The sequence below is a fragment of the Buteo buteo genome, chromosome 9 (assembly GCF_964188355.1).
Source record: "Buteo buteo chromosome 9, bButBut1.hap1.1, whole genome shotgun sequence".
NCBI lineage: Eukaryota > Metazoa > Chordata > Aves > Accipitriformes > Accipitridae > Buteo > Buteo buteo.
Window position 1 is genome coordinate 437,828 of NC_134179.1, and position 144,179 is coordinate 582,006.

General features: G+C 42.3%; 1 long non-coding RNA gene across 3 annotated transcripts; it reads right to left on the reverse strand.

Moving 5' to 3' along the window:
- Positions 1-12,986: 12,986 nt before the first annotated feature.
- On the reverse strand, positions 12,987-107,078 carry LOC142034129 (uncharacterized). Of its 3 annotated transcripts, none has more exons than XR_012651464.1 (9): positions 106,979-107,078; positions 102,833-102,939; positions 94,341-94,465; positions 60,356-60,388; positions 54,339-54,418; positions 51,929-52,134; positions 27,484-27,572; positions 27,239-27,316; positions 12,987-14,553 (listed from the first exon to the last, which is right to left on the reverse strand). It is a non-coding gene; the product is annotated as an uncharacterized LOC142034129 (long non-coding RNA). The 3 variants fall into 3 exon arrangements; XR_012651463.1 differs by lacking the exon at positions 12,987-14,553 and adding an exon at positions 26,410-26,566; XR_012651465.1 differs by lacking the exons at positions 12,987-14,553; positions 60,356-60,388 and adding an exon at positions 26,410-26,566.
- Positions 107,079-144,179: the final 37,101 nt, after the last annotated feature.

Genomic DNA, 144,179 nt, shown 5'->3' on the forward strand with positions numbered 1-144,179 from the left:
ATTACAAGCAATTAAAATTACTGTAATATGTGGTATATGTGTATCTGCATGTATTGCAATTTCAGATATCATTTGTCAATAGGCTTTTACCCTTCTTTTCACTACCACTTTCTTTGTTCCAGAAATACATAGAAAGCTTTAAAAAGTACCTTTCAGAAAGGCCTCCCCGACACATCCACCTTTACAGTGTCTTCGCAATGCTGCTCTCCACCCTACTCCCACCAGCACCCCACCCAGTTCCTACCAGTCCCACTCAGTCCTTAAGAGGCTGCACCTGAGCTTGGGGAACCAATACTCGTTTCTGTAGTTTATGCTGGGCAGCTGGCATGGGACCTTACCGTACGTGGTGTTGTCCAACCCATGGCTAAATAAGACCCCCTCAACCCAAGGATTCATCCAATGCCTTCACCTTGGGCTGGGAAAGTCTCTGCCGTGGTCTCTGTGAAGTCCTCCTGGGTCAGACCCAGACACACAGGGACTGCTTTTGGTTCACAGATGCAAAGTTAGGGGGTATTCAGCAAAAGGTTGAAAGCAGAAAGACTGAAGAGGAGCCAGTTACCAAACTCCAACCTGTGATCAACTTTTAAAAGACCAGGATGTCTGGACCTGGGTGTAGTTCAGGCTTCGACCTTTTGGAGATGAGCTAAAACCATATCAGTCTATCTTCTCATTTGTGGCCCAAAATTTGAATAAAATAGAACCAAAACACAAATGAGTCTTGGGTTTAGAAAAAGCACCTAACCTGCAAAGCTCAAACTCCTGATGCACAGTATAACATAACCACTGCCTTTCATAAACACACAATAACAATCATAGCTGAGACAAAAACTCTGCCTGCTCAAGCCATATTAACTAAACCTGTACCATATTTCCTCAGCAACGTAACCTGAAACTTCATATTATTCGTGTTTCAGAGCCACCACCTTCCATACCCTTCATAGATTCTTATGGACACCTTCTCTTACTAACCCCTTGGGTTATCAGACAAAACCTCGCTCCTACCATTTTGTGGAAGAACTGTGGATAAAATAAGCTTTCTGTAATTTCTTTGCTGTCCCTCAGGCAAAACTCCCTGTGATCCTTGCACAGTGTGGGTGAATCATTAGGCTCCCATACCTAAGAAGCAGGCATTTCTGCCAACTTCAGAGATGAGGAAACCGACACAGAGAAAAGCTGCCTGAGTCAGACCCTTTGAAGTCAATGGGACTCTTCGTTGTACTTCAGCTGGTTTTGGACCAGGCTTTAACAGCCTCCCACGGCACTGTGAAATAGGACCTCGTACTCCTGGCTCACCACTTCAGGCCTCAATAAGCCAAATTTCTTCCCAACAAGCTTTGTCTCAACATACTGATTTAAAATGTAGTTAATTCAATTAAATAAGAATGCAAAGCAATAAATGTTGCTTAACCAAAATTACTCCACCTTTGCACAGGAAAATTACACTCTAAGCATGTTAGTCGTAAAGACGACATGCTCTTGAAACAAAAATTCATAACCTAAGCATGTCTTTACATGGGGAATTCAGTTACCTGATTTTTAAGGTATCTAACGGAAGTGATCATCCCTAGTGTTTCTCCATAGACACCCAGTATAATGGATTATAGAAGAATGACTTAATTTTTTTGGCATCTTGACTGTCTTTGAGTATTTTCCATGGAAAAATGAAGTGATTTTTCTCAATATCATCACTTGCATGATTGACTTTTTTGCCATGACAAGTCCAGGACATTTCAGTTACCCTGATTTATTTTTGCTTGATTAGTATCCTATGACTGTGTCTACATGGCATTGAGGAGAGGAACCCCTGCTAGCTCTGGCATCAGCAGCAGTCTAGTTGCATCAGCAGCTTCATTCCACATGGACTAATTAGCTTCGGTTTTCAGGCGAGAATGTTGCATTAAGTACGGTTACGCTAAGTTTTGGAGCCAGATTAATAGCATCTATGTGTTACATGTAGCTTTAGCTGACACCCTGCACAGGTACCAGGAAGCCAGCAACTGCTTTTTCAGGCTGAAGGAGTGATCTGGCTGCTTCATTTGCCAGTCTCCGTTCAAGCAAGTGGTCACTAGGGCAATTACAAACTTGTGTTTATTGCAAGTTGCTTTCCAAACCCTTCATTCGAAAGCTGGCTTAGTCTTTTCCATTCCATTTTCAAGAGGCAACAGGAATCTTCACTAGAGTTCAACTATTACCAACTGGATTTATAAAATGTGAAGGTCTTACTCTTTATGATGTTATCCTGTAGCTCCCAAATCAATTTTGTCCAATGCAAAAAGCAGTATTTAGATTTTTAAATTTCCTGCTTTTTCCATCCTTTCTGCATTCTCCTGTTTCTGCATTGTAAGAAAGGAAGAAAAGAAGTTCTGCTTTATCTGACTCGCTAATTCCCCAAAATGAGGAGATTTGGAGAACACAGTAAAATACAGCACTTGTCCAGCTACTACATGCCAATTCTATTTCTCCCCTATCATGTACCATTACGTAGCACAAGTGTCTTTTGCCATACAGGAGATCCCACAGCTGAATGGCAGAACCATGAAAACCAAACTTTGAGAAATGCTTCTTTAAGCCTTGGGTACTCCTTATACCTGCTTTGGACAAATGGAAAAGCAATCGTGTTGGGAGAAAATATGTACATATTAGTCATATTGACTAATTCTAAACTGCTTTTGCTAGCTCTGCCTAAGCCCACAGTTGGATGAGGCAGTATAGCCATCATGACTACGTATTATTTTAAAGATGGGAATTGAATTAAGGCCTCCTTAGCTTCAGAGCCATGTCTTAACCACTAGATCATCCTACTGCTGCTTTATAATCTTCCTTCTGTACACCTCTGTGTTAACTCAAGCTGAAGCTGAATTATGTCTCTTCTTATCCCTAATAAGCCGAGGGAGCTGTGGAAGAGCAAGCTGGAGTTTACTCGGCCTCACGCATCCATCAGCAACATGTCAGCTAGCTTCCAGTTGTGGAATCCTTATTAGCAGTGATGATGGAAGAGGCACATGGAAAAGTGCGGGGTTTTCAAAACCCTCCATTGAGCACGGAGAGGTGACAGCTCAACAAATCACCTTTAGATTTGTGAACTCAGCAGATTGTTTCTGGAAGTTGTTGAGAGAAAATAAATATGGAAAACCACAATGTCATTTCTAAGAGTCACTTTTCAGAGCCTGACCACATTTTAAGTATCTGTTAAGTGATGACCTTTCTCCTACCATGCTTCTCGCCAAAACCAACGTTGTATCAATCTCCTGACAAAGACAAGTTTGACGTTGGGATTCCAGACACCAAAGAAAAAAATACCACCTACAGCCCTTGTGAGTCACAGAACTCATGTGATCTAAAAACAAAAACCAACCAACTGATTCTTAGTATGAGAGGCTTAAAAAAGGAAATAACTCAGTTAGCAAGGCTTTCCCCTTTGTGAATGATCTTGCGTTAAAAGGAGAGAGAATGATTTATAAATATCCTGAAGTAACACAAAGAACACATCTTTATATACTTAACAAATTTTGTATCTGGACCCAAAACCACCCTGCATGGTCCCAGTACTCTGGGAGTACTATCAGTTTGTGTCGAGGTGCAGAGCTTCCTTTAATTTCTATGGAATTTGATGGACCTGCATTCCTACGCTGTGGATGTGAAGCAGCTCCAGCCCTAGTTTATATATCCTAACATGTTAACATGGCTGCATGGCTTCCAGACCATAGTCAGCTCAGTTTGCCCAGCTCTGGACACAGGCAAGAGAAGCTTCGGTCTCTTTGCACCTGCCTGGGTAGATAAGTCCTTCTCTGCTGCTTGCTGTTTGTGGAGAGCCAACGCAGATACATCCCTTGCCTAAGCAGGCCCTCAGCAAGCTTCTCCAACAGTCCATCCTGAAAACTATCATCTCAGGGATGAATGCAGCCTTTATAGAAGAAGACTGGTGGGAAACGGTTCTTTTGGAGAGAGAGATAATGCTACACTTACATATGTGGCATCTGGATGCTTTGGTTATGGGTACCTTAAAATGTATTTAAATGCTGGTATTAAATGAGAGCCTTCCTAGTGTTCTTACTCTGAGTGCAGTTGTCCATAAATTATTTTGGAAATGGCTTTAGACTTTTGCAATAATAGGTTTTTGGCAAGCAACAGGATTCTTAAAAGAACCACTTTATTATTATGAGAAGCTCATAAATGAGAGTTAACTCATAGATATGGTCGTTTGCTAACCATCAGAGGTAATAACAAAATATGAGCCACTTTTAAATGGACTGCCAAGGAGGAAGCTAGGCAAAAAAAAAAAACTGTCACCAATCCACAGTAGACTAACAAACGCAGGCAAAATGTATTACACCCTGCAGTCCAGCAGATCCTCTTTCTGTCAGATTGTATTGGCACAATATATTTTTGTCTTCGAGAAGAATCACAGAACTTTCTTGTGGGCCTCATCTCCAGTGGACAAGGAGGACAATGTACTCCCTTCTGTGCTTCTTTCTTTTATGTATTTCAAGGCAATTTTCAAGTTTCACTTTCAGCCTTCTCTTCTCTTGGATAAAAACCCCCAGTTCTCTCGGATTTCCCCCCCCCTCAAAAGTTATTACTCATAAACCTTCAACCGCTCTTGCTGTTTTTCCTACAGAGTGATTGTTTCATGTCATTACTGAAGCACAGATCCAAAAGAAGATACACCCAAGGCTCTGCTTGGTAGAGAGGCATGCTTATTACTCATACACAACATCCCCAAATGATGACATTGCTGACTCATGCTGACATAGCTGGTACTACATATGCGTGTTAAGAATATAGTAATAGTTAGTCTTCGCACGTGATAAAGTGGCCCTTCAAGAATAAAGCAATGTCCAGCAAAGCGGTGAGCAAAAATGAATCGGTTGTTCATAGAAACATGCTAGTCTGAAAAAATAACTCTCATATGCTATGGAGATGGGAAATATATTGATAGAGAATTGAGGGACTGAAGCTGTAGTGACAAAGGAGACCAAATATTTGGAGTATGACAAGAAACAGCCTAGTCAATTAACTTATCTGTTTTCATAACAGTTGGAGAGTCTCCTACATCTACGTTGGCAAGTGGGTGGGGGGTTAAGATAGCTGTCAGACTTTGATAAGTAGGCCACTCAGTTATGAAAGATTAAGGCCAGAGATGCGGATGCAGCTGAGTGTAAATGAGACTCCCAAGAGTGAAGATCAAAGTTTGTAGGAAAACCGTAGTAAAGCATGAAAACCAAACTTCCTACCAGGAATTTAAGCATGAAAGGGCCATGGTAACTTTCAGCTTCAAGGCCAGAGGCTGAAGACCTTACTGAAAGCTGTTGGAGGGCCTCTGTGCCAAGCTTAGCTAGTCCTCACTGAAAACAGACCAGAAAAGAGGGGTTTCTTCGTGTCCAATAAAAAGAATCAACTTTGCAGGCTGGAGAATCATGCTAACAAACTAAGACAAGATACAGCTTTGATATTTCTTGGCATTTTTCTCCTATAAATATGAAGACCATAAGACTTTAAAAAAAAGCCCAGAGGGTTCTTGTCTGTTTGTAGTCATGTAAACCGCTGCTCATCAGAGAGTCTTTCTGGCCAAAGAATTAAAGCTGTTTCCTTCCTGGCCCCATTTTTTAAAGATTTTGTCTCTGCTACTTCACTACATTACAACTGGCTGGGACTTGGCAGGATGTGAGAGGTACTGGAAATCTCTTCCACAACAAGGTGATATTTATGTGCTCTCATCTGGTGTAGGAGAACAAGGTGCACCAGTCTAAGTTTCGTATTCTCTTTATTGCAGTAACTCTGCACACTCACTACCTGTCTGTTAGAGCCTACAGCTACCTGATGAAATTCTGGCAGTTTTTTCACTGCTGTCAATATAGCCATGTTATTACCTTAGCCATTTCCCTCACTCTGACTTAATGTGAAATTTGGGGTAAATAATTCAATTTTCCCACACCTGTAAAATGAGGGGTTTAATTATTATTGTATTTACCCTACAAACTGCAGCACAGCCATTAGATCTTATCTGAACATCTGATAATCTAGTGCTCATTACCACATTGTAACCATTAAGTTTGTGGAAATATGGTAAGTAGTAGGTATGAGGTCTGTACTGATGTTCTGGTCAGAGTGAACAATAAAGGGAACACTGAAGAGCTGTTTTGGCAATGGTATTTCTCACTTTTCAAATCCCAGCCTCCTATAATTAACTTTTCTAAAGTATGCAAAGAAAGAAGGGTGGAATATTAAGCTCTGCTCATGGATGCTCATGTGCTCTGATTGCAGCAGAGCTTCTCTCAAAGACTGTTTCCAGCAGCTGCTGCTCATTGCAGCTTTCAGTGGAGGGGAAATAGGGGAAGTATCTCCCACTACAAATGCCAGCACAGTTGCACGCACCATCACTTCTTAATCTAAAGGAAGGCATGGCTGCACCCTGCATCAGTGCTGCCAGGGTTGGTCAGCTGGAGGTTAGGAAGGCAAATTCTGTTCTCTGTTGTAGTTGCACTACAGTGATGTCTTCTGTTCCTGCGGATGCTTCATGGTGGGGGCACTTCGAGTGCCTCAGCAGTGGCCTTGCACTGTGAGAGTAAGCTGCACACAACAGGCTAATACTGTCCAGCATCTTCCCTTTACAGTTGGGGTCGGAGTTTATAATGGGAGACATATCCCTTGCTGGTTTATTTTCCCCCTTACAAATATTTCCCTCCTCTGGTTTCCCATTTCATTCTCACCATTCTTATTGAGTCACTACCTCTATTGACCTCCTATTATAGCTCTCTTACTTTGGGGAAAATGAGTCAGAGGTAATATTCCCCCTTCTTACACTTCAGCTCTATCCACTGCAAGTGCATACCAACCTCATCCCCATGAGGGCTTCCAGTTTTGTCATTGGAACTCTGCAGCAATAAATTTAGCAGAACTAGACAGGGGCTCAAGTACCACAGCAATTGAGAGCAGGACAAGTAGCTAGGCCTGAACTCGCTAACCTTAGTAACATTTCAGCCAAAACACATAGCACGCACTTCACCATGATCTAGCTCAGTAAGGCCTCTGCATATTCATTCAGGTAACTAGGTCAGTCTATTTCTGTGCCATTGGATTTCTACCCCACCATTACCTGTTAGCAGTGACACTGGCTCTGGTAGCCCAAGCCATAATCTCATCACACCTTCACTTCTGGCAGCAGAGCCAAGCTCTGTGATGAATTTCCAGCACACTGGGCATCCACAGAAATCATCACAGGTGGCACAAGTTTGATCCCATCGGTTTTATACAATGCTCTCCCTCCTCCCGTTCCTGCAGAAAGCAGTCCTTAACTGGGTGCACAAAAAGATTTAATCAGCAACTTCCAGGAAAGCTAGAATGATTTACATCAGCTGGGGCCTGAACCTGATTACGTTTAGCTTTAGTCCCCTGTTTCAGAAACAACAATCTTATGAATAATCCTTTTATGTTCATATATCTTGTATAAACATCTGAAAAACGTATAAAACCAAGGAGAGGGGGGAATGCGTTGAGGTGGTCCACGGGAATATTACTCTGAGAAATAAGGGACTGGTTAGGAGAGTTAAAATTATTTTATCCCATTACTTCTACTTAAGAAAGGAGGCAGGGGAAAACTAAATATAAAAAAATTTTTCCAAACAATGGTAGGCATTAGTTTGTGGAAGCATATTCCTGAGGAACTCTTGGGAGCATTAGTGTGTTAGTCCAGCTGTCCTAAAAAATGCACAATAGTGATTCTTCTATATTTTACTGTAAAATTCCCAATCAGCCAGGTCCAAAGTCTGGAATCAATAGTAATCTTTCAATAGAGTTCAATGGACTTAAGGGTGGGCCCCATGCGCTCATTATTTAAAGTAAATAAAGGGGAGAAATAGTGAGACAAAATGTGACACGGGCAGTGATTTTAAGAAAATCCCCCTAATTTTTAAGAGACCTATTTAAGCCAACTTTTTAAAGACAATGCAGTGCATGCATTGAATTTTCAGTTCAATTACATCATGTCACACTGATTTCATCTGGTTGCCGCATGTTATTGGTGGGAATGTAACTTGATGCATCTCAATACAGCTTGTGGCATACTGTGATTTATTACAATTTAAATGATAAAGCACCCAAGAATGTTCAGGCAATTGGATTACTCCATTGACTGAATGTTCAGACATCTATTTTTAGAAAAGAGATGTCAGTTTGTGCATTATTAGATGGACTGATCCATTGTTACTGAAGGGGCAGGGGAATTTCCCTTATCACATAGTACTGCTTAATGTTACCTCTACATTTTATTCTTTTTAAGTGGTTTGTGTAGACCTGCATGTGACAAGATTTTATTCAACAAAGGTAGGCCCAAGTTCTCAACACACTTTGCTGGCTCTCCTTCTAAAAGAAGGAGAGACTGACTGGCAGGATAAATGAAGTCCAAATTTTGCCTGCCATTTAAGGAGACTCAGGACATGGGTTCTGGTTTTGCTACATTTTTCTAGGGATGGGACAGTAACAATCGTTGCTGAGGAGCAGGAACAGGACTAGAACTTGCCTAGAACACATGCAAGTCTATGGATGCCAAGTTCTTGGTTCACACCATCCCGTACTCTCATAAATTATCAGCTAGATTCTCAAAGCTGGAAACTGTTTGGACCCACAGTTCTAGACAGACAGACAGGAAGTGGAAAAACTGTGTTCCTTTCTTTTGTTTTACAAATATTTTAAAACAGCCTATATGCCAAAACAAAAATAACCATGAAACTGGAATAATTCATGAATAACATGGCACAACAATAAAAGGTTGGGCATTACTGCAGTGGATTCTTTAATTCAGCCAAGAAGAGAAAGTGCTAAAATCAACACAAAGGGATCCCATTAGACCATTAGTAGATGAAAGGCTGGTTCCAATCGCTTTGGTTTACTCAGCTGGATCTCTTTAGGGACACTGAAGGGTGAGGTGGGGCCTAATTCTCCATTTTTTGTGTTCCTAAGCATGGGACGTGGGCTGTGGGTGTGTGAAGGTAGGAAAGGAATTTGATGTGTGTGTTTGAAAGGATAGTAATAACTGTTATGGCCATCATATATCAAACTAGTCCATCTCTTTGATACACCAATCAGAGAAAGTCTTGTGATGGCTCCAAAAATTTGTTCCTGTCTTGACAACAAACTCCTCATTTTTTACATGAAAGCATCAGCAACTTCTGGGAAATAGATTAAATCTAGTTCCAAACGTCCTCTTGATATGGATAAAAAATGTCTAGGAGAATGGGCTTGACTAATCTCAGCAGGAACAAGACCTCCTGCTGATGAGCTCTTGGTTCAGTGTTTTAACATCTGATCTTACTTTCTCTGGGTCAAAATTATGCCTGGTGCAATTTTAACATTAGAGTCAGCTTAAGAATGAGAGTCTCCCATTGCATGTGTGGTTTTTGCATCAACCAAAGTCCAGCTCTTTGGAAAGAGGCAAGGCTCTGAAGGTAGCAGATACAGAGAAAAACCCCAAACTCGGAAATAAACTCATTAAAAGAAAGAAAAGAACGTGTTTGAGTGCTCATTCTTTTAAACATCTCTAGTTTTGCATCTCCTCTAGCAATAAAAACGTTTGGTTTTATAGAAGAAACACAGATGCACCAACAATGCTGAAGATTTCAGGAATTAATTGCCTAGAGATAGTCAGAGGAATGGTCACTAGAAAGCCTGTTACCTTTGTCTTCTGTTTTAGCAGCAAGCAGGGAAAAGCTGAAGTCCATACGGAAGGCTACTCTGACCCAGGTGATGTAAAAAGGAGGGGAAGGCTGCTACCAAATCCAAAGATACATTCCCTCATGGAACACCCCTCCTGCTTAATCCCCCAATCACTGGGGGGTGGGGGGGGGGCTTGGCTATTTTGGACCACTTGGTAAGATTTACATTAATGTAACTCTGCAGTCACTCCATTGATTGCACTATAGTAGAGATGGAGCTATGAAGTGAAAGGGATCCTAGCATCCCATCTAAATTAATGCTTCACACGGCAAAACGCATGCTTTGTTTTTCAGCTACCGCTTAGCTAGGGTATTCCCTGATCTTGGATGCTTCTCCCAGATTCACCTCGTTGTTATATTTACCTAAAAAGAGGTCTGGCTATCCATCTACCCTGTAAGGCAAAATTTAATGATAAAAAAAGAATATGTGCAGAGTCAGTGAGGATTTTACCATGATCTATTTAAAAAAAAAAAAAAAAAAAAAAAAAAAAAAAAAAAAAAAAAAAAAAAAAGGCAGGACTACCCATGTATGCAGGTAGCAGCTTTCTAGTCTTGAGGTCAAAACAAACTTAGTATCTGAAGAAGTTAAAGTCTTGATTTAGCAAAGATTTGTATGCACACCTTTTCTATGTGACTTGTCTCATTCAGGCTAATGTGAGTTAACACAGGAACTTTTTCTTTTTTTGCAAAATCATAACCTTAGATGCTACCCATATAATGGGAGCTAATTGGCATTGCAAATCCATCTGAATCTGGCACTTAGTTCAGTTCACAGGGCCTCACAAGCTTAAACCCAAGCTTGAGTTCAGATGCTGAAGGTGGTGTAAATGGAGCCTGCAGAGGCAGTCCCAGGCTGCGGCTCCCCATCCTGCGCCTGAACTTCTCAAAGTGGAGAGCAAATATCTTTGTCCCAAGACTCAAGCTAAAGAGCAAGCAAATGGTGCAGACGATTTGGGAGTTTGGGCTGAAATTAGCCTGACATGACCCAATAAACATAAGAAAGTAGCTTCCCGGACGAGGACGTAAAATCCTTACAGGTGTAAAAGCTATTCAAGCTGCCAGATGTAGCACACTCAATTCCGAACATCCGAAACTGCTTTATGGAGAGAGGTAATGCTGGGTAGGAGTCAGAAAGCTACAGTGCACTGCACTAAGAGCTACTGAAGGCACAGCTTTATCCCTCCACTGCTGCATTAGCTATATTCAAAGTGTCTTCGTAGGCACAGATGGAAAAGGCTGTAAAGGAAACATTTTAAAACTAAGGGTGCATTAGACAAGTGATTGCAGGCACTGTGATTTATAGCTGTAGTAATGGACTGGATCTCAGAAAACTGAAATCCAATTATCGGCTCTGCCATCTCAGGCAAAATGCTTAAGCCAAACTTTCTAACCAGTGCTTTTAGGTTAGGTTGATTTTCAGAGGTGCAAAGCACCTCCCCATCCCACAAGCTCTGCACAGAATAACAGAACCCCAGCCTTCTGAAAAGCAAACCCTCTGTATTGAAAGCCAATCTCCCTCCCCGTCCCAGAGAAAAAAAGAAAAAAAAAAAAAAGAAAAAAAGAGAAAAAAAGAAAAAAGAAAAAACCCTCTCACCCAACAAAAAAACAGCCACCAAATCAGTTTATATTTGATTCTACTGTGCTTGATGTATTTTTTCGATAGTTGGGTTGAAAATGAGTAGTCTTACTCCACGTTATCAGGAAAATGAAAGTGTGGAAAAAAGGACACAGAGGTTAAAAATCTTGAAAATAAGGGACTTCATTCTCTCTCTGTGGCTTCCCCTCATGTGAATAAGGAACAGGAACATTTCCATACCCACCTCACAGAGGGACTTGTGAGAGTTAATTCAGCTCTCTGCAGAAAGTGCCTTGAGATCCACAGATGGAACTTGCTGTAGAAGTGATGCATTACTAAATAATGAGGTACGATCATATGTGAACAAAACACACTCATATATTGCTCCATATGTTTTATAACATTAAGCCCTGTGTTGTTTTCCAACAGACAGATACAATCCAACCTGGAGAGGATCAAACACATCCCAGAATATTTTGTCTTTTTATTTCTCAGGTGAGGAGATAGTTCCAACAACATCGTTGCCTCTTTCTGGGTATTGAAACCAAAACAGGAATTTTTTTTTTTTTTTTTTTTTTTTAAAAGGGGATTAAAAAAAGAAGGAAAGGTTTCACACAGTGTGTGCCAAACAACATAACTTCTCCCTGGACATCTGTCCCTGAACAACAGAGGAGACCTTGGGTTTTATATCTCAACTGAAAAGATAAATGTGGAACCATACCTCCCCCACTGTTCCACTGCAGTTTCATGTAGGGACTTGGAGAGATCCCTCAGGAGAAATATTCATTTAAGCTTTGGTTCTGCCACCGGAGTCTCTTTTTGCCTACCTCCAGCTCCCAGTGAATTTGCACTGACTGCACGTGCTCTAATATAGAGTCCTCCATGCAAGCACAATAGATAGAGGCTTGTGCTTTTGGGGGCAAGTTCTTCCTAAAATAGGGAGTGGGGAAAAAAACTGGAGCAATTTTATTTGCCTTCGCCATGCCAGTGTGTATGCCATGATTACAATAAAAAGAAGCATTTGGCTGCCTGAGGAATATGGGGACTTTAGATTCTTATTGAATACTTTTGGCAATCGTACCAAAATGTCATGTTTTTACTGGGTTTTGATCACTATTTTTAACTCCTCTATTCATATATTCCGAAAGGAACTGAATGCTGACGTAAAGACAGCAAGCAGAATACCACTAATTCAAAACCAGGGCTTCCCTCCTCCTCCAATTATGTTTCAGCATCTTTCAAAATCCACGTTATAGCCCAAAACTATGTGAAAAAGATCAAAGGGGGATGAAGGAGAACAGGAATTATGCCAAAGCTGTACTGTTATTTCTGAATTCCCTATGAAACATAGGAGAGAGAAATACAGATTCTATGAGTTTTTAGTGTATGCGGGCTCTCAACAGTGAGATGCAACACATCTTTTAAATCACTTTACTCCGCCAGATATTCGTGAAGTGAAAACACAACTAAACAAAAGATTTGAAGGCAAATTTTGATCAGTCTGCACGTGAGGTGCTCCATGAGCCCACCAACCCTCTTCCCAAGCTGGTCTTCTTCCCCCATCCAAAGCCCAGGAAGAACCCAGCCCCAACCACTCCATCCTCTCCTTAGGGGGAACTAGGTGCTCTAAAAGCAAGGGCATACCCTGGGGGAAAGGGGAGAAAGGAATGATCAAATGAGACAAACACACTTCAAGTAACTGATTTACAGATTTACCATTTACTGGATTCCTTGTGAATAACCAAATATATTCTTTGCAAGTTCAGACATGATACAAGCACACATGCACAGGAAAACCAAAGTCCACCGATTATTTTTTGATCCTTTCCACTTTTTGTCCTTTCCGAAGAAGCTGGAATCCAGGTGATTCTCAGACTTTATCCAGAAATGAGTTCATAAACTGAGAGAGGACACTTCCCAATCCTCAGCTCCTGAATGTCTGATGCTTCACAGCATTTCTTGCATAATTCATCTTAAAAGTGGAGTTACCAGCAGGGCAGTCAAGTGAGAAGTATATAATGGCCTGTGATCATCAGACACAGCTTCCAGGGAACAGAGGCCATCGGTTCAGCTTCTTGTAGTAGCCAGAGGGAGCTGTCTGAAGACTTCTCTCAGGAGTTGACTTAGCTTATCCTCCTCTTTGGCATATAGGACACCAACGGGCGTCCCTTCTGTCCCGTCTTCCAAAGGTATACAACAGCAAATAGCACCACGTTTCCATCAGCATGTTGGCTGTCTGACATGAGTAGCCATGGTCTGAGAGTCCACAGCAAGAAATAAATCCTGCCAGAGTTAATCTACTCCTTGTTTCTCAGAAGCCCAAGCCATCCTTCAAGAGTTGCTGCTGGAAACTACCTCTTACTTAAAGGATAGCACAAGAAGCACATATTGCACAGCAAAGCCTAGGTTCATCCTTTCATTCCCCCCGCCCCCGCTGCCCCAGTTCCTTAAAGAACATACAATTTCTATCCAGTGTACCATCAGCTCGCTGCTAAGACACTGCTGTAGGTGGAGCTCTGTGAGCACGACACAGTCGACCACAGATACAAGGGCCAGCAAATAAATGATTCTGTAAGGGTTGGACATTTCAGTCCAGGATATTAGAGTTTCATTGACTATGGTGTGGGAAAAGCTGTTAAATAAAAACAATTTTAAAAGTTTCCACCTTCCACAGTCACTTTGACTACCATGTAAATCAGAGACTCATCTTTCATCTTGAAAAATATCTTTTTTTTAATTGGTTGTAGCGCCCTCGTATATCAAATACAGTTGCCAGAGCATTGGGTGAATGACACCAAAACAAAAGAGAAAAAAATGCATGACTTGCTCATGAAAGTAACACATTCTTTCCTAATTACATCTGGGGGTACACGAGAGGGTCCCTTGGCGTATCAGTAACCTTATTCACAACCTGGAAAGTTCCACAGAGGAAGAATGTGTACTATTAAGTACAGCAGCCCTGTAAACCAGGAGACATGAATTATTGCTTTAGTAATGATGTGCTGTGCTTCCTTGGGCAAGTCACTTCTAGGTGCCTTTTCCCCTCAGATTCCCTCTATCTCCCTTGTGTCAATCAGCCTGCATCTCTTTTGAGCAGGGGACAGTCTCTTTCCACATACTAGAGACACTGCTATCTCGGGCACCGTGCAATTTCAGGGTGAGCCTCTAAGTTCTACCTTACATGCATAACAAACAGTTACAAACCATAGCATCTTACCCCACAGCATTACTTGTCTGGGTAGTCCATGAAGTCAATATGCATCATAACTGTAACACAGGAGTAAAGTTCAGTTTGGGCCCAGTGTAAAAGCAAGAACACTAGCGCTGTATCTAAAAGACTGATGCACATCCCCTTCTATTATTTAAAGGGTGAGCTGCATGCTGACATTTTACTTAAAACAGGAGGTGTTTAACTGACTGGCAAAGTCAAATTTTCAGACATTCCTTTGTTTGATGGAGGGAAAAAGTAACCTTGAATATATCAAGTACAGAGGCAGGAAATTACAGTTTGTAAATGCATCACATGAACTTGTGGATACATTTAGATCAAAGGAGTATAATGAGATATTCTGAATAATACAATGAGATATTCTGAGTAATATTTGATGCACCTAATTACTGAGAACAGGCCTAACAGAGTTTTCCGGTAGCAGTATCAATGCCCTGCAGGTACTTGTCCACGCAGCCTGTTCCCCTGGATGGGATCTGTAGATGGCCAACCTGGATTGCGCTCATGAACATACACAGTTACCGATTCCAGCTAAAAAAAACTCATGCACCTAGAGAAAAAAGTGTTTGCATGGCATGATAGTTACAGTCATCCTGCTGAAGACCTAAAACAACTCCACGGATGAGAATGGAGCTCTTCCCAGTTTGTACCACTGGCAAATGAGACAACGCTTTGGCCTTGAAATTAGAGCCCACGTTAAAGCAGAGGTCCCAGACCTCTCCTAGACTCTTGCCGTGCATTTCTCAATGTCGAGAAAAGCTGAAAACAGGCAACCTAGGTCCCCAATTAACTCTATAAAAAGATCTCGGACTCTGGCATTCATTCACCAACTCCAAATCAAAATGAGTCAGCTCCACCACAATCAATCCAAGAAGGGCTCCAAGCTGATAATTTAATCTTTTTAATGGATCACTTATAATAGATTTGGCTTTTCTGAAGCTACGATCTTTTTCTCTATTACTGACTAATATTGAAAATTCCGGCTGTATATATTCACTGCCTCTGAATACCTAATCACCTTATGTAGAAAATATCTTGAGAAACAGCCCAATTAAATGTGCAACTATTTGTAACCTTTTGTGTTATTGTATCAGGTGGTGGAGCAGTAGCAACATTGGAAAATATAGGATCTTTGGGAAATGTAGCATATTATTAGATTTGATGAGATCCATTTTCTTGATGGCGTCTGAAAGATCTTTGTGCTAATTAGCTAAGAATACCACTGAATTATTTAATTATCTCTACTTTTGTGCAATAAAAAATGTTGTCATATCACACACTCTATCTTGCTGTTGCTGTTCATACTTAATGATGCCTTTATAGTTAGCGATTTCCTTTGTTCTCCCTCTGTAAGTGGGTTTTGGTGGTGCTGGGGAAGGGGAGGGGAGCAGAGAGGGAAGGCAAAGGAAAAATATCGGTTTTAAAATAATTTTATATATGTGAGAAAATCTTTACACGTGTTTATCTCTACCACCAGCTCCCTATGCGAAACGTGTTTCAACGCTACAGCACACCCGTATGCTTATTGCTAAAGCAGCAAGGAATGCTTTCCAGAGGAAGAGGAAAGAAACTATCGCTTCAAAAATTTTTAAATCAGCAAGGAATGTTTTTAACAAGGAAGAGGTAAATTATGGTAATTACTCTGACTGGTAGGGTCCTTAAGCATTACTAATTAGCATTTATTGCCTGGATTATTGAAACAATGTGTGTGTTCCCAAGAGTGAAGAAGAACTGGGATGCTCTTTCCTTCTGAGCCCTGGGAAAAAGGCAGGGCAGCAAGAATGCGGTACAGTTGGCAGAGAGGCTCGTCTTCCAAGCATCGCCAGCACCAGCCTTGTGCAGAGCTGCACAGAGACACCGGGAAACTTGTACCTTTTGTAAGCCCACGCTCTGAACTTCTTAACTGTACGTCTGCATTCCACCTTACTCGCAGGAAAGTGAACAAAATTAGGGCCGCACAAAAGGAAAGCGGCCGTTAAAACGGTCAAAATCATTTGACAATGGTTAGAGGTGCAGATTAACGTTTACCTTGGACTCTGGGTAGCACAGTGTCTTGTATTATTATTATTGGGGTTGTGCGCAAACGCATTATGAATAAACATTTCATCACTGTAAAGTACTGAAGTATGGCCAAAGATGACTTCACAGAGAAATTAAAGAGTTAACAAATTCAACAAAAAAGAGGTGTATTACGCCATTTGCAACTAGCATTTTTGACTGGGTTGATATGACTTTGTCTGTGAAGAGGCTGCAATCAGATTTCAACATAAACTGCATTTTAATATCAAGGATTTATAATGTGAATGAAGTTTTGAATTAGAAATCGATTAGAAATTAATCCATCACCTAATCAGCACTAGCCGCTACATAGTATCTCAACTATAATTTGGTATCTGGCCCAATAAATCCTTAAATACTTTGGAAATGATTCAGAAAAGAAAGACAGTAAAAGTATTCTCCATTTTTTGAGCTGCAGTACTATGGCAACTTTAGGTACTGTTAAAACCCTTGAAATAAAAGAGCAACAATGGAAAACTGCAGAATGCCTTGGACCTTTTCTACCTTTTACTGCCACCAAACCCCATGCCTTTCAACTTGGGGAAGCAAGTTCCAACTAAGCTACAACGAGGTCAAAGTCGCAGAGCTAAATGCTACAGTTGCTGCTCAGACAAAACTCCTAGATGCCAGAGTTTTGCAAAATTTGCATTATTTTTTTAAAAAGCAATGTTAAGGGGAAAAAACCCGCCTCGCTTTGTTTATCTTTCCCCTTTTTAATTATTTGCATCACATATTGCACAGAATACTTGGGAATGTGTTATATTAAATGTCATGATAGCATATTAGGTATACTTTTAATTGAAACTAGTTCCAGTCCGCTATTTTTTCTTTTAGTGCTGAATAAGACCTTCCGTCCTTCCTAAGCCTGACTGACTTACTCTATTTGTTAATTAAGTTAACGCCTAATATTTATTTTGTCTTCCATTTCCCTCTTAACATAAAAAAAAAATTGGCTTTTTGTTCCTTTTATTCCAGCGAAAATGTACAGCTACAGAGACCGATGAAATTACTACTGCAGGCACTATGTAACGCCAAGACAAGAAAGCCTTGTAGCTATACGCATAAAGCAAAAATAAACCCCAAACGCAATACCCCTTCTTTTGTCTGCAGAAGGTAAAAACGTTGCAGGAGTAGTTCTGGATCGATTTACATTTGCCTACAAAGAAATTATCCCGACTGGGTATTTATAATGTAATGAAGCTTCAAGAACGCTGACGTTTCTTGAGCTCACAGGCACAAATCTGGCTGAGAACCCCCCCGGAACCTGCATGCCCCGTGCACTGAATTACGGAGTTCGTGCTGGTAGGCTGAGGGGGGGGGACGGACACGCACCTATTCCCTCTTTTTCCTTCTCGCCTTTCCCCCTAGAAAAGGAGGGTGGGGGAGCCCAGGTTTGGGTCTTCCTCCTCCCTTTTCCATCCTGCCGAGGCTCTGGCGTTCCGCCGCCCCCCCTTCCCCTTCCTCGCCTCGCCGCTCTACCGCCAGGGCCCCGAGCTCTCAAACGACAACCCCCCCTAATTGATGTGTCTGGGCGAGTCTAGACTGGGAAGGATTGAACCGGCTCCCAATTAAGGTTCGGAGCTACGCCGGAGCCCAGCGCTGCGCCGGGCCCGGCCCGGCCCGGAGGGGAGCCCTGCCCCCCCCTCGGGCCCCCCCCGGCCATTGTTTTGCCGCAACTCCCGTCTCGTCTCGTCGTCCCCGTCCCCCCCCCCCCAAGTCCCCGCTCCGCACCGCGCAGCCGAGGCGGAGGCAGCGCGGAGACAATAGCGGTTCTGCAGACCCCGGGGAGGGAGGGGGGGGCCCCGCTTCCCCCCCCCCCCCCAAAAAAAAAACCCACCCAAAAACCAACACAAAAAAAACCGAGAAGGGCGCAGGGTGGCATGGGTGCGGGGAGGGGGAAAGGTGGCACGGGCAAGCCCCTCGCAGACAAAAGCGCTCGCCCCTTTCCTTCTCGGGGCGGGGGAACCTGGCGATTAAAAGCAGCTTCGGGGGGGGGGGGGGGGGGGATAAAAAAAAAAAAGAAAACAAAAAAACTACTTTTCGCCTGTCTCCGAGGTGGAGAGAATAGCCGGACAAAGGTGGTGGTGGTGGGGTGTGTGGGGGGGGGTGTTCTAGCGTATCGCATTCTGGTTTATCGTGCCAAACAGGTAACAGAAAATAAAGACAACTCGGAATAAGTTTCTCACTTTGAAATGAGGGGACGTTTGGAATAACATACAAATTCGGAAGTAAAAGGCTTTGTTGGCATTTGTTTTTCACGGAGGTAAAACAGTCAATGAAATTACAGTGTCAATAAAAAGAAGGTAAAGGAAAAAAAAAAAATCAAACGAGCAACCTTTTCCAGTTCAGTAACTATTAAACAACGGGAACCGTCAAACACATCCTAAGCTATTAAATACCAAAATGTTACACCATCGATTAATTTTTGGTGCATTGTGGTTTAAGTTAAAGCATTTGCATTCAAATATCAAACAGTAATGCGGTGCCATAACATGGTACAGTAACTTCATTATAAATTGCCTTGCAGAACACAGATAAGAAATACAGTTCCAACCATAATTAATTTTACAGCGATATAAAAATCTAATAAAGAAAAACAGCAGAAGAAACATTTTTAACATTTCTGATTTGTCATTTACATGTAATTTTAACTGGAAAAGCAGGAAAGTTTTAAGTTCCAGAAAAGGACTAAAACAAAACTTCATCATTTGCTCAGAATTTCTTTTCGGTAGTTTCCAACCATTAGTGCATGCAACCATTTTATTCTTCAGTTTATTTTTGACCTAATGATCCATAAGATCCAACCCGTCTCCTTGCTTTTTCACTTTTTTCCTCCCTCTTTTTTTTTTTTTTTTTTTTTGGTGTGTCCATAGAGCACATTTCTAAGATTAATCGTTCAGTTTTAAACTTGGAAGCATGAGGCATGCTGGGATCTCAGCTGAGGTCAAGCACCAATGTACCGAGCTGTTACTGTTACGCTCTCAGGGTACTCTGTGTTGCTCTCAAGAAGGAGGGGGGGGAAGAGAGAGATGCTATACGCAGTGGCCTGCAGCAAGGCAAGTCTCTCAGTATGAAAACACAGGCACGTATATTAATATACCTACATATGTAAATATATATACATATCTAGGGTTTTATTTACCTACATACATATTCATACACACGTATCATCCATATGTGTATCTATACACACACCTCAATAGCTATATTTACAGGCATCCATATCATGTATATCTTATCTACACACGCATATATAATAATCACTATATGTGTACACACATACACCCCCATATCTGTATCAGCTGTAAAATTATCTCTTGAATATACACACACACACGCACACAAAAAAAATATATCTCGGTCATACAAACGCTAGTTTTAATTGGGGATGAGATTTTTACAGTAAATGGCCATAACCACCGCCCTGCTATTAGCCGATCAACTCTGAGGAGGAGAGATACACTTTTTTCCCTTAAAAGGTCTACTAAACGCTATTGTATGTGTGTGTATACGTCTATATATATACACACACGCGCGCACACATATACAAATATATATATATATATAGGTTATATTTATAAAATAAAAGAAAGATGTCAAAGCACAACTCACAGCTCCCAAGAGCCTAACCCGTGGATTTAAAAGCTAAACATCACAAGTTAGGGTCTCAGGGATTGAGAGGGGCGCAACAAACTACTTCTTGCAAAAAACAGGGATCAAAAATAAAAGATAAAAAGGAGAAAGAGGAAAAGAATAGCAGGCAAGTTCAATTCATGGCTCAAGATTACAAAACAGGACACACAGGTGGAAGGAAAGAGCTTCTCTAAGGACCCTCTGTTGAGAGAATACATTCCATTTTTAATCGTTTACACAAAAATGACAAGGCGCGGCAGGTTCCTTACAGCTTCCAACAAGGTCGCTTGCGACAAATACACGAAAAGTCTCCGCATTTAAGTAACGAAGAGGAAGAAAGAAAGGGAAGTTTGGGGCAGTGACGGAATTATTTTCATTGTTTCAACGAAAAGGAATGCAGAAATAAGAGCAGGAATATGCAGGCTCTCCCTCCAGCCGCCTGGCACAAAGCATGCAGCAGCATAAAGGCGCTGCCTCCCCGCCCCCTCCGCCAGCCCCGCGGCCGGCAGGGATGGAGAAAAAACCCCGAGTTGCAAGAAAATCAGGTAGAAACTCACCATTTGGAAGCGGGGGAGGCTCCGATCTTCAGCGCCAAGAGCAGGGGGGGAAAAGCCCGGCGGTGGGAAGGCGGGGGGGGGGGGGGGATGAGCCGGGGGGGGAGGAAGGGGGGGCGGGCGGGACCCCCGGGCGGGCTCGGGGCAGGGGCAGGGGCAGGGGCAGTGCCCGGACCAGGTTGGGTGCCCGGCGGGTTTTGACACCCGAACGAGCGCGGGCGAAGCGAGCGAGTGCGAGCGTGCGGTGTGCGCAAGCCGGGGGAGGGAGGCGAGGGTGGGTGTGTGCAGCTGGGCAAGCCGCTTGCATTTTTAAAACATCTTTTTTTTTTTTTTTTTTTTTTTTTTAAAAAAAAGGGGGGAATATATCAAGGAAAAGAAAAGGGGGGAAAAGGAAAAGGAACCAAATTCCTCCGCAGCTCCTCGCCTGCCGCCCTCCTCCCTCCGCGCTCCCACCAATGCTGCTGCTGTTGTTGTTGTTGTTATTATTATTATTATTAAGAGACGGGGCTGGGGGGGGGGCTGCAAGCTGCGGCCCGCTCCTAACTCCTGCATCAGCTGGGGGCGGCTGGAGCCAGGGCCAGGCTGATGCCAGAGCAAGCCCCAGACTGTCAGCGGGGAAGGAGGGAGGGAGGGAGGGAGGGAGGGAGGGCGCGGGCAGCGCTGCCGCAGCCCCGGCCAGCCTCTCCTGCCAGCCGCGGGCCGGGCTTCCAAAGGAAAACCTGGAGAAAAACCCGCTTCCCCGGGAGAGGAGGGTCCCGAGCACCGTGCACACACACGCACACGTCCACACATACACACACGCACACACACAAAAGGGACTCCATCCTGCACCGACTCCTCTCTCCGAGCACCTTGTGCAACCCCAGCCAATGGAAATTTACGCCGGCCATAACCGAGAGCAGGATTTCGTCCCCAGCTTGCCACCTCCTTCTCCGCTCTTCTCCCCTTCCTTCCCTCCCTCCCTTTCCTCCCTCTCCCCCCCCCACCCCCCCCAAATAAATAATATAGATCTGCACCCTCCACCCATCTCTGGAACCGCTTTAGGCCCAGCGGCATAAGCGGGGAGAAGCCGAAACGTACCGGAGGGCCCGAGTTTAAAAATGCAAAATATCCGCCGCTCCTCGCCCGGCGCTGCCGAAAGCAGGTCCCCCCACCCCCCCACCCCCGCCCGGCCCCGGCCCCGGCCCCGCACGGCGGGCCAGCCCGGCTCCGCGCCCCGGCGCTCCCCGCCACCGCACGGCCGGGGGCAGCGGTAACAGGCACCATTACGGAATCATCATCATTCACTCCGTCCTTTTCTCACCTCAGGAGTCTGAGCCCATTCACCAAAGTCCTTCCTCGTCCAGGATCTCAAATCTTTTCTTTTTTTTTTTTTTTTTTTTTTTTTTCCTCCTTCTGGATCAGCCAGTCCCGACATCATTAAACTATAGTCCTCCTCTTCCTCCTCCTTCCTTCTCCCCCTCTCTCTTTTTTTTTTTTTTTTTATTTCAAAAAGGGGGAGTGGGGGGGTAGCTGGGGGGGAGTAGACATAGCTGCATGAAGTGGCTGCCTTTTAGAAAGCACATTTAATCTTTACTGGCTCCCCTAGGCTTCGATGAAGTAGAAGGGAAAGGAGAGGAGAGGGGGAAAGAAAAAATACAGGCAAGGGAGGCTGTTGAGGGACAGCAAGCATCAGGCTCAAATCAACGACCAGCTGAAAATGTACTAGACCACACTGCCCCCTCTCTTCCTCTCGCTCTGTCTCCGTCTCTCTCACACACTCTCACTCCTGGAAAGCTTCAGTGTCTGGTTACAGACTCTTTTGGATCCTTCCCCCCCCCTCCCCACCCTCGCCCTTTGCCAACTATCCTAGAGATTCCTTGCATGCCTACTTAAATCTTTAACAGAATAAGGACCCGGCTCCCCCCGCCGCCGCCGCCGCCAGCCTCACACACACACACCCCGCACCCCCCCCAGCCCCCAGTCACCCCTCCCCAATAATCTCTTAAGCTCCCGGGAGAAACCCGTCGCCGCGGCCGCCGGCGCATCTCCGGCGCGGCTGCCCCGGCCCCGGCAGCCCCGGCCCCGGCAGCCCCCGCCCGCGGCACCGGCCCCGGGACCCTCCCGGCCCCCCCCGCTGCCGCCCCACGCCGCCTTCCTAAGGGGGTGCAGGGGCTTGAGATGGAAGGAGGGGCGGGGGGGGGGGGAAGTGGTGGGACTGCAGCCCTTCGCCTAGCATCCCTCTGGCTGGATCTGGATTTTAAAACAATAAAATCCACCGCTGCTATCTCGGTTTTCCCCCGCTTCCCCCCCCCCCCCCCCCCGCCCCTCCGCCACACTGCAGCCCGCAGCCGCCCGTGGAAATCGCACGCCCCACGTCTGCATTGAGGCAGGCAGACTGCCTGGCTCATGCCCGTGATGACTTTAGAGCTGACAATCTCCTCTCCTCGACCCCCGCCCCCCCCTCCACACCCACCCCTCTGCTCAATGGCAGCACTGCTGCCTCTCACACCAGACTATATTTGCAATATGTGCTAATTTACCAGCTATATGCCCTTGGATTTTAAAATGAACTCATCAGTCAATGTTTCTAGTACCGATGCTCCCTCTCTCTCCCTCACACACACCCTCCACTGCAGACATGTTACTCATTCTCCAAGCATTTCCTCTCCGAATGTCCGTCAGACGCACATACACTTCATTGATCAAACCAAATCCCTTGATAACAATAAATAATAATACAGACAGTTAACATCAGCGGGGAGCGGGGGGGGGGGGGGGGGGAGACAAAGATGACGACTAAATCTGCATTGTGCTTTATGAGGCCGATCCCTGCCTTTTCCAGAGATGTGCAACACAATGCGGAGCGCAGGTACGGCCCCGAAGGGAGAGCGCACACCTAGCCGTGTGGGGCCTTACCTGACCCCCCACGTCTGAGCCCCCACATTTGCCCGAGCAATGGGGCAGGGAGGTGAGGCTCTTCATGCCTAATACCTGACTCCGCGCAGGCTTCAGAAGGCGCTCGTGGGAACAGAAGGTGGTACTGGCGATAAGGGAGAGGATGCACCTAACGCAAAATACAGAAATAAAGAAAGAAGGCAGTTTCTTTGTTACGCTGCGTGCCGCACTGATGCTTAGAACTTAAAAGGTATCTGGGTATCCAAAGACCCTGATGGGTGTGTAGTGGGATTTTCAGAAACACCTTCTTAGCTCTCACTGAAATCTGTTTCCTTGGTGTTGAAGACAGAGAGCATCTACGCAAGAAAGCAGGTTAGGAAGCCGGTCTATTAGATACCCTTCTGTTACACGTGCTGGGTGTTTCACGGGCTTTGGCTTTAGGGCTTCTGCGGCTTTATTTCCTAGTTTTCTGGGGCTAAAATGAGGGAGGCAGGAGAAGCTGCCTCTTGGGATTTTTGGCTAGTTAGACATCTTGTGTGGGTCTGGCAAAGAGAAAGTGACTGCAGTGTAAGTGTTCGGGAAGTTGGGGAGGGTGGGGCTATCTAGAAATCTTTGACTCACTGGGGTAACTCCCTGAACACAGGAATTAAATTATTACTCAAAGCAAGCTACATTTTATGAGCAGCAGCCTTAGAATGAAATTCTGCATGCATACAGAGTTCGCAACAACTGAAATAAACATATGGAAATAAATATACAATACATAATTAAATTATTGGGTGCAATGCAGAAGTCCCTGGGTGATAGAAGAAGTGGGATTATGCACTGAAGTCAGTCCAGCAATCCATGGATACAAATTTTCTTATTTATACCAACATAATCCTGACTGACATCAGCCTAGATAGGGGAAGAATCAAACCCTGTGTACTGAAGGATCTAATCTTTGGGAAAAGTAGACTGGATTAGAGAGACTGTATCTGCCAACCATCCTTTCAGTCCCCTTACACATTCCCTCACCATCACAGCCGTGTGCAAGATTTTGCCATCACACAGAACAATTTACATCCATTGTCTTTTTCACATTCCCTTATCTTCCTTCAAAAAAAATGTTGTGGGTTTTTTTTTTAAAGTTTTTTGCAAACACATAATTTCTTTATACAATTTAACCAAGTCTTTGGAGGATACTTATTTCGAGCAGTTAACACCTGACCCCAATTTTTGTGGGTAATTAGTGAGCTAGATAACCACACAAAGTGGGTAATTATTTAGCACCCAAGGGTACTGTACAAGAGGGTAGAGGCTGACAATGTTAACAAAAGCACATCTCTAATTATTGTATCTATACTGGTGATGTTTTAAGAATAGTTACTCCATGTAATGATCCATGATAAATCAGTAAACTATTTTGCTTCCCGTAGCACATATGCGTGGACTAACCAAGGGCAACATGTGAGGACAAACTGAACTGAAGCCCCAACTTTGGAATACACACGGGCCCCAAGAGAAGCGAGAGGCATCCACTTGGAGAAGGCAGTAAGACTGGAAGTGTCTGCTCTAGAACAGCAGCGGCAGAGCCTAATAACCATCACTAATAGCTAACAGGTTGGTTGAGATGACTTGAAAAGCCATGTAGGAAGAAGCTTGTAGAGCGTGCCCCAGGGTCTACTTCTTGCTTAGGTAATGTGGCCAGGCTGATGGATCTTTGTATACAACAATAACCCTAATCATGTTTTAACTGAGTTCAGTCTTGCTTATTGAAAATCGCTTTGAAAGCTGTACAAATGAGGCGTTTTGTGTTTGTGGAAGGTCAGGGCTGAAATGCGAGAGAGTAGCACTGGGGAAAAAAGAAATCGTATTTGATGAATTTCAATTATCTGCCATCTCCAGTATTTATGTTGCAAAAAACGCATTTCTCCCACGGAAAATATTACAACCCCAGTAGACCTTTTTCACAAATTTAAGAAGAAAGAAGAGATGGGAACTATTTTGAAATAGAAACTAAATAAGAAAGATTCAACTACCAAAAAAATATTTTTGATCATCAGAACCATGTGAAAAGAAGCGTTACGCTGGAAACAGATCCATAATCTTAAACACAGCGGTCACTATCCAGTGACCACTATGTGCAGCATTACACACACACTTAAGGACATCTTCAAAACCAAGACATTACGCTCAGCGGAAAAGCACTTTCCTTTTTTAATTGCTTTTATGAATCATCACTAACATCCGGACACTTCATTTACCAGAGTCCAGTAAACTTGTTTTTCAAAGACTCAAATTCCAAAACTTATGGGCCTCCAGGCTGGCATAAAAAAAATAGAGGCATCATTCTCTTTCGATCATAGCCATGTATTTAACTTAGCTTGTTGCTTTGGGATCATTCAAGCCAGGCACTACAGAAGAAAACACTAAAAGGCAACATCACCTGGCACGGTGACCACCAGGAATTTGAAATTTAAAAAGAGGAAGTTTGAGGGGTTTCCACAACTCCTCATATTTCTCCTTTGTTCTGCCTTTTTTTCTTTTGAGTGAAATAAGCACAACTGAAAGAGGCCTGAAAATTGTTCTCATATTTAAAAGGGGGCCAAGTCTCTGCAGTCCATTTAGTCCTAAGCATGCCTGTTCATATTACCAATGTGAATAGGTTAAGAAGGAAAAAAAAAAAACAACCGAACACCAGAACTGGGGATAAGTTCAGAGCAGCTGTGAGGTAAGACACTTGTCCACTCTGAACTGCACCAGAAGACTGAAGCTTCTTTCGTGTGCTGCAGGCCACTTAACAACCCAGTAACTTATAACGTTTGGCTGCTACCATGCTGAGGTGGGTATAAATCAACTGGTATCCCCTCCACTAATCCTCTTAGGGACCTGGTTTGCAGGAAAAGTTCTTGCAGAAATGGAGTGAGAGGAAGTTTACAGAGAGAAGCTGGAAAACAGAAAGAATGAATTTAATCATGGAGGCAGGTTCAAAGGAAGAAGAGACCTTGGTAGGCGCACAGTTATAGCAGAAAGCAGAGTAAAGACAAACTATTACTATTTTTTTCTGAGACCAATTGGAATTAGCAATTCAAAGGAGAACACACATAGGAGAAGGGATGCTGAGCCAGAAAGGGTGCTTTGGGAACTTAAGCATTAACTATAAAACCTTAAGGCCTTTTTGAGAAAAGTCAATAACTTCACTCTAGACAAACCATACAGAGATCATTCAGGAAATATCTTTAAAATAACAGTTATCTCTCAGCTCTATGGACAGCTCATATGATAACAGATGAGAATAGTTTACAAATGAATAAAATGTCTTCAGTGGAGTAAAAAGTATTTACTAATCCAAAAGAAGAATTCTAACGATGTGAGGAAAGGTACAAATTCATAGTGTGGGGCACATCCATGGAAAGCAAAGTTGGGCAAAGGTGTCGTGATTTGGGCATTACCAGAACAGCACTTTATCAAGTGAGGAGTTTGACAACCAAAAGCTTCTAATTTGGACCTCACTGTTTTGTATACCATTGTCCAACTCCACATCAAGTCAATGATAACATCACTTCACCACTTCCTACCTTGCTTCCCCATAATATAGAACCAGCACAACAATGCTTACCGTGTCCTTGGAGTGTTTGGCGGTCCTTGGAAGAAAGCTGCTGTGTCCAGATTACTTTTGTTATCCTCATTTGATACCCTGTTAGTCAACAGAGAGGATGGAGTGTGGTTGAAGATCACGTAAATTCCCTTTCATCACCAACAATTCCTTCTAACCTGACTCACCCACCAACTTTCACCTCCAAACCCAACAAGGCATATGTTAGCAAATTACCTCACCCAAGCACTATCGTGACAGCAACACACCTTAAAAAGGGCTTGTTATATTTTCTCTCCATCCCCCAATTCCGCTAACAGGTTTCTCAAAGATCTTTGAGCTCCAACTACATCAATCCCTGGATAATGGAGAACAATTAAAATAATAAGGTGAGAAAGCCGTAAAACAATTCAATGCCAAGGCGAGTAAAAGAAGCAAAAAGCAAAATGAGGCGCTGCTGTTCCCCTCCCAGTGAACAGGGCCTGGTGGAACGCCCTGGAATACCACACCATTTGGTGCCCTTCCTGAAAACCAAGTTTGGGGAAATGGGAAGAGTTCAACAAAAGGTCAGTGGATGTAACAGAGGGATTTGAAAAGAAAGGTTACAGAGATGAACTTATTCAATATCAAAGAAAGAGTATGAGAAGTAGGAACACAGTACCTAGAGTTATATGCGTTTTGTCTACGGGGAGTTAACGATCTGCCCTTACCCGTGAGTTCTCCTATACATACTGGATTTAAGCGAACTCTGAAACTCAAGGTGACACTCAAATTTGTGTGGGTGAAGTCACACAAAAAAGTATTACATCTACTCTTGCATGATTTGCCATATCACATAAAGCACCTGAAAACCCTCATATTTCACATGGTTTCAGGTCCACCAAAAGTTTCAAATAAGACTCAATTAACTTATAACAAAAGCTCCAAGAACTTCACTAAAATTTCAGATAAATCTAACCTGTGTTGAGCTGGTGACATAATCTCTTAAGATCCGAGGTTTCATACTGAAAGTCTGACAAATTTTGAAATATTTCAGTTACTAAGTGATGGAGCTATACTAATATGTTAACCTACAAGGTTGTTACAAAAACTTTCCGTCTGGTCAACATTTAATGCTTTTTTAAAGTTTACTCAAAATTTCAAGAGATTCATTGCATGAAAAAGATGGTGTCCCTCAATCAACTCTTTTTTTTTTTTTTTCTGAAAAAGCCAGTAAAAATAATACATGTTGAGGCTGTTCAATTAGAATCTAAACTGCTGAACCTAGATTCAACTTCAGAAATATGCATAAAGTTTAGGGACATTTGGGGAGTCTGACCTGTCAGGAACAGTGGAAGACTGAATTAAAATTAGAAATCCATGCGACTAAGAGCAGAGCTAGAATGGATTATATTTCAATAGGAAAGAAGTGCTAGGGTCACTCTGTAAAAGAGAGATTGTAATGCAGAGATTGGAGGGCTCCTGCCTGCAGTCCACAGATCTATTCCCATCCACTCCATGAATTCACCGGGGACCCTCAGTCCTGCAGTCTATTTCCAGTTCTCCTGTACAAAAAACCAACACAAATAGGTAACGTAACTATTGCGCATAAGAAAGGAGTTGTGACTCTGAGCCTTAGTTAATGTTTGCAAAGAGCCCTGAGAGATTACAAGGACCTGAAGAACCTCAAAGCACAGCCATCCTTAAATATCACCCAGACCTCCTGTCAGACTCTTAGCCCTTTTCACCAGCACTGACCTTTTTTTTTTTTTAAAGAGAGGATGGAATTATTTAAAAGATAAAACAAAGAAAGAAACGTTTTTCAGGTTTTTAGTACTCTAGCTACAGCCTGCATTTGATACAATTAAAAAAAAAATTAAACAACACAGGAGGCCATATTTCTCTCAAGAAAAAAATACTTGTCTCAGCCACCCCTTAAGAATTAAACCAAAAGGTAGGACACCAAAACATTTTCTATAGCTGGTTGGTGGGCCCAGGCCACCGATCCCTGTGCAGGGACAGGCAGAAGCTGGCACAGAACCAGCCGGAAGAATCCCAAAGCAGTGGCGATGACAGTGGTGAGAACTCAAAAGACCTGTTCTTATTCCCAGTCCTGCCGCTCGACGTGCTAAGTGGCTTGGGCAAGCCTCTCCATCTCTTTGTGTTTCCTCTTCTGCCTGCCTTATCTATTTAGACTGCAAGCTCCTGGGGACAGGGAGTCTCTTCTCAGGATGCCAAGCCATTTAGGTATTGCTGTCAAAGAAATAACAGACTTGGGCACTTTAACAGAGGGGAAGTCTGAACGCCCCTAACTCTTGTGAAACCTGACACAGAGGTCTTAATATACAGTAACTTGTTTCCAGTTGCTTCACTGGTGTTGAGAGTGTATTAAAAATTAGCAAGCCACGTATCAAGAGGCATGTGACAGACAGAATGAACGTCAGAATGCGAGGAACACGCGGCAACCTCTGAGGACTTACGTTTGGCCCATCAGACACTGCTCAGTCTCTGCATGCCAGACATAGCAGCGGGATGTGAGCGCAGCAGCCAATCTCCCCACTCCAGGTGCCAGTCCATACTTCTGCATCACTTAAGGTTGCAGTGCAGGCTCTAGTACACCCTGAACTTAAATTTAGTTGTTTTTATAATGCAAAAAGACAGTGTAACATTTTTATGAGACACAAAATGAAGAAAACAAACAGAACAATCTGAATACCAGGTTACTTAACTTATTATGATAATAAATGACATTAATTAGGATTTTAAAGTGTAATAATAATGTTTCCAAGTTGATTTTGTTTGTATAAAAGTAGTATTAGATGATAAACATTGTCAATTTTAACTCTGTACAGCTAATGAATGCATATGTCAGCATGGAGGTATTCCATATGAAACATTTCTTCATAGGAGATAGGCAGTATGCTCACTTGCAATTCCATGCAACATGACTGTCTCTGAACAATTCACATGATCAGTTCCTCTGTCTTTACAATACTCCTTATGAGGAACAAGGACCTCTATTTTATAGACAGTGAATAAAAACAAACAAAAAAAGTGACTCATGCAAGATCCCCTAGGAAGCCTGGAGCAGAACTTCAGGGTCTGCATCAACGGCTTAATAAAAAAAAAAAAAAGAAAAAAATATTCCACTATAATGGTAGAGGCTATGCACAGTCTTCGCCCGATTAATAATAAAACAAGACAGGCCCCATGAGCTGAATATGAACAAGAATCCCTCACAGCAGAGACAATTTTAAAATTACAAAGCTAATTCACCTGGTGTCTCAGAGAAATCTGAACTCATGTTTCCCAGGAACAACTCCTGCCAGTCATGACAGTAAATACCTATTCCTTGGGTGCCTGTGACCACAGAGAACCATGATTCTGACCCTGGTGCACAGAGAAACCCCTCCTAAACCAGCCAATACTTGGGATGATTCACTAGCAGCACTTAATTCTTACGATTTGACCCACACGGGTGGCCTCATGCTTCATGCTAGAACAGGCTGTCCACATGGAACCAGCTACAGCAGCTGGTCCCAAGTCACTATTTGATCACTTTCTTGCCTAATTGCCATTTTTAATTACTTGCATGGTAACAACAAAAAGTCAATCTAGCAACGAAAATCCATTCTTTGAACAACTTCTGCCTTTTTTCTTAGATGCAAACTATTGCTATATAAGCCATCCCTGATTAATATGGGGCCCTCATGGGAAAGCCACTGCCTGTCTACTGATTTCATTTCCTATGTCTTCTCTTCTTCAACTGACAATTCAAGTCCTTAAAAAGTAAGGGCAAAAGATCCCCTATTTTATCGTTGCAAGATGACAGTGTTTTTTCCCTTGCTATTTGCTTTCAGGAAGATATATTACCACTACATTTGCTCCTCCATGCGGTGGGATTTCTTAAATAAAAACGTTTGTTATATATGTACGGACTTGGAACCAGAGCTGCATTAGCCTATTAACTATCCACATTTGCTTCAGACTTGGCCAGCCACCTAGAAAACCTGCCAAGACCTTTCTGGCAGCCTTTTCCCAACAGTTCCAGGAAAACATGGAATATTCAAAGAATTTTAGGGCCTCCCGGCTTCGTTTGTCACCACTCTCCTTGCCCACTTAAAACTAAATCACAGGCAAATTGCTCTAATGCCCTATTAAAGATTTTAAAATGGCCTTCTCCACAGTAGGGTATCTGAGGACAAATCTGCGTTAACATATAATGCAAAGCCTGCGTTAATATGTAATGCAATGTGGCGTGAGGCAGACCAAGGGCTTCACAACAAGCAAGGGAGCTGCTTTACAAACTTTGAACTTCCCAAGTGAATTCTGTCCCGTTTGGAGTTTTCAAACCTCCCTCAGATACCGAGGCAAAGGAGAGATTCATTTTGTCCTCATTCTTACTCTAGCAGAGTACTGTGGAGGTTTCAGGCCCGTGTCATACAAGAAGCAAAGAAAAATGTGAACAGTTACATCAGAATTCACCACCTCTATGGGTCTCGAGGCACTGCCTGAGCAATTCTGTTAAAGATATGCTTGAGTCCCATTGCCTAGAGCTTGTCTGTAAGCTAACTTACGGACTTCAAGATGACCAAATGACGTGACTCTATAACCGAGATTCAGAGTAGGATTCATGGAAATGGCAACTGGAAGCATTTTCTTTGCAACCTAAACCAGGATCTAACTCCTTTTAAAGCTGTGGCAGGACAAAGAGAAAAATCCTGCTGTCATTTGCCTGAACTAAGTTATTATTAACCAAGAGCAAAAATTGGCCCATCTCACTCGCACAGCTTCCCCCGGTTTTAAAATGCAAGAGAAGCATGCTTTAAATAATTTGAAGAGGCTTTTTTATTACACAGAAAAAGCCTCCCCGTGATTTCAGATGTCAAGTAGCCTTTCTTAATTCCTAGTGCTAATTTATGGATTAAACGTTTAACCCTTGACTTTAATATGGATTGAGAGTTCCTTGTTACAGAGAGCTGACAGAACTACCCCACTGAGCACCCCCACATCCCTGTACTCACGGCTCCACTGGACCATTTCTAGGTGCCCCTCAGAACTTCTTGACTCAGTTTTGGTGCAGGACTGACTCTCTGCACACAGACTGCCTGTTAGGCTTTCACCTTGCACCCTGTTAGCCTAAAAAGTTATCACACACTTCTCTTTGCTCCACATAACCTTTTCTGGCTCTTCAACTCATTAACCACTGTTGGTTTGCAATTTGCTACTTCACAGGCACATCAAACATATATACAAATATATACATAAAATGTTAGCACCAAGATGGAATGTCTTACGAGATCCCCACCTCTTCTAAAATACACAGCAGTGAGCTGGTGTGCATACCTCCCGGGAGGCTGTACACACCTTGTAATGAGATTGTGGATATGTATTTTGCAATTAAAAATTGCCCCTCTATTGGAATATAAGCAGAACAGATCATCAGAGAACCTCTCGCACTAGCAATTCTACCAGCAGTGTATGGATATCCTCTTCTTTTATTGAAGAAGGAAGAGACTACAGTTCTTTAATTCTGATGCAAAGTCCTGATTAGTCACTTTATGAAATGCAGTCACCAATGCAGGGCCCTTGTGGATTTATTACAGCACCATGGTTATAGAGTGCTCACCAGTGACTTCTATCCTAGAACCCTACAAACAGACATGATTCAGCAGTCTAACTACATCATTACTAACATAGTAAGTAGTGAACACTGATTTTATTTTTTCCACTAAGACCTACAGCGTTTAACTTCTCATTCAATAACTATTCTCACAAACAAACGAAGGGAAACACGTGACTGAAATATCTTAGGGCTCTTAAAAAACAAGTTCTCCTTTCACATTTCAAAAGCTAATGGAAGGGCAATTTCAAAAATCAACTCAAACCACAAGATCTGTAGCAGAGAGCAATCATGTCTTGCCTTCTTCCCTGCCCATATCCTTCCTCTTTTTCCTTCTCTTCCTCATTCTTTTTTTAAAATCCTGTCCTCCAAATCTAACAACCTCATTTATGAAAGGAAATGGAAAGCCAAGGGGAAGCTGTGGCATCTGACAGACTGCAAACGCCACTATTGCAAACCACTCTCTGATGCCACAACTGCTATTCCTTGTCAGAAGAGATGAGAGGCCGCTTCAAACACAAGAAAAACAAACTTTAAAATAAACCCACATCAGTGGCATTAATCCATGAATGGGTTTGACCTGCTATTTACAACAATTCCTTAAATCTCACTTAAGCCAAGGAATACAAAGGGTCTGCCTACGCTGTTCAGGGGACTCACTGTACTGACCCCAAATCTAGCACCAACCTGAGCTGCTGCAACCATAAATCTCCAGCCAGTACCATTTGGAAGTGCCAGCTCAGGCCCCTGGGCAGCAGGGCTCTTGCTTGTGCAGCACCACGCCTGAGCTCGTCACATCCAACAGCAGTCACTGATAACTTGAGCATATCTGTATGACATGCTCTTGGCACGGTGAAGACCAGCTCTAACTTCATTATGAAAAGTGGGTGTGAAAGCAGAACCAGGTGTAACCCTCCTCACTGTCTCTGAAACTTTTATTACTTCTGGTAACACCAGGGTTCCAAGAAACCTATTTAATGAGGAAGGAAAAGGTCACAACATATGTTTAGATGCAGATCTGCAATCCAGCTGACGTGGCTTTTGTACACAGCCCCTCTGATGATATGCTGCCTGGCCTTGGATAAGTCATTCACCTTCCTCTGCTTTCATTTCTGGACAGCGGTCATGCAATCCTTTCCCATTGCACACGGTGACTGTAAGGAACTGGAGGTGGTCCATGCCATTGGATAATTATTACTAATGCTGCTGTATTGCAGTTATTCAATATGTGAGCCCAAGTGAAGGCCAAAAATCTATCAATCCTTCACTTCTATTTGTCAGAGGCAAACTATGTGCTTAATCCTTTGCAGGAGGACAGATATAGACTGGGTCAGAATCCAGACTTCTCTAACATACCTTCTCCAATAGTGACAAGTATTAGCGGCTTTGGACAACCAAGAGCAGACCTTCCCACTGTTTTTGCCCTGGTCTTGAATTGCTACACTTCATCCTAAATCTTAAAACATGAGGTCTAAACTCAGTTCTGAGGTTGTTATAATGAATTACCATAATTCTACGTATGGTTATTAAAAACATAAGTACCTAATCTGTTCTAGACTTGCAAACTTCCCATTAACTTCTAAAAGCAATTAGGTTCATATTTTAATTAAATACTGGTGGAAAAGAATTGCTTTTTAAAACATTGTCAATTTGTCACCATTTAATTTCACTGCATGTCTCCTTGTATTCACTTTGTGAAACCATAAGAATTTCTCAGTCTACCTCCTCATTCTTTCTTTTCTTTTCATTATAACATCAATTTGTTTTTCCTTTCTAATGGGAATGGTTCCAGTATATCCATTTCAGGTATCTCCCTGCTTGGGACCATTTTTGCTGGCACCTTTTTGAGCCGCTCTTCCTCCCCTCAGATTTGGCAGTACAGCTCCTATGCTGCATGCCTCACTGTCTTTGGTCCCAAAAATATAGACAGTGCTCATAAGAATTTCACATCTGTATTGTGCAGGGGTTTATCCACTCCACATTTTTAATAGGACAAAGCCCTAAAATGTTCATAAAAGCTTCCATTCGTGGCTTGAGCTTTATATCTGCACTGGATCTAGGAACAACAGGCAACAAGGTCTAGTTGCCTATAAAGAATTCAATGAGGAGTAAACAAAAGAAAACAAAACCCCCATCTTTACTGACCATTTGCCTGACTGGTTATGGTTTTTTTGAACATTGACAGTTGCATGTTCTAAAAAGTGGCCCATTCACAAAACCACTCTTACACTACAATTGTTAGACATGACGTTTACACGTCACTGTTAATTATAAATGACTTGATCCTGACATTTTGTTAATACATTATGAAAGCCATAATGAAACCTTATGAGCTGTGTGTCACACCTGTAACAAGCCTAGAGAGATCGCAGTCTTGTCATCAGAGCTTGGCAAAGGGTGAAAGGAAAAACAGCAGCAAGGTGACTCACACTTGAAGTGGACTTATCCTCAATGACCTGAGAGGGGCAAGGAAGAAGCCTGCACCACAACATTTGCTCCTCTGTGGCACAACGCAGTAGTTTGGCTACCTGAACGTGGGAACCTACAAGAACGTAGACGGAAAACAGAAATCAAGGACCTTATATTGGCTATACCTACACTGCTCTTAAACGGTACTCTTGAAAAGTGGTTCTTGACTGTTGTGGGCTTTTTTTTAAAAAAAAAAGTGGTTGTACATTGGGAGGTGGCTGGCAGGAGCCAGGGATTGGGTCCAGCAGGTATCCTGCAGTCACTGGCAAGGGCTGACAGCTCTTTCCCCAGAGGTAAGTGACTGCATCCTTAGCAGCAATAGCAGCTCCCTCCTGCTTTTAAGAAAATAATTGCTTGGAATATTTCTATCCAGTGGCATTTCATTTGCAGTACACCTCAGACAATCTTAGATCACCTAACTGGAAAGGAAGCTGTTTTCTATGAATTTGAGCAGGAAGCAGGGAGAGGTGGTCGTAAGGAGGAGCCACTGCATATAACACGGAATGCAGAATTTCAATTTCTTTATCTGCCCCAGAAACCTGATTCTTGAACTTATTTAACCAAGAAACAGGGCCATGACATTGCACAAAGAGGCTAATTTCACCCTATTGCATGTAAAAAAATACTTGCTCAGGGAGAATATATTTTATATTTTGAATATATAACTCTAAATATGTGCAACTGCCTGGAGCATCAGTAGAGTCAGGGCAACTAGAAGTTTTGTCTTGTTTAAAAAAGAAAGGGGAAAAAAAAGGGATGGGGGGGTGGGGGGGTGTTCCCAGAGAAAACATTTTGGATCTTCCTCTGCTATGGGAAATTTCCAAACGTCAGATTTCTTTTCTGTTCCAGTTTAGACTAGAAGCTTTTATCACAAGGTTAAATCCTGGTAGCTCAACACCACACATACATGAGTCTGTCTCTGACTGAAGTCTGAATGGGTACAGAACTTATCTCAAAAACTCACACTGGAAATGTTGAAATTCACCTGGTTTCATATCTAAACCACCAAGCTATGAACAGGGAAAAGTAAGCATGAGAGGGAAAATTAAGAATGAGAAGGAAAAAGTTAAGTCAGAGATGTGTGTTCAGATCTCTGCTCTGGCCTCAGACTGTTCATTTCCAATAGAAGAGTTCCAAATATTGAGCTGGTCTATACCAGCTAATTCTTTTATTTTCCAACTGCACTATGCATTGTAATCCATATCTACATCTAATTGAAAGGACATCTGTTTCCCCTATAGGTTATACTTTTTGACTCTCACACACACAAAAAGAACTTCCTTCTTCGGTAATTTACAATTTCAAAAGGAGAGAGTAGCAGTATTTCTGAGGTCTGGGCTTTGAATCTGTGTAATGAAATTGTCTTATTTTTAACTGTCTGAGCAGCTTTCAAGCAGAAGCGTGTTAGAATTCATATTAATTTGTGCAGTACCCTATCATCATCATAATTTAGCTCACAAGGTTGCTGTGCTTGGAATTCCAGTTATGACATGAATTCTATACATTTTATACAGATTTATAAATGGCATCAATAGAACACTTAGGGCCTTATTCATTAAACAATGAGTCATTCTGGCATTCCATTCTATTTCATCCCAGTTCTTACAAAACTTTTATGTACAAATTTGACTGTACTTAATGCATCTGATTTAGCAGCAGAAGTGTTGCAGCACAGTTTCAGCTGGGTGTGGAAATAGATGAAAGGCATTGTTTAAAAAAAAAAGTAATACAAAAATCCATCTAACAGTGTAAGTTTCTGAGTTTCAGCCCCCCTTCCAAAGGAACAGTATTCAGGTCCCAAGAAACAGCCCTTGCCTCAGCTTTCTCACCGTCACAGGCTGGCCCTCTCCAAGGACAGCTGTGAGGCAGCACAACTGAATGGTCAGAAGACGCTTACGGGGTCACAAGCAATCAGGTACTGATTTTGTGGATAAGCAGAGTTCCTCCTTCTTCAGGACTGTTAGGCTGCCATCTTTCACAAGTATCATAGCCATGTGAAAACACAGAAGCAAAAGAAAATTTGCAACGGTGCACTACTGCAAGTATTTTCTTGCTGCCCAACAAACCAGGAAAAAAAAACATTGTGAATACAACACTTCAGTAGTTATTCTTGCAGATAATTTCAGTGGTATGCTACAAGAGGCTTAAAGGCTTCCCTTAGCACGCAGTTTATGACTGTGGCACCAGCAAACTAATGATGGTGCAGGACCACAACATGAATTTTTCAAAATAATTTCCCTAATGACTTAGAGCTTCCAGATGGACTGGCTATATCGTGTGTGTGTGTTTTAAATGAGAAATGCGTTGAAAACAAAAAGATTAAGTCAATATAAGACCTGTCACCTATCTTTCAGGAATGCATCTATATTACAAATAGTGGCTAGCAGTATGCCTACGCGGCAAAATATAGGACCATTGTTGGGTAAATTCTAGTTTAATCTAGGCAGAGCACATAAAAATAGCAGTGAAGTCATGATGGTATGGGTTTTAGCATGCTCTACCAACTAGAGTACAAAGTCTTCAGGGACACGTTGGTTACTAGCCAGTGGGAATCTGTTTGAACTGTTCTCATTACTTCATTCAATCCAGTTAATCCAGGCAAACTGGCATATGCTACAAACTGCTCTCCATTTTATAGTTTGGACACCTCAGCACATATGACTCTATTTTACCTTCTCTTTGTCCTTTCAACCTTCTTCCTGACTGTTGGATATACGGCTGCCATTTCTGTAATTTCTGTAAAGCTTGCTGGAGCAGAATAGTCTCACAAGTCACTGCTCCTCTATCAAATCTGATTGGGATTAGAAAATAGTCTCAGAAGTTGTTGGGAAGAAAGAAGGCACAGATACACAAATGTACATAAGGCAAACAAGCACACTAGCTGTCTTTTCATCGGAAACCATTCCAAGACCTCATCATTCCTTGGATGCTTGCAGTTTTCTTCATTACGTATATAAGCATCAGTGCCTATTTTTGGCCTTTATCCTTAATAAGTCACAGTAAATTTGGAATCCATTTCACTACATATTCTTGTGCATTAGGACACTGTCTACCAAGCAATCACCATGCCAAGAAAAGCACAATACTATCTGCACCCATTGTCCATAAGGGAGAACAGGGGTGTGTACCATTTCATCTTCCTTAATTCTCTCACCATGATATTTCTAGTACTTCCCTTTATGTTACAGACTTAAAGAGACAAAAAACAAGATCAACGTTTACATTTCATTATTGTAGGACAAACAGTTTTCTGGGAGGTGGATTATTTCTTTTTCGTTTTACATTCCAGTGGAAATGTTCTCTGAAAAACAGTTGCTATCTCTCCGACTATTCACAGGCTTAACTGAATAAAAACTGGGAATGGAACAGTAATGGAAAACAAGGAAAACAGGACACTTTTGTCCATTCATTGCCCAAGCTGAGAGAAACAAAAGTGGCAATTAAAGGAACTGTTGGGGGCAAGCCACCTTCCTTTTGCTTCCTCCTCTGTTAATCTACAGCTCATGAGTTGTTCCTTTACTCATTGCAAAAGGTCCATAATTGTAACACTGCCATATTCTCCTGGAAATCTATTTAAATGGCATATGATAGAAGCCATATGATAGAAGCTTAATTACATAGAGGGCATATGGAAGGCATATGACATAAGGACATATGGAAGGCATATGATAGAAGGGCATCCGAGGACATATGATGGAAGTCTAATTAATTGACAATACATTTCTCTCATCAGAGGGAGAGCTGGAATGCTATTTTGTTCAGAAGAAAAATATGCACATTGAATTATGTCTATTGTCAACTTCAATGTACCACTGACCATTCTCCTTTTTAATTACCATTCCTTGTTCTTTGGAGCAAGATAGATCATCTGATTTACATATCATATGATTAACACACTTAACATAAAGTTAAGTTTGATAGACACAAATGTGTGCATTAGTATAAACAACCACTACTTTTTAACCTTATGAAGTTCCCTTATACCTGCACAAAGCAGAGCTGAAAAGCTACCACCAAAAAAGAAGAGAGACCGTCCTTTTGGGGGAGTTATTACCACCCATTTGTAAAGCTATTCCTAGAGAAGTACCAAACAGGTAAAAAAAAAAAAAAAAAAAATCAACCCTTATGGAACAGCTTGACATTGGATGTGAGTCAATGCAGCTTGTGGATTTACAGCTGAAAATTTGCACTTCCATCTGCAAAAAGATTTATAGGGGGGGAAATAAGGTACTGCCTAAAATGTGCCAAAAAGATTCCTCTTTTTTAACTACCTGCATGTGTTCAATGCGTGTGTCTTCATGAAACACAGAAGCAGCATTGTGTTAGCCCGAATACTTGCCTTGTACTAAGGAACTGCAGAGTTATAAAACATGGCAGTGATATCTATAACCTCTTTGAAAACAAGATGAAATGAAATCCCACTAATCCACTCATTGAGTAACTAATAATTGAGCACTGGGTAACACTCGAGAAACCAACAGCTTCTCTTCGCATTTAGTAAACGAGGATTTGCAGATATTAAAGTTTTTAAGTGCCATTTTACCAGAAAAACATTTTTCTCAGTTATTTAGATACCTTGAAATATTGTTGTCATATTCACACTTTTAGATTAGCCTAACAAAATTAAGCCCGTGCCTACCCTTTACTTTTATTCACTAAGAAAGTTTACCTACTAGCAAACAGTTTCTCTTATTTCTGGGAACTCAAAAACTCTTGCCAGAATTAGTCATATATATAGTCAGAAGACGTAACATAGCTCATGTTCTGGGCCCTGATCAAGCATTACAGCCGCCATCTTCATCCAGGCTGCCAGGGGACCTGAACCCTGCACACTGCTGACATGAAGATCTTGACTCTTCTGTTCAAAATTTACTAGAAAAACACCAGAGTTTCACAGGGTTTTTTTAGACGTCAAATCCTTAGGCAAATAAAACTGTAGATTTCAATAGCAGCTACGTATATTTGATATATTCCCTGCATTTTAGACGTGTAAGAGATATTAGAAACGTGGTCTTTTGCCCAGAATTGCTGGCTCGCCATGTGCCCATTCTCCACACAGCTCCTCCACAAATATTTGGGGTGCCTCCACAGCTCCGTAATCCAAACTGCTGTGAGGGAGAAGCAGACCACCTCTATTGGATGTGTCCAGAAGCATCAGCCTTTGAAACACCCTATGTAACTGTACAAGCCTAAAAAAAAAAAAAAACAAACCCTTAAGAATCACCATTTTAGCTGACTCTAATCACTAATGGATATTCCCTAAGAAGAGCTCTCCTGAGGACTGTGTGGATTTAGGTACTTTCACAAAAACCCTTACAGGCTTTATCTGGAAGCATCAGCACCAGCCTCCTACGCTTCCTGAGAGACAATGAGTGTGCCAGGTCTCATACTGCTACAGGGCACAGCCTTGCTTAACTCCTAGTGGAGAACTAACTGAACCAGTCAAAGACTAATGGAAAGGGAAACCTGCTTACACATCTCAATAACAGATACAATACAGGATTGTTTTTCATGTTACCTTTGGAGACTTCTGATTGCTGACCGCGAAGGCAATAACACTGATATGTTGCCATGGTGCTTTTTAGGAATGTTACACATTGCGCTGCTCGAATGCTAATAAAGGAAGACAAGCATTACTAGTCCACTGAATTTGCTAAATACTCAATAATATAGGACCAATAGGTAAAAAATGCCGAGAGAACGAACATTGCTGAAGTTCTAGAGAGGCAGAAGAAAAGAAAAGGTTTTCCAGCTCATCTTACCTGCTCTTTCCTGTTCCATGTGTCCAGAGCAAACATTGCTGAGGAATTATGGTCGCTCATCACGCCGTTCTGTGCAAGACCCAAGGAAAGCTAGGAGGTTGTACAGTTATCTCCCTTGGTGTAATTCTAAACTATACAACCTACTACCTCAACCTGGATGCATGCAGTCAAAAATGCTGAAAGCTACCCACCACTTCACAGCCGACATAATGTCAGGGTTTCTAGTTAAAAAAAGTCCTCAAAATTCTCAGTGCACTAATTTAGAAGTAATAAATGCTTTGCTGGTGAAAAGACACCAAAACCAAATGCAGCTGCCCGCACTGCATGTGTTGACAGACAAGCTGTGGTTATTACTGCTAGATATAGACAAGATCATGGTCACTTTTCACACAAGAAGGAATTTTGTCCCTGGCCAAAAAAATACTTTTCCCCCTCCACAGCAGATGCATCTGCACTACAGCACAGAACATATACATACATTTTTTAAAGCACTTAAAGAAGGCTTAGGATGAAATTTGTCCTAACATGTCTTTCCCTTTTTGAACACATATAACATTGACCTTGGAACACGCACCTCGGCTCCGGAATGTTTAAAGGATGATTGCAGAAGTGGGATTAGGAGAACTGCAAAAGGGGGAGAAAGTTCTAAGTAAATTTTACCCTTGCAACCGTCCCTTGTCAAGATTAATGATTTTAGAAATGCAACACCGAGCCTCTCTCAGCAGTCAGAATAAGACGGTGTTCCCTTAACAAGGAACACATTACATTTTTAACTTGTATTAGTTCAGTCAAACAACCAGGATGTTATCATTGTGACTCATTCCCATTACCCACCAAGGTATTACTTAAAGCAGTATGCTGCCTATTTATTATGGCTTACAAACAGGGATTAGCATCTTAAAATATGCTAGTGCAGACAGTGGAACTGAATCAGTCCTGAGATTCTGTCTCTCAGGTGAATGCATCCTCAGGCACAGCAGCTCTGTGCTGGAAGGGGATTACAAGGGGATCAAACCCTATGAACGAATGCTGAGCTGTGCTGAATAGATGGCATCTTGGTTGTTTCTATTTTCTTGGGATAAAGTAGCATTGCTGATTATGAAAAAGTCAGTGCCCTACCTTTACATTCAAAGCCTGACTAGAAATAAAGGAGGAAGGTGAGAAATAATACCACTCTTCAGAATTCAGCTTGCAACAGCAGAAGAATACTTAAAAAAACAATCTTTCTGCAAGGTTTAAATGTGCATGATGTTGCTAGTATCAGTGGAATTTCTAATGACTCCATATTCGGTAAAGTTTACTTTGACCTGATAGGCTCTGTGGAAATACAACATATTATTTTAGACGACAGCACAGTACAGCACCCTAACAGTAGAGTCACTGTTAACCTTTTTATTAGTTAGAACAGTGATCCAACCACAAATCCGGATAAGGAAACCATGGCTCTCTGGTCCTGTATGCTGAGCAGGAGCTTTATTGCTGTCTAAAAGCATCCTGAAACCATCCCAATTCCTTGATGCAACATCATCATTTTTGTGCACTGAATATCTGTCCTCTGACATGAAATCCAGTGATGGAACTAACATAGCTCTATGTAAGCCAACGAACCTGTGTGCTCATTTAGGGTGACACAGGAGACAGAACTCCCCTTTAGACTTTTGAAAACCTGCTATTTCATACATACTCTGCAGCTGTAAACTAAACCATTTCAGTATCATACGGCTAGGCTACTCATTTTTTCTACAACTTAACCCTTGCAAGTATTTTCCTGTATCTCAACCTTGTCGGTAATGTTAGATATTACATCATTCAAAACATTTAAAAATTATTTTCTATATGTCATCAGTTTCATTAAGGAAAGTACTGTTCACATCACCACTGCACTGAGACTAACACAGGCATACCTTGCAGACCAGGTAGTTACAAGCAGAGCTGAGCAAAAAACACTCCAATAATTTGCTCTAAAATAGAAGGTGAAGAAAAAGTGTTTTGTTTCATTTGTATCCTCAACTCAGTAAAGGTCCTTTCATAGATATATTACAATAGAAAATTCCTTATGAAAAAATTCCTTATTCTCAGCTTGCGCCTAAATAACCTCAATTTTTCTCAGGTTGGCAAATGCCACTGTGACTGTTTTGTTCATGACTCGCCACCTCTCCTTGCTGCTCTTCCATCGCAACTCCAACTTCCTCTTCATCACCACATTTACAAATCCTTGAGCTGTCAACTCCATGCTGGCACTTATTCAAAGAGCATTCTCGCTCCCTCCCCCGTCACTATATTGAGCCGGTGAGCTATGCCCCGCTTGGCATACGTGCTTCCACTGCAAGTACCAAGACCTGCTCCAAGGTGCCATGGCAGCGTCCAAGCACGAACTGCTGGGAGGTGGTCCTCACTGGGAAAACATTCTCATCCGAGTTCCCACATATGCCAATGCCTCTCCGCACAAATGTGACAGTAATGAGCAAGTCTTTAGGTGGACATGTATGCAACCTATGCTTGCTTTACAGAGCAATACAAAGAGACTTTAAGATAAAGTATTTTCTAAACACTAAAGCTGTTTCTGTCGCAGGGTCTGATACCTAACTCACCCTCTGGTCAATTTTTAGACACCTCCGCAGCGTGTCACACAGATTATCCGGGCCAATTTTCCCCACTTCTGAGACCTTGGCTTCAGAATTACACGTATTTTGTTCCCACCGTTTCAAGCTCAGATGAAGCTTGGACAGATGAAAGTGTATTTTCATCCCAGAGGAACTGTAATTTCAAGCAGAAAAAAGCATCATGAATCTAGTCATTCCATCAGTTAGAATATCTGCTGCTATTACTGACATGAAGTATTGAGTTCAGGAACCGAGATCAACTATTAAAACAGGAGTTGTCTGATTACTGTTAATTCTGCACCTTCACAACATCTATCCGTGCCTGGCTCTTTGGTAACTATGTAGGTACCATAAACATTCTCCTTCTGGGAGGAGAGCAAGAGAGACTCACAGCGTTAGTGTCTATTAAGACACTTTCTTTTGGTGGCATGAATCTCCATGTTTGTTTTCTGGTGATTTTTGCCAATTATGTCTTTACCCAATTAGCATAATCATACCTAATTATGTAATTAGGGTAAATATGTAATCTAATGACAATGTTCAATTACGATACATATCAATGTCATAAAAGTTCCTATTAAATATTGTGGTAGGGAGAACTGCATTACATGTAGAGCTGTGCGTTCCTATGTAAGTTCATGGTGCCCCAGTGCCTATTGTTTGTGAACCCTTTTAGGCCTCTTGCTTTTTCAGAATCATAGAAATGATTTCACACTTCTGTGGACAAAAGGAAATCTCTGTCCCAGCCCAGCTAGTTTTATTTTAAAGCAACAGTGTAATCAAAAAATTGTGTCCTTTTACTTAGTGTAACCCTCTTATTTCTGAAATGCAGTAGCTGAAGTAAACGTGAAAAAGATTCCTGTCTTATCACAAAGATGACAGAATTCACGTTCAGTGAATACTTATTTTCAAATGGAGAGGAAATGTCATTGTAGCAGTTCCTTCCAGACAGATCATGGGTTTCTAACCCTGAAGTTAACAACAGCCCATGCCACTGGCCTCAGAAGACATTAGATCAAGGTGCAAGCTTTAGTCTGGACGAGGAAGGTATGCAGAAGCATCACTCATTTTACTACCTGTTCCCTTTGTGGACTTCAGGTGAGAGAAGAATTCAGAAACCTGCTTCCCCTACTCTACACTACATGAGCCCAATTTTTATATTTAATTTCCCCAAGACAGAGGAGAGAATTCAAATCAAGAACTGATTTTTGAGGACTGAATTTCTGGAATATTCCATTCTTTTAAAAGGTGCTTCAATGCAAAGCAGCAATTTAGTCATGATCCACGGAAAAGCAGGGTTTCAGAGGGCAAAATATTCCCAAGTAATGACACAAAAACCAGTGCCTCATGTATTAATCCCCTGCAGCTATACCACACTTTGTGTGCATTTACAGACCACTCCTATTGACTCTACAGATATGAACAAGACAGTAAGGATACCAGCAATGGAAATTCAGTACAGAAGCGTTCAAGAAAGCTGAATTCTATTTTGTTATTATCAGCAGCAAAATCATCAGCTGAGATTTGGCTCTGAATCTTCATGGATGTGAACAATGTAGAAGAAGGAAGAACCCACCTTCACTTTCAGATCCCAGGCAGGCTATTGCAGGGCTAGCCAAGGAGGGGGCGGAAAGCAGAAAATACTCATGAAGCAAACATATTTCCTTATGTCATTGAGAAAAAAATAAATACCAAAACCCACAAATGATATTGTTCCAGTTTGAGGTCTGAAATCTTGTTTGCTAAATTTCAGCCTGGAGTGATCTTTTTTACAGCTGACTTTCATAAACCTCAGACAGAAGAGATTTTACAATGGAAATGCTGACGATTCCTACTGGTCATCTCACCCATTCAGCTTTACTTGATTAAACTTTGTTATTAGAACTTGGTTGTGATGAGGAACCTCAAGAGGTTCAAAGGTTTATTCCAGCTCAGAGAACTCTCCTAGAAGTCTGGCAGACACGCTAAACGGGGCTGGAACTTCAAGAGTCCGCAAAATAAGGAAAGAAGTCTCATCTGGGCTCAGCTGAAATCCAGAGCAAGTAAATATTTTGCAAGCTATCCAAAATTTTTCAACACATTACAAAAACGGTCTCTGTCTCAACTTTTAGCACGAGTTACAGCAATCTGAAGATTTACTCAATATTAGATTTCAGTATCTGGTACTTTCTAGGGGAAGGGTAGCCACGCTCTCACTCCTGAACCATATATAGCTTTTTGTCGGCAGCTGGAGTGCAGCATCAGCTCTGGGTTAGACAACACGACACAGACGCTCTGTGCTGGGTCCAAGGGTGGATCAGGGATGCTGACGGGCAAGGTGGCACAAGCTAGCAAGGGCTGCAAGGCTGATGACTCTAAATGACCAAAAAACCTAGGCTGTTTTGCTTAGCCCGGGCCTTCTCTGTGATTGAGCAGTGCCCTATGCTTTTGGTGTGAAGCTCAGTGAGCCCAGGTTGAACGCTCTTGTTTGAGATTCTGCACATGCACACTGAAAAGTAAAGGAACTCATAGGTGATTGCCAGGAAGCCATACCAAAACCTAGTGCCACCTCCAGGGTGGCATGGTGAGGCTGTATTTCATCATGATACTGCATATCTATAACCAAAGGCGCTGCAGTCCAGCTGGAGCACATCTCTTCTCCTCCTTCAGATCGCTGTGGCTAATGCTACTTGTGTAATGCTCCTAAGTTATGGAGACTTCCTGGCTCAAGGGCAGGTGTCTTACTTAGTCTTGCATTCTTCCCCTAAGAGCACCCTCTCCTTATTTTCTCCCTTACTGATTAAAAGCAAATAAACAAAGAGGGAAGAAAAATAAAAAATCAGATTACCGACATAGTTATTTATCTGCCTTTTAAGAGTTTAACCAGATTTGATTATCTGAATAAGAGTATTTGGATATGGTTCAAATTCCAGGGTACACAATTACATTCTGCTTATCATGAATCCCATTTGCCACTGCATATGGTTATTCTAATTACCCAAATGCTATTGTGTGCTCCTCTGCTGACATGGGCTCACTATGCTCCACACCAGACAAGACTGGGAAAAGGGGGAGCACACAAGTGTAATAATTTTCATATCCCAGTGGATACCATGCAGCATACTTGTCTGCAAGGGACCTTACAGGTGCTTTCAGTGAAAGATGTCAGTAACAGAAATGAGAAATAGTCTTCTTATTTTGAGGAAGAAAGACGTGATTTACCAAATCTGAAAAAAGAGGAGTTTGCTTTGGAAAAGCTTTGGTTTGCTTCTCCGGACAAGAACTACTGCTTCTGGTTTAAACCGTAACTCTGGCCAAATGAAACAGAATTGTAGTAAAGCCTCCCCAGATGCAGATATAGCCACGAAGTTCCACAGGAGGTATTTTTTTTCCTTTTGGGAGGTACTAAAGCAATGACTCTGCCTATTGCTAGAGAACGGGACTGCACTAACTAAGGTACCAATTTTTTGATAGGATATTGGGACTTTTTCATGTCCCCAAGGCCTTCCTGGTACTTTCTACGTGCAGGTGTTCTGGTTTATTTTCAGCTACAGGAACTGCCTTCTATTTCTTTAAGTTCCCATGCAACATCAGACTGGATGAAGTATTCAGTACCTCCTGCCCTTAGCAATTTTGCAGCATGTCTGTGCACTGTTATGCAGTCACTGTGCCTCAGTGACAGATGAAGAGATCTCTGTACATTCTGTATGGCACTTGGATCAAAGCTGCTGCATAAATGTAAGCTCCTTATCAACAAAGTGAGGAAAAAAATTCATTTGAAACATACAGGTAGAAGCTCCACAGACTCCAATTAGTTTTCTCCATCCTAAAGGGAAGACACATTTCAAGGTTCTTCACATCATTTTGTCAGACTCCAGTTTCACTCTAAAACTTAATGAAGTGCAGTGAAATACAACCAACAGAAAAGAAGTACAAATTAACGCTGAAAACACAATACAGTTCTTTTCAAAAGGCTGAGCTGAAAAACAAAGGGGTGGGGGGAGAATATTGGAGGTTATAGTTAAAAAGGACAGGGGGTAGTTTAACAAGAAACAAACCAAGATAAATTTTAAAATTTAGTAAAACGTACGAGGAGAAGGACGCGAGGGGAAAGGCGCATGAGCTAGTGGCAGGCAAGCAGAAGTTGGAGCCAGGCCATCCCAAGTACTAACTTTGGCTCAGAGAGCACAGCCTTAGCAACATCAAGCAAACCGGTACAGTGAGAGAACACTTCAATAGAGAGACCCAAATTACATGTAGCATTGTGGCAGAAACCGTAGCTACACTACGCTTAGGGAAGCTATGCTGGTATTGCTGACAGAAGCGCCGACTCTACCTATGTCCATGATGGCATCCTCTCTGCAGCCATGCTGCTGCATCTCTTGCTGCAGAAGACAACAGCATTCAAAGAAGCTTCCTTGGGCATGTTTACCCTGTCCCGTAAAGCAGAGGCCACAGCTTCTCCAAGCCCACGTCAGGCTGAGCTGACGCATGCCCACGCAGTGGCACGGCTACCCTTTTTCTTTGCCAAGCACCAGAAAAACAGAAGCAACCAGAAAACATGCTTAGCCTCAGAATATAATGCGACGGTTCTCCTCTCAGCAGCACAGGGCCTGCATCTCAGCCCCCCTTCTGATGGCACATTTCTAAAGTTTGCTTTCTAAGCATCCAGCCATGTTTAGATCAAGTCTCTCACCAAAAGGAAAAAAAAAGTGTTGGATATCGATTAGCAGGTCCCAACATAGTCAGTGAGAAACTACACTAAAATATTTTACAAAAAAAATCCATTTCCTCTTTCCTCCTCTTTGATTCAAATATTGATTTTCTAATCCAAAAATATGCTTTCAAACCCAACTGTGGTATCTCATTTTGCGACACATCTGCCCCATTCCCCCGCCATGGGCTTTTGGCACTCTCAAAGCAATGTCACCTGACGTGCCAGCCTCTAGAAACATCCGTGACAAATTCCAGGCTTTTCTCAGCATACTCTGCCAGAAGCCTGATGTCTCCAAATGGCTTTACAGGGAAGAGACCACCATGCAGAAATATGTATTGTATTGGGAACTGGGTTTGACCAGCTCATTTCTCCTTGGAGGTTACACTAACTGAGCCAATACTTCCTTTATAGCCATACACATAGGAATCTAATGCAGTGAATATTCACAGCATTTAAAAATAAACAAAACCCACCACAGAATATGAATAGCCCCTCAGCCCCTCCGGGAAGAAACATTTTTACTGTCACAACTAGATGCAGTCTCATCCTGCTTCTATCGCAGCCCATGATGATACCCTACTCATTCCACTACGGCTGGAACAACATCCACCAGCAAAGCCAAAGTGGAGGTGGGCACCAGCACCGCGTCCCAGGGGAGATCTTGCCTCGAGGTCCATATTCTGGATAGTATCCCACAACTAGGCTTCAATGTGGCCTTGCAGCACCCTTGCCCGAAAGAGATTTATCCTTCCCCCTCCTCAGCCACCTCTTACTGTCTGTTTTTTGAAGAGCCAAAATATTACTTGTGGACATGTGTCAAAGGCCTTGCACATTTATGGAACTGAGACCAGAATGGTGGTGCCCAGCATTCACTCTGTGCTGTGGCAAAGGTAAGCTCACACCTGAAAAACAGCTGTGTTGCGCTACAGAGACGGCCCAGCAGCAAAAGTTCTTCTGGAAACCACGCATTTACTGCAGCGCAGCTTTTATACTTTAATTTCCGATACATGCAGGAGGGGAATATTGACCACCGGTTCCTGTACCCAAATGCATGATCACACAGAATGCCAGACTGTGCATTTTGTTTTCTTTCTTAAAAGCTAGTTTCAATTCACAGGGAGAAAGAAGAGTAGTTAAACCGAAATTTTGTTAGCAGAAGCCTTCTTTGACATCATTTTATGCTTCTATAGTAAATAAAAAACACATAGAAAACCCTGGAAATTCAGCAAAGAAGAAAAAAACTTTTTTTGGACTGCAGCAGTGTGCGTCAAACCAGCCAAGTTCAAAACCAGAGAAATTTAAAAGTGGAAATGCAGACCAACTCTTTGGTAGAATTAACACTGAAAGCTGCTGGAAAGAAATAGTCAGACTTTATTTTGAGTTTACAGCCTAATTATTTTCATATAGAATCTGTATATTGGGGTTTTAAAAAACGACTTCTTCAAACATAATTGTTCCACTTGCACAACTTAAAAATGTTAGTTCTATGCAGCAGGTTTTATACTGCCTGCTTACACGGTGGGGTTTTTTCCTGCTCTACCAGTTCTTTGGAGTTTACAGCACGATTATTTTCCCTTAAAAACTATTTTAAAAGACATAAATACCATGAAATTGGAAGGAATGGGATTCCACAATAAACTAATGTTTGAGAGAAAATAGGAGTTGGAGGGCCAATACCCTCCTCTATTACAGAGCTGCACGCCTGCAGTGTACCCAGTGATTCCAAGTTACTTGATAGAAAGGCAAACAGAAGTGTCTGTTCCTCTCACAGACAAATTGCTGTCACTAAGCAAGGAAAGAATGGATCCACGTTACTTTATAAATGAAACCATTTTATCTGCTTCCCAACAACCTCAGAATTAAACAACCTAAGAACGCTCCCTACCATGTCCCCATAGCCAGACCGATGCATAACGTATCTGAGATATCATTTCTTCAGTCTGATGTCAAGTAACTCCCCCGTCCCATTTTACTCAGACACAAATGAGTTGCTGGTTTGCATGAGTGTATTTTAACACTAACCAAAGCTTGAAAACTGATATGATAATTGCAGAACAAGATTTGCAGCTCTAATTTTATATTTCTTAAAGCACAAGAAGGGAGGAGGGAAGAAGGCATTAGATGAAAGACACAAACAGCAAAGTTGAACATTGTCAGTTTAAATGCATAAACACAACACTTTGTGCACTGGCCAGACAGACACATACCTATAGATACAAGCTTGTGTGGAATATGACCACAAGTTCGGATCTACGGGTTTGCGGCAACAGGCAGGGATCTCTTCTGTAATTTGCTAGGTTTGGGTTTTGATTTTTTATTTAAAGAGGAAAACCATTTCTGCAAATGAAATTTCAGAGCTGTTAGTAAGTAGCAGCCTTCATTCTCCTCAGCACCTTAAAACCCCTCCTTTGGAGGATGGGGGGCCGGGGGGAGGAGAGTTGCTTATTGACTTTGCTATAACATTAGCTCTGTTGCTACAGTTTCGTTAACTCCCATGTAAACCCTTGAAAAAAGTCAGCAAAATAAAACAAATTTTAAAATAAACAAAATAAAGCAGATCTGTGTTTCTTTCTCGTAAGTACTTTGCTGGACAGAATTACTGATGATTACACAGTACTGAAGAATTAACAGCCAACTTTGGAGGTATACCGCTAACAGTGTAGCAAATTATCAAACAGTAAAGTTTTTGTAAGTAGACAGAGTTGCAATACATATGCATACCCCCACCCTGCAAAAAGTTGTCTTGTTTCCATTCTGGCAGCCTGGTTGAAACAGACAGCAGAAACAACTGCGCAAGAGTTGTTTTAACTTTCAGAGAAGTCATTACTGGTCTGGGGTTCTATTTTAATTCTATTTTTAAGGAAAAAAAAAAATCCTTTCATTCTGCTAAACAATCTAGCAATTTCCCCTAACTCCAGCTCTCTGCTGTCTCACTGCATTTCTTCCTAAAATGACAAATATAAAACTTCTTTGGGAATTTTCTAATAAGTCTTGAAAAACAGTCGTGGAGCAACATTTTGCCACTGCAAGCAAGAATCGTCCCCTCCTTCCCCCAAAGTTTCCACGTTTTCTTTCCTGCATAACTAACATTTCCCATTAATGAAATTTTATCGGGTGGGCAACTGGTGGGGAACTGGGCTGAAAAGCAGTCTGGCTGTAAGCTCCACATAGAACTGGGGAACAAAATCAGCAAGATTAATTGTTGCTTAAAGTGTCACAAAATTTCCAACTTCTACCTCTTCTCTTTCTTCAGAGGATAAACTATATTAATGCGAGCTAATATTCTTCTCTATAAAATGAAACAGTCAACATTTGGAAAATAATTTTGCTATTTGGATGCTTTTAGAAAGTTCCCCTACTTCTTGTGTAGGTTCTTAAAATAAATCACTTCAACCTTTCCTGCCTGGTAAGTATGCAATTAAAAAATACAATTTTCCTTTATTGGAACTACTGCTTGGGCTGGGTTACAAGAAGCTCCTGTTCCATCCAGCAACAGAGATGTTAAACTTTTGCCATCTGTCCAAAGGTTATCTAAATTGATCATCTAAGTTTAGATTCCTATGCTTATACTCTCATACCTACCTTAAAACTGTCCAGCTTTTCCAAAGTTTTCAGCACTCAAAATTCATGCCAAGAGCAGCAGCTGCAGGGGTTCAGCATCTTTGAAAAATCAGGGCAACTTTTATGTTGGAGCCCAAATGCAATTTAGGAGCACCCAGAATTCAGAAAGCTCTAGCCCTGCAATAATTGTGCAGCGGTCAAGGCAATGGGTCAGGGAGCACGTGGTCCTGCAGACAGAACAGAGTCACATCATGCACAAATACACGTATTGTGCACTTCTTTGGAACCGAACTGCAAACGGAATATAACAAATGTTACCCTACCAAAAATAACCCAAGCCCTCCAACTACAGAGCTCATTTATTTCAGGGAACCTAAGATTAAAATTCAAACTGTCTTTTGACCCTTCTAATAGGGCCTAACAGGCACAGTATTAGGAGTCAGTAACATTGCTGCTGCATGTACCAGTATTTCTTACAATGGCAAGGAATTTTTCCATGTCACTCTCATGCTATAATGCAATACTGCGTAAGACAGAGTATTTTCTTTATGAGTATATCCATTTTGACCCTAATGTTCTTTACATTAACATATCTATATGAAGGTAAGCTAATTTGCGTGTTTCTCTGCTGGCAAAGAAATACTTCATTTTTTCATATGAGATAGGAAAAAAGTAATGATCTCACTGAAGTACACATACTATGCAGAGGTTGAATTTTTACTAGATTTCTCTAGTTCTAAAAGTTTTTTTTCCCCTTAATAGCTCACAATCTCATTTTCTAACCACTGGGATAGTTCAAGTCCTTGAAGGAAACCAAGATGTAACATTTGGGTGGCCTGTACATACCTCCTTGTGGTATAGGACATGTGTCCTCAATTCTGACTGGTCTGAATGGAAGTTGCAGGCACCCAACGCACTTCAGCAACTGCTCTTTATTACTGCTCTTTATTACTGTCTCTTCTCAGAGACAGAACTGAGCCAGACCTTCTAAGAGCCCATCACATGCTTGTAAGGGCAGCTGTTAGGTGTTGACCCACAAAGAAAATACACCCTTTATTTAGTTGCCTAACCGAGGGCTGATCTCTGCTGCAGTTCTGGCCAACCATCTCCTTCTCCCTTGCTACCTGATTGGCTTTTACAAAACAAAAGGGAAGAACGAGAGTTAGGATCCATCACCATAGCTTCTGCTGTTAAAAAAACGAAATAGAGGGAGAAAAAGAGAAAGCAGTGATAGCTGTCTCTAGAAAAGCACCTATGTAGGCCAAATAACTCACTCAAGCAGGTCCCCACTATAAATCTGATCAACCACTTCTGCATTCCTGTGAGCCCTGGAGACAGGCAGCTTGGTGGCACAGAGATTTCATTTAGGGGCACCTGCACACTGTAAATTACAAGTATCCAGGAACCAACCTACTCCTTTTCATACATTTTGGAAAAAAAAAAAACTTATGGACAATTTTTGAGACAGTGAACTGATAAAGGCAGCAGCAAATTAACATGGGTTTGTTTTTGGGAAGGATTTTTTTTTTTTTTTTAATGAGCACTGCTTTTTTAAAGATTAATTTCACCTATATCAAATGTATTCAGGGAAATTGAATGAGAGCCATAGATTAGACAAGATCTGGGTTTTGAAACACTTCCCTACACTGATTAATCATACAGCTATTCTACCTTTTGAAAACCTGATGAACATATACACACAGTGGCAGAAAATCTGTGATAGGTAAACAAACCAACCATCTTCACACTATATTTGCCTAGAATGCTAAGATTACAAATAAAAAGTTTCAACCTGTACATTAAAGATTGTCTTATTTATATTAAGGATTGTGATACCCTTATACTAAGCATACTTTGCTTCACTATTAATTTTATAATATGTCAATGATCACAGGATCAACAAGGCTTTGGTACTAGAACCTGGGACAGCCAAAAAAGTAATACACTTTCGTTAGTATTAACCCAGTATAAGACTGGCATTTTATAGATTTATAGCCAAAGGAATATAGGAGGAAACATGTAGAAATAAATTCTCTAAAGACATAACATTGGTTTTGGTCTGTGGGTGGTATTCTTGCAAACCACAAAGCATAAATGCCCTGTCCAGGAAAATCGATCATTATGGAATGCATTGTGTGCCTGAGTAAAAAGCTGTTTGCAGCCATTTCATACTTCTGCCATGAAAATGAGACAAATAAGAAACACGACTGCTAAATAATTCTCATTCTTTTCCCCCACCCCTTCCCCTCAATTTGAACCCCAATCTATTTAGGCCTATAAATATATATATACTTATATACACACACACTCTCTCTCTCTCTCTCTTAGGTTAAAAGAGCTGTATCAATAGATTTCTGTATTTCAAATGATTTTAAGAAATTATAAGGAAAATGAAGATACTGGTTGGAGAATGTATGAGAAACCAAATTACCTCAGTAGCAGCATTTTACAAGATTTCTTATCGAATGTGCGCTGCCATATTGCTAGGCCCAACTCTTCAAGGAACGTATTCTGGAAGACAAAATATTTATGGATATTTTCATGGCATATTTTCAAGAAATGGATTCTACCTTTATATATCCAGAGGCTACAGCTTTAGAAGCAAAAGGAACAGACAAGGTCCTAAGAGAGAAATTACTCCCCCCTCCTAATATACCAATTTTACAATTTTTTTTTTTGGAAGATTATTTTCCGTGTTACACCTTGGATCAATCCACTCCTGCCCTCCCACACACAATGAGTTAAATCTGTGGAAATAAAACATTTCTTGTAACACAAACATTTAAGAAGTTTGCCAGTTCTATTACCACCAAAGCGATTAAGAAAAATAAAGCAATGTGGAGGCTGCAACAGCAAATGCATTCCCTGCTAGTTAGTAACACGCATCAACTTCTTAAACTGATTAGTTATCATATATAGATCCTTATCCAATTAAAGTTTGATAAAACAGAATCAAATAGGAGGATCGTTACCTGCTTTTGAGAAGGTTCACCAAGCAAGCATTTTAAGCTTTTTGACTCTTTTAACACTGATACAAGGAATAATTATTTCTCTCTGCCGATGCGATTGTTAAAAGAAGAGAAACCCCGGATTGTGGTGGCTTCGTAGATGCTATTCTTTTTGCACCACAGCAGGATTCTTGGCTGCCAGTCCAAGCTGCTTTCACTTGCCAAGTTTTAAGATGCCGGTTTTGCCTTTCATTTTATTGTTCCTTTCGCAACGTTAAAGACCGACTTAAAAAACCATGCACAGCTGCTATCGGGGAGGGGGGGGAATTATTTGAATTTTGCACAAGAATGGAGATGAGGAAGGAGCGCGCTGTGATGTAACCACAACGACACCCACAGAAACATTTCCAATATTGGGGGGGACGGACTCACGCTCAGAATCCTGGCGTTTTCCTACAACACAGTTGGGATCTAGTGTCAGAGAAGGAACTAATAAAAACATCCAGACCTACGATCAACCGTAGTCACATTAGAAGTGGAGGTTGATACTTCTCCCCCCCACCACCTATTTTTTTAAATCCACTTTCTGCGGCTTAAGACTATTCTTCCTCATGGAGGATTTCTTCCAGGGGGTGCAGGGAAGCAGAGGTTGGGGAGCAGCCTAACAAAAGGATTCCCCCCGCGCACGGACTCCTACCCCACCCTTTCGCTGCTTCCCTCTGATAGGAGTTCACCCATGCCCAAACATCACGGCCTTTCTTTTGACGCAATGCCACCGTGAAGAGACTCAGCATCACGGCGCAAAAGCTTCCATCAAAATGCAGTACGGGGCTGCGAATTCTTTCATCAAACACATTCATTTATCGTAAGCGACTGGTTTTTTTTTTTTTTTTTTTAAAGAGATTGTGTATAAGGAAGGTGGGAATAGATTTCTAAAAATCCCCAACTTCTCTGTATATGAGCTGATTTATTTTATTTTACCTGATGTAGCAACAAAACTATTGGGACTGGTACCAAGGCTCAAATGCATTTAAACGAACAAACAGCAACAAAAAGTTGTGTGTGATCCTTCTCAGACTTTAACTAGCTATTAAAAGCATTACAGTGGCTTATGCTCAACATACATTATAAAGTATAGAATGATACAACTCTTGCATGAGGCAAACACAGAGTCAGTCTGAACAACCACTTCTTGATACAGATGTTGCAGGGACATATACTTCCTATCTGTGTAAAGAAAATTCCCACTCAGACACGGTTCCTTGAGTTAACCCGTGCAGACAGACCGACGCGCATACGAAATACACGCAGGATAGTCAGAATGGCTGGAGACGACTATTTTTCACAGTACATAGGTGACTGTTTATACAGCCTGCAAGCCAGAAAATAGAAGCGGTTTCAAACATACAATAACCAAGGGTGAAAACAGCTCTGAAACCAGCTGTTATATGTGCAGAGGTTTACGGCTGACTTTACAGCAGAACTAACTGCAACTAGCAAAAGATGAATACACCCCCGTATTTCATATTTTCAGAGAAAAAGAGACAGACTACAGACAACTTAAAGTTTCTATGAAAACCAACAGTCTTAAACAAAAGCAGCGTGAATTAATAAGGGGGAAAGAAAAACAGAAGCTTTGTTCTAAAGTGGAAGCATAAGATGTGAAATTTCAAAATCAGATGGCTTGGTCTGTGATTTCTTTCATTTAAATGAATTGATCTGTTGCTAAACTGCTGCTCTTGTGCCAAGAAACTTTTAACTCTTTCGGCTCAAAACTCCCCATGTTTTGCTATTTTCTCTCTCCTCCCAAGCATACTATGATTAAATCAGAAAGCAGAAATTAAAAACAAAATGGGAAATAAAAAACAAGAGCATAAAATGAAGGGGGGAATTAAACCCACAGCACATGCAGAACACAAAAGAGCCACGATATGGAGCGTATCGGTGCTTCGTTAGAACTTCTACTGTATAAACAACGTGATTTTTGTTCTTACAATGTTGCTAAAACTTGGGAAGGAGACAGAAAGGCCTTCAACCTTCGCAATTCCACGTACAGCAAGAAGTCCGGGGCAAACCCTACAGAAACAGGGCTAGCAGCAAGAAGAACAACAGAGTCCCTGACCTAATTCATTGCAAACATTCACTTACCGAGAATGCCTTAAGCATTTCCAATAGAACCCCCTTTCCTACACATGTTCGCCTATGTGAAAAAGAACAAAAAAGCAAACTGAAAAGCTCTCAAAAACAACTGAAAAGATAGCTGCTTTGGTAAAATTTGGGTGAAAGTTCCTAGTGCTTTTCCATTTTGTTTTGGATTTGTTTTGCCCCCTGGAAAAAAAAAAAAAAAAAGAATTAAAAAAATTGAAAATAGACATGTTGTAATTAGAGATAATTCCAGGGGAAAAAATATTTGTGTGTAGAACAAAAAAATAATAATAATAAAAAAAATTATATATCTATATATCTCCCACTTTCCAGTTCTGCTGCAGTTCCCCCTAAACTGCTGCTGCTTGCTCCAATCTGCTGCCTGCTTAACAACGGAATGACAGGCAACATCTGTTTGTATAGAAGCCAAGATCAAGCCTTCAAAATTTTTTTGGCTCAGTTTCTTTTTTTCTTCCCCCCACCCCCCTCTTCACACCCTCCCCCCGGAAAGCTTTAAAAAAATAGAAGAAAAAGTAAAAGCACACAGCAAGATTTTGAAAGCAACTCAAGTGAGGCAGCAACTATTTTCCCTTGAGTTATTTCAAGGTACAGTACTTCGAGGATAACTCTTTCCTCTCTCTCCACCCGCCGTCACCTCCTCCCCTGCTCTCCCCACTCTACATCCTCTCTCTTGCCCCATGCTATTAATAAAGTATCACAGAAACTGGGAAAAAAAAAAAAAATCCAACGTACCTGGATCACTAAAAGGCCACTCCCTCCTATGGGAAGGGAGGGGGTTTCTTCAGTAGGCAACTAAAAAAAAATTGTACGGGGAGGGGAATAATGGGACGGTTCAGGGGACAGTCTTGCCACAATCCTCTCACCCTCTTTTTTTTTTCTTTCCTCCATTTTACAGACTATAAAATATATTGTGCATATTTTGAAAATAAAAGAAATTGTTTTGAAATAAATAAATATGTGAAAAAAAAAAATCAGCCCAGATCCAAATATAATTCAAATGACTAACAATGTCAGTCTACTGCCAATTCTGTGGCAAATCGGGAGAAAGCACAATAATTCCACATGCTGAGATGTGAACAACTGGAAAGAAACCAACTCTCTAGAAGTCACAATGAAAACTATTACGGTGCCCCCACCCCCAGCCCCACTGCCATCCCTTTCGGAGTCTCCCCCTGTACCCTCCTCCCTCCAGGGGGGAAAAAAAAAAAAAAAATTAAGCCACTAATTTAACAAAAGGAAAAGGAGGAGGAAAAATAACAACAAGACCATCAACTGAAGCTATTTAAAAACTCAGGGAATGTTTTATTCACTGGTGATTTGGGACAACGCTCCCACGCGCGCGCACGCACACACACACACACACACACACACACACCCCCCGAAAAAAAAAATCAGACAAGTTGCTAAGGAGACTTGTGTAAACTCAGAATACAGGCACATTTCTGGCCTTTCCCCCTATATTCCATCTCGTATTCCGATCACGCACCACTGCGGCACGATTGCACCAATGCACTGCATTAATCTTGGCCTTAAACGGGCTGACTGGCAAAGCAAACTGTGTGTATATATCATCTTTCAAACTTAACAAGTTAAAGGGAGAGAGGGTGGTGGTGGGTGGGGAGGGCTGAGGGGGGGGGGGGCGGGAACCTTCGTGCTGAATATAAAATATAGGAGCCGAGCTTAGTAAGGGAATTTTAAAGAGGAAGTGTTATCCAGGCTTATATATAAAGCTGCAAGCCTCCCCAAGCTTTCTTGCATCTCTCTCGCTGTGTCTCTCTCGCTGCTCTCTCTCTCCCACTTCTCCGAACAAAATCCCCCGTCCCCTGGCAGATGTCTGAAACCCTGCCAGATCTAACAATGTCGGACCCACTCTCTGCCACCAGACATTCGGGGCCGCAGACTAGCTCATTTTCTCAGCACAGTAGGGTCATATATACATATTAAACAACCTTTTTTTTTTTTTTTTTCCCCCCAGTGCCTGATGTGCGTGTTCCTAAACCATACATTTAGAGATAATATTTTCACCTTCTACTTTTAGGAAGGGACAGATTAAATCAAAGCCTGAACCATTCGTGGAAGGTGACTGTCGCCGCACAGCACAATCCCCTTCCTCAATAACTGACAGTGCACCAGCCCTTGGCTGGGACAAAATTAATCTTGGGTTTTTTCCTGCTCCTTGTTATTTGGGTGCAGGAAATACATCTCCTTCTTTACACCCTCCTTCTGTCTCTCACAATCTCAAATCCTCCTCCACTGACGGACAGCTCGGTACAATCACTCAACACCTGCCTTTTGCTTGTTTTGTACACTGCACTTCACAAGACAAGGATTTCAGTCCTCACATGAGGAATCCAGTAATCTACAAATTCAACAGCAGCACATACAGGAAAAGCCAATTTCATGGGCTGTGCCTTGGAGCTAGTCCTAGAGCATTACCCCGCTTTCAGGTCCAACGGAGGGCTTTTACTGAAGGCAGCATATTCCAGAAGGGGAACCCAAACTGCCCTAATGAGCATCATCTTCACTTTACAGCCAGGCCAGCAAAAGCACAGGAGAAGTGAGTCCATTTGCTCAGCCACAGAGGGTTTCCACGCCAGGGCTGAGAGCGATCCTGCCTTCATTTCAGCACAGTCAAAGTCACACCTCAGTGCCACCCCATCCAGGAGAAGCATCGTCATGCGTTGGACATACAGGGTCAAACGCTCGCTCCCTGCCCCAGAACTTGCTATTCACGTGAGGGTCTCAAACGCTACGCTACGGCAGGGGTGAGGGTGCCGAACAGCCACACGTCCCACGGGCTTTGTCTCAGCTGCAACGTAAGATGCAAATGGGTAACTGTGACTAATGCTCTTGACAAGGCATAAAGGAGGAACAATATGGAAATCTGAAAGAAAAAGTATAGTTGGACTCAGAGCACGATGTGGAGAAAGGAGAGGCTGGCCATCAAGAACAACTCTACTGGTATCTTCCACTTAATCTAATGACAGTCTCACTCATAAGACTATTGTCACGGCACCCAGTGGGGCCAGTTCTGGCAGCGTGCTTTCCTTTCAGCTCCAAATGACAGCATGAGGGAATTACTAACAGAGGAGAAAATTATAAAGTTCTAATCACTAAATTTGGGCTCCAAAGCAAGTGAATCTGTGGCGCTGCACAGAAGTTAGAGAACGAAATGTGTATTTTTAAAATGCCTCTCAGTGCGTTAGTGCTCAGGTGGCTATAGAGCCATCCTGAACCTCACTCCCTGAAATTCAGAGGTGTCTAGCATTGCCTCTACTCATCATTTCTCATTCCTCTTCCACAGATCTACCATAAAGTGGAACATTTGACTCACCTGACTGCTTTATCTTTGTCTGGAGAGAACCACCTGAAACAAAAATACCAAATGAACAAGTTAAAACTATTCATTTAAGAGAAAGGTTTGGCTTTTGCCCTAGCAGGTAAGGAAAAAGTAGGAATATTCATAAAAAATATTATTTCTCACATACTAGGTGTTTTTCCGAGTTAAACAAAAGCACACTTCCCTTTCCCTAGCTTGCTCAGCTCCTTCGTACAGATAGATGCTTCAAGCCCAACAATGCGGAGCCAAAGCACCTGCCTGCAAGACACCAAGTGTTCAGGTCCACACACTTAAAAATGGCTGAAATGAGATTTAAGATGTTGTTGTACCTTAACTGCTTCTGAAGGAGGTTATCGCTTCTACAGCAGAGCCAGGAGAAGATCATGGCACAGCTCCTTGTAAGTGTCAATGAAAAATCAGTCATTTTAACTTAAAACCAGCATAGGAGATGGCGTAGACCTAATCAGACACTGCACTGGATTAGGGACTGCTCACACACTTCTCTCCCCTGGGTGAGCTGCAGGGGGGAGAGCTGCCTGAAGACATTCAGACCTTCAACCAGTCCAGTTGCGCTGGGAAGGGGATATTTGCCTTTGCCTCCAGCGAGCCATCTGTAGTTCGCCTTTGAAAATCTCGTACTGCAAAGCAGACATACCCAGCTCTGCTGAGGCCGATTTAGTCTTTCATCACTGAGATAGACAACCAAGCCTCAAGCAGCCCTGCCTAAAGGAATACGCTCGATACTGGGCAAAGATCCGAGTACACTGAGTGCACCTGCATCGCTTCTGCCAAAATCCATACTGACCACAGAGCAGACAATCATGCGTGCATAGCCTGGACACAACTTGAGCCTTTTTCCAAGGAAAACAGAATCCACAGGTCTCAGACCACTAGACAGCTATTAAATAAACCATCAGGCCCAGTAAGACAGGATATTTGCAAGGCGCCAAAACGGATAGAAAACTGAGAAGTAGTAAGGTAAGGTAGAAGAGGCAAAAAATATGCTAAAACCACTGCAGATGCAGCACCAGGTGCTTTACGTGCTTTCCCAGTTCTGGGCCCTAAGGTTTTCATAGGAATTTCTAGTGTTGCAGTTGACTAAGTGGGGCTACATTTTTGTTTTGGTTGCGAATTGGAAGCCACTATTTTTATCCACAAGTCCCCCAAAGCATCTGTTTCTCTCTAGCTATTTAAGACTTCCTTTTATAAGACCTAGTTAGAGGTATATCATTATTTTTAAATGTTACTCTTTCCAGTCACACTTACATTTTAACATCATTACATGTGTCATTATCTGTGTAGTTGAACTGTGTAATTTGAAGATGAGGAGATAAAATCTTTGCAGGGGGTCTGAGAGTTACTTTCCCTTGAGCAAATATGTTGGGATAATACCTACCATTTGGTACAAGCTAGTGCATCCCCAATGAAAGGAAAAGCAATCCTTCTACAGGTCACGCTTTAAAGTCACCCAGAGAAAAAAACTGTCTGGAAGCATCCAAAGAGTAGGCTAAATCCCCAGCAGAGAATGAGAATACCCGACCTGTTCCTAGCTTGTAGTCAAGGCACAGCCATCTAGAAAAATCTGTACAAATATCGTTTGCTTTCACTGGAAACACTGTATTGACAGCGAGTTCTGTTTTTCCCAAGGAGTAAAAGATGGGGATATATCAAACTGTTCCATGGTTGGACTGTAAGACAGAAGACAGTATGTCTTATTGAATGAGCTACATGGAGTCACAATTACAACAGACCTTACAGAGTAGTAGTTTTGGACCACTTAAGGGGTCGTATAATGTGATGTAAATGCAACTCAGGTCATTTAATTTAGGAGGCCGCTTTCGTTTTGCTGTTTCTGTAACTGATCTACCTTGCTGCTACTAATGGCTATGGGGATTTTTTTATTGCCTCATCACCACTGTCCCCAAGTGACAGGCAAGTAAATGAGATCTACTCCAATCTCTCCATATAGCAGGCAAAACTCACCCTCTTGTTACTTGACAGTCTAGGTACATCACCAGGTTCCAGAAAACTGTAAGGCACCAGCAGTGGGACACTACCACAACACGGGCAAAGCAGCAAGAGACCAAAAGTCTCGACCTCTGGGTCTAATCTGAGACACAGACGCATGCAGGAGTGACGTCTAAAACTGCATTTCAAAGGGAACAATCAGATGTGTCATGCAACCAGCAACAAGACATGTAGAATTTCAGTTCCTGACAAGCAAGAGTGGGTCAAGTGCACGAAGTGGTGAACAGTCACACATGTTATGAATGGTTTGGGTTACATTTTTCACACCTGTTGAGGCCTTCTAGCAAGAAATTTTGTGCTCTATATACCCTACCCTAGAAATCCTAAAGAGAAAAAAATCTACCTTCTTCCACACAGAAGTCAAAGCTGTAATGAAGAGACCAAGATAAGCAAAGGCAAATAATAGACAGAACAGCAACGTTTCACTGGGAGTGGGAACAACCTTACACAGTTTGTAAGTGAGCAAAACATGGCGGGGACAGTAGGGGGTCTTTTCTTCAGCTTCTACTATCCAAACCCAGTTCACAGCTGCTTATTCAAAAAGCAGCTGCCAAGTGAAAAGTTCAAGGGAAAACCAACTCCGGTGTCCTAGGCTGAGTAACGCACCCAAGGATCTGCAATTTTTTTTTCATTACCAAAGTGCCACACGGTGCCAAGGGAACACTTTTTCAAGAAGTGTGGGGAGGTGTGTCAACCCATGGGCAACCCTTTGGACAACCATCTTCATTAGGACTCAGCACAGCCTGGCTAACACTGGGAGGCGTGCAGGGTGCTGAGACCATGGCAGGCACACATGCAGCTCACCCAGGCTGCCCAGCCCTACGTGGAGTTGCCACTGCCTGCCATGTGCCCCCCGGGGAGAACTGTGCACACACCTACACATTCCTTCTGCATTATTCCATAGAAGGTTCATTCCTTTGGCCACCGATTCACTGAACTCCAAGCACAGCAGCCCTCCAAGAGTCAGCCCTCCAAGAGTCAGCGCAAAGACAAAAAGCTTGACTGACATCTCATCAGATTCGAAAGTCAGTTATAAACCATGTAAGAAAGATGTTTCATTAAATGCTGCTGTCGTGTTTATAGGACTCCAAACCTTCAAGCAAGAACACTACAACCCAAAACAGGAGAATTGATTCTGTATATTATTCTAGACACACAAACCTCCAAGTAGATACAAATGAATTTAGTATGGAATAGGTGCTGACACACCTAATGGAAGTCTCCAGTAACTGTCTTTACCTCTTCCCTTCCCTCCTAACATGAAGCTGGCAAGTGTCCATATCAGGTACCAAGGAGACAAACCTTCATCCCAATCTTCTCCATCAGATTTGACTGTCATTTGTGAAGCACTTCTCCAAATAAGTGGCTTCCAATCATCAGAACTGCTGCATTTAAAACTTCTTAAAATACAGCTATGTAGGCATACAAAATTGATTCTTCCTCGCCAGCCTTTTCACGTTGCTCATGGACATTCATTCCTTAGGCATCTAACTGAACTCAGAGAAAAATGTACCCTACCTTCACTTCCCAGCCTTGCTACCCCTCAAGGGTAGCTTTGCTACCCCTTGCTACCACTCTGAACCAGGCTGTTTCTCACTGTCATCAGGCTGAGTAAATAGCATTAATCATTGTGTCCTTCAAACTTGTCTGACCATTTGTGCCCTTACTTCCAAATTTTAAATGGTTTCCCCCTTGTAGGTGAATGGGGCTAGAGCACTATTTTAACCCTAAAGTTAACACTTTCAGAAAATTACCTGCATCATCAATCAGGAGCTTTCAGTATTGCAAGTTCACTACTGAAATTGTGAGAGCAAAGCGTGATGTTTTACAGGCAGAGAATGGATGCACGGAGGGAAGGAGCGATTTTCAGAAGCTGACAGAGGAAGTGCACAACGGAGCCTGGAATTTATCTCACATCTCTTGGTTCCAGTCCAAATGCTTAAACCACAAGATCATCCTTCAGGCCTAGGACACCAACAAAATCTTTAACTCTTGTAAGATCCTGAAGCATTTTCAGTAATTGTTTTGTAGCAGAGATGGCTTCCAGCCTAGGACAGGATCCTGATCTGACTGCCCAATGCTCAAAGACACAGAGTTTGGGACCTGTCTCTCAGCCCACACTGTTTTTAATACCTGATTTGGGCATTTCACACCCCAGACGTGACGTAGCACTCCACATACTTCTGTCTCAGCTGTGCTATGACAGTTCACTGGGATCTGAAAATGGTGAAAGAGATTTTTCCAGGTACAATATCTTACTGAGAGAGTGTCCCTTGCCACTCCTTCCCTGTACAACCTCAAACGGGGAAAAAAATCAAATAATCAGAACTTTAGGAAAACTGAAAAGTAGCGAGTAGAATTTCAAAATAACTTGGCAAGAGAATATTTAAGCACAAACGAACAACTCTTCTTGGAGATTTGTGGGGAGGAAGAAGGGAGCTCTTCTACCATCCAAAACATTGCGTTCCAGTAGGTATAAAAATACGGTAATCCCATTTCCCTTCAACACAGAACCAGCCAGAAAATAAAGTGAAACATGTTGATTATCACAGCAAGAGTGATGGCTAGGGAGAGAAGGAAGGAGGGGTAAGAGACATGTGTCTACATGCTCAATACCAAAGCAAGGAGGGTTGAAGCAAAGCAGATGTATATCTGAAAGCAGCCAGTCTTATGGGGGCAGAGGGGAGGAAAAACAATGACACCCTTGTGGCCACTTGTCCATCTCCTCTTTGGCCTGAGACTAGAGAACGGACAAGTGAAACAAATGGGGTCACAGCTTAGCACATATCACAGAGCCACCTAAAGGGGAAAAAACCTGCCTCTCAGTTTCAAACGACTCAAAGAGAAATTGTTCCACCACTTCAGCCTGTTTGGCTGCATGTCCCCTTAGAACAGAGTGCAGTGAGCATTTTATCTCATCTCCATTTTCTAAATCTAGGTCACCTCAATCTGTGGCTGCGCTGCTAGTGATACCTCTATGAATTGCCACAGCCCTGGCTTGAAGTAAGTCAGCAGCAACTTAGGAAAATCCTAAATGGCTGGCAGTATCTAACTGGCAAATGGAGAGGGCTGCTTATAACCCAGTCTCTGCACAGTCACTGAAGGAGACGGATCACCTACCTTTGGTGATGGCTCACTTAAGGACAAAAGCCTTTGGGCCCACAATCAAAAGCCAAGAAAATTCACCTCTTCGACTGCTGGACACAGCAAAAGGAGAATGCATCATTCAGTACCACCATGCTATTCCAGTATGGCTACAAAACTTGCCTCTGGTAAGAGGAAACAGGGATGGAACAGACTGAGAAAGGGGTTCACACCCTGCTGTCAAAACTTTCTGGAGATATCCTGATGTCTCTCCTTGAGATACTTGCAGATATAAGACCAGCATAATTGAAGTAAAAAAAAAAAAAAAAAAGAAATCTGAAACCAGCCCTCGCAGTTCAAGAAATGTAGACTTTTCCCTTTCCTTGCTTGTGTGGGATTGTCCCTTAAAAATGCCTAAAGGATGAACATGTAGAAGATGGTCTCATTTGTCATAGCAATGTCTACTGCTGCAAACTGGAAGAGGGAGAAGTGCTTCAGACCTGCTTTAGATTAGAAAGAGACAGGAGAAATAAAAAGAGCATCTAACACCAAAATAAAACTATTTTGGTCACTGCCATCTCCCTTATTCTAAATGAAGCAATTGTGGGCTACGTTTGTTTTGCATTCATAATTAGCAGACAGAACAGATGGCAAAGGCGTCACTTAAAGCCACACGTCCGACAAAATAACCCAGGCTGCCAGTGCAATTTTTCACTAGGAACAAGGAATACTTTCCCCTCTTCTTCCCATTGAAACGTATCCCAAAGAAATGAGGCCAGCAAATGTTTGCATCAAGTAGGGGATTCACCGCAAAAAGGAATCCATTGTGTTTTGGAGTGTGTTGATTACTGGCTGAGTGAGGAAGAAAAGGGCAATAGCAAATGGATTGCTAAGAGAACAAAAAATAGGAATGGAAACTAGTGATACGTTGCCAGCAATATAACAAGGGGCTCAAATAGGCATATACTCTCTCCTCCCTTTAGTCTTGTGGTTCAGGCATAGGCTGGAACTCAGGACATCTGTGTTTCATTTAAAAGACAGTTGAATAGGAGAACCTTTATCAGTGAAGGTATCTGCTGTCCCAAACCCATACCTGACCCCTTCTGTATTAAATGCACCTATCCTCTCAATACCTATCTCGGTTTAAGGATACTGGAAAAATCACTGACAAACAAGGAAGGCACAAAGTTTTATGCATCACCCACTGCATGCGGACAGTTCATAACCACAGCCAGGAGAGACTATTTTGCTAGAAATCTGGACCATAAAACATGTGTGGCACTCCATCCTATTTCCTCCACCACAAGCACAGGCAAGGAATGAGATAAAAAAAACCCAAACCACATACTACCTGCTGAAAACATTGAAGTGCGGTTCCTTGGTCTCTTGGATAGTACTGTACTGTGTTTGGCTTGTGATATCCAGAATACAGGTATGTGAAAATCTCAGAGGAAGAACTTCTCTGGGGAATCTCTCCTGACAGCCCGTCTTGTGTAACAAAGTCCATTTGTTAAGTTCTTAACCTCCTACAAAGCCCCAACAATTAAATCACAGTGAATAACCCTGCTTGTTGGAAAGAAGATGGAGAGACAGATACTAGTATAGTTTCATTCCTTTTATAGCCTTGTGAGGTCCTCTGACAGCCTTGCTGATGGACCACAAGAGGATTTTGGCATACCGTTCTGTGAGCACTATGGATAAGCTGTTCCTAGTATGCATGACTGAGCAGTATCAGGACACAGACTGATGGACAATATAATAAACATCATGAGCCTTGCCTCCCTCATATTGCAAATGTCCTAGTAATCGTGAGCTTCCATAGCTACTGCAGTCTCGAAACTTCCTCTCTGATACTATTAAGATGCTAGTAATTGTAAGTCTTGTCCAGCTATTACAGCCACAGGCCTCCTCTCTCAGATACTGCAAACATGATAATAATTGTGTGTCTCAACAGCTACTGCAGCACAGAACTCTGCTCTCTCTGATGTTGTAAATACACTAATAATAATGACGCTCAATACTACCGTAGCCTGCTCAGCTGATCCTCAGCAAAAGAACAATAGAGAGAAGAGCATAGATCGCTATGAAAGAGCACAGATGTAGGGAAAAAGGATGGGTGCCTAGGAAAGAGCATAGACCTAGGGAAAGAGAACCAGTCCCTACAAGAGAGTTAAGTCCCTAGGAAAGCATGCAGACCTAGGACAGACCTCAGCAGGACCCAAAGCTACTATCTCCACCACTTCCCCTTGTTCAAAGACCCTTCTGAAAAAGGAAAGCCTCTCTGGGGAGGAATACATTGACTAAGCCCCTTCTCTCTCCCAGGTGTCTCCATTAGGAGCGGGATGGACAGGCTGCCTTAACACTCACCCTTTCAGTGAGGCTCACGGGATCCCGCTGATACTTTGACCAAACCCTTTAGCAGTTCTCCCTCAGGCCTTTCCTTCCCCAATTAACCTCCCCTTCCCCCCAAAAGCATGCTTCATACCGCTGTGAATTAGAAACATCCATATAATGTCAGCACAGAGGCACTGGTATTCATGCAACAGGACTAAAGCACGCTAGCAGAGATGTTTCTTCCTACAAGGCAGCATGGTAATTTTCTTGGGCAATCGTAGTGGAAAACCTCTCCCAAGCATTCCTGCCCCACTCTCCATCTACTGGTGTAGGAAAGGGTTCAAAAGTTTCAGCAAGTTCCACAATATTTTCATACATAGTATTAAGAACATTCAACTTTAAACAGAGAAAGCACAGTCACATTATTTTATGGGTGAAAGGACTTAATACAAAGCAGCTATATTAACGCAAGATAATGCAATTCATCTTCCTAAACCAGATGCTTCTAACGTTTTTGGACACCTTGTTCCTATTTCCTCTCTGTTGTATAGTGGAGACCTAACTTTGTTTTTACTTCTTTCCGCAGTTATCTGAACATTCATAAGCAGAGAGCGTTGTGCAAGAAACAGGCTCATCCAAAACATCAGTGTGACTTCCCCTCAGCTTCAGCCTCAGATGACATTTGCTTTTTGTTACCTCCACTAGCTCTAATCTCCCTGTTTTTCCCAGCTGCTCAATAATCCAAGAGAAGGACCCCTATGCTAAGCTATGAGGACAGACAGCCCCAGGGCATAGCTTAATACCCCTCCAAATTTAGAGCTGGACATTGGTCCACTGGCATAACTTTTAAACATTCAGCAACTGGTCTAAATTAGGCAACTGCTCCACAAAAGCTCCTAGAGCTGTTTTGCATCTACTGGGAACTCCCTTTAGATTTGTAAGAGAGGGAATAGTTGCTACCAGTATACTGCCCTCACCATTTCTTTCCGCAGCTTACAAAGAGGCCCATGAAAACTTCATAGGAGCTACAACTCTTGCAGGTAAAATTCACACGGCGAGAAATCTGCCCCAATGGTCTCAGGCTCATTCCACAAAATGACTCCGATTCCTTACACAGAAATCTGGTGACCTGAGGTGCCCAAGAGAGCGACTCTCAAAATATCAGACTTATGTCTTAGCTACCCAGTTTGCTGCCATGCAAGTCCCACTCAGGCCTCTGCATAAAATGCAATGGCCATGGCCAATTACATGCAAAGCCCTGAAAGTAGATCACGCCCTCCTCCACTTCTGCAGAAGACCAATGGTGAAAACGCCAAGGAAACAGAGGAAAAGACCGAGTTGCCCGTCTAGGTTCTCCAAACTTCAGAGGTCAGTGCCTTAACCAGCTGGCTGTCAGCTGCTGTCTAGCGTCAGAACTCGCTGTAGTTTCTGCTAAAGTTGTGGAAAAAAGATGGAAAGAGTCAGTGCACTGAAAGATGGAGTGCAGCTCCCTGATGTGCTGCCTCCACCACTCACCTGGTAAAGGGGAAACCCGGGCTCCGATCCCTGCTTCAAGGACTACGTATACGTTCTGCATTAAATAGTCAGCAATTAAAATGCACAAACAGTCCTCAAAGCTGTAATCTCAATATAAATAGTTACTGAAATAAAACAATTCACTAGTCAAATTGTTAGTACAATCACTGGAGGAGGTAGGAAGGTGAATACCCGCCTTAAGACCTTGCCTCTGTCAATATTTAGTTATTCATGCAAAGTAGAACGTAGGCTGGAGTTTAGCACACATTCCTGCAACTTGGATGTGGCTCAAATTTCCTAAAGGTAGGGGAGGTAATCGAACCGGGATGTCCCACATCTGAGGTGACTGCACTAACTCCTGAGAAACTTGATGAAAAGAAGATGCTACCATGACCACTGCTGCTGCCTACCACTTTTCCTTCATCTTGTCAAATCCAGCCTTTAAAGCTCTGCATTTTTCTTTGTGAAAGCTCAAGGCAAACGTATTATGTTAAGCATGAGGAAAAAAGGGTGTGGGGGTAAAAGATTCCCTTTTGGAGGAGGAAAAATGCAGAGTTTTATCCCTTAACTTCCTGATTCTGCTACTGATCTCCCTTACTCCCTCCCCCCTAAAAATAGCCCATTATTCACACAATCCAGGAACAGATTAATCCCACTGAAGTCAAGGGTAGTTGTAAGACTTCTGAAAACTTGGTACACTTCTAATTTAGGCACCAATGAATTCAGCAGATTAACAGGCGTCAACATATTCACGCACAGGGCTTAATAAAAGCAAAAGGCATTTGGACCCAGAATTCAAAAGTAGCAGAACAAAGCTGATATGCTTATCATATAAGCATGCACACACGTTACTCACCAGTTCACAATCCATATTATCATGCTATCTACACCCATATGTGTTATTCACTATGTTACACGGTAGGCATATGTGCATTCAATATTTAATCTGCAATAGCACTTGGGGACATCAATTAGACATGTGTTATAACTTTTAGAACACACATAAGTAGAGAAGTAGAAAGAGATGAATCTCAGTGCAAAGAAAGGTATTTCAAATCTCCAAAGGTGAGGCCCTTACAAATGGACTGACTGGGTCAACTCACCTTTATGTACAGTGCTCTTCTAAGTCTTAGGCATTGGCTATTATGTGGTGTCCTACCATTTCTTCATGGTGGGAATTTCACCTGGTATGTCTAATACCTCTCACTTTCACAGCATTAATTTTTGCCCATAGGCAAGGTTCTCAGAAGTGCCATAAGTATGCAGTTACCTCATTCCTCCTGTCTAATTATAATTTCAAGAGAATGAGGTAACCAATCTCACCACCAATAAATTTATTATCATTGTTCAACCCAATTTTCCTCCTTTCTTTTTACTTATTCAGTTGAAACTATTCACATCTATGGTCTTGTATTAATGCTATGCATTTATGGCACTTTGAAGAATGATTCCCACAGTGAGAGGCAGCTCTGAACTCCATCTTGAATTCCAAATCTCCTGCTGGAAAGACACTAACTTGAGATGAGCTGCCCACAGCCAGTTACAACCTCACAAAAGAAGGGACATGTACCACCAGCAGCAGTGCAGAGGCTCCTGCTAACTTCTGCAGAGCTACATAAGGCACCTTCATGGCATAGGTCAGGTAGGCTGGAAATCTCCCAGGTGTGCTTTTTCCACAACTTCTTTCTAAGCTTGGGCAACTAGGCTGCGATAGCTTAAGAATGCCTGAGCAATTCTCACAGCCTCTTGAAAATCAAGCTTTTTATTGATTTTTGCATTTCCGAGCATGCCGGAAAGCCTCAGAACTGCATATTACCAGTCACTTTTGACAATGAGACTGTGATACTGCTTGGGGCTTGCAAAATACAGACAAACATTATTCCGACATTAAGACATACTTTCTGATAACAAGTTTAAGGTTCCTTTGGCTTTCTTTCATCCTATTACTACAAATTCTTGCCCAAATTTCTCAGGAGGGCAGAACTCAAATCCATTTAGATGCACCCATGCAGTAATAAATAAAATAATATTTAATAGGTTACTGAGATAAAGGCTTTCCATCTTAGGGCAGAGGAAAATATTAGTTAATTAATCATCAAGTTGGCATTAACTTATCTTTTGGCACCTACAATAAAATGTAAACCTAAAATGAGCAGTAGGGGGGGAACAAAGAAATAAGAAGCCAACAATGGTTTTGGAAATGGATGACAAAATCCAAATGTTCTGCCTCACTGCTGCTAAATTAAGCACAGTGTTATCAGTGCAAAGATTAAAAAAAGAGAGATTTTCCTCTGAACCTTAAGTCACACTTCTTAGCTGCACAGGACATGACAGCAGTAGTGAAGACAAGAGAATTCACTCACCCTGAAAATGAGTGGAAATAAAAAAGGATCTGTTCAGTTCTTGATTTCCCCAAACACAGTTCTATAGAGTAGAAGAAAAAAGAAGGACATTAGTTTATTGTACGCAGCAGACGGCGAAGTGATCTCCCACACTCCTTCCCTTCCTAGGCACCATCCAGCCTACCTTTGCCTTGCTCTGCCTTCAGCCGGTTTCCCCTGCAGGGCACAGGGCAAGGGATTATAGCCACCCTGCCCTTTTTTTATACTGCTAAGTGGAAAGGGATCTAGTAAGATCCCGGCTTTAGCTGAATAGTGTTCTGGGAATTATTCTGGTGTAAAAAGGATGAGAAAGATTGTTTTCCCACCTTCCATCAGAGGCTCTCTGCTGCTGAACAAAGATGAAAGATCCTCACATGGAATTGACTTTTCTCCAATTGATTTTGTTTAGCTTCCTTTTGCGTAAAACTCAGCTCTTTCAGAGAGAGGTCAGTTCCAGAAACACATGCATCATGTTCAATGTATGCATCAATCTGAGTATTAAGCCATGCACAGTTCTGCCATGATTCCTCTACCTACAGCCGAACTGCCCCTTCTCTGCCTCTTGCTCAGTATGCATAACGAAAAGTCAGTTAGGTTCTTCTTTGTTCTGTTGTGATTTTCTGAGACTTCTGCAGAAGCAAAACAGGTCTCTCAACATCTTTGTCCGAATGATACAGCAACGACAGCACAGAAGATGCCAAAAGGGGCATTACACTCTCCTAAACTTCTTGGAAAATCATTTATCCTCCTAATTAACATTAAAGTGTGGGAAACCTAGGCATTAATTTTTAAGCTGCTCCAAGGCTTTCCGATTATTTTCTATTGCTGTTGATTTTTTACATTATTACTAGTACACCGCACCGTAAACTGGCAGCCTCAAGTCAAACGGATCCAAAGCCCATCCAAGCCAAAATACCTGTGCTACAGACTTTCTCTGAGATCTTGGGCAAGCCATGTACTCTTCTGGTGCGCCAGTTCCCCACCTATTGAGGTAAGACAGAAAGCACTGCTCTAGCTTACGGTGATGCAGTGCTGTGGGGTGCTTGAATATTATGGACCTAGAAGTTATCTAGGTACTAAGATGGAGAGATATGCTTTGATGCTCCTGGGCTCAAAAGACAGATTTGCTGTAATGGTTTTTGGATTAGGTAGTTAATCCTAGTCTTCACCATTGACCCCTTCTCATTAAAAACACTTAATCAACCTATATCACCATGTATTTCTCAGATAAACCTGATAATGTATTCCCCTCAGAAGAAAAATGGTGAAAAAAATTAATGCTTTGTAAAATACTGTTAAAAAGAAAAATATTACATCTGGCATTTTTACCCCAAATCCAGACAAGGACCAGCAAGGGAAATGATTATACACATTTCTTCCAAAACTACAATTAATAAACATTCAGTTCAGTTCCGTGTCAAACGTTTTCCAACCACCGGTGGGTGTTTATTTAATCAAAGTAACTGTGCTCCTTCCTGCACAGGCACAGGCAAATCACTGCCTGGTAGACAGTAAGGATGGATGTGCACTTAGCTCCTCCAGAAATCCATTTTATTACCAATGAACTGTGAATAAGGAAAGGTAGAAAGACAGCCTTAAACTATCTTTGCTTCTGCCTTTAATTCAAGATATCCTAAACTACATTTGCCTACAATAACCTCCCAGGAGTCCTGCTATCGTCCAAGACTCTCTAGAGTCTATAAACCCAGTGCTGCCAGAAGGCATGCAGGTACCTGATACAGCACAGTTCCAGCAGCCACATGACACCTGGGAAAGTCATGGTATTCCACAAAGCCAGGTTCAATAAGCAAAAATCAATGTATTTCTAACCAGCAGGGCTACTTAGGCACAGCATAGAGGCCACAGCTTCTCAGAGAGCCCCTACAACCCCATCCAAATGAAAACTGATTACTTCCGTATATCCATATACTATCCCCTATATTGTCTTTCCTTCTGTTTCCCTTTTGCCACCAAAATGATATGAAATCCAGCAATTCAGCACGTTCTGATCGAATGCACAAAACCTGCCAAGACCTGGTCTTAGCTGCATCAAAGTCCATTCAGAGGCTGTGTTTTTTCCCCCAACTTGTCCAGCCACAGTGACTCACAAATCCACAGTAAGGAGAGGTACAATGTTTCTGGATCTCTAAAGAGAGGATGCAGTTTTAGGTGTTGGGGTTTTTTTTCACTGAGTCTTACATTCATTAATTTCATTTCAAGAATGAAGTCAAAATTTTTTTTTTTTTTTTAATGTGGCTGGTTATTCGACGAGTGAAGCATTAGATTTGTGAGTTGTTCTGCAAGCCAAAACATGCTCCCTTTCATTCATAACACTGAGCTGCTCTGCATTAAACAGCCGATTATCATGAATGAAGTGGGTGTAACTTCCTTGAAATCCTCCAAAGACCTGTCAAAGCAGAGCTACTGCAGCTCAGTTTTCTCCTTGAAGCGTACAGATCATTGGTTTAATTGTTCCACACTGATCTTGAAATATGCTTTCTTGGTTCAAAGCATTAGGTGGTATCATTTTTTGAGGAGGAAAGGGGAAGGGTGGAGAATGGTGCCTGAGGATAAGAGAAGAGCGGGTATATGTCTGAACCATCAAATTCAGATTTTCTTTTGGAATCTAAATTGAGCTTCATCCATTTAAAAGTGTGTCAGACAAAACCTTACAAATCAAAGCCCTGGCCTGTTTTGCATGGATAATCAAGAGCCTCTGGCTCTTTTTTTGTAAGAGGAAACGTTTAACCCTAAAGAGAAGAGGACTGATCTTATAGTTAAAGTGCTGGCCAGTGACTCAGAAAATTTAAATTTGACTCCAGCTCTGCCATTCTCCATCCCGTTTCAAACCTTTTGGTGCTGCCCCAGTGCTACCGCTTTTACAAAGGAACATGCTGATATTTGCAAACTGTGATGGTCTGTGAGCCTAGAGACTGAAAGATTGCACATACACTAATAAATAAACATCTGTGTCTATGAACTTGTTTAATATAAAGATCTTTCAAAGGATGGCCATTATCTTTAACAAAAAGACTGGCAGCATCTCAGCTATTCATCTTATCACACTTTAGGACACCAATAGATGGATCTTGGCCAGTAATAAATTGTCATAGTGCCATTGACTTTGGCGGACCCACTAAATATCTGATCCACATAGGATCTCTTGCCTAACACTTTTTAAAGCCTGGCAAGCTAGAGATGACTACAGGAAACTCAATAAAGAAAAAAAAAACCAAAACATGAATACTAACACACTTACCAGGGTTAGTGTCAGGAAACCCTGGGAAAGTAGCACCAGTGAAAACTATTATGATTTTTGTATTTCAGCTCAGATTTTCTGTTAAATTTCATTATCTCACCCATGATCAAAACAACAACAAATCTTGACGGGAGTTTCATGACAACAGTTTTTACACATCTCTTAACAGCTATAACACTAACAAAGGCTGGCGCTTGAGGAAAGGAAAAAAAAAAGTATTTGTCCAGCATTTTGGAAATCTCAAAACCAGTAACACATTGCAGACAGCTCCCAAGACAGGACTGCTTCCCACCTGCTCCTGATTCCTTTATCACCTCCCCACAATGAGGTGATACCCACCTGGGAGCATTCACATTTGCCTGGAGACTGTACTCTACTGAAATGCTGTCCCCTCTCCTTAAGACTCCAGCGCAGTAAGCTAAAGGGTGCCCACAGCATGGCAGGTACTCTACCAGCTCCATTTTATAAAAATCCACATCTCTTCCTTGCTTATCAAGCAAATGGAAATCACAAGACCATGTCCCAAGCGATTATTCTGCTCCCATTAAAGTGAGCGAGAATTTTGGCACTGATTTTAAAAGCAGCAAGAGCTGGCTGACATACAAGCAGGTCTGACAGGTTGCATTTTCATTCTCATTACTATTATGGGCATGAGGATTCATTTCTATTTATCTTTAGCTGGCATTCAGTCCTGGATTTAAACTGCATCTGTGGTTGCATTGCTGTGAAATGTATCACTACTTATGACTCACACTGCAAAGGACACATTTGTAAACTGACCCACCATTGACAAAATCCTCTCTTTCTTCATTTGTAGGAGGCGAGATGAGGCATAGGTTCCTTGTCTGATTCATTTCCTGAGGAAATTTTTACTCTATGCATCTTTTTCAGTCCTTATTCAGTCAGCGAGTAGTGAAGTGATTAATACAAAATCCATGCTTGACACAGAGTGGAAGGAGGATTCATTCAAATTCTTTTAAAATCAGCGCTTAATTAATTGCTTAGAAAAACAACCCACTGCCAAAAATGTGTGGGGTTGTTTTTTGGCTTTTTTTTTCTTTGCCCCTTTTTTTTTTTTTTTTTCCAGTTGAGAAAGCTTTTTCAGTTGAGAAACTAATTACAGGCAACGGCACACAGCGAAATGTACGAAGGACAAATCTGGCACCTTTTGAAATCAGCCCCTCGGAAGGAAGAATTAGCAACCTGGACAGAGCTCCAGGCAACTCCAGCTCTCCTGCGTCTGGTGCTCGATCTAATTCACTTACAGCCAGCTCTGCTCCTTTCTCACAACACTGCAGAAATCCTAGGAGAGCTGGATATCTAACACCTCTGACAAACACAGACAATGATCAGAAAATTAAAATTGCCAGAAATAAATGACAACACAAAGACAGCCCTGAGGAAACTGCAGTAAGTTTCTTGACAATTTTTATCTACCTGATTATTCATATCAAGACAGTACTAACCAAGTCCAGATCGGGATGGGGTTGTGAACAATCCCTGGGGCTTGGAAGGCTGTTCAGAACTTGGCACTCGGGATCAGGCTCATTTCTCCATCCTATTAGGGTGGACACTGTTAGCCTACAGAATTAGGGAGAAAAATGAGTGTGTCCTTTCCCTTCATTTCTTCTCTCCCTCTCTCTCTCTCTCTCTCTCCACATTCTTCTCCTCTTGTCTTTTTCACTGCGAGCACTGAATGATGGGATTTTTGACATCAGAGGAAAGTCATCCTTTCTCCACTCCCCCAGCTCCTGTCCGCTTCCTCCTTATACACGTCTGTTCGTTTGCATACTATATCCCCACTCAAAGAACGGGATCAGCTGATCCGACCGCAGCTTCATCTAACTAAGCATCCTAAATCCTGCCCAAAGTAGACCAGACTGACTGGTTCATTCACCCTGGCAGCCTGCTACCAACAAGCCTTTAAAGTACATTTTGTAACTGCTACATAGCTGGCACCGACTATAGCAAAGTCATTGTTTAGTCAAGGTAAAGTGACCTCTATTTACTCAGACAACTCAGCTGCCCACAGGGAATAACTGGATTTGAGTGAAAATTTGCTGGGAAAGTTTCACTTTGGCTGGGCTGATGCTTACTACAATAAGCTAAATGTTTGGTCAGTTCATGCCCTTTCTCCTGCAGTTTCTTCAGCCCTTTGATTTATTATCTGCGACTAGACAGCAAATGACCCCATCCAATTTCAGCGAGTCTGTGGTAAGCCAAAGACAGAAGAGAGACTTGTTCAACTAAGTATATTTTCTGATCTCCCATAAATACCCCCTTGATTATCATAAGCTGCCAGGCACCTGCCATAAGTTGTTTATTCATGTATTAAAGAATAGCATTAATTGAATTGGGTCTTTTTCTGCAGGCAGCTTCTCAGTCTCCCCCTTCAAACGACGCCAGGCATCAGTGCAGGAGTGCAAGCTAATTCCAGCTGCGCTTTAGGGGATGGTGACCAGCACTGCGCGCAGGGTCAGGATAACGGCTGGTGGGAGCTGAGCACCACCCCAGGAACCGCGTACGCACTGACTCAGGCATGATGACTCTGAGTCATGGCGCTTCTCCCGCTTCCTTCTTTCTCCGGGGGGGCGGAGGTAGGAATTTCCTGCTGGCCCGTCCTTGTAAATCACAACGTCCTGTTGCAGTAACGCCGCTGGGAGGGTCAGCGAGTGGGAGAACTGGAGCCGCTGCCCAGTCCACCTGCTCTGGAGAAGGAGAGATGGGGCACACTGCCCCACTTAGGCATGCACACTGGGAAGATGGCAGACAGGTATCGCAGCAGGACCCTGGGTCCCCTTGCTCCACATCCTAGTTCAATCTGCAGAATAGCCCTGACACCTTCAGATACCTAAAACTTGACTGAAACTGCATACTATTCATCCCGCAACCCAAGAACCCAATTGTCCCCTTACAAACACATGAATTACACAGATATAACCCGGGTAATTCTTCTGCCTTTCTTCAAGACAGCACCATAAGTGAGAAGAGAATCAAGCCCTAAATGTCTGCATGGCAGCCCCTATACCTATGAATTTGAAGGTGAAAGCTAAGACATTCGGTGGAGGTTCTGGGACAAAGCCAACCATTAAACACCACGCTGTGAAAGTCTTCCCAGCTGTCCTTCAAAAAAGTTGAACTTAATTACAGTTGCAGCTGGAAGAATTTCACTATCACAAAAGAACTCAAAAACATGGATGAGCTGTGCCATGATAACCCTGAGAAAAGCCAACGTATAACTGTGAGAAAATGGGCCATGCATAATTAGGAAGGGAAGGAAACATATTAGCTTTGTGAAGACCGCCTTACGGAGCAGATCCAACCTATTCGCTGGTAAAAATCAGTGTTTGGAGTAAGAAACTGAATGGTGGAAAGGAAAAGAGAGATACTGGCAGAGATGGTACTAAGCAGAATTCCTGGTCATACTCTAAGGATGGTGAGATATGACCAAGTTTAGCTTACACCAAATACACGGGCAGGAGGAAAAATGAGCTCAGTACGCCATGGGAGTTGTTCCTTCAGACTCTACACAAAGAACTGGACTGACAGACAGCACTGATTTACTCCACAGGATCACCTGATACACAGCCATGTTGTACAGCGCTTAATCACTTCACTTAGAGTAACTGTTAAGTACCACACAGTGACAAATAATACTACACAATAACATTAATAGCGCCTACCACAACAGGATTATATCCCTTCAACTATGCTTGGTATAGTTATATGACTTGCCACCAAGTCCGGACACAGCAGGTGGGACTTTTCAAACTCCATCTATATATTTTCGGTCATGCACCTTTACACCGGTTTAATTTCAACCCTTCTAGGGCTAACTTTGCTTTAGCTATTGCAGGGAAAAATATCACAGTGTTCAGCCAATGGAGACACAAAGGCACATGCATGCATGAGATCACCACTTCCGACCAGGACTGTTAAAAGCATTTTATGACACTGATACTGGAGGGGGAGTTTGTGGATAGTCAAACCTGAATGGGTATTGGCACATTCTTTGAAAAGTATGGTTTCTGAGAGAGATCAAATGATTCCAATCTGACTTTTACATCTTATCTGGAAGATGATGGCTCGTGGAGCATCTTTTGGAGCACATCATATCTGGGCATCAAAGACTTCTACAGAAAACTGTCATGAGAGCTCTTCTGTCTACAGAGAGAGGTATAACCAAATGCAATGACAAGGAAATTAAAGCTAAATAGATTTCGACCAAAAATAAGACACTCATTTTTAACAGCCAAAGGCAATTAACCCCTGGAAGCGCTTCTAAAGGACAGTGGGTGGTTTTCCATCACTCAACGTTTAAAAATCAAGGATAGATATTTTTTATCTAGACAGATGCAGTTCAGACAGGGAAGTCTTATGGCCAGCATTATAGAGAAGGTCAGAGCAGACTCTGATGAGGATCCTGGCTGCCTCCATAACCTACCCAGCCGTTCACCTACTGACTCCCCAGCACTGTTCCTGCAGTACATAGCCTTGTTGTTCACAGTCAGTCTGTTTCCCCACGGATGACCAGACCTGACCCTGCTTAGATTACAAAAGCTAAAGGGTTCAGAAGTGAGGAAAACAGGAAATCCAAACAGTGAAAATCTCAGCAATAACGTTTCCTAACAAAGACCTTCAGATCTCACTCCCGACCAACAGCTGTCTTCATGACGTCCAAAAAGGACGATGTTTAGTGTGGTGAAGATTGTCTTTCTGCCATTCATTTTTACCCTGTTTATTTTTCTACACTGTGACATTTTCCTCCTTGTTAAAATCTTGGTCATAAATGAGGGCGCTAATCCAGACCTAAGAAAACATACATGAACGCACATACTCCATATGCTTCAATTAGATGGGCTCACAGGACGCAATTCTCCCTACAGAAACCCAAACCAATACCTGTGCACCACTTAAATTCCCCCTTTGGGCCACAAAACGCAACTGAATGCTGCAGAGCCTTTTTTATTTCAAGAGAACCAAAATGAGAAGACCTGTAGCTTAATTTATTGCACCACAAAGTCTGGGACTGCAAAGCAACTCAAAACGTCATCCTGTTGGGAAGCATGAGCAAAAGCTGAAGAGTGAGGGAAGCTTAATTTTGAAGAAAAAATATCATGTTTGTTTGCTTCACTGTTTCTGCATTTCAAACCTTACCCAAATTTCCTGACCTAATATCATACATATACAAATCACAAGTATGGCTGCGATGTTCATGTGAGCTCTGTGGGCCAAATGTGTGGGTGGCATAAATTGGTGTAGCTCCTATGCCATTGGGTCGTAAGTGAAGACCTTTTCCTAGGTTTTTACAGAGAGTGTTACGGGAATTTAAGGAGGTTGAAGAGGCATTTTAAGTTCCGGTTGTTTTGCATTCAAATTTTAAATTTCATCCACTTTTTTAGGTGAAATTTGACTTTCCTGCCTGGCAGTACAGGCAGGGCAGGTTTTTGCCATTACACTGCCATCTAGTGATGCGAGTTTGCAAGGCAAAATAGCTGCCAAAAGATGGCTGACCAACAGCAAGTGCCCGACTCAAGTTCTGAAAGGAGGGTCCAGCATTAAATTAAATTAAACAGAAAAAATTGCAAAAGGCACACCCAGTGGTGGCCCTCGACCATTTACAGGAAAGATAATCATTAGGGTACATAAGATAACAAAACGCTTACAATAGATGGGGTTGCATAGGAGCTCATCCATTATCCAGCCGTTATCCACGGTAGGGGACATTCAGGACATGCAAGTTTGCATCTACAAGTCTGCAAGTCCAGCTGCTCCGCTGATACAAGCTGCTATTGCTCTACCAATTTATAACTGCCAAGCTTACGTTCAAGCAAAGCCTGCACAGAAGTTTTTCACAAGAACGATGCTGTTGCAAGCGCTGGAATGCCTTTGGCCATGTTTCTTCCAGCTTTACTGGATACATTCCTCGGTATAACTCCCTCCGGCATTCAGCTCAGTTGTATCAGACCATCTGGGCCAAATTTATTCTCTTTGTAATTGATTTCAGCGGTTTCCACCATGGACCATTTTGATAGTCTCTGTCCACAGCCATTACTATGGTCAATCAGCATCCAAAAAGGATTTACTAAGCAAGCACGTCACATTGCTTACAGAAAATCCTCCTTATAATCCCCATGCTCAAGGACTGGAGAGCAAAGTTGAGGCTTAACATATGAACCTGAAATGAGCTGGCCTTTATGAGTTAAGATCCCAGCCCTAATGTTTTACTCATCTTGAGGATATTTGTCCTCAGTGGTATGTGTGTCACAGGGCGTGAAAGTGAGAGTGTCTTGAGGTTAACAATTGTTCATACTCATAGTGGATGAATCATATGATAACACCACAGCAACATCCTGTATAATTGTCGGGAGCCTCTATTTCTGGCAGTGTGTCCCTAGTCTGTCTCATGAGCAAATGTTATTTGTGCTTTACTATATAAAACCAAAACCAAACAAAATTATACAACAGGACACTATTCTGCAGGCACTAGCCAAAATCACAAGTGCCTAATTGAGCCTTCGGTTACCCACTTCAATGATGAATTGTGTGATGAAGTTAATAGGGCTGAGATGGATATCTCCGTTCTTCATCTGATTAGTATATGAGCAACTCTCCACATGTGAGTAACAATATTTGTGTTTCCTTAGCCACAATTGAACTCAGTGGGACTATCACATATATAAAGATCTGGGACATCGCTTGTGAGGCAGTGGGTGCTAAGGGAACAAGCATTGTGTTGCAGGTCAGAAGATTTATGTTTTCCTTCTGGATGACTACAAGCAAGTCACTCCCCCCTTTTCTGCCTCCCTTTTGTCTCTTCAGACCTACAGTCTGCAGGCTTCACTGCTCTTTGAGCAGCAGAGCTGCACCAAGAAGACACCCAACTCGCTTCGCCAACCTTCACACAGACCTACCTGTGGAAAGCAAAACACAACACGGCGGGCAATGCCAGAGCATCACAGCAAGTCACAGGCTTAGAGCAAACTCCCCAGGATGCAGTAAAAATACCAAGTATCTGTACCACGCGTAGCACAAAAAGGCACCAATCCAGCTTGGATCCCCTGTGTTGGGAGTTGCAAACATACATCGCTATGCCCTAAACACTGCAGCTGCCTGTGGCTGTGGCACCAGGGGGTACACAGATAACATACTCGGCCCCTTTGGGGTGCGTATACGGCTGCTGTCATGCATTCCTCCATTGGGAAACGTTTGTTGTAGGCACTCTTGTCATACGCACGCTTAGGGCAGAGGCTGGCTCGTGTTTGTCTTTGTAAGGTGATGGCAGGATTTTGGCCCGTGGTTTGTGCCTCCGGTTCTGAAGCACTAACGAAACACAACGCACTAACAAACGTAGCTCATGTCTTACCCGTAATCACAGAAGCTTCAAGGGAACCATGGTTGAAACACCCTGGGAAAAATCAGGCTAATGGCGCGACAACCTTTCTACGTGGAATAAAACTAGGAAAACCCTTTAAATCCTGTAAAACTATCCATTCAAAAATTTCAGAACAAATGTTTTATTTCTCATTAGAAATAACTTTTTGCTTTGACATTTACTAGCTTTGCTATTATATTTTCATATATTAAAGAAAAATTCAGTATCAATATAGCACCTTTTTAATCCATCTATAGTGAATGCATACGATATTTTTTAAATAGTAAATACTTTGATGAAATGGTAAATTCTGTTCAAATGTATTTTCTTCTGAAGGAGGAGAGGGACAGGTGGAGGAAGAGCTTCCTCCAGAGAATTTCAAAGTACGGGCCTGTTTCTGAAAACAGCTAAATGTGAAATCCTTTCCAAGAATTATCTTCCGTTTAGCTCTAAAAATAATGTTTTTCTAAAATGCCACCCGAATTCACTAAATGATTACCATTATTGTTTTTGCATTTTCATTGGAAATGCTTACTTTCAGTCTTTTAACCACTACTTGCAGTAGAAGTTTACAGGATATTCACACTAATAAGAATGAGCTTTTTAAAACAGTCTAGGGGATTAGCCACACATCTTCCATTAAAACTAAAGTACCCTTGACTGCTTTACATTCTCAAGAGATTCATTTTAAGAAAGTCTATTTAAAATTAACGTAGAAGTGGGCCAATATTAGAGTGTGGGATCTGAAACCCTTTTCACTGTGGTGGAAGCAGATGGGAATTTCTACATGTGCAGCACCCAAAAGGCACTGCTCTGGATTCTGAAGAGACTTCAAATTATTTAATTCTGTGTTAAAGAAATTAAAAAAAAAAAAAAAAGAAAAAAGAAAAGACCCTAAGCAAACTAAAATCAAACAAACAAGCAAATGAGAACATCAGCAACAGAAAGCAGAAACGCTTTACGAGGTCACGTTTACTATTTTGGCTTCAAATCTTTGGATCATTCGCTGACATTTTGCTGCTTTCAAATCCCAAACCTTAATCTGAACCTGGGTCTAACACAAACCCAAATTCAGACACCGCCTCCCCGGGCCAAGGGTTTCAATAAACGCCTCGCCGCAGGACCCGCTGGCCTGAGCACTCCTTGCTGCGAAGTAAGAAAAAAGTCCCGTCAAATTCAAAAAATACCTTCGCTGCTGCCTCCTCATTTCCTGGCTGCAGCCGAGACCGGAAATAGCTACATTTCCTGAGCAAGGCTGTTCTCCAGGGAACGTCAGCCCGTCTGCAGCGAGCAACCGCTGGATGCTAGGGCTGGAGTAGGGCATCCCAGTGGATTTTGAATCTGAGCTGGAATACCAGCACTGTAGCGTTCCTACTTAGCAAGGGTCGCCTAGGAAGATAAGGCGACAGGGGAGGGAGGGAGAGTAGAGAGGGAAGAGGAGACGTAAGCAGCAAAATGAGATGGGAATTTAAAAATGTGCTTAGGAAAAACAACAACAACAACAAAAGAAAGACAAGAAAAAGAAAGAGAGAGAAAGACAGCGGAGAGCGTTATCAACAGCCAGAGTCTGTGTTCAGTGAAATCAGATGCAACTCCACAGCCCCCCACATTTTAAAGGAGAGTCTCCTTAGTCTGTGTTCTGTATATGGGGCATCTATTTGGACCCGATTACTTTGAAGGGGGTATTTTCCTGCAAAGCACGGTCACGTTCAACAAGAAAAGCAATTTATTAAGACAACATGAAGGCTTGGTTTTAGCAGAGTGGGAAGAGATTTAATAGCCCGGAGGGAAGGGGGAAAGATGGATGAACACAGACTACTTCTGAGAAACTCTGCAAATAGGTGGAGCAATTCACAATCCAATAAACCCCACAGGGAAAGCCTTATCTTTCCTTCCCGCATTGGAAATCCATTCTTCCTTGGCTCTTTGGGGGCAGGCAAGTCTCTAATTATCCACAGAAGTGTGAAGTCCGAAAGAGTCCATATACCTTTCAGGTAGTCATCTTACATTGCTCTTGTCAATAGAGAAGCTAAACAGTATTTCAGAGTTTTTACCACATTATCTTTGCAATGTCTATGGGAAAAGAGTGCTCGTGGTCACAGAGGCTGAGACACAGCTTGAGACATATTCATCTTTTAGCTGTGACCATCTAAAAGTTGGGTTTCGATTCTCATCTAGTTTTTTAGGTGCTTTATATCTCAAATAAAGAGATTACCTGTGGGGGTAAATCAATCAACCCTAAAGCAGAGGGAAATGACAGACATTACCAGTTATTCCCCTGAGTAGCAGCTTGGTCTAGACAGCTGGATTTTAGATGACTGAACTTAATCAGAGAAATCTCACTCACAGAAGCAGTTTAAGGAAAAATAATAATAAAAAAATATACATATAAGGGCCTAACTCCCACTGTAATTAAATAATAATCTCAAAAAATGACCATCAGTGACCTACGGTCACACAATGAGTTTACATCTGTGAACCACAAATTCCTGAGAGCCGGTCTACTAAGAAGCAGGCTTGGACTTGACCTCTGCATCATCCTAAGAAGAGGATGTCAGTTGATAAAACTGTGCCATGTTTAAGCGTTGAAAATATCACCTCAACCTGACCAATATATAACCCAATCAATCTGCTGAGCCTTCACAATTTTTACCCACAAAACATCTTTGCTTTGGTAATTATCAATCACCCTTATGCAGAAAGGTTCTTCCAATTTTTTTAACTACTCAATCCTTTGAGAGACAGATGAATTTTAATGATTTAGATTATTAACCTAAAGGTTGATCCAGACTGGGAGGAACAGAATAATTTGTTTAATCATTATTATTATTTATAATTATTTAACATAGGGGAGAAAAATATCACCTTAAATGTCATCATGATGCTTTTTAATTGCCTCAGATGAAATTCAGAATAATCATTACTCTGTAAATGTATACAGATCTAATTTTAAATACCCTAAGATGCTGGATATTTATCTGGAAAATGCAAAGAATGCATATTCATTACTGTATAGGGAGTTACAAAGACAGAAAAGAATTGATCAACCATTTATTGAAAATTATTTCTTTTCCCAATTCACTACTGGGCTGTAATTTGACATGAGGCAGAAAAATAAGCTGAGCCAGGTAATTTTTCTTATTCATTCATTCCAGGACTTTATTACGTGTCCTTTATGAGGAAGTATGTTTTATGGATGCGTAAGAACATACTTTTGTGTGGCTATAATTTGTAATACATATGTTGTGGAGTTATCTGCATTTAGAATGGTCACACAGTGGGATGCCCAGCACACGGAGAATTTCAGTACATGGCGAATATTGGTACCCATGCCTATGTGGGGAATATCAAGGCACAGGAAATACATGAGACTTAACAGTTTCAAAGGATTTGTTGTTGTTGTCCTAGTTTGGTTTGGGGTTTTTCTTTGCGCTCATGTAGCTACTTCAGGGAGATGCACATGCATGCAAAAAAGTAGATTTGGGGATGAAGGACAACTCTGTGTAGGACCAGCATCGCAAGGGAATGAATAGCATAAAAATGGGATATGGGATATGGGACTGCATGGGGAGGATCCAGACCCATGCTTGTACAAACACACCATCATTTAGTGATGATGCACCCAGTACGAGTAACTATCAAATTTAAGTGACACGGAAACCATTTGGGGTCTTTTTAACATGATGGAAAGATGGTCTGTTGTCAAAAAGCCTCAGAAAACAAACATAAAGAATTAAGCAATCATCTTTTCATGTTTTAAGATAATGGCAAGCTTAGAGCATAAAGACAGTCATGCTAGTAATTCTGACTCCAGCACTGAGCTGATGCTTTGGGAGAGAATACAGTTTACATGGCATCAGGTCTGGATGCAGGACCATGAAACTGGACTAATTCGGAAATGCTGTAACCAGCTAAGCTAGCAAAACAAAGAATAGTTTCTATGGACTTAGGAAAGAATAGTCATTATTAAATGGGGGCAATGCTGAATTTTCAGTACTAAGGAGCATTAGGCTACACCAGATAGATAAGGAAAAGATCTTACTGGTTCAGAGAAACAACTTGATACCGTCATCAAAATTCTTCAAAGAAAAACTCCAGCACCTTAGTAGACACAGTCAGTGTCTGATCCACTGGCTCTGATGCTATCCCTTCGAGCCACCCGTAAAGCCACCCATAAAATCTGGCTCCAGTGTGAGGTGGGACAGCCGTCGAGATCAGGGGTCCCCAGCTAGAGCAGCACAGACACGGAAGAGCTCAAACCATCAAGCCGCATCCGTCAACTACTGCTTCAACAACAGCCCTGCCACCAGGCTCCACATGCAGAAACATCACGGGTCTCTCCCAGCCCACCCTATTCATTCCTGCAGGTAGCCAGAGTCTGGCATCAGTTTGTAACCTCAGTTCTCCCGCAGCGAGACAGTCTCCAATGACACACTGTGGTACCTAACACCACCGTACCCGCTGGCTATAAGGGTGCACTCGATGACAGCATCTCTGCACTTGAAAGAATAGCCTTCGCTCTGACAGCAAACCTTCTACAGTAAATAACAATTAAACAAATAAACAAAAACAGCAAGAAAGAGATATCAAGTTTCCCTGTAAATTAGTAAAGGATCCAATAGTCTAGTGCCAGGTGAGAGGGTAATGGACTTCACTACAGAAAAGCTCCTGGGTTTGCAGGAGTTCCAGTAGGTACCCTACATTTTGCCCTGCTCTGCCTTATTCATGCTTCATTTTCCAAAGGCCTTTGTTTTCTAAGCTGAGTTAGATCAAGGCCTCCCCATTTCCCATCACATACGTGTCTCCATGCCCCTGCTGCTGCTATCAGAGCTGGGGCACAGGCACTCGGAGTGCCTCGTCTCAGGGAAACATTTGCATTTTCATTGGCACAGGTACAGCATTCAGAATTCTTTCAGGCCAGTCCAATTAAAACAAGCTGAAAACTGCTGAGTGAAGCAGTTTCAGCAAGGATCTGCTTACATTCCCCCTCTGAAAAAAGCAGGGGGCCCACTTTCTGTAACTCTCTCCCTCTCTGCACAGCGTGGGTTTTGCTTTTTTTCCCCTTTTTCTTTTCTTTTTAAGGTGGAATAACTTGTGCCCTTTACACAGCGGCTCTAAGAGATGGATGACCGAACTTGGGAATGCGGCTTCATTCTAAAACCAGAGCCCAGTCTGTAATACCAAATTGAGGCATGGGAAAAAAAAAAAAAAAAAAAAAAAAAAGGGGGGGGGGGAACCACCAACCCAAAAACTGGTAACTCTCCACAGATTAACACACTTTACCTCCTTCACAAACCTTGCATGGTATTTTCTTAAAAAGGAATAGAGCCACATAATTAGCAATCAGTCGAAGCCTAAGGCTTTTCTACCACCACGGAGACTATTGAATGCCTACTGGCTCTACTAACGCACTCTTATTACTCTTGGGTTTCTTTTTGGACAGCCTCTTTCAAACCTCAGATGTGTTGTAAATGCATACTGACAGGTTAAAAGATACCATTTTTATACCTCTGAGCCAAAAAAAAAAAAAAAAAAAAATCCCATCCGACTAGTGCTGCTTTACTTTATATTGATAATCCTCAAGAGCTAGAACAAGGCGTGAGGTTCTAGGAACGATGAACCACCTCAGAAAGCCCCAGGGAAGGAAGGACATGACAAGGGTCACGTTTCTGCACACACACCATTATCCTAGGAGGCTGGCAAAAAATTGCTAACGGCAGTGGCCTTACCAGAGCCCAGCTCTGCTAGTCACAGTGGCCACACTTCCAAACATCTGCATGCCAGGACCCAGTGTCAAACCACAACTACTACAGAGAAAACACCTGCAAATGCCCTTGCATCAATCTGGGGAAAAAATGGGCTAATCCAGCAGAACAAACCACAGCATATGGATTTGCATTTGTTTTCACCTCTGAGAATGAGGCTGTGTCCGTCTTGGACCCCGGCTGAATTGATGTGAAACATGTATTGCACGTAAAATTTGGATACTTTTGGAGTTGATCTGGATTTCAAACAACCACAGGACCCAGAGGAATCTGAATCAAAATTTCTTTCTACCCACTTCCACTGAAAATGATCTCACCTTGATAAATAAGCACTGGGTTTATACAGCAACCTACACAATACAGCTCCCATCAATGCCTGTACACCCAGGAGTTGCTACAGTACAACCAGAAACTAAATCATAATGCAACATTGACACATAATCTGCTCACCTAATCATCACAGCATTACTAATATGTTAATAAGAGAAGCATAGAAGAAACAAAACAGGTGACAGTTGGAGTAAACAGTGAAAGATTTGAGACAACAGAAATACCAGATTTCTTAGATCGTCCCTGAGAGAACACAATTCTCTTCTGTTCTTTTCTATTTGCTTTCAGAGCCCTGTTCTAGGAACAAGCTGGCCCAAGGGACTAGGAAACTAGGACATCATGACTATTCTGGATCAAAATCCTTTTCTTTTTCAAAGGCTGCCGGGATGCCCTCTTCAGTGACCTCAAGCAGCTCAACTTGTTACCTGCTACACAGGTGACTACAAAGGCCATTTATTGATTTAATTAGGGCAGTCAAAGAAAAGACATAATCAATACCTGAAGTACATGGAACATGCAATGAGCATCCTGTGATCCCAGCTCTGCCTGTATAGAGAATGTGGGTTTACTGATCTTTAAAAGTGTGAGCAGATCCTCAACTTTCATAATAATAGATAACAGTATTTGACATTCACATGGCAACTTTTATGTTGGAGTGTCCTGAAGCACTTGAAAAGGCACACAGCTATACACCTCTCCTTCCTGTCCTGCTTTAGAGCTCCACCTCCACAATGGCCTCTCTTCTCAAATAACCTGCAGGTTGAAACAACCCCCATCCTTTTCATCCAAAAACAGTAGTATTTTTTTGTCTTTTAGAAATCTTTCTTTCCTTCCCTCACCAAGGAACCTCACTTAGTCTTCATTTTGATTCATCTCCCCACAGAAAAAGCAAACAATAACAAGCAAACGTATATTAAAATATCCTCCATGTAAAGAACTCCTCTCAAGGTATAAGCAAGGTCTGGACTGAATGGGTGATCTTCAACAGAAATCCAGGTACCACAGAAAAGAATATAAAGAAAATCTTTGCGACTGAGAGATCTTGGCGAGTAAAAGTTACAACCCACCTGGGACACTTGGCTTTCTAGTGACATTTGCTAAGGGCGTCACCCATGTTGGGATTCCCCCAGTTGTACCCTACTAGGCATCCTTTCTTTCTGGCCCACAGGGGAAAAAGAAAAAAAAAAAAAAAAAAAAAGGAGGGGATCAGGAAACACTCACTTGGTCATGTCCTGAGCAATTCCCAAGATGCGAATGAGCCTAGGCTTCCTGCTGTCCCCTCAAATATGTTATTTTCCACTCCCACCTTTCTTCCTCCTACTTATCTCCCTCCCCCCTTGCCTTCTGAGGCTGACTGAGTCAACTAGTGCAGATTAGATGCCAAGCAATGCAGCCTCTGTACAAAGATTCTACTCCCACAGACATGCTAGAGAGATAAAAGCAGTCTAGTCAAACACTGTCCAGAGACAGCACAGGGAGAGCTGGGCTCCCAGTGGCTCTGACTGGGTGATGTCTTGAACTGGTGACACTCCAGCAACTGAACTGCAAGTACTAGAGGCATAAGCACTTCTTTCTGGTGCCTGGGCTTAAATACAAATGAAATGGGTCAAATTTTCCAAAACACCCACCCTCTGGAGATAAGATTGACCGATGGAAACCCTTAATCAGGCATCAAAGGCTGCTGCTCAGAGGTGCAGTGAAACAGCCCTCCTCCTTACACCACTTTACTGGGACCTGGCACTCCCAGGCAGATCATGACAAATACTACGCCAGGAACAGGAACACTCATATTCCCTTGCGACTGATATAGTCATATGCAATCACACCTTTATCCAGTGATAGATACACAAAACCATTTCCCCTGCCATTGAAGTATAAGAATCTCTACAATGCAAAATGAAGCCCATTTAACCAATGCAGATGAACAGTACACCAAACAGTGGTTAGTGTTACTGTAGCTATCTGAAATCCCGCAGAGAAATCTGTGCAAGTTTGGAAGGTAACGTCCCACGGGAAACGTGGACAGAGCCTACCTCTGCAAAGCCTGCTGTAACAACACATACTGTGGGTAGGCAGACTTGCCAATCTGCAGTGGTGCCATTCAGTCTACCCTTGTAACGCTCTCCTGTCATTTCAAACAGTATTGTTTTCCCCTCGAATGATACACAGAACATCGTGGCGTTTGTCGGGGTAAACAGTTCAGTGGCAAAGTGCCTGTCCCTTCTGTGGACCTCCAAACGACCCTGAATGCAGAGGTACAGAAAAGCTTTCCATGTTCATATGGCCCATCTCTGGTTACACGATAAGAAATGAAGTTGACACAGCAATATAAACATTATTACTGACAACGTTAAGATAGACAGTGGGTACAGGTCAGGCCATAGTATCCAGGGGATACTCTGTAACAGTAGCTGTCATATTTATCTCTGGCTTCTTCAGAGCCAGTTTTAGTAGTTGGAGACAGAGCGCACAAAAGGACTATTCAGTGCACTCCATGATCTGAAATAAAACAGATGTGTTGTGGAAGTTTGCAAACTCCCCGGCACAGAAGGTTGGCAGATCTCCGCTCCGTAACTAGGGCCCATCTTCTTGGCAGCATCGGGAGCCCTTCCGTAGCCCTGGTGCCAGTGGTACTGCTCATGCTGTTTAGACGAAGGGCAGTCTGGAGGACAAAGCACTTGGCTTGGCAGCTAACAGGGATGCACAACTAAAGCAAAGCTCGGAGGCCACCCGAGCTTTTAAACACTTCCACCAATGTTGGCTGGCAAGGTTTCTTCTGCTTTTTCCACTGTTCTGGCAAATTACTGAGCAGAATGGGAAAGCACATTGCAGCAAAACCTATCATCTGACTTGCTGGTAGTTTTACTCTATGTAAAAAACCCGAGAGGTCAAGGTGCAAAGAATGTATATAGAGGTCAGGTTTCAGAGACTGCAGCGTGGCATGAAGCAATTTTGAAGATCTAGTAAAAGAGGATGCAGTAGATTGGGTATAAGACCCAAGGACTGATTTGAACAAGGTCAGTTTTCTATCTGGAAAGCATAAGGGAAGATTCAAATGCTTTAATTGGGAGAAAAAAAACACATCCCAGTTTGAAATGAATTTCATACCCATTTTAAGACCAATCCAAAATGCTTTCGTTCATAGCTGGTATTTCAGGAATGAGCACAACCAAAGGCACCTGGTCTGGTTTTACGGACTGAAACGCTTTTGGAAAGGAATCAGATATGATTTGGACAAAAACAATGGAGGCCCAGACACTGAGGCTGCCCAGGGAGAGTATACCAGCTGTCTGCTCAGCTTCAAACCTCTAATCATATTCTTGGAGAGAAAGCAAGGGGACCGGTTAGGGGTTGCTGAGCCCTGTGCTCGGGGCCAGGTCCAGACGGTGGAGCCAGCGAGCATGAGTCCTCCCCATGCAGAGGCAGCTCCATCGCCTCGGACTTAAAAATTCTGGCACCAGGACAACAGCAAATGAGACCGAGTCTCTGAACAGACACCAAGGGCTGTGAATGAGGCAGAGGGATTAAAAACAGCAGCACGAGCAAAGATGAAATACTGGAACTCGGGAGAACAGCGGGACGAAGCTTGGCAGTGCCCAGACAGGCAAAGCACCTGCTGGCATCGAACGGAGAGGACTGCATTTAGCAGGCAATAGGTGCCACCGTCAGCCAGCATAAATCAGCCCTGCTTCTCGCTGGCAGCCTGGCTGTGCTCAGGCACAACGGTTTTACGGCCCTGCTCCAGCGCTGATGGCTTGATCCCACAAACAGAGGCAGTGAACTGCCTGTGTTAGTGCAATGTGCAGGATGGAGAGCAGAGGAATCCAGGCTAGTGGTAGTGAGAGCACTGCCTCAAAGCAAAATAAATCCTTGGAAAGAATCGTATAAAACTACTACTGTGCCCTCCTTCAACTCTTTTAATCCTCACCCCATGCTTGCAAACTACCCAGCAGCATTCAACAGCTGGCAGACTGCAATGCCTCTTCTCTACAAATCATTTCTGAGAACCTGGGATTCTCCTTTTCAATTTATTTGGGCCATGTGTTGTCTCACTGTGATGAGTGGACACCACATCTTGGCTTGCATTCATCCCAACAAGGTGCAGGCAATTAATTGAGACGCCTTGTTAAGAGCGTAGTCTTCTTGGGCTACACAGCAGATCAGCAGCATCTCCAAAGGTGATTCAGTCCACTCCATCGACTCCGAAAGCTTTGTGCATAGGTGCTGGTGTTAAACACCACAAAGTAGGTGTGGTGAAATAATCCAGGCTTGTGCACGTGTGGCTCTGATCTCTACATAGGGCCTCTTGTTGCTGCCACTAAGTAGTAAAATACCAAACATGGCTCATACCAATTCCACCTCTCACTAATATGTTTTGTCAGCTCATCATAATCTTAAAAGAAACCTTTAAGTGCTGGGAGGCATCTTGGTTTCTAATTAGGCTCAGTCAGATTTTGTGGCCTCATATGCCTATTTAGTCAAGTTAACCTGGCTCACACTGTTGCTAGCTTCAAACGTACATACTTGAGATCAGTTTTTTCCACTCAGAAAAAGATAACGTCTACAGTTTCCTCCCCTCAGATAAGCTTAAGAAGAAAAGAAAACGAAGTAATGTCCCTGCGACCCAATATACGTGTGGTTCTGTATCCCACCTCCACAACAGCTCCCAAACCAGGACATCCCATACAGAGATCCAGCATCTTTCTCTGCAGCATGCTTAAAAGCCTGCACAGCAGTGCCCTGAATCCGTCCCCTTTCTACTATGCCCTCGGCTCTTGCCATGATCAGCAGGATAGATGGTCCCTTTCAGAGCAATACTCAATCTGCCTGAAGTCTGAGTCGCCTTCTGCACCCATTTATTTCTCTCCACTCACCCAAAGGTATACTGGGAAGCATAGGACTGTGACCCAGGCCACCCAGCCACATGCTTAATGTTAGACAGAACCAGTCCTCGACTAAGGAGTTTGCACATACAGTACGAGAGGATGAAAACTGCTCTAGTGCACTTGCACTACAAAACGCTACGCACCTAAAAAGTTTTCAGTCTCGAAGCAAGCCACAAATATGAAATGTGAATGGTTTATGCTGGCGCCTGGTCCTCTCAGCAGCTGAATATGCATAAGCCATGCCGAAGTTAACTGAAGGAATGATCAAAGCACCAGGAAGCCATCACAAAACTGAGTTCTGGTTATGGGAACTGTAAGGAACTTAAACTTCTAACCAGAAGAATCAAAACCTGACTACCAGATCAGGGAGTAACTTCTCTTGAAGCCACCGAAGACACAGGTTTGCACCAGTTGCAGACCTGGCCCCTCCTGAAACTCTTTCAAAGAAAGCAAATTGCATTCAATTTTTTAGGAACTGCCCCAGATCTTAGCTGCACATTACTGGCATCCAAAGACAGAAATCAAAGCAAAGGATACTTCAAGGGCTGAATCAGAGAGTAAAAGAATTCAGGGATTTCTAAGCCATCACAAAAGATTTTGATAAGCTGCTGTTCATTACCACTATTGTTATTTGTGTTTTCAGAGATGTCACAGTGTTCTCAGCACTCTGCAAACAACAAGCCAGAATTCACAGACTTTTCCAAGCAAACTACCTAGTCAGGTTAACGCAAAAACCCAAAGGCCATCCAAAAAAGCAGAAAATTCAAAGCTGACTCAGTCTGTCTCATTACAAAGCACTTTCTGAAACTTTTTTCATCAACCATTTGCTTACTATAAAACATTTTATCTAATACCATTTTAAAAATCATGTAAGCTTTACAACTGTGCAATTCCTTTCTGATATAAGAGAATTTCAACTGTGGCATTTTTATCACCTTTAAATCCATACGCAGGGTCTGACTGAGTTATCACAGATGCTACCCACAGAACTCTGACAGTGACTCCAGGGAAAAGGTACTGACCTGTCGTGGTGGCGATACGTGTAATGCACAGCATTTGTGTTCCCTTTGAATACAACTTGAACCTCGCCTCAGTAATCCTTCCTTTGCAGTGGCATTCCCTTCTCATCCAGCTGCCAAAAGGAGATCTGAAACGAACATAATTAACATCCATCAGTTATGATTTTTTTTTCCTGCTAAGCATCCAAAAGCATATCTTAGATAAACAAAGAAAACAAAACACTTGGCCTGAACCAAGTCCCGGCTCCAAACAAATCGATAAGAAATTTGTGGTTGGGATCTGTCACATTAAATCCAGTGAAGCAAATTTACCTCAGATGTGTCCATTACTACAATACCTGGACCCCAAACCATTTGGTGGGTTGGGCAACATCTTTTGGCATATTTCAGGATGTGGCCCAGGGGTATGTCTGCACTCTGGGGTCAGGGAGACTCCAGTTGTGTCTGAGAGCTAATCCAGACCCAGAAACACCGAGCAGTGCAGAGGAAGATGCACTCAGGTTGGTTTTACATGAGCAGTCTAGCTGTCGGGATCAGAGCATCTCTGTGACCTTGTGCCATGGCTACCTGAAGTCAGGACTAGCTTTGGGATCTCTTTCTCCCCGTGGACATGCCCTTAGGCCTGGACATATCTCACTTACCTTTAGGAACCTGCCTGACATCCCCAAGGCACTCACGCAATCAGCCGTGAGAGATGTACCTTTGGAGACTTTGATCTCTCACCATTAGCTACAATGCCTTAGGGCAATTCAAGCCAAATGGTCTAAGCCAGCCAGTGCCTCAGATCCAGCTCTTCCTTTGTGCTCGGTTATCCTGGCTCACACCCAAAAATGCAGCGCCTTGGGAAGCCTGCATCACAACCCAGTCTTTCCAAACACCATTATCTGCAAAGCTGTAAGGAGACACGTATACCTTCCATTTTCCTACTGCACATCTTTCCTTCCCATTGACTTTCCACCACTGCTCCAACCTCCAGGAAACACAAGGGATTTGGCTGTGGCACATGGGACTTGAGGGCAAGACATATCGCTAAAATCGGAGAGGGTGAGAGGCTGCAGAGCTCTGAATGGGCTGCCTTGTCTTTGCAGTTTCCACCGAGTTCAAATTTTGCCTAAAAGGGATTAATTAACACTGGACAACTCCGCAGCGATTCCTCATCAGCTCTGGAACAGAGGAGCCCGTCACTATGGTGATACAACATTAAAGGGCTGGGTCCAAAATGTTATTCTGGCAGGGAGATGCGTGCACCAGGCCAGAATCTGAGATCCCGGGTGAGCTGGTTGTAACTCTGGTGGAGATACTCCAGGCTTACCCTGGTGTCACTGAGATCAGCCCTGGCCTGCAGCCTTTGAGGAGGGCTCCATCCTGTCATGCAGATGGTTTGCCTTCTAATTTGGAGGGGCTGAATGACTTTTCAAACCTTTGATTCCTGACTGATGTATTCACTTCAGGAGACACAAAAGTACAAAATCTCAGCATGGAGTGACTCCCGTGCTTTCTTTTTCTTTCCTTCCCACCCCCCACCCCTTCCTCTGCCTTTTCTTTTCTTCTCTCCCTGGACAGTTTTATAATTTTGGCGTGCGGCCAGAATGTCTGTCCTTATTAGCCTGGGCTGGCTGTGAAACACCTGCAGCCCATTATAGCAGGAGAATGAAAAAAATCAGTTGTCATAGGTAAAGTAATGACCACTTATTTCTTTGTTTTAACGTACTAAAAGGACAGTTGAGAGAGGAAGCAAAAAATGACATAGCTTTACCACCACACCTGCCATTAACCGGACTCAGCTGTAGACACTGGGTCATATTTTTATCTGATAAGTGACTCCAATAAATTGTTGTCACTTCACACCAGCGAGGGTTCCAGTTTATTAAATATGACATGCACTTGCTGCATTTGAATAGTGTCTTGTGCACCTTTTTTTAATTTATGTCTCTATCATGAACTAAATAGGCACTAGGAAGAAACTTCCCTCTGGGCAAGTTATAACTAGACTGCCTACTGGCATATCCCTCTAATATCCCAGCTGGTACTGGCTGCAAACACTGCCAGATCCAGCAGAGCCTCCATAATGGCAAGGCAAAAGGGCTACAGGATGGGACAGTCACTTCGGAGTCCCACGGGCCGCTGCCTCCACCAGAAGAAGGGCTGCACATCCAGAAGACTGACGAGGGTATAGGCAGTGATGCAGAAGTGGTACTCGGGGTACCACTGCAGCTCTTGGCTCTGGAGCTGTGCAAAAACCTTTTGTAATAAACGCAGAAATTTCCATGATCTAGGTACACGGAGACTGGTGAGACAGCGAGAGGCAATATCTGCTTGCCCAACTCCCAGCCTACAGAACTCCATCTTACCTCAAAGACCAGGTAATTGTACTTCTGCAAGACTGTCCATCTCTAGACGAGTCCTGCTTATGATTACAAAAACCTACTTCAAAAGATGTATTTGTACACAAGGATGGCTATTACTCCGAAGAGGTGCTCGGTGCCTGCTAATGTGTTGACAGTAAAGAGATCAAAACGTCCCTCAGATCCCCTACCGTTTAGTAGGGCCACAACCAAAACATGCCTGCACTGAAGGAAAGGCCACAATCAGACCTCCTGGTGTAGACATCTCACTGGAGGTGGATGTATGTCATAGGGTATGCCAGAGAGAGAGGATCCGGGAGGACAGCTAGAGGTCTAAATAATTTATCATGTTCTTGAACTATGACAACAAAGTAGGTAGGTTAAATGCAGCTCCAAGAGTTTTGCTACTGAAAGCAGACTTGCTCTCTAAGGACTAGATGGTATTTCAATCCCAACAGCCCATTCAGTGAAAATGCCACAGTCGGGATGTCAAGAGACCCAGAGTTCCTTCCAAAACTTTGCTGTGTTTTAATCAAGTCTACTTGCCTAGCTGCAGGGCAGCTGAGACATTTACCCCAGCAGCTGATGTTTTTAGTTCTGCATCAAGTGGAGTGCAGCCATTTTAAACAAAAAAAGGAAGAGAAAAACTTGTGACCACAAGAGACTCTGCCAGATATCCCCACTGCTGTCCCCGAGCATGGAAACGCAAGTCTGCTGTTGCACACAGGTCTGACTATTTGCATTTTTAATAATTCAAGAGTTTAATTAGTATCATGGCCTTAATCAGAGGCTGAAAATATAGCTGAAGTCATCAGAGCTTAATTAGTTTTAAAAAAAAATTCTGCAGTCTGAAAATGTCTCTACTAGCACGAAGGTCTGTCCTTAGCTTGATGCTTTGGGGTTCAGATGAGCATTTACTTGTTGCTTCTAATTTCCTGTACCAGCACACCTCGGAATAACACAAAATCTCCAAACAATATCGAGTCGAACCAGTGGACTTCCTTGTTTATCCCTATAAACTGTTACACAGCTTTCTTGAACTGGACTCAGAAAAAAAAAAAACTGAACAGATTGAAGAGAATATCTTAAATTAATCCAGGTATATCCCACAAGCTGCATGTGAATTTCCCCTCTACGGGAAATACAACATTCTTAGAACATCAACAAGTATCACTGGATCTTCAGTCAAGTCAGCAGGAACACAGTCCTGAGGGAAATAACTATGTATGGCCAGAAAAATCACCATTTAGTAGTGGGACTGCAGAAGCTGCCCTGTGTGGGAGCTAACACTGGTCCCTTGCAGCCCAAGCTGGGTGGTGAAGCACGGGAGGTTTGATGCTGCTTCCCTTCTCAAGTGGGATGGATGTGGTCTCAAGGGGAACTAGCACCGATTTGGGCTGAGGGAATCTGAAGCCCTGGCAGCAGCCATCCATTTACTCACGGGACAGATTGATAGCATTGTACAGGACATCCTGGATGAACTTTTTCAAACAATATGTGATTTAATGGTGGGACTCATCACCACCCAATGCTGTGGGGGCCAAATATACAACCAGGTTAAAAAATGGATTAGCAAAATTCATGGAAGATAGGTCAATCACAGACAATTAAATATGGTAATCCGGATGCAACTTCCAGTTCAGGAAGTTAGTCAGTCTAATGCCCTTCCACCCCTGATTTACTTGTAAAAAGGAAGCCAGAAAAGTTCTCCCTATGCCAAAAACGTCCCTTGGCTCCAAGCATTAGCTAGAATCACAATAAATTCTTTTTTTTTTTTTTTGGCAGGTGGAAGGGGATACATTTTCATTCGGTAATGATATTACAGCATGCTCTTCATTTCCCTCTGCAGCTCCTGAAGCTCTGTGTAACCTCCCATCTCCCTGTCCCCTTAGGAATATCACAAATAAATTGGTGAAACCAACTGGAAGGTGATAGCAATCAGAGATACCACTAAATTCCATTTAGCAAGGAATTAGGAATCCAGTCACGTTTGTACATAGGAAAGGTCTGGCTGGATCACACTGAAAAAACATTCTGTCTTTGAGAGTACTGGACCAGAGGAAGATGCTGGAAACTCAAGATGGAAAAAAATAAGTTGATTCATCCACAAGGAAAGTTTCACGTAACCCCAGGACAGTTACTGCTTGATTTATTCCCTGACACATGCCTGTGCAGAGGCTAGTTTTATACATATGAAATACATACAGTACATTTCATACTGCAGTGTTATGTATCCCTATCCCCTTTGAATCCTGCTGAACTCTTGCAATCTCTTGACCCAAAGACAAGCTTATGGCACGGGTTATCTGCTCTCTGCTCCCTTGTCTTCTTACCTGCTGCAAGCATTCCTATCTATTGTCTGGTTTTGAAGGTGTTTAGGGGGTTTGCTGGAGAGCAGGGGACAAGATGACAAATGAGCTAATACACCGCAATGGAATGTAAGTGAGTCTCAGCTATTTTTAATTAAGAAGCGATGACAGCTGACTAAATTCCCTGACACTGCAGTTAAAGCCTCCCTGACCCAGACATTATTGGACACACTCCTAAGACCAATATATATTGGTCCCGACGGTGCTTCTATTATTGTCCCCGCCGTCTCGACAGATGCAGGACTAACAAAATCTATGTCTATTATCAGCATGCAAATAGTGAGATAAACCTGTGAATGCTTATGAGCAGGAGGAGGCGGCAGGTGAGAGGAGGACAACGAAGGTCATTTTCAAGGGAGTGCTGAAAGTGCCAATGTTTGGTTCCAATAAATGTTCAAAAGGTTTGGACAAATTTAACTGCCATTTTCATTTTCGGTTGGTTAAACCAATGATAGATTGACCATGAGAGAGGCAGAGAGACAGAAAGAACATTTTCTGCTGTAAGGCAGATAAAAGATAAGAGGCAAAGCAGCATGGTGCCTCGGACTGGCTTTTCCCAGCCCACAGATCACAGGGAGGGCTCAACTGAGAAAGCTTTTCTTCTAATTCCCAGACCTGAGAGCCCAGCAACCTGACGAAGGGATCTGGAGTTTGAAGGACAGCGATTCACCTCGTTTCATCTAAGGACTCTTTAGCAGAAATGAGAATACAGTCAAGGTGTCCAGCTTCCACTGTCACAACAGGCTGGCAAGAAACTGACTGTTTCAACAACAGCCTGTCTTGGAAAGATGTCACGAGGAAGATACCAACCACAAAAAGACAATACAAAATTCACTTTTGTTCTCAGGGCTTGCACAGAAATGAATCCAGCAGCAGATCCCTTTACCTTGAGCTCGCTAGTTGGCTTGAGTAGGACAGAAAAGAAGTGATTCCCTTCTACCCTTTCCAAAGGATCACGGAGAAAAGGGGTAAACGGGCACACGGGGCAAAGTCAGGCAAATCACATACGAATTTGGCATATGCGAGACAAATACATTAAGGAACACCATCGGGAACTTTCCAGCATGGTTGCACGGTGGGAGGGGGAAAGAGTTGCTTTCTGCTGTTGCTAAGACGGTTCCCCCACCCTTGCTCTCTCCCAGCCCAATCCACGGGCTTTCTCCTCCCATTGGCTCCCCAGCTGCATCGAATGATCGTGACAGGTTTTCCTCCTCCTCGCCCTATTGGCTTCTGCCCACGGCCTATTATCAGGGGAGAGCAAATCAGACACGTAATCAATAGTTTGCGAGGAGGAACGGGGCTGCGCGATGCTACATTTGCATTAAATCTCTGGCCGCCCATGTCTCTGCATTCAGATAAGCAGGGATTAGCCGTATTGGCCCTGCTCGCGGAGGTGAGCGTAGATGGCAGGCTGATAGCAAAACGCAGCGCTGCAGTGAGCTGTCAGGGAAAGGCAGCGGCTGCACGCTCCAGTCCGGAATTTCAGGCCGGGCTCTACCTGACGAGAAGCTCGGATCCTGACCTTGCAGGCAAACCAGCACCATTCAAGGACCAGCAGCGCCCTGCCTGAGCACTGATCTAGAGGCACAGGGCAAACTTCCTTTCTCGTAGCCTGACCGAACTAGTGTCCCCAGCTTGTGTACTCCTCAGGGTGGCCAGCTCTGAAAACAAGGAAAATGCGTATAGCGGGGGAGAAATCTTCTTTCTTGCAGCCCCATAAGTGATGCCCTCCCCAGCAAGCTTTTAGAAAGTTGCTTTGTCTGAAGGCATCGGGAGGCCTTCCAGGGCAGGCAGAGAGCGTGGAAACACCCTGCGAGGCCAGAGACAGTTTCCCTGGCTTGAACCAGGATGACCAATGACGGTCAGCTACCACAACAGTGCTGCCTGGTCACTGTCAGCCTTCAGAAATTCGGGAACAGTGGTTCCTTCGTCTTGCAGCATCCCTGTCAGCTTGGCTCTCCCCACCCCGCCAAAACCCCGTTACTGGGCAGCGAAACACAGCAGCGGTGGGTCAGGTCCCCGGTCCTACCACAGACCAAGGTCAAGGTCAAGGCCTGGAACCAGATGCAGAGGAGAGGCAGATGAGTTGGAACAGGTTTCCAACTGCAAGCAAAACGGGCTTGAAGTGACACCACGCATCGATGAAACACCAACGCGAAACAACTAGATGTTGCCAATGGCTTTAAAACCAACTGCAAAATAACACTTACTTATCGGTGATGGGGGCATCAGACACAGGGCATCAAGCGCGCGACCAAGTTACGTGTGAGTAACTACTGAACTGGCCTCAGGCCTTAAAGCTTTGCAGTTTAACTTGCCCAAGTAAAGCAGCTGATGAAATATTCCCAGGCACGTTGGGACACTAGTGAAATAGCAACCCTTTGGCTATTTTCTTTCACCACACAGGTGAGTCAGCATCCGGACTACGGAAGAAAAACTGGTGTTTCCTTTTCTGTTCGGGACTGCAAGTGACTGGCAGTAGAAGGAGCTCAGTCCAGTTTCTAGCCTGTTTCTAATAGACATGTATACAGACTACAAGAGGTCAATGAACCCAGCAAAGCCATCCCCTGCAGTTGGATGCACATACATGGGATGTACGCTGTCCCCTAAATACTAGATCTTCCTGGCCTGGACAGTCCACTTGCTCTCTGTCCTTTATGTGATACAGAGGTTTGGTTAGGAAGAGTTATAACTTAAACTGTTGTAAAATAATACAATTATGATCCAAGACAGAGGAAAATTTTCTGTGGAAATTTCCACAGGCAATCCATTTGTTTATTTCAGGGGTGGGGGTGGTTGGACACAAAACACTGGGTCAGTTAAAAAAAAATCCTAAGTGTCTGACCTGAATAAATCAATTTTTATGAAATCCACGGGGATACTTTCTTCAATATAAGATGGAACTTCCAAGTTAAAAGGACGAAAGAGAAGAAAAGAGGGCACATAAAAATCAGGTTCAAATCCCTGCTTGGCCTCACTCAGTAAGGACTCTGAATTAGGTCTACAGTTACTTAAATGGCTTCAAATATTTTGGGATCTCTCTTCAGCTCGTGTGATCTAAGTTTCATCCTCAGGCAGAACAGGAAGAATGTTCTGAGCTCTCAAAAATGTTCATGACTTCGGACAAATACATTATGCCCAGCTTCAAAACAAATCTGTTCTCTTTTTGATCTTATGTAATAGTCTAGATGTCTGTGTTTTGATTCCTCCCAATTGTTCACTCAAACTGGTACAGAGCTCCATGAAAGAAGATTAATGGACTGGAAGGAAACCCACACTTTTTTTTTATATCTCTAAACCATGTGCCTCTTTTCTGGTTACCTTTGCAAAGACGAAAAGCATGAAATTTAGCAACAACAAAGACGATAAAAATGAACTCAAATAAGAACTCCTATCATGAGTCAAGCCTGCTTCAGCCACTCAAGAAGATAGAGCCTATGAACGAAGCCTTTTTGATCAATAAAAGCCTTTTAAATAAAATGAAAGCTCTTTCAGACTAATTCAAGAAGCAACCTACAATGGAAAAGATTCAGTCCCTGACAGCCTGGGATCAAACTTGTTTTCCCTTTACTGTTAGTGCCTACACAACAACGTTTATCTGGACCTATTACATTTGCTGTAGGTGGAAAAATAATTAGATTCTTACCATGAACATGTAGGAAATATCCAACAGAAAGGCAGAGCTGGTATGTTATAGCCTGTGCTGCTATGAATATCACGGCAGCCAGTTCACTTTTGACTGCTCACTGCACCCCGTAGGGAGGAAGGTGTGCTCCCTTACCTGGCAATACGTTCAGTCCTCAATGCCCACGTTGTACCTGTCCTCAGCCAGAAAGGCAAAGAGCATGGGCGTGCACTTCTTCACCTCCAACGCTTAGCAGGCACAACCTGGGTTAACGGGAATAAGAAATACGTGAATATAAGGAACTGCAAGCCCAAGCAGAGGAAAAATTGTGTCCATAGCTCTATTCACCTGCCCCAATTCTGCTTATCATGATGTATCTGCTTCTCGTCCAAGGCTCGGACCTCAGGGCTTCCAGGCTGCCATTCACCACCTGTCTGGCATAGCTGATGGAGAATAAGGAGCCAAGAAACCCGAGAGCCATTTCTGAGCCAACAGCCTGTGTTCCCAGATTCAATTTTGTTTACAGATTTCCAGTTTGAAAGATTTTCATAATTCCCAATGTACTACTTCTTCTCAGATTTGTATTGCCTTAAAAATTGTGGAAATGTCAGTTGTCCTGTCGGTTTTGTTACAGAGAGGAAACTATTTTCCATATGCATTACAGAATTTTTCACAAGAAAAAATCCAAGGATACAGCCATCCTTACTTAGCACATTGTATAACTGTCCATGAAGGGATTTGAGTTCTGTCTATCTGCTTCTGGTTTGTTTCCCAGCTTCATTTCATTAATACATTTTCTCAAGAAGTTCATATTATTAATGAAGCCAAACCACAGGAATACTTCTCATAACTGCTCTATTTCTCTGATGCCAAAGGCTAGTAAAAGGTCTCCAAACTTCAATTTCGTCTTTAAATAGTTCTATGCAAGGTAACTCGAAGTTACTAGTCCCATTTTGCTATTAAACAGAGGCACAGAAGAGTGCTAAGAATTGTCCCAGGCCATAAAATAAGTAGAAAAAGACAACCAAACCCTGAGTCCTGATCCACAGCCTCTCGCTCTGTCCCAGTGGACAACATTCTTTCCTATGATTACTAAAAATATTGGGGTCTTCTGTGAAACAGACTGGGATGCTCATTTTTGAGGTGAAATGAGCAACTCAGCATGGGAAATCGTGTAAGTGAATACAATACTCTCAACTTCCTGAACTCTTGTACAGTAAACAGCTTAACAACTTGTTTCCCACAGAGACACCTGTATTTTAGCAGCAGATGAGAAATGACACATGTATATACACAGCCATATTTTCTTTTTTTCTAGCTGTACACACACATCCACATCCATATATGTACAAACATAAAATACATGCATATATATATACACATATATATCAAAGTTATTAAAATTAGAAGGAACTTTGATGTTGGACTCGGCATGGTCTGAAAAAATGCTAACTGCACCACAGCACAGGTGTGGGAATGAACTGCCTGCTCTGTGCACAGCACTTCAGGCACATAAAATGCAAAGACCTACTTGGAAGAGAGCACAGAGCCAAGACGTTTCCCTCAAGATGCTTCTTCTCACCCATCACACCTATCACCTGTTCACGAAAATTACCTTCCCACGTCTCCACTGGTTAAACCTTGACACCCTTTCCTGAGCATGTGCCACCCCACAATACTTGCTCAATATCACCACAACACCTGGCTACCTAACAATTACGTTTTCTGTAATTGAAGTGCAGACGTATCTAAATAAGCCAGGATGAGATGGCTGAATGCCTTTGGTACTAATGCCAGTGCTCTCATGAATGCTGACTCTTAAAGCAAAACAAGTAAAAAAGAGTAAGTAAACTAACAAGTTTCTAGACTCATTTGTTTAGGATGACAGATCGACAAACATAGTAATTTTTTAATTTATTTATTTTTTTTTTTATTTTTTTTTTTTTACAAACAGCTTTTTATAACTCATAATCCAAAATAAGCCCTGACCCAGCTGTGGTGCCATGTTAAACAGTAATTACGCTATATAAGGCTGACCAAACGGGAATATTTGTGGGCCAGTGGAATGAAATTATTTTAGGACTTACACAAACTTTCTCTGGGAGTGGTGAGACTAGCTGTGGGTAATGTGGTGTACCTAAGAAACAAGCGCACACAGGACAGGTTTTTTTCTTCTTCTTCCAAGCCTCCATTAAAACTCAGTAGGTGACATTAAATGACTTTCCCAAATTTCTGCTCAAGGGAAAAGGAAGAAAATAAAGAAGTAGAAGTGAAATTTGTTTACCCCGCTGTAAGAGAGGCTTCACTATGTCACTGTACACATTTTGAGATTCTCCCTCAACGTGGCTAACTGTCATGCCTGCTAAACCACACCCAAACATATGGCAGAGCATAAGTAAGCAAAGGTGCAAAGCAAAACCCTTGTAATATTTCATTATACTGGGGGGGAAAAAAAGGAAAAGCAAAAAAATCGAGCCTCATCTCCAAGTCCTACCTATCATTCAGGTTGCTTCACCATGAGCTGCTGTGCAACACCAGCCACTGAAATGTCCATCATCAGGCATTTTCCTGGCTAGGACTGTCACAGGCACCTCTCTTCCAACCCAGCCCACACGCTACACAGATGGTTCCTTGCCACCTTGCTGCCACAAAGACAAACCCTTCGTGGAGACTGGCCTCATGGCAATTTGGACCTTTTTGCTTGACCTTTGCTTGAAATGATGCTAAACTACATCAATACACATTGCAGAGTAATTCTTCATCCTGTCTACACTAAGGACGCGCTCGCACTCCTGATCTTTTGGCAATGTTTGGGCCCACTGAATCTGTGCTGCTGAGGCTAAGGGAGGAAAAGCCCATAAATCCAAACTCCCTCATCCTCTCAAATATCCAGTTCATCATTTCAAAGCACCTGACTTTGAAGCAGGTGAGGCAGCACAGCCTGCAGAGAAAGGAACAAAAGTCCTGTAACCTGGGGCACGTCCTGCCTTGTAGGAGGGTGGGGATCTCTGTGGGGAATCCTGGAAGAAGAGGCTGACAGAGCTTTCAGAGTGGCAATGCTCAGTTCAAAAAACCTGCAAAAATTAGTGGCATGCCATTCTGGTGCAAGTGGCAGTTTTCCAGTTTCCAAAATATCCCTCCTCCTTATGGCACGGTAAAACAGAGCAAAAATGGAAATTGGTTTAGCAAGTAGGAACATTGCAATTCAAAATAGAATCAGAGAGGATTAAAGCAAATACCCAGACTGTTCTAACCTGTGTTTACGGCCCAAATACTGTACCAATTCCTGTTATTTTCAGGGGTTTCTTCCTGTGTTGTAACATTCTCTCTGGGATTAAACTTGGCCCATGAAACATATGAGTCATCTGACTACAAGTCTCTGGGCATGTGCTGCAGGTTTTGCAGATGCTTATCACTGACAACCCATCCTACAGCCTCAGAGCCCAATGCAGCACATTACACGTGGGTTTTTGCTGAAGGGGTAGGAAGAAAATGACAGCATCTGCCTAACACTAAATTTTCATCCTTAATTAAGGACTTCAAAAATAAGTCCATTTTCTGAGCAGGATAGTGGGTGGAAAATAAAATAAAGCTAGTTTTTAATGATCTCAGTGAAACTCAAGTCCATTTTCTAGTTAATATGCACCCTTGCACCCAGGAATTTCAAGTTAAAAATGCGTTGCTATGGAACTCATGTTATCTGCAGCACCAAGCACTGACAATGGCCAAACTAATCCCAGGTAGGACTCCTCTGCCTTCACTGATGTAAAACAGATTCATTGTTTTCAGGTTTGCTTTTCATTCTACCTGACTTTCTGCGTTCCAGAAGATAACTTCTTTTTATGCCTGTCTCCGATTAGTTCTTTGAATTACCTCCACATTACGTGATTGTTCAACAATGAGTCCACCCTGCTGTTCTTCATTCTTTTTCAATGACCCACACAAGTGCCAGTACCATACAGATACTCACTTAGAGACATAATAATGTGTTAAATTCACAGGTGAGATCAATTTTAGCTGCAACAAATCACAGGATGTAGCGGGAGGTAATTCAAATAATAAAATTTCACAGAATAGAAAGAGAGGAAGAAAGAGAAAAAAGATAACCACGCAGAAGCAATGGACTTGTGCAACACACCGCAGCCTTAGAGTACCTTTGTACAAACATTGTACAAATATAGCAATGGGTTATAAGGCTTCTGAGCTCTCAATTAGCAGTTCGATTCACAATTGGTAAAGCTCTTCTAATAGAAAGGAGCGAAAAGCTAATCACTTCAGTTGACTGGCCACTGAACACCTCACCTATGAACAGCTCCTCCTAAGGCTGTTTGCCAGTGGGAAGGAGCAACTATGGATTGGGACAGCAGCTTCTGTTGCGCGGTTCACAGAAGGGACTTCACCAGTGTTGGTAGATCCTGAAAGAAAAGGAAATTCACACTCTGTAGTGGAATTAAATGTGATTTCTACGTTTTACTGAGTCATTGACTGCTGGAGAGCCTAGCTCTGTTCACATGCTGAAAGTTTGATATATGCCTGAAAAGAGAGTGAGTGTAGGCCTGGAGAATTCAGGTATTTCAGTACATTGGTAAATGCATGAGAGTCCTGCTGACCACGGTGGACATGCCCGTCAGTACAAGTTAATCAAGAGCCAGAGCCTCCCGCTGAAACAACGCCCGGGGTCAGAGCGGGCTGCGCTGCCTTCTCCAGTGTTTGTCTACCGAAATCAGCAGACTTACATCGGCCGAAGGTAGGTAGCTCAAGGTACTCGTCGACCTTTAGGCATATACCTTACCTGTCGAGAAGCAGAGCTCCCTAACACAGAAACTGTGAGCCCTCAACTCAAGGCTCTGCTGACTATCAGAAGAGCTGGACTCCTACCTTTGGAGCCCTGATCCACTTTCTTGATGCTCCACTGGCTAAGGACAGGTCCACATTCACATTTCCACTTTCACTGGCTAAGAGCAGACTCACGTGACTATCATCCTTAGTCTCTTCTTCAGATATATATAAACCTGCAACCTTCTTTTAAACCCAGTCAAGGTAAGCATGACACAGAAATTACAACATAATTAGAGAGAACTATGGAAAACAAATATACATACCCTTTGTTCCATTGGGTTGCTTTAAAACACAATGCTGTGGTTTGCTCCTTCTCTCTCAGTCACCAACACTCGGCTACACGGGAGGAAACAAATTTAAATTAAACTCAAATGTTATGTCTAGTTCACTATTAACACTTTCTAAACAGTGGTGAACCTCTTACATAGACACTTTGTGCTATAACCCCAAACTATAAGGCCAATCAAGCCACGGCAACTGACAGCAGTTACAGACCTGGGCTATATTCTGAATTAAAATAAAAGAAACAAGTAATAAAAACAGCAGCAACAACAACAATCTGAGTTCTGCAAAAGTTACTTAACTTCCCAAGCCCAAAATGTTCATTGCAGTCTTTAAATCAGCAAGATGCGTGTGACACATGGCTGCTACTGCAGTATAAGTAATACACCACCTTTGTACAAATACTATTTTGTACAAATATTCATCAGTTAATTTCTACAATAACTGTGTCAGGTAGGATCATTAACACTGCCCCTAATTTTACTGGTAAGTAGGCTGAGAGAAGGGTGGAGACGATCGTCTAAAGTGAATAAGTAAGTAACAGTGAGAACTCCAAAGCATCCTCCCACCTCTCAGTCCACGTAGGGGTTTTTTTTTCAATTTTAAAAAAAATATCTTTGGGACAGTATGACCCAATGCCAACTGAAATTTGGAGACTTAAAAAAACAAACAAACAGTGGACTTCAGCTCACACCCTAGGTTCATAGCTAATGAAGTATTTATGTTACACTAAAAACGTGGCTTAGCTTAAGTATCCATTTTGAACTATCAACTGAAGTGAAAACATTAATTCATGCAAATCAATGTTCCCTAAACAATAATTTTCCTCTAGAAAAGTTCTTGTTTTTTAACATAAACTCTTATCTAACATAACCCATTTTAAGTATTATATCTGCAGAGTTCAGCAATTAGCTCTGTAAATTGTTTTCCTTGAGTGTATGGAAGGTTATATTACATAGTGAAATATAAAGTGTACGCTACAGTGTCTGAAAACCTCTCTTTGAACGATGATTATCTTTCAAAAAGGCTAGGATAAGAGCCAGATTACCAAAACAAATTCAAGCCAGCTATTAGAGTTCTACTTGTACATCCAAAGTCCCCTGCTATTTCGTGCAAGTATCCACTTTCAGTGTATCTTTGGCAGTTTTCAAATGTAATTGATTATATGTAATATCCACAGACCATGCTTTCCTGAAAACACAGCCAGAAAAATCCAATCTGAGGAATAAACAAGCAAGCAAATAGGAAATGGGTGCAAAGAAAAGCACAGAAAGAGGGAAGGGACAGCACATAAAACAGCTAAATGAAGGCAGGAGATGGCAATGAGGGTACTTCAGATGCTGCTGAAAGTGAGGACCAGGATGGAGAGGCTACGCCTCATCTGTCTGCTAATCCAGAACAAACTCATGAGAGTTATAGAAAAACAGTATTTTGCATGGAGGTTGTAAAAGACTGCTAAAAGTCACCTAAGCCATCCTTCTACTGAAAACATGGCTAACCTCAAAACTGAATCTGGTGTCATCCACTTGAGCTTTGAAAATCCCTAAGAAGAGAGATCCCACAGCCTTGCTGGGCACCTGCTCCAGTGTTCCACCACTCTCCCAAGTTTGGGTTTCCCCCTCCCCTTATATCCAATTAGAATTTCCCTTGTTGCAGCTGTGACAGAAGATTTTTTCCCACTTGTTTAAAGAAGGCTTCATTCAGCTCTTCCTCTCAGTCAGGTGGTTCATAGAAGATGCCCACCATGACACCCTCTTTGTGGGCCTCCCCACTCTGATCCTGACACACAAGTTCCCAACTTCCACTGCTACTCTTCTGGACAAACCACAACCCTCTCTCCTTGTTTTCCACGTACATCTTTGTCAAAGAGCCATATCCACCCATCACAACACTCCAGGCATGTGAACTGTTCCACCATGCCTGCCATCCCAGCAAACCTTGATTAAAGCCCTTGGTACTAAGGTACTAATTAAATAAAAGTAGCGTTACATACACCAGGTGAAGCAAGGCACACAGATACTAAGAGGGAAAATTGCCCAGCACCAAGTGTTAGTGACAGAGCTGTGAAGACAAAATAGGAACCCAAACTCCTCATCTTACATGTTACCTTTTAGACTAAACAGCCTTTGATGATGCCCTAGAGGGCAAAATGAGAAGGAAAGCTTCTCATGGAGAACAGTCATGCCGGGCCAGATGCTCAACAGATCAAAACTGGTGAGCTCCACTGCTTTCAATGCAGCTATACCAATTTACATCAGTTGACGATGTGACCTATATCATGAAAACTAGCTTGAAGCAGCTAAGGAATATAACCTCGATTTATTCCATATACATTATATTTAATGCTGTCACTTATCTTTTACATGCCAACATGCAAGCTCAGGAGACAGACACATTTGGATACTCTCAGCTGGGAATCGTGTTCTTGCAATGCTCCTAGATGATGCACATACCATCTCTATTTGTGTTCACCCTTTCAGATGGCATGGTGCCCACAAAACAAACTGATTAGCACTTGCCCTGGGCTATCAAGGCAAGGCAATGGTATGTTTAGATCAGCAAACTGCATAACAATATAAATGTCATCTATTCTACAAGAAGCTTTGGCAGTATTTGCATCTTGTGCTTCATTGCATGTATGTGCCAAGAAGAAACTCAAAGACTTGCAAAAGAAAGACAGGCATGGGATTCACCAGACCTCCCGGTTGCCAAAACATGCTGTATAGCAGTGGGTGCCTCATTATAATCCCCAAGGACCATCTACCGGGTGTCAGATTGTATGTAACATGAACACTACTGGTACATATATATATATAGCCTTTTTTTGTTCAGCCAGGCTCGTAAGCAGAAAACGAACCACAAACAGTATGTCTGGCACAGTTCAAGACATGATCTGTACACTTGCCCAGAAAAGATGGCATCCAGCCTAAACAGAATAGCCCTGGGTGGTCACTAGCTGGTTGTGCAACATCTTTGCTGACGGGGCAAACTGTAGCAATACCTAGCAGATACAATGGATAATGGGCTAAGGACACTGAGTTTAGGACATTAGCTGGAGTGCATGCCAGGCCTCTAATGGCCTGGCACTCATTAGCATTTGATTGTTACTGGAGACCTATACAACATGAAATGATGGTCTCACTCCAATTCCTGGTGAGCAAATGTCAGCACCATTATCACAGTAAGCATCCATCTTAGTGGTCTTACCAAAGAAGCCAAGGACTGAATGGGAAGAAAGGCTGATCTATGTCTCATTGTCAGCGGAGGGGACTTTCCAGGACAGAGCTGGGGTGAACTAGCAGGGTTCAGAACTGCTGCCTCTACAAGTCCTACTTAATTCTTTAGCAGATGGGACAGGATGCAGAAAGAGGAGATACAGTGCAGGAAAGATGCACCAAAAGAGAGGGAATGCTGTCAGACAAAGGTGGGAAAGACAACTCTGCAGATAGGCAGAAAAACATCATGGCATGGCATGGTAAGTGGATAGCGGAATAACACACTCAGATCATCAGAAAGAGAAACTGCATTGTAAGTACATAACCAAAGAGCACACTATAGCAAATTCAAGGAATGTTTACTAGATTTCACAGGTCTTTCTCTGCAGTTTACATTTTGTTCACACACTAGGAACCAACAGCAGTGTTACAGGTAAACCCCTCAACCTTTCTGTGTCAATTAATCCAACAGCCGGATGCCGAGCTCTCAGCGCTCTGGAGTCTTCCACCAGTATCCTCCTGTAGGAAACCCAAGAGCTTTTTGCATAGTTTGTAGAAATTCACAACCAAATGCTTTATCCTGACTACTTATTAATGACTATTATTTGCTTTATCGAAGTTTTATTTTCACAACAAACACACAAACCACTTGAACTAACTGTGTTCCAACCACTGTTTATGAGCGAGGCTTCCTTCTCTGAGATACTCCTTCATTGTTCTGTATAACCTCAGCGCATTTCTATTTCATTATACAAGTCTTTGGTCAATGCTAGAACCATAGCACAGACAGTAAGACTACAGAGTGACTCTCCTAAGGAGCTTATGCAAAGTGTCACTTAGCATTAAATTTCTATTTGAAAATGGAAGGCGTTTTATTCTTGGTTATGCTAATGAAAATCAGAAAAGATACTTCATATCTCTAATATTAAAGTGGAGCCCTTAACTTTTTGAGAATCCTTAGTCATGCCCTTCTGCTATTGCATATTCCTCATAAATTCATATTTACAATACTTTATGTTAACAACTTCTTTTATTTCTGAAAATAGAAATCTGTCTGCAATGCTTTTGCTTGGTTAGCAGTATCCAGATGCATTAAACTTCTATTGCGTAACAGGATTTGTACTTTATACTCAAGTTTTCAGGATAGAGATATTTAAAAGATTATGAAATATGCTTGTGGAAAAAAAAAAGAATGTTGGAACATATCCATCAATGTTTCAGTGTAAATTCATGAAGCACCAGAATTACACGGTGCGATTATCTTTCAGAACGTATAGCTCCTAGCACTGATCTTTACGTTTAACAGAAAAAATGGTTCAATACTTAGTAAACGAATGTTAATTAAGATGTTGGGGAAAATTCTGTCATAATTGAACAATGAAACTAATGCACCTTGTACATTTGTTTAAAAAGTCTCTGCTACTCTGACTGTATCAAGCCTAAGTGGCCTTTTATGTGATACGCTTGCCAACATAAATCTTTATACAAAGTCTGATTCTTTCTGACTATTGACCAAAGATCAGATTTGGACTCTCACAGCAAACATTGCCATACTGTATATGAAATCTGTTAAAAAGTCAGTGGTACTTAGGATGAGCTAGGCAACTGGAGTCTGGCTCCAAGAAAGCATTATATAAAAGGACTTGGATTTCTCTCAAAAGTTTTGGTTTCTTTAAGAAAAAACAATTAGAGGCAATTCTGTTAATATGTCACAGAGTCAGTCATTTTTTGTTTGGCTTTTTTTCCCCTTATATTCAGCCTTTGCAGAAATAGTTCCGAGCTGCCTATCCATTGATCTACCTATTTTCCAAAGTGTTTGACAGATCAGTCTGGGGGTTGATCACATACCGTGTCAATACTAGGTCCATTTATGGCATGTATATTTAAGATGATAAACAGGGCAGGTTTTGCAATGGTAATGTGGGACGTAAGAAGAGCCCAGACAAAGAATCCCATTGACATAGCTGTGTTTCTGATCAGGCCCACTGTGAATTTGAAGACGGAATAAGAAGCAGGATGGCTACTCCCTTCCAGTAAATATGCAAAGTTCTCTTCTCACATACAATGGAAACAGTTTTACACTGATGTAGATCATGGTCCATGGATAATCAGCCCACTATTCACTTCCCCAGCTTTGCGGAAGCGTAATCAGGAAAGCATTATGAAGAAAAACCTGCCCTGCAGGGATAGACTTGCTTTAATAATGTTTATGACTTGTCCATATTGTATTTATGTCTGGAAGTTGATTTCTTGGGTTTTCCCACCCTTCCCCCACTCTCAGCCCCAAAGACAATTTGCAAGCTGAATCCTCCACCAGGATAAAATGGGGGAAGCGCCAGTGACTGATGGACAGTACTCTCCTCTCTATATGCTCAAGATCACATCCAGAAATAATGCTTGGTTTTATCTAACACACAGGTCAAAGCTCATCTTTTCCTGAAGCAACTGGTCCAAAACCAAGCCCACGCTTCACAAATTAACACGTTTGGACTGAAAGTGCAACACTTACTCTGGTCAGCTGCTGGCCTCTTGTCACACTTGTCTTGAAAACAGTCCAAATTCATGCCACAAACGGCAATAATAAAAGAAAATGATTGAAGACTTCCCCAGTATCTGCCAGGCTCACAATTTTTATTGAGCCTTACAAATGTGTCATCAATACTAGTTCCTTTAAAGCCATCAATCTCAGTCACCCAAATCCATCACAGGAAACAAATCCCAGAGAGGAACCAATCTGCAGAGCAATTGCAGAAAGACAGGCTGTGAGAAAACCCATACAGAAATTTGCTTCGTCTATGTACTCCCAGACACGTTCTGCAGGCAGAAATCTGCTGGGTTTGCTTTTGCTGTGTTATTCCACCCCGATTTCACCGCTCGCTTCTACAAAACCTGCCTCAAACTTCCCCATTTCCTGATGCGTTCAAAAGTCACCAAACACAGAAGCTTGATGTGGCCTGTGTGGCAGCTAAATCTGATGGCATTCAAATGCACGCACTGAAATGAAATTTCCAGGGAAGAAGGTATATAGCAATTGACAGGTTATAGGAATTTCTTGGGCTTTTTGTTACTTTTGACTGTTGCCAAAGTGCTTCGACTAACACTGCTGTAAGCTATGAAAATTCCCAGGTACCACTAGTTTTGTGGGTGCCTGTTTGCTTAGATCCAAAGCTGACTGTATCCAGGGATGGCTTAAGTCATCAGACACAAAACCTTTCAGACACATCCCCTACCCAAAGGGCTACTGGCCTCACCTGGACTTGGAAACAATCAACACTCCTGAAAGCAGAGCACAGCCCATTTTAACACAAACACCCCAAAATGAGGCAAGGCCATCTTAACCGTGTCTGGACCCAGCCCATGCTGAAGCATGGGACCGTGTTTGGGCTCCCCAAACTCCAGGCTGCTCTGTGGCTCTTTCCAAGCCCCGGCCCAGGTGCCCGCTTGCACATGAACACTGTGGAGAGCAGGCAAATCTGATCCTGAGAGTCCACGGAACTGCGCCGAGCAGAGCTGCAGAGGTCGCGACCAAAATGAGAAAGGCAGCTTTTGTTCATGGCCTTGGGGCACTGCCTGACTTCTGCAAGGAGATGGAGCAGCAGGAGACACTTGCAATGGGTCTGATGACTTCTTCTTGGCAGCAAGTGTGCGCATGCAACCACAGGTAGGTGGAGGGGAGCATCTATGGCTCTTGTGCCTCACAGCTGCACTGGACTTAAATCTTTGTTCTGTTTTATAACACTAAGGTTCTTCTAAAAGACATAAAATAAACAAGTAAGTCATGTTTTCACCCTCCCATGCACCACTCGGCACCCATATTTGTCTCCAGGAAAAGCCCCTGAAAGCCACAAGGTTCCTTTTTTATTTACCTCTTTTATCTTTGCTTATTTTCTATGAAGAAAAGTAACCCAACCTTGGTTTAGTATAAACCTATCCAGAAACAAAAACCCTCTTGAATTCCTCTTCATTATAAATGGATTGTCAATGTGTTAAATAAATCAGTGAAAATGGAAATCCAAAAATAAATAGCCATCCTGCTGTTGCTATGACAACTCAAATTTTTTACCTGGACAGAGATTTTATGTTTCACAGTTAGTAATCACTGAAAAGGAGGGTCACATTTTTTTAATCTTGGCACTTTTCACCACCTACCCCCAACATAAAAAAAGGGATTATTTTTGGTTACTTTTTAGCAAATGAGGGAAGATCAAAGAGAGGAGCTATTTTTCATTCCAGACAGGAGAGACAAGATACACATACCATGTACAACAACATAGCTTATAACATCTACTCAGCCCAGAAAGGACACAGAGCACAAAACATTACAGTAGGATTTCAAAGGCTTTAATGTGGCCCTGCTCTGCAAAAAGCACAGCATGTACAGAATAAGATTAACATAGCTTAAAACTATATTTTTGCTCATACGTTAAGGTAATTTTACTATGCTAAAAAGCAACCACGTCTCAGAACGTCAGCAGGAGGTAAATACTTTGCAACACGTGCCAGCATTCACACCGGTGAAATGTATGTCTAAATGACCCAGCAGTCAAGACTGCAAAGTTAATACGCTGCCTAGTCCTTAAAATGGTAGAAATCGAGCCAGTTCCCTCAGAGTCCATGGCTAAGGAAGGCCCAAAGCGTGGCAGAATCAGGGCCACACATTACAGCAGAATTAACTTCTGGGTTATATCTGCCATGTGTGATAGGAAGAAACACTCTCGTCCTCTGGGATGGTAAAGAGAGGGAAATTCAGCACGAAAGAGAGGAAAGAGCCACTAAGGGGACAGCAGGTCCGACAGAGCTTCGAGCTGGTATCACCTTGGTATCCCTCAACCATCCCCCAAAAGTCATATAAAGGTCTTTTATTTCATTTTGCCTGCTGTAAATAGTCTACTTAGTACCTCCTTGTCTGGAGGCTGGTGGGTGGATTCACTATGGAACGGATCAGATCAGAGAACACCTTCATCTCTTGGCTGGTACACATTTGCAAGCAAGCCTTTCCTTCACCCCAAGAGATGAGAAGAAAAGCCAAGATCTCTAAAAATTTCAGAAATTCAAAACACAGTTAAAAAAAAAACCTCTTGAAAATAGTGTCACTTTGGTATGTTTCCATTGGCCAATTTCTTTGTAAAACGTTTACAGTAATAAGATGAATTTTTAAAACAACATTGTCTTGACCAAAATATTTTTCTCCAGTTTGAAACTTTGTAACTTTTTTCCAAAAAAACATTTAGAATTGAGGGGGTAGGGAGGAAGCAGCACAGAACCAAACTGCTTCTCGTGAAAAGTCTCCATAAACCAGCATTTTCCACAAAAAATACCTTTTGTCAGAAAATGTCTTGACCTGCCTTAAATGGAATTAATTAATCCCAGTCAAAATCTAGCCTAATGACAATAAAATGCTAAATACTCCCCAAATCAGACATAATATCCCCAGCAGTAAAGTGATACATTCTCACGGAATCGTACACAACATATCTGGCCATGTTAGATATTTTTTACAATAAAATGCTAGCACAGTTTTGTTACCAATGTATGTTCCTACTAACCCAATTCTGTATCCAGCTACTCTTATTTTATATAGATATGCATACACACATACACACACACACTGTGGTTGTGAAAGTGCTCTAAACAAATATGGGTGTTTGCATCCTGACTTGCCCGAAAAGCAAAGCAGACTGTTCGAGCAGCAGCCGGTGAAAGCAAGCATTGAATTCTACTCAGAGGCTCGTTTTCCTCTAAATGGGCCTCTCAGACTCAGTGACAACTCTTAGCTGCCTGAGAAAAAACACTGGAATAAGGAAAAAAAAAAAAAGAAAAAAAAAAGAACCTATTTTCCAGTGCAAAGTAATCCCTGTTCCATTGCCATGGCACCAGACATCCGTCTCTTTCTTTCATTGACCAGACGAGGTCCTCCTCAGCCCCTAGTTTCTTTAAAAAAAAAAAAAAAAAAAAAAAAAAAAAATTTTTTTTTTTGTTCATGCGTGTGTGTGTGTGCCTGAATTTGTTTCCTTGGTAGGAAAAGGAGTCATTAAAGTATTAGTTTAGGTTGATTGATTCTTCGGAGACAGAAGAGCGTTCTGGGGCTTTGTAATCTCTGACATGATCTCAAAACAGAGGCTCTTCAGCATGATACAATATTGAAATAATAAAAGGAAGATGCAGCTTGCCCCTTGGAAAGCCAAACAGCACAGTTTACAGGCTGGAAGTCGAATCTCTCCCGAAAACTTTGTGTTTTCTTCAAGGTATAATGAACGTTAGTGAAATAAAGAAGAAATATAATGTAATCTCTTTTTCTTTCAACTTTAGAGCAGTTTATACACGTGGTATGATTCTGAAATGCCCTCCACCATGGCAGCAGCTGAGAACCGGGCTGTAGATTACAGCAAAATATAAAAAGAAGAAAAGCAAAAAATAACAACTGAGTCAGTTTAAAATGAAGAAGACAAGAGGGGGGTGGGGGCGGAAATCTATGCTTAAAGACATACCAGTGCTGAAAAACATACAAATACTGCAGAGGTTACCAAAACCACCTTAGCTCTGCCCCCGTATTTGCAGATACCCTCCCATCCTCTCCTACTTCCCCAGCTAAGGAAAGCCAAGTGATTTCCAGCTTCTTTGGGTGAACAGAGTAGTACAAAAGTGCTGGGTCATGACTCAGCATCTGTTGTTTTGTTTCAATAGATTATTGTATTGGGTAAGTTTAAAAGACAGAGCTGATCGCATCGCAGTGGCCCTAGGAAGCTGCAGTTTGCCCTGTATGCGGGGGATGTTGCAGGTGCTTGGCTTTTTCAGGAATGATTCAGCACCTTGGCAGGATCAGGCTCTTTGGTGGCAAGAAAAGAAAACACGCATGCAACTGGGTGTGCTCTGTGTGCTGACTTTTCTTTAAGGGAAAGAGAACCTGTGCTTACTGATGGGTTTTGTAGGAAAAAACAAAAGAAAATTTCTCTCTCACACAGAAGAATACATCTTTGGCTGCAATTTATGTGGCTCTTTATTAACGAATAATTCTAAATAACTATCCTGTGTGCCTTCCCTCCAACAAGAGTCCTGACAAGACAGATGGCTCAGAATTGCCCAATGCCACGGTTCACCTTTTTATTTCATAAAAAATCAATTTTCTGTGGCATCCGCAGGCCAATGCAGGAGGAAGCAGAGAAAGGGAGCAAATGCATATGCAGCGCACACACAGACTGCACTGCTGACGGCGCACGCGCCGGCACACACACACACAAAATTGATTCCCTGTGGCTCCTGCAGTCTGATCAATTTTGCATTCAGTGCAGACCTAGAGTGAATTTATTACTCCTCGGAAACTTTCTAGCAGAAAAGGAGATGGATCCATTATGGCAGAGCCCAGGGTTTCAATCAGACATCTCTCCTGCAGTCCCCGTGCAGTTTTTGACTCATCCCTTTCTACAGTGCTTCCCCCGAAGGTAAGAGGGGACCTGATTTAAGACCAGCAGGTTCAACATTAAGGGTCACACGAACGTGACTGGCATTATGGCATTTCCCAGAGGCACTGTTTGGCATGGAGGCCCCATTATACTACACAGATTTCGATACTTAGATTGCAAGACACAGCAAGAGGAAAGGGAGAAGGAGAAACAGAGAGGTGAGGTGACTTAAAACACACTGATGACATCACCAGCGACAAAACCGAGACACTCTGAGTCCGAACTATTTACCCATCTGTAGCCCATACCCAATTCCTCCTACCCAAGGCCAAGAGGACCCTTTTCTTGGACACGTGGGACAAAGCTACCTTGCAACGTTCTGGATGCTTTGGCATTTACGTCTCTCAGAAATCATGTCCCACTCCAGAAAGGAAAATATGTCTTCCCCAGTTGACACAAGTGTGAAACTAACTTCTGTCTGACACTTCCATGTGTGACAGGAGCACACACAGAAAGCCAGAAGAAACCTTCTTCTGTGACAGAGCTCCATTTCAGGGTCAGGATTTCTAGGGCCCTAGGAAACAGAGGATATTTTTCTACTCCAGGAGAATCTGGGCTCTAGGAAGATTCTCCGGCTGATTTTATACACAACAGTGGGTTCAACATCCATGTTCAATCTCTTTTGCCATGCACAACCAGGAATTACAGTAAACTCAGCCCAGGAGGGCTGAAAGAAGAGGAAAGACTGTTCATCTCATCACCTTCCCTGGAGAGGATCGGTAACAGCAAGGGAATGTAAGGGAACAGTAAGGGAAAGTAAGCTTTCTTGGGGGGGGGGGGCATTACATGATCTCCCTTAACTTTTAGTTCTCTCTTTCAATTTAAACCCAGTTTTTCATTCAATACCTGCCCCAGAATATTCTCCTGGCTCCTTTAAAATGTCTGGGTAGAGGTTATGAACTCCAATGTGATTACTGCTGCAAAAAGGAAGAGGAGTACGATGGAGCAAGATGGCAGATGTTAGACAATTAGTCAGGTACACGTTTGTAGCTCCATGACCTTTATGATTAGATTCAGCTTCTGGAAGATGAAGCTTGGACAGGGATATAAAGCTGGCTGCTCACTCCTACCTCTGCTTTGAGCCAAACAAAATCTCGGTACCTACACCCAGAAAAATATTGGAATACTTCCAGCCCAGAAGTTTCAAACCTGATTTCCCATTTCTTTTTCTCACCCCCTCGTACTGTGATGGATTTGCTCTTAGCTAGCAAGACTGTCCATGGCAGACAGCTCAAGCAGCTGATGTGAATTTTTTTGCCTGTTGTCTACTCATGCCTCACACAACTCCTCCTGAGGATGCTCTAGGATTGGCTCTAAATTGCCTTCTACCCATCATGATTTTTATCTAGACAAATAAAATTTAAAGCGCTACCAAATCAGAATGGCAGTATTTCACACCTTGACTTCTCATAGGCACAAATGACGATGCCAGGTGCCAGGCAGGGGAGAACCAGTCTCCCCCATTCTCAGTCCTGCAAGATGCACTAAAAACAGAACTGCACCAAAAATAGCTGAGCTGCATCTGGCTCCACGCAATTCAGCTCCTTTACGCAGCACGCAAATTAACACCAGCAAATGAGGTACACCGGGGTGAATCTGACACGCAGAGAAATTACATTCTGCTATATAATTCCAAAAAGGTCTTTCACCAGGATAATGAAAATGATACCCCTGTGAGCAGATTTGCCAAAGTCCTATTGTCTGTGCTAGTCTGCAACACTTTCCTCCCCAGCCATTTCCACAGACTACCAGAAGAGGGGGATCACATACAGTACTGACCAAAAGGTGAGTTTACCACCAGAATCAGTTTTCCTTTAACAGATTTCTTACTAATTTAATTTTGCCCTTTCCCCCTCCAATTCCCACTGGTGGCAGAAAAATAGGAAGAAAAAAAACCTCCTTTCCAAGAATCCCTGTGCCATGTGAACAAAGCTGCAGTCAGTGAGGTAAGGCGATAACATCGTAATTTATTGTCGTTTTAGGAGGAAAAGTGTGGGTTTAAATTAAACCACACTAAATTTAAAAAAAAAAAAGAAAGAAATATTTAGTTCCTGAGACAAAGTAATAATGGAACAAAAAGGAATAATAACAGAAAATAATGGGCCTCTGAGCAGCTTTTATGGACCTGATTCAGGTTCCACACATACAGTTGCAATGAAGTAGTACAATGCTAACAAATAGAGCCTGGCTGCAGTAAGCTTGTGCAGAAATCAGACCTATTGAGCTTTTTTTTTCATTTTTTTGAGAGAAAAGGCAATCCAGCACACAGACAGAATTGAGCAGAAACTTTACCAGTACTACCTGAAGCAGGGGAGAACCCAGCCCCTGGATTGGCCCAGACTTCATGTACCCCACAAGCAGTGAAACTCTTAAAATATACCGTTAGAGCCAAAGAGAAATCCTAGAATTGGAGGAAAAATCTTGAACTCTAAAGCCATTAGTAGACAATGAAGAATTTATCAGCTTTTCCTGCCCCACGTTGCAGTCTCATGAGCTATTCTTTAGGTAGTGGGTTGGCTGAAATGAGTTCTCACTCCCTCCCTGTTGTCCATCCCCTGACCCTACACCCATTTTCCCAACTCAGACACGCCAGGACACTGCGTAGTAGCCAGATCCCTGCTTTTTCAAACATCGCAAAATGCTCACTATAGCGGCATACCCAGCAAGGTACTCCCGTGCTCTAAAGGCACCTGAAGAATTGCAGTCATATTGACAGAAAGGGCTCTCACTTTCATTTACAGTGATTTATCTTTTTTGATTTGAAGAGCAAGAATGCCTAATTTAGCAGATGCTGGCATAAAAGAGAAGTGGATCAGGCACCCAAATCCTGTAGACTGCCACACAAATCCCCGTCAGTCCATAACTTTTTCCCCATCCCTTCTAGCAGGTCGACGCAATGCATTACCATGCAGCAAATGAAAAAATTCTCTTTAGACATTGTGGGCCAGATTCTCTACTGATGCAAATCAAAACCAAGGAGGGATGTACGCTGATTTAGTCAAGGTGGGGCCCAGGTGCTTCCCCAAAAAAACCCACTAAAAATGAAATCTATCTTCACTGGCTTACTTTCACAGAAGAAAGAAGCCAGCTTCAGACATAATCCAGCCAGACCCCTGGGGAAAGGGAGAAAAAAAGCAAAAGCAAACCAGGCTCCTTCTGGTGTTCACAGCAGCCACAGTACAGACTGGGGGTGGGGGGGTAAGTCTGGCCTGGGAAGGGCTGGGACCCAGGACCCCAGGCTGGACCAGGCACACCCGCTAACCCCTGAACAATCGGATGAGCAATCTTTGTCAGGAACAAAAGACATCTGCTGAGTAAAACAGGAATTGACTCAGAACAAGGACAAAGCCAGACAGTATCACATGACGCGCCAGTCTGTTCCAGCAAGATGCCAGGGTCAACGGCAACTAATGCACCCAATAAGTCAAGAGGAATCAATAATGCTAAATAACTCAGTGTCTTCTATACGAAGCAAATCAGTGCAAATGCAGTTAAAACAGGCTCTGCGCTCCGCACACTGCAGACTGAAATCTGATTGAAGTCCATCATGTGACACGTCGGCATTGGCAGTCTGAGGTTCCCACAGCTGCGGTAAAATGTCTTTTCAAGCTTGATACATGCATAAGGCAGGTTTGAATATGGATGCTTGTTACCCATCTTTTTTTAGCGACCTAAAATGGGAGGAGAGCAAGGAGACACTGGATTTTTAGAAACACATACATATTGCCCACGCAAAGAGGCTGTTTAATAACAAACCCCACTTCCAAACCACCCCCTCACCATTAGAAGTATATTCCAGCTTCTAAATGCTGTCTGTGCATTTGTATGTGCCTACTCATACAAGAAATACATGCCTACCCAAATCATCCATCAATAACCAGCCAACAACACAGATGCTGCAAGCAGAAACAACTGTACCACGAGGAAGGTCTGAGCCTAAAATTTGCAAGGGTCCTCATTCGAGTCCCTAAAATGCCATCGTGCTCTGTTTAACTTTGGGTCAGGTCACTTAGTCCCCCTGTGCCTCAGTTTCCCATTTGTAAGGCAGGACACCACCACTGCACTCCGCCTTAGGGATGCTATGAGAAGAATACATTAGCAAAATAGGACACACCCTGATATTACAGTAATATAGGCCAGGTGAGAACCTACATTTACTTGAGAAGAATTATTACATGGTTTAACCCAATTATTAACAAATCATTTACTCAAAGTTAACTACAACTCAAGAAAGTATCAAACTCACGTTAGCTAATATTTCAACAGGTCCTTCTCTTTCTCCACGGCAGACTTGGCATACAGATGATTTTGCACCACCATGATGCAAAATGGTTCGCTTCTTATTTCAACATCTCATTCTGAACTGACAGGTGATATCCTAACTATTGTCCTCAAAAATAACACTATGAACAAATATCCCCTCCTTACTTTGGATTCAAACTCAGATTATATCCCTCGGGAGCAAGCTCAGCATCTCGCTTAGTAACTTTTCTGACCACCTGTAATTCAGCACAACAATTCCATCACTGTATATTGAAAAAAATGAACACCGATTTTCCCTTAATAACTCTCACAAAGCTGTGGAAAGATTACATGCTCCTTGGAAACGTTCTGAAAACTCTAAAATTTATTATATTTCACACTTTGGGATTTTTTTTTAACTAGATTTTCCTTCTAAAACCAGTTGCTCCAGGTGAGAAAGTTTGCAAAGAATATAGTATTTACAAGTTTCATTTGCTACTTTTTAACATCTCGTCTTTTATTACTATAGACTGCTATATGCATCTTTCCGTACATGTTCAACAGTCCAGTCCGCCTTGGCAATTCCTGGAACTATAACATGAATTTCATTGTTAGATGGCACAGCGCTGTAGGGAAAACCACAATCCAAAATACACGAATGAATTCTAACCAATTCAAACCAAGAAATACAGGAAAGGGAGGCCATACAGAGAGAGGCACTACTCGGCAATCCACATCTAAGAAAGTAACCGAATAGAAGGAATCTGAATCAAAGAGTAACAAAACAGCATCACACCACACATTACCACTTTCCCTGGCATCTCTCTCTCAGTCATCTAAATGGTTCATTTAACCTGTTCCTAAGTGCCCCTGTGGAAGAAAACACAAATTTTTATTCAAGTAAAAATGACTCATCACTTAAGCAGGAGGATCTTAAGCCAAGTCAGCAATTCAGTTAAAAGTAAAATTGGTAACTTAGATAAGCCGCAAAGCCACGAGCAAAGATCAGTATACATCAAAGGGTGGCGTAGAAAACACATCTTAAATATGTTAACGAGTGCCAGAAAGTCATGTCTTGGCCTGAAAGAGTATACAGTTCAACACAGAGGCCTGCTACCATCACAGCAACCAAATACAGAAAAACAGATTTCTGCAGCCTGCAGCAAAAAACCTCCTGTGGGAGACAGCATGCATACGACAGAGAACTGCTGTCAAGAGGACAAGGCAGGAAGTGTTGAGATTTCCCCCATTTGATTTCCTGCTTCCCCATCAGTTCCACTCTCAAATATCACAAAGTATGGCTGGCCTTAGTCATTCATACACATTTCTCTACCCCACGAGCAACTGAAATTCAGAACTTTCAGGTAGAGAAAGGCAGATGAATGCTTCTGCACACTCCAGACACAATAAAGCACAAAACACTGCACAGAGGCTTTTGTAGAGCAGGAGAAGGAATTAGGAAAACTAATACCAAAGAGGCCCCAACGCTACTTTGAGCTCTGTAAAGCAGCTGGGTAAAGTATTTCAGGATGAACAGGACTAAGCACAGATATTATTGTTATTATTTATTATATAACATCCCATATTGCTGCATTTTCAATTCACCCACAACCACCTCCTGGAGCACTTACACTGTCACACTCTGTTCTTATGTTGCCCTAGTTTTCCAGCTTTCTTCTATCTAGGTAAATATAGAGGACCCATCTCTGAAACAGCTGAGTACCTATTATATCCTGCTGTTTCCCCCTTACACTTATCCTATTATGCTATTACAGCTGGTGTAGGGTTGTGTGTTTTCTATTTTGTGACATAATATTGTGGGCCCAATTCCACCATCACTAATACACTATATAATAAGGGTGAGACACACAGGAGTGCTGGTAAGAGCACTTCATGTAGCAGGAGTCAGGGCTACAAATGGTTAGACCGCTATCACTTGGCAGGAACCAGGATCTGCTCATTCCCACAGATACTGTTATGCCTTCCATTTATATACAAATTACCATTGTATATATAAAGACAGTACCAACGTAAAATAACAACCATAGCAAAAACAGCCACCTCATCTGTGCAAATAGACACAACTTGGATGCATATCAGAATGAATAACCTCTCTCTCTCTCTGCCTTTTAAGCAGAGGAAAATATTATATCAGGACTTCTCCTCAGCTCCTTTCACCTTCTGCAGCTGAAGGTACCTCAACTCTGAACAGCAAAACGGGAAGTGAGCAGTGCCAGTGGTATATGGGTCTTTCCCTTCTCCCAGACTCTTTGTGCAAGGGAATTTTTGTGACCTTTTGTCCTTAAGGTCTCCACTGATATTTTTGTTCTTGGAATGAAGTCAAAGTGACCCTCTGGGATGCTCCGCAGTGGTTACTGGGTCCAGCAGCAGTTTGTTGTGCCATTTTGAGCCAAGGTCCATGAGGGTTTTGAGCCTACATACATTGGGCACCTGAGGCCAGGCTAAATTTCAGGCTACTGCCAGCCCAGCACACAGGATGGAGAACAGCTGATCAGGAGAAGCTCCAAGCCAGATTAAAAAGCATTGAAAAGAGACAGGATTCAGCAACTCAGAGTTCTCCACTAAAATAGCAATGCCATTTTCAAGCCCAAGCTGGTGTCTCCTCGACATCAGGTCACGTACAACAAAAAAGTAACTCCCTGCTGCACATGGAATACCCAGAAGCAGCAGCTACAACAGCAAACGAGGGAAAACCAAAGAAGGCTGTATGCCTGTGAGCACAGGTACAACATACCACAGCGCAGGAGGACTGAGCGGAGACGCAGGGTCTGGTGACAGCAAAGGCTTTAGCCTTTCACCTCTGCCTGAACAAAATACAGCACAGGCAATGAGTATGACCTGTAAAATTACCACACAGTCCCTGTGACCCGTTCCATAAATATCCGGGGTTTATTATTGCTGTTACTACACATGTAGAAGATACCAAACAAGGCTGGGTGGTAAATCACTAAGCTTTACAAAGAGTAAAAAACTTTGAAAGCAATGGGAACTACATAGTTATTTTTAAGAACATAGTAAATTCCTAAATCCCTTCTCCAAAATGCTGCTTTCAGGGATTCGCCTATGGTCACAGAGAAAAGGCACTGCAGTGCTACCACACCCAGATCTCAAGCTGCTTCAATTTCAAGCCTTGGCACCAAGAGCAAAGGTCCTGGACCAAGACTGACATCATGGACAAGGAATAACGAGCACATTTTTATCCTATTTAAAAATATAAAATGATTGCAAAATAGCGTAATTATTGATTAGTTAGGGCCTTTTGTCAAAATCTTCAGGTTTTTTAGTAAGGACTATAATGAGAATATAAATTAGATTATAAATATTATGTTGAAACCATATCTTCTGTTATGGTTATAGAAACCTGCTTATCAGAAAAAAAAGAAGAGATATGCAAGTTGATGAAGAGCAAATTCTGCTTTTGGGTTCCTTCTCCTTCTCTGACTTTTAAAACAAGCTGCTCTAATCTGTCTCCAGTGCCACTGAAATAGGGGAAATAAATCAACGAGGCTAATTCTTAATTCTGAAGAATATGGAAGCTACTGAGCCAAAGGGGACCAGAAGAGCATTAGAAGAAACCATAAAGGGGAAGGAGGGACATTTGTGGTACTCAAGGGCTTTTGCTCAAATCGGCACCATCCCTGAGCTCAGAGGATTATCTGCACTGAGATCATTCTGTAAACTAAATAAAATCATAAGAAAGTCCTTCATAATTTCAGTTAAATGCTAAGTGAATTAACCACCATCTGTCTGGACCAGACTAACTCAGGGAACAAGCTGAGGTATTCCTGTATTTGTTCCTGTGAATGGTCTTGAGGACTAAACTGAAATGTGGCTCCACTCTCTAGGAAAACTCAATAGGAAATGAATGCTGTTGACCTGACAATGACTTTCCTGGCATAGCTGAAATAGGCTCACTGGGTAACAGTGATGCAAAATGCAGTATCAGTTTACTGAGAAGTATTCCAAAGAGCCCAGTGCATTTTGAAATAGTGAGATTATCACAGGGAGTCACTTTGTCTACTGTACCATTTGGTGGCTGATTTCAGCCAGCAGCTTCTTGTTTAGAGGGGTGAAAACCCCACCGTAATTAAGTAGATATAGGATAATCCACATATTAGGAAGAGTTTGATCCAAAATCCATTGGAGCTCCCTAAAAGACTCCTACCAGCTTGCTGGCTGTTGAATCAGTTTCCATGAAGTTAAACCCTTCTCAGTGAAGACTCTTAAGAGGGAAATAGTTTTTTTTAGTAAAGATTGCCTGGATTTGACCAAGATTTGACTGATGTAAAAGATGTTAAATCTCATGTTATCTTATTCAGAACAGTCCTATTGGCAGCAGTGACACATATGGAAAGTAGAGTCATTCCCCTCAATCACCCCATAAACCAGACTGCCAGCTGTGTTCAGCCACGATTTCAACCATGCCATCCTGGGTGAGGATCCAGCCCAACAGTTTTACAGCGTAATGCTGCTGAATTTTTGCCACAAACTATGCAATCCTATTGAAACATCACGGCTTAACAAATTGTACCTTACAGAGATCTTGACATCAATTTCCCATTCTTTACTGTTGGTTTGCACTTCTTGCCAGGGTCAGGCAATCTTTTACTAAAGCCAAAATCAGTTCCCAACACACACCCCAAGCTTTGGACTTCACTGAAATCCACCCAGGAGACATCAAGAACAGATTCATAACTAACAGTAATTTCATAACTTGAGCATCTTGTGTTTTGTTCAACAGTTCATGTGGCAAGCACAGCCATGTAAACCGAAGAGCAAAATCTGCACTGCATTTTAACTGAAGGATTCAGCAATAGCACAATGAAGAATGCATTTATATAGCTCCTGCTTGTTTAAAGAGCAGAGATTTTAAGCCTACTTAGGCAAATGCCAGTTTGCACAGCTATCCCATCTCTTTTTGATTCTTCCTTTATATTCCAATTCCCTACAACCTTCAGGGGGGTTGTGTATCACTGTGATCCACTTTCCATAATATCATACATTCCTTTGCAACCACTCTAATACCTTTGCTTTATAGCCTGTAATGGAGAATCCCACTGAATTGAAATGATGTTACAATGAGAGACAAAGCAGTCAGAGATGAGAATTAGGTTTACTGTTTCTATTTCTCTTGTAATAAAACCAGTTAGCATCATAATCAATGCCCATCTTTATGGTGGATTAGTTCATGAAGACATCTAAAGTCACCTCTCCTCTTCTTATAGTCAGCCTGTAATGTCACAGACACAAAATTATATTAATAGGTCATAAGCTTGTTATGTACAAATGTGCAGCCTAGGGCTTTTTAGCTTGCTAGTTCATCATAGCTACCTTGTCCAGCTATCCTGGGACTGCACCCAGAACCTCCAAAGTTAAACCAACAATTCTTTACACCCTGAGCTGCAGGGTCAAAGTCTAAGAGCCAAGACAGATCCAGATCCTCTGAGATTTGGGCACTCAAGGGATGCAAAACACACACACTGACCAACAGACTATACCCTCCTCTGAACAGTAGAGACTGGCCTGGGGCATCTCTGTTGAGCTTCCACTAATTATGATGACTACAGTGTTGGCCAGAACACACCAGTAATTACAGCTTGACCTAGAGTTGGGGGACTTCAAGTAAGTCTTCATTAGCAGCACCGTGCCACATATCTGAGCTAACTCCAAAAAGACCTATTATGCCTATATATCTCAGCACTGCTCCAGGGACAGAGATCAGCTCAGGACCTGAAAAATAAAATGCCGCATTAACCTGGCATAATTAGCCTCTGCATCAGCCAGGCTGGTCCTGCTTTGAGCGTCTGAACTAACCCGTCTGCAGTTTGTTCTCTGTACGTTACAGATACCCACTGCGTGGAATAGCCAGCTGGTGAGTGCAGGGGCCAGATCCAGTTCACGAGGCAGAAAATCTGGTCCCTGGGGAGGCTGGCTGATCAACAGGCCAGACAAACTAGTATTTCTGTGTGCCTGCTTAAGTGCGTGAAAGGGCAAGACACAGGTCAGCAGCACTTATTAAGCTGCTAATAAAACGGGACACACATCAGACACATACCAGTGGGTTACGCAAACACGTGTTTACAGAACTTGACTCACACGTAGTTTCAATGACTTCAACTGGACCGTACACACGAGCAGAGTAACACGTGTGCAGAAGTATCTGTAGGATTATGGACTAATTGTGTGCATAGCCAGGCCCCATATGATCTGTACATTAAGAGAAAGATTAGCATTTGATGTCTGTTTCAAACTGTAAGCAGCCCTGCTGCAATTAATCACAGCTTGATTGATAAGGCATACTGCACTGAAATGACAACATGCATCCTGTGAAACTAACACTACCATCTTCAGCCGCAATAAGTTTATTTTAAACCTCAGAACAATGAAGGTTTGTCACCGAGTCCCTTGTCTGATCTACTCTTCTGAATGCAGCTTTCTAAACAAGTAAGAAGCAGATGGCCCAAAAGATCATTTACCAAGGTTTAGATTTCTCTATCACATTCAGGACAGAGGCTTCCAAAACAGGGATCTCTGTCCTCGGAAAAATAATATTGCCTTAATGACTGAAACTATCAGGTTGATATATGGAACATAAACACTAAAGAACACCCATTCATCAGCACTCAAGGAAGAGAGTATATGCTACAAGATGCGTTACTTTTCTATACATATTTAATGCTGAACACTTACAACATGATTTTATTAACTACTGGATTAAACTATATACTGGATTAATTACTGCCTTTGAACTAATGCTGGCATTTCTTCAATTCTCTCTCTCCCCATTCAATTTTTCCTTTTATAGCATTTTACCTGCTTTACCTACAATAGTTAAGTCCATCCTGGAAAGCATACAAAGCTATGTAACCATCTTAAATGATGTGAAATGACACGTAAATGTTTGCTTTTTTCCCAACATTTTTTAAAACTTTACCAAAACTGAATTCTTTCTCCCTTTCTTTGCATGAAGATATTAAAAAAGGTCTCTCCCAGGATTTAACTCACTAACCTATTATAGTGTTCAATAGAAAAATGTATTACTGCAAAACTCCTGATCAGCTTTTGCTTTAAATTAAGGTCTTATTTCTTATCATGGGCTGATAACAAATCCACTGCTAAAAACTGGTAAATCATTTCTCCTTTCACTCAGTTTCTTCAGGTGTAAAAGAAAAAAAAAAAAAAAAGGCTATAACTATATTATAAGGACAGCTATTACAATGAAGAAATGTTCCGTGATCTAGACCTATTTCCTAAAGCCCATCTTTACATCAGAAATGTGAGATTTGTGCAGCCAAACTCTCCCAGAAAGCTAAATCCAAACACTTTGCTCCAGAAAGCACAGGCCAGTCATCAGGGTCGCGTGATTTATACAACCAGTCGCAGCTCAAAAAAAAGGACAACCTGACAGACGTAGCCTTTTTGTGAGACCCTTTCTTCTTCCCCATCACAGGCTTGTCATGTGCAGGCACCATGAGGACTGTGCCACTATGTTGTGCGGGAAAAAATGTTAGCAGTCCCACCAGCCACAGAAGTACAGGCAGAAGGTACCTTCTGCAGCTCCAGCTATTGGGAATTTAGTAGGTATGGCCAAAATAGATCACGTAAGAGAAAGCCTGGGCAAGTTTCTTCCTGGAGGAGCCAGAAACCTACAGCTTGTCCTATAGGATCTGTAACAGCGATTCTTTGAGACCTTTAATGTTTGGTAGATTATTTGTTCTACCAGCTATTAATATGTTGTCTGACAATTCAAAGAGGGAACACATGCAGTAACTAAAAAGAAAAAACATCCCAATAAAAGATAAAATATGCAAATAGAAAAATGCATATTCATCAAATAAGCAGATAGGGGCAGTGTGACATTTGCACGCAAGGCAGATTTCAGGACCTTTAGGTATGAGAATACTGTCCAAAAAGAAAAAAGAAATCAAATTAATCAGACATGTTACTCCACCCAAGGTTCTGACCCCTTCTTGGCTTGGCCTCAACCTATGATATTTCCCCAGCCTTGCCCCAGCCAAGCCTCCCACAACAGAGCCCATGATAGCATCGGCCGGTCGCCCGTCTACCGCGTCCATCAACCTGGAGCCTAATGACTGGCAGGCCTCCGCAACAATTCAGCCTAACCTCAGCTGGTGCAGCTGGAACGTTACCCTCTACCCAGATCCAACGCCAGCACGCACTGGCGGGTGCTATTCGTCCGAATCACAGTCTCGTAGCAGAGATGAGGCTGCTTCTAATGGATTTGCCTAACAACAACGCACAGCAATAACAAGCTGCCAGTAGAAAAGGTGGCACTACGTACAAGTTCAGTGCTCACAGGTAAAAACTGTCTGCTTCTTTAACAGGCCACATTTCGGAAACCTGCTCCTTCCACTGGCTCAAGTTAACGGGTTTGGATAGTCATAATTTCCCAGCATCAGGCCACCTACATCCACCAAATCATAGGATAATTCAGGTTGGAAAGGACCTCAGGAGTTCTCTAGTCCAACCTCAGGCTCAATGCAGGGTTAGCTCTGAGATCAAACCAAGTTACTCAGGGCTTTATCCAGTCCCTCATCCACCCTGTTGCTTTCAGCAAGACATAATCCTCCACTAGTAATCATCACCGCTGTTTGATTTCCATTGCCCACTGCATGTTGCTGAATCTTAATGCCAACTGGGCATTTTTCCGAGCTGCAGCATGTACCTGAATTAATTTTTTTTTACCACTTACCTATTACTTATACAGAATTCAAAATGTATAACAAGAATAAATGAAAACACTTGACATGATGTCCTAACTCAAGCAGTTTATCAGCTTATTTCACAACAAAACAACCAAATGAGAAAGTTAAATAAATGACGGAAAAAAGAACCATGGTTACAGTGAAAATATCACGCAGTTCATTTAGATATGTGCCCACTGTCTAGCTAATCTATCTACAGCCTTGGCAAATATGCGGATATATTAGAAGAATAAATCATTTCATGTGGTCAATACGGAAGAACTGAGATTTTAGGAGGGATTTGCATGTTGAGAAGCTGATGACTTGGCAAAGTCTGGAAGGATTTTCTATGCACAGCAGGAATATGAACCAGAGATGGATATCAAGGTAGCTATTATCAGCAGAATGGAGGGAGATATAACCAGAAACAAAGTCAGAGGTAAATTCTGTACGAAGAACATGACTTGCAACTGGTTTATCGCTCTCTCAGCATTTAAAGCTAAGGTTGGCAAATTCCTTAGGCATTTGGGGCCAGATCACACCTGTGTTCAGTGTCCTCTCAGCTGATTATACCTTCTCACTACACAGCACATTACGCGGTGTCGTAATCTCATTCCCTTATTGTTTTGCCAGTTAATACAAGATGAAGCCAGACAAGACAATGAAAACCTGTGAAGGACGGGAAAACTATTAACAGTGCAGAGCTTGATTTTTGTTTTGATAAAAGCTTGAACGGGCCTCTGAACCTTAGAGAAATGACTGCACATTCTGTAGCAACTGAAAAAAAATAGACCAGGACCTACAACGTGACAAGTGCCTTCCATTAGACTTCAATCCCTTCTCAAACCATGAACAAAAAATGTTGAAAAACCAAAGGAACAAGTGGCAGGTGGAAACACAATCTGTGTATTGCCCTTTTTAAACCTAGAACTCACACCCACGTTAAGTCCTTCATCATAGTAAAAGGCAATGTAAAGAAACAAAATAATGTCCACGATTTTCAACGCATGCACAACATTGCCACACTGACTACCCTGGTTCAGAGAAATGTATTCACATAAATATAAGTGGGAATTCCAGACACAGATTGGAGAAAGCAATTGAGTAGACTTCAAGCGTATAAGTAAAACTGAAGTTATACTGCAAATAATTTTCCTACCAAAATCACCTTGTGGCAAAGTGATATCCTGCAAAGCTGAAATGATGTTCTGAAATCTGAATTAAGACCGATATTTGAGCATATGAAGCACTTCTGACACAACATCAAAATATAGCAATTGCCCTGAGTTAGAAAGAAAGCAACTACTATTAAAAAATTCTTTTCTCTTTCTTGCCAATACTGTCACATGAAAGTTTTCTGTTGTGCTAAAATACTAATGGCTTTCAAAGTCCTGTTTTTGTTAAACTATGTCACGTGTTTTGACTAAGGAAGAATGAAATCTGCCAGCACAAAACTGTCTCAGCCTCAGGGAAGACCAGACCAAGCAGGAGAGTCCCTGACAGTTTTACACAAGAACTTCAATCTGCCTCACATCCTGCAGTGGAAGCAGATCTCCATCTGATGTTGAACACTGTGACAGTTTTCATCAGATAAGGGTCTGTCCCCTTACACCCTCTGTATTCAGAATCTTTTCAACAGACATAGTTAACCACGGATTTGCACTGATTTACTGAAAACCAACATAATCTTACCCATTAGTAGAATAATTGCCTGGCTAGTCTTTCACTCCACACTTCTCTCCCAGCTTCCCATGGCTAAATGAGTCCCTCCAAGCAGGCTTTTCCCAGTGGAAGATAATGTGTTCTTCCACATCTTATTTCAGATGCTTCCACTTTAAACAGGGCTGCAACCATCCTATTTTCTACTTGTCAAGCGGAAATCACTTTGCTCCCATTGAATAATACTATAAACCAGCATATGGAAACCAGTGACAATCCCTGGGGAAGATGCTGCCCATGACACGCAAAGCCTACCTGGACACAAAATTCATTGCAATGGCTTGGTTCTGGTGGTTTGTAAGACTCAAAAGGCCAGCAAATGCAGTGGGTTACCAAATCAGTGATTTAAAGCAATATTGCTCTACATAAGTGCATCTCAGGTGGTAACAGGATATGGATTTGGAATGTGTAAAGGGTTAATAATCCAATGGTTCAGCTTTTCCTGACATTACTTACTAGGGGTAGCTCTTCTTGCATTTTGGACTATATAAACCCGCCATATTCATAAGCGTGTAATGCCACACAGGGCAGTGGCAGGCTGTGAAAGAACACATTGGGGTACAAGAACCTGTCCTCTGATTCATTACAAAACTTTACTGACAAGATTTATACGTGGGAGAAGCAAGCACTTCTAAGGACTCACCAGTGAAGCTCCAACCAGGGGAAAACGATACTTGCCTGAACCTCAGTGTGGGATGGAGTCTCTGGAGAAGAGGCAGTAGGTGAGATCCTCTTCTTGTGTCTTGGGTAGGTCTTTCACGGAGACTTCTGGCCCTGACTCTTACCTTCAGAAGAATCCAGATGACCCTTTCTTTCTTGTTTATGAGCAATGCCCACTGAAGTCATCAAGTTACTCCTACAAGGGGGAAAAAAAAGGAGGGAGAAATTTATTTCTATGCAGAGCAGGACTATAAGGGTCATGCTTCACTGAAATCCCACAGGGAAAAGTTAAATAGGTGCCTGGGTCTTGAGCTGACACTGTACACAGAGCACTTCAATGTCAGATTACAGAATGGATCGGGGCGGGGGGGAGAAGGCCTTTTTATTTTCTAATACTAAAAGCAACATGAACTCAAGTTGTCTTGATAAAAAAGGAGATAAAATTAATTTTAAAAATTAAACACTGAGCAAAGTTTTCCCTTCACTACCTGAAACAGTTCTCTCTTAATCCCAAGCCTGTAACAGTTCTCCAGTCAATCCCCTTGAATCATCCTTTTTGCAGCAAAACATATCTGCGGGGCCAAATGTTTCTGCCTTCACTGGGAATAAACTTCTTTTTCCTCCCAGGTAGACCTAACATCTCAGCCACCAGCACCACATTCCCACTGACACTGTGGAATGTCCAGACATGCAAAATTCCTCCCCAGTTCTTTGGAGAGGATATTTCCCTACCCAGACCTACCTAAAGAAAGCACATCAAGTTATTCAAATATTTATTCCTAGATTCTGGAAGGTCAGACCGATAACCACTTCTACAAGCGTGAGTCCAGAGCAATGACTGAAACTCAGGATTTACACCCGTGTGTTTGCAATCAGCATGAAGTCACTCAGTGGGCTTCTACCATCAGAAGTGTAAAATGAGAGCTTTGCATGCATAAAGCACTGCAAGATAAGCCCACAGTCTCAAAAAGCAAAGAAATGAGCCAGGCCTGATTCTGATGCTGCATCAGTATTCAGCGGTGGTTTCGGTGGGACAGCTCGGTATTTACACTGGAGTAAGGAAAATCAGGATTAGGCACCATCTGTCTCGCAGAGTCAAGCGACCAGAATTGCTCTACACATTTGAATCCTCTTCCCCATTTCTTTAATCTCTTGCACATTCCAGGTTTTCCATCCAGCTCCAATGACAAAAGATTTTACAAGATGACAGTCCAGATTGAGAGAACAGAAATGACAACCTCTGACAAAAGAGATACCAAACTTTTATCAACGATAAGTGCTCCTTCCACACAGACAGTGGTCTGCAATGGTAAATATAAGGCAGATGTCGAATGGAAATTAAACATTGTGCTCCCAGGGTGGCCTCGGCTGCATTCAGAGTTTGATTTAAAACAAGGCCAGAGTTCTTTCATCATTTGTTCAAAAAGTTTCAATTCTAAAGATATTCCAAACAGACACATACTTGACCTAGAACTTGGCAATGCAAAACAATATATATATGTGTTAAACGGGCTAATACAGAGAATATAAGGCAAAGCAAGTTGTCTGTAGGACGGACTAAGAGAATTTGTTGATCAGTTCACTTATATTTCAGCATTCTGAGAGTTAAAAAGTGAATTCAGGTGAAATATCTTTTCCCGTTTCTTTCAAAGTAAATTCACAACAAACACTTATCATTTGGGAAACTCAGACAACTAGATATTCTTAAACAGAACCAAAACAGGAGCCTAACTATTCAGCAGCTTATGGAGTATTTCTCTGCAAGCTTCTTTAAGACTTAAACCATATTTACATCTGTGAAAGCACTCTGCCTGTTATTATTAGACATGATAAAATAGTACTAGACATTTGCAATGACTTAGACATTCAGACTCAAGAAGCACATATTTGAACGGTCTGTAGTGTTTTCTTTTTATAATTTCTGATAATATAATAGCTCAGTCAAAATAATGTAATAATAGACTTTTTAAAATTAAATCCCGCAAACTGCTAAATATACTGTACAGTAAGGAGAGTAAGTATAAATTTAAGGGCTGAAAAGATGCCCGTATTTACAAAACCAGTTAAAAGCATACACCAAATTGCATTTGCTTCTCTTTTACTTTGTTAGATTTTTAAGACCAAAAAAAAAAAATACTGATAGTGAAATTACTAGGTTATTTACAACTTGAATACATAAATATGTTTGTACTCTTCTTAGAAGCCATATTTTAGAAACAGTTTCTTTTTCTAAACAATTTAATATCAAACGCAGTAAAACAAAAAACTTTTGAGGCCATGACTTTGTAACCTCCCTAAAGTTTTGAACACCGGAAAAGCTGGCCTGTTCACACAAGACAATGAAACACATACTTAAATGTCAAGTAAAGTCCTGTCTAATTTTTCCCCCCATGAAAAGAAGAAATTGTGACAGAATTTTACTTTTAGATGACCTGATAAACCAGCACTTTCTGGCACGAGCAGGACAGTCATTCCCCCTTCATTTCCCAGTACAAGATTCAATCACCTGAAACACAAACCTCATTCTACACTGAGGTATTTTCAAATAAAACCAAGTTGCAAACAGTCTCTCTGGCCTTTTAAAAAATAATTTTCCATTGCTTTAAAACATAAAATATAGATGGATGAATGAATGAATGGACAGCTAGAGAAATGCTTTCAGTCATGCTTCCTCCCCCCCACCCTTAAAATTGAAAAGCATCAGTATCCAAATAGCAACAGGAAATTTTTACCTTGTGGCTAAATAGCTCACTGTTCACTTTGCAGCTGCCTCTATTTTTTGCTGGGCAAAACACCAACACAAAAGTCTTTCCTAAGAAACCAAGCTTTTGACATAAGGGCAGCGACAAACGCAAACCTACAAAGAATTTTTCCCCCATCCCGTCGTTATAATTCCTAATTTTGTGGGATGTATTGCTGGGCTGTTTATCATAACAGTGTGCAATAAAAAGGACGACTAACTCTTGCAATTTTCTCCCTACTCCTCCCCTTGACAGGGGCCACTGATAGGGAAAGAGGCTCGGAAAAGCAGAGCAGTGAAAGGCTAAGAAACAATAGGCAACCATGGCTTTGACAATGCAGCCCTGAACCCTTTTTGCTCCCGCTGTGACACTTGCATTCAAGAGCAAGGGCGGCTGCCATCATAAGAATGGACAATGGCATGAGGAATACAAGGGAAAGGGGGGATAAAAAAAAAAAAAGGAAATCAGATGAATTCAGAGCTAAGATGGCAGAGCTCTCACCTTTTCCGCTTTTTTCGAGTAATCTGGATGGAGACGTCCCGCAGAGAAGAGATAAAAAGGGTGTGCTGAACTGTTGGATGGTTCTGAAGACTTCTGCATTTGCAAACGCATTTTAGAACTATTTGTAGGGGTATATATGCTGCATGCCATCTCTCTGTCTCTGTCTCTCTCTCTCTCTCTGTGTCTCTCTCTCTTCTGTTTTATGTCCTGCTATCTCCATCACACACCTCTAATAGTATGAAGACTTTCTGCCCATGTAAGTAAGTGAGAGTGTGTGTTCCTTAATGTTTGAATCAAGACACACGTCTGCATGCATTTCTAATCTAAGGAGCCTATAGCAGTTACTACAACTATCAATTAGTCAGCAATAGCTTGAGATCCCCATGTGTCTGGGTGAACAAAGGTGAGAAACACATGCAAATAGTACTACAGCACCTGGGTCACGTACAGTAACTTAGCTAGCAACAAATAATTGCATCTGTTTCTGCCTTTTCGATGCTTCTTGCTCATTGTTATGTAAAGTTACAGGTTATTAATGTGAATAGTAACACAATTAGACATGGCATTGTATATTTTCATTTGAACAACACAATAAAAGGAAATTAAGCTTAACTAGATGGAAATAAATGGTGACTTAAAGGCTTTAAACTAAAAGATTCTCTGATCTGTAGCAGTGCTTCCATTTTTTGATCAATTGTTCCCGAGTTAAAGATGCAAATGATGTAGATGTATTTGGTCATTTCATATATATTAGATAAGAAACTGATTATTCCAGAGGAGACAGAGTGGATGTCTAATTTCCTGAAGTTAAGTCCATAAAGAGGGTAAGCTAAATCTGTTACTATTTTTTTTTAATTAAGCGACTGTTACTTTTAAGATAATTTTAAGGGTGTTTTTTCAGATGTTTTAGACTTAAGCCAAACAATTAAGAAGAAAGATACGGTACCTTTTACTCTCTCCTTCTTCTTAACCTCAAAAAATGAGCCTTACCTTTAAAAACTGTCAGAGTCAAAACGGACTAAAAAAAAACCACCCAACGCCCTGAACAAAATCAAAAACAATAAAATGAAAAAGCTCCAAAATCCAGCACCACCCTGACTCCACCACAAGAAAAGACAGAGCTAGGTTGCTATCCATGAGCAGAGAGCATTTCAGAGGTGACAACACAGTCTGTGGACAATGTTATTTACACAGATTTGATAAGAGCGACTACGGCTCCAAACTGTAATTTAATTTGCAGAAATTATACCCCACGTTTCGAAGTGCAGGGAACTCCAAAAATTAAGCAGATTGACAGAAAGAGTTTGTTGCTGAGAAGGAAGCATTTTTTCCTCACGTACAATATGCTCGCAAAGTCCTGCAAGGATGCACGCTGCATAACCCTCTATCGTTAGCTCTCTTTCTACTTATATCAGCTTCCATGGGAGGCTAATTAGTGACACCAAAGGAAAAACATTCTTCCCAATTTTGGGCTCCGAGGAACTGTCAAGTTTATTTAGCTTTGGACGGCATAAAGAGGAAAAAAAAAAAAAATCTTAAATTTAAAACAACAGAAATACGTCCTTAAAGAAATAACTCCCCAGCTCCCTCACCTTTTAAGAACAGGCTAGTGGCTAGAAGATTACAGCCGACCACTGCTAACAACATAGAAGGTGCTCACAATGAAGCAAGATTAAAGAAAAGCTGCAGTAAAACAATGTCTTTGCCCAGAGAAGCCCTGAGTGCAAGCGTCCCAGAGCTGACTGTACAGCGTAAAATAAAGCAATAATGGGCTTTAAAAGAAACGGTGCTAAATGGGTGTTGTGCTGACCCGCCATGCAGTTTCATTTCAAAACTTAGCTGTTGGGAATTGCAGGCGCTATGGAGACAGAAGATTTCCAATATGCCAAGCGCAGAGTTTATCGCAGGCTCTTTGCTCTCTGAAAGAAAGACACCGCATAGAGGACTAGCACAACACAGAGAGCAGTGGCCGGCTTTGCAACTCCACCAGAAACAACCATGCTCGCGGTCCCTTTGCCAGAGGTCCCATCAGGCAGACAAAAGCATAACAAAAACTACAAAATAATCTCACCCTTCGCCGAACAATGAGACCTTAAAATATACGTACGCGAGGGTATTACATGCAGAATAGGCAGGGGGAGGGGCAGGGGGATGAGAACAACACTTCCCATCAATGCGTTTTATTTCTTAGTGTCTGAAAAGGCTGTTTCCCACTTTAATGTGAATTACTCATCGCTTTTATCGGGCCAGTCTGTTGCCTGCAAATGTACATCTCGGGTGAAAAGGGGCATTCGTTTAGGAGTTCAAACAGAAACTAATCGCTCGATACTTATCTGGGGTTGAAAAGTAGTTAAATAGAATAGTAAATACTGTAATCATTCCCGTGGCTATCTATCTACTAGCACCACTTGGGCACGCAGGTCCGTCAGACAGTAAGGTAGCTAAGGGAGGAAGGCGGTTAAACCGGAGCTGGATATTTTTACTACTGTATTTTATGACCAATTCTTCTAGCTCCTAGCCCAAGTCCTGATACCATCGCTCCTTCACACATACCACATTCCGATAAAATAAGTCAGCTATCTTTAAAAAAAAAAAACAAACAGATGAATAGACACCATTAATCAGATGTAATGTAATCGAATGCTCTTCCTCGTCTAATCTGTCTGCTCTGTGTAATCTAGCTATTCTACCAGCTCCAGCATTTGTAATAGGCATGACACTGATTCAGATCTCGTATAATGTTATTTCAGTATTTTATTCTTAAATGAGACTACAAGTTGGGTGGCTACTTTGCATTCGAAACTCTTCGTCGACTTTGTGAACGGTATCACGTGTAAAGCAAAGCTGAACTGCACCTTTCTGCTACTTTTTAATTGTTACGTTTCGTAATGTTGCAGACAATTCTCAGCGCATGGCACAAATTTTTAAACAGACAAAAGAGCAACAGGAATTTAACCACAGAACTGCCCAGGATCAACAGCAAAAAAACCACAAAGCTATTTGATAAGAACTGCCTTCAGACACAAGCTGGAAAAAGATGAAATCTTGTCAGCATACAACACTGATACATTTTATGTTTTCTAAAATGCAGAACGATTTCCTTAAAAACAAGCATTTAAACAACGTCCACCTAGGTCTTCCCCAAAGAAAAAGAAAACCTTGTCTTATTTTACAGGACAAGCAGGATTCACAGATTAACGGACAAATCGGTCTGCTAGGTAAATGACAGCAGTGGAAAGAACAAACAAACCCTCTCATACATACAAATATATTTGAATGTAATAAAATGTTGACAACAGTTATGTGATTAAAGCAATTGTTTTTTTCATTTAAGGCCTTACCATTGGAATAATTTAAAATTAAGTGAGAAACATCAGCCCCTTGGGTTTTGCAGAAGAGATTTAATTTGTAGAAATAGTTGTGGGGTTTTTTTAAACGTAGCTATTTTCAACGTTGCAAGATAAAGCTCTCTTTTTTTTCTAATTTTATTTTAAGAATAGACCCCATTTAGGATTTCACATTGTAAATCTCCCTATGTCTGAATGCTGTTACAAGGTTTGACAATGAAAGAATAATTCATGTCAGACAAAAAGAGCCCTTCAATCAGCTTCATGCAGCTTTTCTCCTGCAGGGCTATGCCAAAACGAATGTGGAATCCTGAACTGAACCATCCATCACATTTCCCGAGTCTTTCAATTAATGACACTGCAATCAGATCGATGGCGTGTAATAAGAAAAGAGCTTTGCATTTCTATACCTATTAATTCGCTGAGTAACTCCAGTGGTAAAACGTGACCAGAAAGGGAAAAGAAAAGAAAATCTCATCCTCCTAGCAAGATTTTGGGGGATGCTTAAGCCACCCTGTACAAGCCTCGGTTCTACATTCCTGTCTTACCCCAAGTCCTGAGCGCTCAAGGCAAAAATCACATAGGCTTTTTTGTTTAAAAGCAGGACAGTCTCCCTTCCAGACAGGTATTTTCTCTTCTGCCGCTAAGCACAGGGAGCACTAAGTGTTTTCTAGGTAGACGCTCTAGATTATAGAGAGGAGTCCATTTTTCTTCCAGGCTCAGACTAGTCAACCCCCACCAGACTCTTCTTAGCCAGAAATGTCCTCTATGCAATTTGAGCTATGGAGGAGCGCAGTCACTTACAGGGCAGGACTCTGCAGACTCGTTCTCCGGTGCGAAGGCAGTAATTAGCGACAAAATTTCCAGATCACAGAACATGCCAAGGATGGAGTTACCTCACGCAGTGATTAACCTCCAACAAAACGAGGTGGGGGAGAGAGCTGGGCAGGGGGTGAGGGCAGCCGGGACAAAAAAGTCTACCAGCAACCATGGGATGAAATTAGAGTGACCTCATGTCAGTGAACTGGCATAAGATTTTGGATCGATGACAAAAATTATCGAGGCTTTGCAGAATGGAGCTGCCAAGCACATTTCAATTCCCTTACTGCAAACGTTGTGGGTATTGTTTGGAGAAGCCAAACGCTACAGGAAAGAGAAAACTGCAATTAACCAGAACATTGTGATTATTAAAAGGATTTCAATCGGAATTGTCTCCTCTTCTAAAAGGTAGCTTTTTGGTCTTAAAATGCCTGTCTTACAAAATACCCTCTCTCTGAGTATTACGCAGCCGCGCATTTCCTAAAAAGCTACTGAGTCTCTCCTTTCTGGGTCACGCTGGGAAACAAGAGCTCAAACCAAGAGGCTTTACCACCTTGCGGCTGACGAGCAGCTTAGAAGGAAGGAGTGATTTGGAGGACCTCCCAGGAGACAGGGGTGGGTCACGGGCGATGAGAGACACGTCTTGCCTACAGAAAGATCCCGTTGTGTTGCCTTGGACAGGAAACTGGACGTGAACCGCCACTGCCAACGTTAACCCCTTCCTCTGGATCAGATGAAGCCTTCAATCTCCAGCGCTGACACCGATTTCAGCAGCTTTGGCTTTACCTCAAAGGAAGGAAGCTGCAGCTGTGATAGGAGATGGACCCAGGTCAAAACCTACAAAAAGACCTTCTTTTGGGAGCAAGACTTTCAGCGAGGTTGTGTATTTTGGAAGTCTTCAGAAAGGGAAGAGAAATCTTTATGAGAGAAAACAAGAAACGGAACAACAGAAAACAAGGGAGGTTTTTAAGGTTCACTTCACCGACCCTTTCAAATATCAAAGAGTGCTTTTAAAGGACCATTTCTGGCTTTGCCTCTTAGCATCTTTTATGATCAAATTTCAGCAATTCCAAATTTCAGCAGCACCTCAAAAAAAAAGCCTTGTTAATGCTGCATCTGAATGTACCCATGCATGCCACACATGGAGTCAGACACAGTCTGTAAGCTTGCGGGCCTAGGAGGGGAACCGAAAACACCATGGCAATAAGTGAAATGGGACAATGCCCATGAGCTGACTTGCAAAATAATCGCAACTAAAGCACAGTGAGAGATGCCCACTCACTGGCAGACAAACAATAAATAAATAAATCATGTAGAAGCAAAGACAATTCATTTACAAATAAAACATGAGAGTTGAATGCAGGCTAAAGAAATAAGAAAAAAGAAATCTAGGATGCGAAACCTGTAAAACTGAAAGGAACTTTGACTAGGAAGCCAACTGCAAAATATTTATATTGCATGTCACTGCTATCTTTCCCTCTCTCTGCACACAACCATAGGTGTCTCAGGATCCCACCACATTTCAGAAGAGCAGGTTTCAGAGCGCAGTCGCAGCACACACACCTCAGTGACCTCCAAGGTACAACCAGCCGCTCAGGTTAGAAGTCAGCCCAGCTCACCTCTCCTGACTTACAGGACACGTTACATCGACAACAACCCCAACCAGTTTTTGTGCATATGTCAGCATCTATACACAGGGAGGTGTCCTTAAGCCCAGGGAGGCTGCAGGAGTTGGGGGGGGATATTTCTGACATTAGACAAGATTCTCACAGTGAATACGTGACTGGAGATTTACAGCTCTGAGCAGTGCCCTGCACTGTCCAGTTGCAAAGCACAGTATGTGCTTCACAGCTTAATAACGTACAAATGTCTTGTCTGCTAGTAGGTCAGGGAGAGGGGAGAAAGGGGTGCCGCCTCGAGCCATTATTTCAGCACTGGCTGCCTTCCAGGAACTAACAGAGCTTCAGAAGGCACGGGCAGGCTTGCTTACATCTGCTTCCCTCTGCTGTAGCTGCAGACAGACTCACACACTGATATTTTCATTCTTCCTTTTTTTTTTTTTTTTTTTTCCCCTTTTAAATGGGTTTGGACAAGCTTGCAGTAGGTATTCTCAGGGTTCTTTTCCTCATCTCTCTCAAAGGAGCTTTGGGAGCAACCACTGCAAATGAATTTGATAAAGAGAAGGCTTCTATAATTGTTTGTCTTGTTCGGTAGCTGGAGCAACAACAGCATCTGGCTTTGTGGTAATGCATCTGTCTACAAAAGCTGTGGAGCCTCTGTTAGCCCATCAACAGTAAAAGTCAGTTACCTGTCTTGCTGCTGTACAGACAGGCAGACAAAAAAATCCACCTGGACTGCTCACAGTCATGACCAAATCTAAGCTTTGGGAGTCAGACCTTGTCCCGTGTGGTGGGAGGCATTTCGGGAAATTTAGCTACAGAAACACAGAGCTTCAGCTCCCAAGGTCCTGGGTTCAATCCCTACTGATCACAGCATTTAAATAGTCATTATACAATTTCCTTCTTTCTACTGAAATAGTAACTAAAAAGACACCTTCACAATGCTCCTGGTGCTCTAGCACATGATTAATACTACAATTAAATTTCACCATTAAAACAATCAATTCAACAAGGACGCTGCTAGTCAGACACCACCTATAAAAACTCGCCTGTGTCTCCTTATCTAGGAATCCTATCCTCAGCTTTCTCCAAATCCCCATTCAAACCATAGCACTGCGATCATTCCTTTCCATCAGCATAAAAGTAGGTATATTTCAGTACCTGCATTTTACAAATAACTATCTGACAACAGAGTATTATTAAAAGGTAGGTGAGGAAATTAAAGGAAAACCTGAAGGTAAGTGAGATCATAGAATCAGAGAATGGTTTGGATTGGAAGGGACCTTGAAAGATCATCTAGGTGCTAACATATTCTGAGGATGCATATGGGATT